At 41.5% G+C, this 144179-nt stretch overlaps 4 protein-coding genes and 1 pseudogene across 7 annotated transcripts; 3 read left to right on the forward strand and 2 right to left on the reverse strand.

The window, feature by feature from the left end:
* Window positions 1–6435: 6435 nt before the first annotated feature.
* LOC113246417 (olfactory receptor 5B21) lies at window positions 6436–7389 on the reverse strand. The gene has a single exon (XM_026487028.4). The coding sequence runs from the start codon at window positions 7384–7386 to the stop codon at window positions 6436–6438; it is 951 nt and encodes a 316-aa protein (XP_026342813.1). The 5' UTR covers window positions 7387–7389.
* Window positions 7390–18941: 11552 nt separating this feature from the next.
* On the forward strand, window positions 18942–19612 carry LOC113246516 (mitochondrial calcium uniporter regulator 1-like; annotated as a pseudogene).
* A 6925-nt stretch (window positions 19613–26537) lies between these two features.
* Window positions 26538–62514, reverse strand: LPXN (leupaxin). Of its 2 annotated transcripts, XM_026487162.4 has the most exons (11): window positions 62302–62514; window positions 60631–60754; window positions 60042–60112; window positions 55055–55212; window positions 50311–50357; window positions 41635–41734; window positions 38594–38761; window positions 37560–37733; window positions 37387–37468; window positions 28102–28250; window positions 26538–27803 (listed from the first exon to the last, which is right to left on the reverse strand). In XM_026487162.4, exons 2-11 carry the CDS (start codon window positions 60657–60659, stop codon window positions 27534–27536), a joined length of 1248 nt encoding a protein of 415 aa, XP_026342947.3. In that variant the 5' UTR covers window positions 60660–60754; window positions 62302–62514; the 3' UTR covers window positions 26538–27533. The 2 variants fall into 2 exon arrangements, with proteins under 2 accessions (XP_026342947.3, XP_057173471.1); XM_057317488.1 differs by lacking the exons at window positions 50311–50357; window positions 60042–60112; window positions 60631–60754; window positions 62302–62514 and having other exon boundaries at window positions 27019–27803.
* Window positions 62515–63477: 963 nt separating this feature from the next.
* ZFP91 (ZFP91 zinc finger protein, atypical E3 ubiquitin ligase) lies at window positions 63478–109745 on the forward strand. Of its 3 annotated transcripts, XM_057317071.1 has the most exons (12): window positions 63478–63943; window positions 68982–69010; window positions 98167–98379; window positions 98527–98563; window positions 99390–99494; window positions 100000–100134; window positions 100903–100953; window positions 101377–101455; window positions 102506–102620; window positions 105453–105552; window positions 105991–106363; window positions 108466–109745. In XM_057317071.1, exons 1-12 carry the CDS (start codon window positions 63591–63593, stop codon window positions 108568–108570), a joined length of 1695 nt encoding a protein of 564 aa, XP_057173054.1. In that variant the 5' UTR covers window positions 63478–63590; the 3' UTR covers window positions 108571–109745. The 3 variants fall into 3 exon arrangements, with proteins under 3 accessions (XP_057173054.1, XP_026342793.2, XP_026342792.2); XM_026487008.4 differs by having other exon boundaries at window positions 99393–99494; window positions 105991–109745; XM_026487007.4 differs by having other exon boundaries at window positions 63479–63943; window positions 105991–109745.
* Window positions 109746–111125: 1380 nt separating this feature from the next.
* On the forward strand, window positions 111126–117215 carry CNTF (ciliary neurotrophic factor). The gene is made up of 2 exons (XM_026487009.4): window positions 111126–111677; window positions 112934–117215. The coding sequence occupies exons 1-2, from the start codon at window positions 111564–111566 to the stop codon at window positions 113420–113422; spliced, it is 603 nt and encodes a 200-aa protein (XP_026342794.1). The 5' UTR covers window positions 111126–111563; the 3' UTR covers window positions 113423–117215.
* Window positions 117216–144179: the final 26964 nt, after the last annotated feature.

Below are 144179 nucleotides of genomic sequence, written 5' to 3' on the forward strand. Positions count from 1 at the left end.
AACTTCTTACTGGCTGAGCTTAAGACCCATACCTGCCCTCTGTGCACCTCTATGCATTTCTCTGTAGGAAATCTCTCTATAGGGGCAGAGAAGGATAGGTTCCCCTTACTTTGCCTTCCCTAGGCTTGGGCGGACACCGGAAATTCTCCCATCAACCTGGTGATTATGAGATCATTCTCCAAAAAGAAAGTCAGAATGATTTTAAGAAGGAAAATGGGGGCACCTGAATGGCTCAGTCGGTTAAACATCGGACTTCGGCTCAGGGCAGGGAGTCTGCTAACAGATTTTCTCTCCCTCTCTCTCTCCCTCTGTTCCTCCCCTGCGCAATCTCTCTGTCTCTCTAAAAATAAATAAATAAATCTTTTTTACAAAGAAGGAAAATGTGTTCTGGGTATTTCAAAAATGACCAATGTCTGCTACAACAAGAGCTAAAATAACGTTTTAGGTGGATGTGTCCTTGCACATAAAATGTTGAACAATTTGACAAATGCTTTGTCTTGACATAGACGCATGAGGAAGACTGGTCTCCACTAGCTGGGACTCCACCTCTACTTCTGATATTTGCACGATAGCTAGACTTTCCATAGTTGAGTTTGAATCTAGTTTACATTGGGAAATCTTAACTTGAAAGAGAATGTTCTCCACAGTTGGGCTCCAGCCTACAGCATTCCAAACTTATTTTCCATTACTGCTCTTCATGAATATTACATTCCAGACAAGCGGAACACTTGGCTGCATACGTCTGCACAGCTTCATTCTCATTTCGCTGCAAGTGTCTTGTCCGGGACAAATGTCCTCGACTTTAGTGCCCTTCCACCCGCCCCCCGACCAGGGGTCTCTTCTTTCCGCAATCTACCATAACAGTTTATCTCTGTCTCTTATTGGTTTTCATAATTTGCTACATAGAGTTAAAGTCATTCGTATGTAGGTGCTGTCCCCACTTTAGTTCATGCTATAAAGTTCTTAAATATAGGAGTTCTGTTGGATGTATCTTTTTTAACATTTGCATTATGAAATACATCTTATACAGAATAGTAACATAACAGGACACATAATGGAAAAGTACATAAAGTTCTGTGATGAAATATAGGGATGAATATAGGAAGTATGTTTCATTTTCCTTTTTTAACATTTTTACAATGATTACATACCTATGTGTCTATACATATAGATGTGTGTGTATATATATATATATATATATATATATATACTCAAGCACATAAAACATCTAGGTGGAGTTTAATAATAGTTATAAAGCAAACATACCATATAGACACCATCCAAGTCATGAATAAAGCAGAAGTATTCATTCCATAATTCTGTTTGGATCTGTTTGTGATTTGCTTTATTTTTCCATAGCAATAGAAAAATGGCTGAAAGGATTGGAAAAAAAAAAAAAACCCACAAGAGTGTGTTTGACTTCATCAGTAGTCAAGAAATACAATTAAAACAACAATGAAAAATATCAACCTCTCTTCAGATTGGCATAATTTAAAAGCCCACTGATACCAAGTGTTGGCAGTGGGACCTCACACAATGTTGGTGGGAGTATAAATTGGTACAACTACTTTACAAACTAGTGCCACGTTATTTATCTGTGGTTCAGCAGTTCCACAATCAGATGCATATACCCTAGAGAACGGAATGCCTCTGTGCACCGGGACACAAGACAAAAAGTCCACATCAGCATTGTTCATCATTACCCCAAACTGGAGATAAGTAAAATCAACATGAACAATAGACTGAGTGATTCAATTTTGTGTTTTTCTATTGGACTGTCTTTTTCCCACTGATTTGTAGGAAGTTTAACATATAATATATATAAATCTGTATATATATTTAATATTTAATATATATACACACATACATACACACACATGTGTAGACACTTTTTGCTCTTTAAATATACTACAAAACTAACTCCCCTCTCCCCACACCATCCCCCACCACACACACACACATACCTTATGAAATAATCACAGACCAACGACAGAGGAATCTCATGTGATAAATAGGAGGTGAAGTTCTTGGACTTGGATCTGAGTAGTTGAGTGGTGGGATCCTACGGAAGTTTTGCAAGGAAAGTGATTTGTCTACAGGGACACAGTTGCTCTCATAGGCCCAGGCCCTTCATCCAGCTGGATGGGAACAAGTCCCAACTGCCTGCAGAAGGAATGGACTGAGGAGTAGGTGGTCCATTGACTTGACGTCTGAGTGGTTTACTTTTCCTACAAGCCTCTGCCAACAGAAGCTCCTGCCAGGTGCAATCCCATCTTCATTCCTGGGTGCAGGTGGGTCCCTGTTGGTCAGAAACTCCCCATTCAGCTCTGCTAATAATTTCATTGTCAGTAGCAATACTATCACCAGCGAGAGGGTAGCAACTTTAAAAGTGTTTTCCTGTCCATTATCTCCTTTGACCCTACAGCATCCTTGAGGAAGGTGATGAGGAAGAAGTTGGCTCAGAGATAAGTGACTTCTGCCAGTCTCACAGTGAGTAAGTGGTAGGGTTTTGACTAGAAGCTAAGTCTCCTCTGTTGGAAGTCTGGGCTCTTTCTACAGCATCCCTTCAGAGCTTGGCTCAGTCTCCACTTCTTCCAAGGAGGTTTCCCTGCCCACAGGATTCTGTCTCATCTCTGAAGAGTTCTAATTATTATTTTCCATACTGCTCACTTGACCATGACTACAAATGCCTCAAATTGCCATCCATCTGGAAGCGTGTGCCTTGTTTTACTGCCGTGTTTGCAAGCTGTTTCTGAAGCAAGAATGGCATTGACTATGGCCTGGCTCCTTCACAGACCTCACGCCATGCCGTCCTTGCAGCCTGTGCTCAGTGCCCAGTAAACATTGGCTGAGGTTTGCTCTCTCTGTGGGCTGCAGACCCAACTCCCACTCTCAAGGCTGAACACAAACGGGCTCTGATCCATTCATGTTCCATAGCATCCAGGAAGAAGTCCTGCTGACAAAGTCATTGAATACTGAGTCATTAATCTCAAAGTTGCATTGCATCAGTCACCATATATGCGGGAGGATTTGCTCTGTTGGAGGAGGAATTATATCTTATAGTCTTATATTTGTATTCTCCACAGTGCCTTTCCACACTGCAGGGACTTACCATGAAAGACTGTCTGTAAATGATTTATACAAGAAATAAGTCCTCTGTTGAAACTTACTAAAATATAAGGCTACTTGTTCTTTCTCAGAGAATTGGGCCGGGGAGGCAAGACTAACATTCAAATCTCGGCTCCTCTTGTTAATAGTAGGCAGGTAAGCTGACGTCTCAAAGCTCTGGTTTCCTTGCTTGCAAAACTGAAGCACAAAAATCTTCCTTGTGGTGAACAATGAAAGTAAAAACGTCAAAATGTCTTTTAACACATCGAGAGCTTTAGACAATGTAAAGGATGGCTAAGATTCTAACAAGATTGGTTCTCTGTGTGTTGAAACAAGTTACACTGTGGGGATCAGGGTTGTCGACTGTAAAATGAGAGGGTTGGTCGCGATTATTTTTAAAGGCTCTTTGAAGGCTAAAGAGTTAGGACTCTGTAATGTTAGCTTCAATTGTCAAAGACTCCTAATATTTTCGTTTTCCTTTCCTCATGCATAAAGCTAAACAAATCATCTAATGCACAAAGGGAGCCTTGTATTTAGAATGATTCAATCATGAATCCTTTTTTCAAAGGGGTAATCTATCCCGATATAAATAATTGTCCTGATGGATGTGTTTTCATTCTCTTTTTGGCCATTCCAGGAAGGAAGTCTTCCCGTGCCGTCACTCTCCCGAGCCACGAGCCTTACTCACTGCCTCCCATTCATCAGGCCATCCCTGCAGGGAGAGGGTGGGTATTGTTAATAACCAAATGGGCATTTGACATATTCCCCATGTGGAAGTGAAAAGCTCCCCACAGGAATGTGGATTCTGAAAATTAATGTCTTGCTGGCGACCAGCCGTCTCCTTCTGAACAGCTTCTGTAAATGAATACTCATGTAATATCAGCTTGAAATGTGTCTGATGCAGAACCGGGAGCTTGGAAGAAAGGAAGTTAAGCAATGGATAGAAATAAGAATTTGGACGGGGATGGGGTGGAGAGAGGGAGGGCGTTCAGAAGCCAAAAGTGGGGAGCACAAGGACAGCCAAGTGAGAGCCAGCACAAGCGTCTTTGCGGTATTGGATACACATTCGTTATGCCGGGCGCATTCAAATACTTTATTTTGTCGTTTTCACAGTTCAACCTTGATGTTGAGGTCAAAGAGATTAAATGGCTTTCTTGAGGTCATACACCTGATAAGAAGAGAAAGGATTTTCATCCCGCTCTTGACACCAGAACTAATACTCTCTTATACCCATTGGCAGTCAATTGTCACACTAGTTGGGGAGGGCTTCAACAGGAAGGGGAAATATAAAGGCATCAGGCCTTTAACTCTTAGAAGAGCCGCACATGTTTCTGCCGGGCTGGGGTGTGGAGGCACAAAGAGACACACCCAGAAATACACCGTACTAAGTACAGTAACAGCTATGACACACAAACTGTAAAATCTGATTTTTCATAGGGACCTAATGGCTTAGGTAAGGTGAGGAAAGTTCTCGCTTGGGCTGAGGATAGAAAGGAATTGAGAAGAAAAGAAAGGGGAAGAAGAGGAGAAGGGAAAGGGGGAAGTGGAAGAGGAGGAACAGAAAAGAAAGAAGTCAATTACATGGATTGAGTAGGAAAAGAAGCTGAGCTCAGACCAAAATGTCCTCCCTGCTGGGATAGCTGCTCCCAGACTCGCTTCCAAGTCTGGGCACCCACGAGCTCTGTGACTTCTGTAAGTCCCTGAAGGGCTCCCATGTGAAGTGGACGCCAGCCTCTAACGACTATTCTTCTGTGTGTGTGACTCAGGAGGCCAGGCTACTAGGGGTGGTGGCAGGAGGTCCAGGTAGTCAAGGCCTCGGATCCAGGAGAAGCTCCCCGTCTCGCTAGGTGGCAGTGGCCATGTACCAGAGGAAGCTTCTCCCGTAGGTCAGCCTCCCTTCCCAAACTCCCTCTTTGCTCTTCTCTCCGCAAGCCCCATGATCCACTCCCCAGACAGAGGCTGCCCTGTGCCTAATGAGTTTGGTAATCTCAAAACCAATTTGACTTTCTGAGCTCCCTGATTTAGCGCACCAAGATTTTTGGTTTTCGCATTTAAAATATAAATTCTTGTTTTGTTGTCTTTGAGCTTGATATCATGAAATATGTAGTGACTTAGACTAATTGTGGCTACAAACACCACCAACCCGTTGAGGTGTGAGAAGTAAAATTAATCACCACCACCCGCCCCGCCACACACACACACACACACACACATACACACACACACACACACACATTCGCAGATACCATCCAGCACACGAAACAAGACTGGAAGGTGGACGTGGGCTGTGCGTCATTGTGCCGTTCCTGTTCAGGAAGTCAATTTTTATAGACTTTCTTATTCTTGCAGCATCTAATTACAGAACATCGCAATGCAACAGGGATCCAGAGGTGAACTGAATTATTGAAAAAACAGAAGCCAAGAGGGCACAGAAAGCTATTATGTGTACTCGTAATAGATTCACCAAACTCAAGGGTGCTAAGAAATGCAAGCATTTAATTCAGAAGACAAATATCCCCTTTCATAGCCCATGGAAAAAATGCTTTTCCCCCCAAACCTTCCGCAAGCTTTGGTAATTATGTTAGACAAAGGCCAAAAGCGTGGAACAGAGTGCAAGCTCTCTAAAGAAAGATATGTTTATTTGGGTTAAAGTTTAAAGAATTTATCCACTGAAACTGTTCCATACAAAGGTGGCTTATTGTTTTCTACCCAAGTTGTCCCAACACATTAACAGAAGGAGCTGGAAAATACAAAGGTATCCAACCAATGGGTGAGCAGGAATGTGGGTGGGGGTTTGGAAGGATTGAAGGCTGGCTCATCTGACTCTGGGTCCAGTGTCCTGTCCTTTGAGGTAAAACCTTCTAGAGGCATTATTAAAAATATTAAAACATCTTTTGTCTGCATTAGAAATTTTAACTTTCAAACACATGGACTAAAGTTGGGAAGCATAATGCTGTGTTGTGCATTTCAACTGATAAGTATTATACAATGAAGATGTGATCCTTACACAAATTTTAATAGTGAGTGGAAATTTCTTAAAATTAAAAATAGGGAGGGGAAATTCAGTGGATTCAGTTTATGCTTTGATCTTCTGCTTTGAATCATATCAAGAAACTAGTGCAAGAAGGGTTTAAAGGTCCAATGTTGTTGTTCACTAAATATAAGATTATCTCCCTGAGCGAGACATTTCCAAGTGCTTCTTTCATAATTTCTCCAAGTAGCAGAAGTAACCACTGTTCTTGGAGAAGAAAGCTCTGAAATTTGCCAAACCTCGGAAGTCGCGATGGCATCGAGATCTGGGGGGAGGTTTATCCCTCAGTTACCCACCTAGTTCTGACGCACACTTCCAGATTGGGGATAAAGTTTGTTGAGGACTTTCCAGAGAGCATTTTTTACTTCATTGTTTCTGAGGCTATAGATCAAGGGGTTCAGCATGGGAATCACCACCGAGTAAAACACAGAAGCAATTTTGTCGGTGTCCATGGACTGGCTGGAGCTGGGCTGTAGGTACATGAAGATGATAGTCCCATAGAAGATGGTTACGGCAGTGAGGTGGGAGGCACAGGTGGAGAAGGCTTTCTTCCGTCCTTCAGCAGAACGCATCCTTTGAATGGCGATGCATATGGAGAGGTAAGAGATGAGGACGACCAGGAGGGTGAAGAAGACGTTGAAGCCCACGACATAGAAGACAGCCAAGTTGCTGATGCGTGTGTCGGAACATGAGAGAGCCAAGAGTGGAGGACTGTCGCAGAAAAAATGATTAATCTCATGAGAAGCGCAGAACGAGAGTCTAAAGGTGTTCGCAGTGTGAATGGAAGCATTGAGGAAGCCACAGACATAGGAGCCAACAGTCAGGAGGGCACACACACCTGCTGTCATGGTGGTGGTGTAATGAAGAGGCCGGCATATGGCTGCATGGCGGTCATAGGCCATGGAGGCCAGGAGGTAGCACTCGACAGTGGCAAAACCCACAAAGAAGAAGAACTGGGCAGCACAGCCGTTGTAGGAGATGACTTTGTTCCCTGAGTGCAGGGTGGCCACTGTCTTAGGGGCTACCGCTGATGAGTAACCCAGGTCTACGAAGGAGAGGTTACCGAGGAAGAAATACATTGGAGTGTGGAGATGGGGGTCTGAGCAGATGATCACCATCATCCCCCCATTCCCAACCAGAGTGATGAGGTAGATGAACAAAAATACCAGGAGGAGGAGGACCTGAAGATTGGGGTCATCTGTTAATCCCAGGAGGATAAACTCTGTGGCTTCCGTGCTATTCTTCATTGAGGTCAACTTGAATTTCGTCTGGTGATTAAAGAAGAGTCAGTGAAAGAAAGTGTAGGAGGGATTACGGGATGGTATGAAAATAGCAAACCAGTATGTGTCGACAGTGTGTTAGGCACATGCAAGACCCTTCCATTATATCAGAGCACTGAATCCTACGAGGGAGGTGCTACTATACCCATTTTACAGATGAGAAAGTTTAGGCTCGAGGAGCTTAATATTGACTAAAATTACCTAGTCAGTGGGGGTCGGAATCAAAGGTTACACTTTTATATTCCTGAATCCAAAGTCCCATACATTCAGAGTTTGAATTATCCTGCCTGTTTACATCGTATAAAATAAATTATGAAAATTCTAGTAGCATAGTTTTTAAAATTTTATTTATTCCATTTTTAAAAATCAAAAAGAGAGGGGTGCCTCAGTGACTCAGTCAGATAAGCGTCTGACTCTTGGTTTTGGCCCAGGTCATGATCTCAGGGTCCTGGGATTGAGTCAAATCCTGTGGTTGGGCTCCCCAGCTCAGAGGGGAGTCTGCCTTCCCTCTTCCTCTCCCTCTGCCCCTACCCCCTCCTGCACACACACTCTCTCTCTAAAATAAATAAATAAAAATCTTTTTTTAAAAAATCAAAAAGAGAATAGTAAGAAGTAAAAAGTAGAAATCCCTTATTTCTTGTCTTCTTATTCCATTTCCAAGAATATAGCCTCCAAGGAGATTTCCTAACATTTTCCATGCACATATAACTAAATGGTAGTAATCACAGAAGTCATAACAACAGCTCACTATATGCTAGGCTTTACTCATAGTTAACTCATTTAACTCTTTGGGTTTGATCCTGTTATTTTCCTCCCTTCACACAAGGAGAAACTGCATAATGATACCCCACTCCCTCAATTCCAGTTTTTCACCTTTATGGACAGTGCTCCATGATAGAGCATTTTGCTCTCTTCCTTAGATTATTTCCAGTTGACAGTATATTTTATGCTTGCTCTCCTTTTTCTGGCTACTATCTGCTCTTGATATCTAGTAGCTTTTAGATGGGACTGGAAAGCTATAATAATAATAATGATAACGATAATAATAATAATGATAGTAACTATTGTCCAAAGTCACATAACTAAGAAGTCCTGGAAGTGGAATGAAAACCTTGGTCTGTCTGAGGTATTAATCACAACCCTTAATGTCTTTGTGAGTTTATTCTTCAACAGCAATTCAATCGACTTTTATGTATTTATGTGCAGATATAGATGTCCTCACCTCCTATCAGAAATCAGAAATCTTTATTATTAACTCAGGAAACAACAGATGTTAGTGAGGATGTGGAGAAAGGGGAACCCTCTTACACTACTAGTGGGAATGCAAACTGGTAGAGTCACTCTGGAAAACAGTACAGAGGTTCCTCAAAAAGTTAAAAATAGAGCTACCCTCTGACCCAGCAATTGCACTACTAGGTATTTATCCAAAAGATACAAAAATAATGATTCAAAGGGACACACACACCCCACCCCAATGTTTACAGCAGCAATGTCCACAAGAGCCAAACTATGGAAAGAGTCTCGATGTCCACTGACAGATGAATGGATAAAGATGTGGTGTATATATACAATGGAATATTATGCAACCATCAAAAGGAATGAAATCTTGCCATTTGCAATGATGTGGATGGAACTAGAGGGTAATATGTTAAAGTAAAACAAGTCAGAGAAAGACTAATACCGTATGATTTCATTCATATGTGGAAAGAAACAAAACAGGTGAACATAGGGGACGAGAAGGAAAAATAAAATAAGATAAAAACAGAGAGGGAGGCAAAGCATTAGGGACTCTTAACTCTAGGGAACAAACAGGGTTGCTGGAGAGGAGGTGGGTGGGGGATGGGCTAAATGGGTGATGGGCACTAAGCAGGGCACTTGCAATGAGCACGGGGTGTTGTATGTAAGTGACGAATCACTAGATTCTACTCCTGACACGTACGACACTATGTGTTAACTATCTTTGTGATTGATGCCGGTTACTATTCAGTCCTCCCTTCTCTGCTCTCTCAAAGCACTTTAGTCCAGCTTGATTACCACACAATTAGCTGGGCAACCACCCAGCTCCATAACTAGCTCTGAGCCTCTTGGGACCTTTGTCTTCACCGGCTCTGGCCCACCCAGCCTACTGTGGCCCCTTGGCACACATAGATAAATACTTGATGAATGGAACAGAACATCAACAGCAATGTGTTTAAACATTTTTCATGCTACCTAACTCCACAACAAATGGCTTATTGTTCTCTCGTCTAGCTCACCCATGCCTCCTGCCAAAATATTAGCTTAGATTTGTGGTATGAAAAATATTCAGAAACAACAGTGTGAATGGAGCCAGAAGACCTGGGGAAGGGCTTGTGTCCCCATTCGAGTGCTTGGTCTCTCTTGCTGTTGTTTTCCCTCAGCCTGAGGCAATTCCGGGCTTTTCCTGTCCCTGGAAGCAGAGCACGGGGAGGGCTCAGACAAGGGACACTGAGAAAGTGTGGAGGAAGGACAGGAAGGGACAAACAGGGATAAGAAGGGGAAAATGCCTCAGCTTTGCTTGACCTTGGCTTACCTTGGAAAGCAGCTGCGATCTCCAGATTAAGGAGCCTTTTTTTTTTTTTTTTGTATAGTTAATACACCACGTAACGTTAGTTTCAGGTAAACGCCATAGCGATTCAACAATTCTATACAATACACTATGCTCACCACTAGGAGCCTTTCTTACAGCACCAAACAAGGAGATTGCCAAACCTGTCCTGTCTGGGTGAGGGCTACACACCCCAGTGCTGTGCGCGGGTCACAAGGACGGGCTCAGCCAGCCTGTGAAACGCTACTGGACAGGAACCAGCATCACCACCCCACTCCTTGTTTTCCAGTGTTTCCCCTTTACAATGTTCCAGTGAATACCCCTGCACATGACTCCTCCTTCTTTTCTTTTTCCTTAGGATAAATCCTACGATTGTATATTTTTCATCCGCTCTTGCTTATTGATAGATTCCCATCCCATAATGTCCCAACTAACTTTCCAAACTGTAGCACTTTCCATTACGTTGATCCAGTCCTTTGATTTTTTTTTCCTTTTGACTTTTGGCATGTGCTTGTTCTCTATAATTTCGCCATTACAATATCTTATCATCTGGGATAGGCAATTTCTTGATCTTACATATTAAACCCTGAGGTATGTAGTACCCCTTGAGATCACACAATTACTAAGTTGCAATATCTATGCAAGGCCCCAAGGCAGGATTTCTCAACCTGCCTGTTACTGACCTTATGGGCTGAACAGGTCTTTGGTTGCAGGTGAAAGAAGGGGGTAGGGGTGGGGGGCTGTCCTACGAAGTGTAGGATGTTGAGCAATATCTCTGGCCTCCGCCCACCAGTTGTGACAACCAACAATGCCTCCAGACACTCCCAAATGCTTCAAATGTTCCCGGGGGCGGGGGCATTGTCCCCAGTTGAGAACCACACTTCTAGAGTTTATAAAACTCTATTTGTGTTCAGTTGTTCTACATTTAATCGCAATTCCATGAGTCACATATACTATACATCTTACAGCACGTGCACATACACATAAAAAACACCTATATTCATGTACAAATACATACATGAAGAAACTAAGACTTAATGAGATAAAGCGGTTAGGTCAAGGTTTGGAGCTCCAGCCAAATATCACCGCTCATTGGTGGAGGGAGACCAGGAAGGGAAAACCACTTATTACGCACTGTGATCCTTTGACTAACAAGAACTTCACCCTCCTAGCTCACAAACCAACCTCTTCCACAACCCAAGAGAGGATAAACAACCTGGAAAAACTCCAAGAATGAAAGGCCGCTGAAAGCATGGATTCTGAATTCTATTCCAAAGCACCTTCTCAAAACATGTGCTTGATCAATTTCCTTGGTCAGAACTGACCACTCGATTATATTCACCTAAGCTGTAGTTATCACACACTCCCTCTACTGAACTGCCCCAGACAGACATCTTCATATGTTAGCAATTAATATGCAAGGCATTTTCTATGTTCTCATGATGGACAACCCTTTCCATTATGCATTGCAGTCACTGTTGATTAATGTGTCTGGACCCAGAGCAGCAAAGAAAAATCTGGAGGCTTCTTTTCCCCAGCGCCATCCCTGAAGGGTTTCAAGGCCAGAACCCAAACCGCATGGTGCTCCTGCCATGGTATTTCTCTTACCCAAGTCCTCAAAAGGCCTAAAAGAAATGTTGGAAGGAACCTTGAAAGAATAAAGACGTTTTGAAATATTTGAAGATAATATGGGATAGACCACTTTCTTTAAGAAATAAGAAATAAGAGAGTGTGTTGAAACCTGAAAAACATTAAAACTTGAGGAATTTTAGAAGCTTAAACCACCAAGATAGAGAGTCTGGAAATAAAAGTTTCATCCAGTTGTTTCTAAAGGGGTTTGAAGACTCAGCCCTGGGCATCACATCCATTTTGGGGAGTTCCAAAGAAGGTTCTCAATGGAAAAGGACTGGACTGAATTTCACGAAGAAAGAGACAAGGTCTGTCACTGTTTTGCACATCGTTATTCACCGTCTACACTGGCACCAGGCACACGCTACGCTCTTCTATATTTGTTGAATGAATGGATGAATGAATGGACTAGAAGCTCAACAGTTGAGTTAGAATAATAGTTTTAACATTTACTAGCTGGGCAACTGTAGGCAAGTCAATTTCCCTCTACCAATAGAGGATTCAGTAAGATAAAATATGGAAAAATCCAGCCACTCTGTGGTCTTTGGTAGGTGTTCAGTACAAACCAATTTCTTTCTTTTTCTGTTAACTGTTGATCAATCGACAAACATGGCTTCTGGGTTTTATTAACACCGACTGGTATCAGTATTCTATCTGGCCATGACTATGTCCGTTTCTGTTTAAGACAAGGTGTGCCATGGGGCGCCTGGGTGGCACAGCGGTTAAGCATCTGCCTTCAGCTCAGGGCATGATCCTGTCGTTATGGGATCGAGCCCCACATCAGGCTCCTCCATTATGAGCCTGCTTCTTCCTCTCCCACTCCCCCTGCTTGTGTTCCCTCTCTTGCTGGCTGTCTCTATCTCTGTCAGATAAATAAATAAAATCTTTAAAAAAAAAAAAAAAAAGACAAGGTGTGCCAAATAGCTAAATTGTGGAAGGAGCCGAGATGCCCTTCAACAGAAGACTGGATTAAGAAGATGTGGTCCATATATACAATGGAATATTACTCAGCCATCAGAAAGAACGATTACCCAACATTTGCAGCAACACAGACGGGACTGGAGGAGATAATGCTAAGTGAAATAAGTCAAGCAGAGAAAGACAATTATCATATGGTTTCACTCATTTATGGAACATAAGAAATAGCAGGGAGATCGGTAGGAGAAGGAAGGGAAGAATGAAGGGGGGGTAAACAGAAGGGAGAATGAACCATGAGAGACTGTGGACTCTGGGAAACAAACTGAGGGCTTCAAAGTTGGGGGTGGTGGTGAATGGGATAGGCCGGTGATGGGTAGTAAGGAGGGCACGTATTGCATGGTGCACTGGGTGTTATACGCCAATAATGAATCATGGAACACTACATCAAAAACTAAGGATATACTGTATGGTGACTAACATAACGTAATAAAAAATTATTATAAAAAAAAAAAAAGACAAGGTGAGCCAAAATTACCTATGGGAGGCTCACTCCGTCTCCATGTTTTATGAGCTGTGGCAGAGGAGAATGAAGAAAATAGAATTGAGTCATTTTTAATACCTACTTCTGAACCCCCTTCTCCTAGACAAACCCGTTATTTTCACCCACCTGTGAAGAATGCTGCTTTAGAAAAGGTCAGGGAAAACATACCTGGTTCCTGGGGAATTATGAGATCTCAGTTCAGAACTAACCGCCTTCAAGCACCAGACTTTTTGAATCTGAAAAAGGAAAGCAAAGCTGTTTAGTCTCTGAGAACCTCAGATTTCAAATAGTAGAAGATTTCCTCAGGCTATGTGGTAAAAGTGTAAAGGCAGTTGGGCTGGGTTTACAGTTTATTTCAGAGCCCAAGCGAATATAGCAAACTGTGAGGGGGCCGGGGCCAACCAGGAGCTGGCCGCCAGGCAGATGTGGGATCCTCTGGAGAGACGTTCCCCCAAGGTCCCAACCCCAACCCAGGGCTCAGGCAAACAAGCCATCAAAACGCCACTTTCCTGAGGGAATGAAACAGTGGCGTGATGCGGAAGAGCCTTCAGGCCCCAGGGGGGCCCCAGTTCTTCAAGCACAGGCGAAAATTATTGATCTCAAGTTCCATCAAAAATATCTTCAAAGGAGCTGGACAGTCCAACTGTCCTTCCTCAGCCCACAGATTTCTTGTGGGTACTGGGATTTGGCTCTTTCTCTGAGACTAAATGGGGAGAACTTTTTTTTTTTAAGATTTTATTTATTTATTTGACAGAGATAGAGACAGCCAGCGAGAGAGGGAACACAAGCAGGGGGAGTGGGAGAGGAAGAAACAGGCTCATAGTGGAGGAGCCTGATGTGGGGCTCGATCCCAGAACGCCGGGATCACGCCCTGAGCCGAAGGCAGACGCTTAACCGCTGTGCCACCCAGGCGCCTAAATGGGGAGAACTTTTTCAATGCCAAATGTAGATGATAAACTTCAGAATCTCCACATTACCTCAGCTCGGCTCGGACTGAAGAGCTCCAAGTTCCGAGGAGCTCTGTGGATCAAAACAGTTGCAGGAAGTTTTTCTTCCCCAACCAATCTGGTTTTCAATGGGCGCTAACGTGGAGCTGACAGGAAGCGGATTCTATTTCAGCCCCTCCTGAATTGTCAGATAGTAGGTGCTTCCTCTGGGTCCGGCCCTCGTTACCTACATGTGTTAGTCCACTTAAAGTTCGCACAACTCTACAAGAAATGCATTTCCTTTCCAATTTCACAGGTATGAAAACTTCAGTATATACCTGCGGCCCAGGTCTTGTTTTCGAATAATGTTTTCCAAGAGAAGGAACAAGGGCTCCTTGGAGAAATGACTGGTTTTAGAACCAGAATATACCAGACAAACCCGGGGCCCCTTGTGGTTCCAGCGAGGACAAGCTCAAGGCTGTCTGACTCAGAGTCCATGTACTTTTACACTTTTTGCTGTACAGCTCCTGTGGGAGTCACTGTGGAAGAGCGGGGATGCTCTCAGAATCCAGAAAAGCGTCCTATTTCTCATAGGGTCGCACAAATGCCTGTTCCCGTCAAGTTGGCTACACCAGCGAAACTTATTTACTTTTTTCTTCATGAAAAAATGTTCATGGAAAAATTTCCTGTTAGAACAAATTGAAAAAAAAAATTTTTTTTATAAAAAAAAAAAAGAAATAAGAAATGGCCAAATAGGTGACAAGTTAGGTCAAATGAGACCAAGGAGTTTTTGTGCCGCTCTTGGAATTTTGTAGCCTCTAATCCCCTGACCCACACATCCAACTCTGTAGACTCGATTCCTCCTTATTATTTTATTTGATCAATACAGCAACCAAGGGGAAAATAGAGAGAGAAGGGGGAGAGATGAAGAAAGTGAAGAGAGAAGAAGAGCAAGAAGGAGGAAGAGGAGGAGAAGGAGGGTGAGAGGGGGGAGAAGGGGGAGAAAGGGAGGAAGAGGAGGAAAAGAGGGGGAAGAAGGGGAAGAGGGGGAAGGAGAGGAAGAAGAGGAAAGAGGAGAAGGAAAAGAAGAAGGAGGGGAAGGAAGGGGAAAGGGAGGAGGAGAAGAAGAAGAAGAGGAGGAAGAAGAGAAAGAGGGAGAGGAAAGGAAGGAGAAGAAGAAAAGGAAGAGAAGGGGAGAGAAGACAGAAGGGCGGAGGAGGAAAGCAGAGAAAACTTCACTTCTGGACCAATATTAACAACTGAGATAATCTAGCCAAAACACCTGGCTCTATAAAATATTTTAATACTCTTCTTTATCAGTGTTTAATATTTTAAAAATTACACAGCTGAAAATGAAGACTATTATCATGATGGAGTGGAATGGTCCTGGGTAGTGGTGAGTGAGAGCCCTGCTTACCGAATGGACACCTCAGATACATGGTCACTTTGAGCCTCATCAGCTTCTCACGGCACTGAATGTGTCTTCTTCATTTTCCCTCTGGAACACCCTTGAGTCCCCCAGGGAATATGTCTGCTTTGACTTCTCTGCCTCCTTCAGCAGTTATTCCCCTCACAAGATTAAATAGTGGCTTCACATCCAAATAGTTATACCTTGGGATTTCAGAAAAATGAAGGGCAAGAAAGGGGCCAATCTGACTTGGGGGCTAGCTAGTTCAAGCCCAGCCAGCCTCGTCTCCCATCCATCTCTGAGTTAATGCCGCCACCTTGCGGCCATTTCATTTCTTCCGTGTGATGAGCCGTTCCCAGGGGTGCTGGCTGGGAAGGAGGGCTGGTCTTCATTAAGTTAGAGTCAGGAAGCTGCTAGTCTGTCTAAAAAGTTAATTTCATGGACACAGCGCATGTCAGCACATTTTATGAACTAAGAGATCACTGGGTGTATGGCACACAAAACACCAAAGCCCAGAGGGGACAAGCACAGCCCCCCCAGGCACCTGCGTGGGTTCAAATCCCAGCTCTCCCCACTAATGCCTGGAAGGCTCATAAAGTCCGTTAGCCTCTCCATTCCTGGATTTCTCATTACAGGGCTGTTGTGAGAATTAATTAAGTTAATGGATGCAAAGTACTCAGAATACTAAGCACCGTATAAATGTGTGTTATTTTGTAAATATCTAATTTTCTCCAGGAGTAAACAGACTCATAGAGGTGACGTGATCTGCCTAAAGCCAGGCCGCTGATCAGCAGCGTAATGGAAACCCAGGGCTCTAAAACTCCTGGCTTATGTCTATCCACTGACTCCCCAGAATTTCCTGAGCTTCTGTCGACTCCTGAGCCCCACTCAGGTACCTGCATTCTCTGAGGGTGATATCTCTCCCCTCCTTTGTTGAGAGGAGGCCATCTGACGTTAGCTTCGCCTCAGCCACGTCTTGAATCCATCCTGCCTCCTTCCACCTTCCTATCTTAGAGCGTCTTTCCTCTTTTCTGGGGTGGTCCCCTCCATTCACATACTGTTGATCCTGCCTCAACTTACTTTTATGAGATCTCACTACAACAATTACTGCCCATTCTCTATGCCCTCGCTTCCTCACTCCTACCCCATTTGTCCACAAACATGGCTAAGCCAGCCATCCCTTCCCCCAAAACTCTCAAAAGGCTTTCTCCCACCCTAACAGACCCTTGTGCTACCCCAGGGCCTCTACCATCAAAATTTATGAAGGGTGGTTTCCCTCATCTGCCATTCTATCCTCCTTCCATTGTAGCTTCAACTACCCCTCTGCTTCCACAGAAACAATATTCTTATAGGTCACTCCAGAGCCGGCTTCACAGACACACATCCAGTGTAGTCATGCAGGGCCCTGTGTTAAGAAGGCCCCATTCTAGGGGTTTAATGCTCTGCAGTTCACATCGTCAAATTATTAATAATCTTATCTTCGATTCTGTGCTTTGTAACTAAAATCCAGTGGGACGATGGAGCTGAGCTTGGAACCTCCACTCAGGCATGGCCCTCCCCCACTGCCTCCCACTCTCTTCAGTCCACCATGTTCAAAACCATGATGGCGCTTGCTGCCAACAGGATAACGTGCAGCCTCAGCCATCTGATGTTCAAAGCAAACTAGTCCCCACCAACCTTTTCAGCTTGACTTCTCTTCATAACCACGGTGCATTCTACCTTTTATCCTCACAAGCCCCAAAATGGCTACCACAAGCGTGTGGCCCAAAGGAGATCCACAGACAAGCTCCTTTCTCCACCTGCCACACCATACACACTTCCCCCTTCGCCTTACTTCATGCTTTCCGCTCTGGTTAGAATGCTCAGTTTTATCTCTTTCACTTACAAGTTCAAATGAAAGCCATCTCCACCGTGAAGTTTTTCTCTGGGGTTATGGAAAACCTGTGTGGCCTTCTATGTACAACACTTTCCCAAAGTGCCTTATAATATTTGGTTCTGAATATTTTCTGTCTCCTTTTGTTTCCTTTCTCAGAAGTTAATGCAGGTAGCCCCCAACTTAGGATGGCTCAATTCATGACTTTTCGACTTTATGATGGTGTGAAAGTGATACGCGTTCAGGTGAAAGCGATATGCATTCAGCTGAAAGCATACTTCGAATTTTCAATGGTCATTTTTTTTCCCGGGCTAGTGATATGTGGTACAATCCTCTCTCGGGATGCGGGGCTGGGGCAGCGAGCCGCAGCCCCCGTTAGCCCTGCCATCACAAGTGTCAACCACTGATACGCCCACAACCATTCTCTACCCACACAACTATCTGGTCACTCTCAGTACAGAATTTAATAAATTGCATGAGACAGGCAACACTTGGTTATAATGCAGGCCTTGCGTGAGATGCTTTTGCCCAGCTGGGGGCTAATGTCATTGTCTGAGCGCAGGCAAGGTAGGCTGGGCTAAGCAGGGATCGTTGGTAGGCTAGATGTACGACTTACATTTACAATATTTCCCACTTTAGTTGAGTTTATCCAGACGTAGCCCCATTGGAAGTCAAGAAAAATTTCTACTCTCTCTTCTGCCACCCCACATCCCTATGTCTTTCAAGACCATGTTTTCAGGGAAGAAATTATCCTGCATGGACAAGTTCATATTAGGACTGAACGTGTGACCATTCCTAGACTGTAAGCCCCTTGAGGAGAGAGACTGTGTCTTATGCCTCTTAGGCTACTTCCTGGAACCTGGAACAGTGCCTGTAGACGGTGGGGGCCTACTGAATTATATAAATGCCACTGGATTCTCTATTTAGTACATTGGATGAGGCACAGAGATCTAGGCACAGAAATGTCACCTGAGGAGCTCACGTATGAAAAATGTATTTGTCCTTAACTCACCAGACGTGGTAGTTTTAAAAAAGCACCGTGTGATTCTCGTTAAGAATAAAAATGGAAATGGGCACCTGGCTGGCTCCGTAGGTAGAGAGTACTTGACTCTTGATCTCAGTCACAAGTTCGAGCCCACGTTAGGCATGGAGCCTACTTAAAAAGGGGGCGGGGAAATAAAAATGGCAAATTACCTCTTTGTAAGTTGGTAAACCTTGAAGGTTTATTTGTTGGTGAAAAATAAAAAGGAACTGTTTAAACTGGTGCCTTGAAATACATCTCCCACCCTTGAAAAGGAAACCAACATCCGTCCTATCGCAGCGCGTTTCCATATATAAACACATAGAAGATGAACATTCCTCATTCCTAAGGCTAACACTCTCATCTGGGCTCTTGCCCCCACCTCATCTGTCTCCTGCAGAACGTGGTTTAATCAAATTTTCATCTTAAATCTTCATATTCATCTTAATCTTCACCTCAACCTCCAGCATCCTCATTGCTGTGACCCTCGTCCTCTCAGCACACAAACATCCAGAAAATACTTCTCCACTCGGCTTACTCTTAAAGCAACCTCTCTCACTCACCTTTCCTTTCCACAAAACATCTCAAAAGAGATGTTCGTGTTCATGGAATGAATGAATAAATGATCAAAATTCAAGGGATGGTGCACAAGGTAACAGAACGAGCGACCAGCCGAGTTGGAGGGAAACCCACACCCGAAGGCAAGCCCCCCATCCCAAAGTTGTCCCAAGTGAACCATGACTTCTTGCGTTACCTCAAAGAAATTGGGATTTCCACACAACAAGCGGAAATCATTATATACTATATATACATTCGTCAAGACCATGGAGGCCAACAGGAATATCACTTCAAAGGTTGGTTACCAAGATGAAGCCGAGATCACTCTTCAGCAAATAATGTCTCGGGGTGCTAATGTGGAAAAGGGAGTAGTTGTTTTGGGGAAGAATGAACTTTCATCTTCAGAGCGGAAAGTGAGAAAATAAAATGGGAACTGCATCTGTTAAAAGAATTACTGGATGAAGTAATTAAAATCTGAACAGAGAGTAAGTTTGACTTCAACTTAGAAAGAAGCAGAGTAAAAGAATTGTGTTCATTGAATGAAAGGAAGCTTCTGGAAGTGAAGACAGACATGGTGGTATTTCATGCCAAGCAAGATCCCACCCTCATCCAGACAGACAGGAAGATAGACCCTGTGGTTGCCAGCCTCAAAACCACACTCCAGTCACACAAGCTTGATAATATTAAATATTTAGCGGGTCTGTATTTACCTGCCTATTGGTGGCTCTGGGATTTTATCGCCTGTGGATATAATAAGGTGTCTATTTTTTTAAAAAGATCAAAAGTTGCCCATTGGTGAGTTTGGGATTAGCTAACAGAGTGGCATCACCAGAAAGCATGTAGAATTGTATCTTTGCCACTGTATTCTTTGAAGTAATGCTTTGGACTGATTTATGCCCCCATAAAATTCCTATGTCAAAGCCCTAATCTCCAATGTGTCTGTGTTTGGAGAAGGAGCCTTTAAAGAGGTAATTAAGGTTAAATGAAGTCAGAGCGTGGGGACCCAATGCAATAGGACTGGTGTCCTCACAAGAAGAGGAAGAGATACCAGGGAGGCACGTGGCCAAAGGGCCATGTGAGGACACAGTGAGAAGGTGACCATCTGAAAGCCAGAGAGAGAGGCCTCAGGAGAAACCAAAACTAGTGACCCCTTGAGCTTGGACTTCCCGCATCCAGAACTGTGAGAAAACACATTTCTATTGTTTAAGTCACCTCGTCTGATGTTTTGTCATGGTAGCCCCAGCAGACTGATCGAAGTAATGATGATAAGGATTTTCCTGGGTATTTCCCTTGAATTATGATTAGGCCACGGACAGGCAGTGAAAATCATAACACTGGACGGTTCCTGAACTTCCTCCCTGTGGCTCTGCTTCCTTAACCCAGGTTCGCTGTTTTCTATCTGTGGCGAGCAGCTAACTGGATGGATTCCGTGTGCCGTGGAAATCACTCACTTGCGAGCATTGCTTTGTCAATATGTTGCTGCAGAGGAAGATTATGGGCTCAAATTCAAGCTCTTCTAATCTCCCAGCATTTTCAATTCCATCAGCTTTCATCCTGAGCCTTAAAAAAGATTTCTAAAATCACACAGAAACAACGAAAAGCCTGCGATGGTTTCACAGTCTCCATGGCAATACCAGAGAAGGAAGTGATGTTGACTTCACGTCGTTCTTGGACTCTTTGTCAAAGCCTTTTATGTATGGTTTTGGGTGGTTTACAAAGCCCTTTTTCCACTTATTATCTTGCTTAATCCTCACGGCAGACCCGTGTGGGAGGTATTATTCCCTACATTTAGCCTATTATGAAACAGATTTGGAAAAGATAAGTGGCTTAACCAAGGTTTACATAGTTTGCTAAGTGGAAGAATCAACATTTGAACTTTGATTTGTCTGGTGCCAAAGCTACCGTTCTTGATACTACAACCAAAAACGGCCCAGGCTACGGCGGTGGATCACTTTCCTGCCCTGGTGCCCTCACTTGTCTCCTGAAAATGTACCGGCCCGGCCATATTTCTGAGATGGGCTTTCCATCGTTGATGTAGAGCCTCAGTCTAAGAGCCAGTGTCCCAAGCAAAGACGAGGCAAACTTTCGTCTGGTTCTAGTGTTACCATAAAAATGGAGTGACCTCTTTCATGTAATTGATCATTTTTTTCCATAGGTAAACTGGAAATAATAATCCTTGCCCCCTCTCCTCCTCAATCCCCTCTACCACTTACTACACTAGATGAAATTCATTAAGCTTCCCAGACCTGGCAATATTTTAGAGCTTTGCAAACAAAGGTGTTCTTTCAAAGTATTATGATGATGAGTGAATGGAAGAACTCTCTAATGAGCTTACATGCTGACCCCTTCGTAACTTCCTCAACAGACGCTGTGAGTTCCCCACCCATATCTGTTGGCATTGGCTGCTAGGTGCACACTGGTGGTCTTTGAAAGCTTTCAAGCACCTGGGACTTAGATGAAGGGCTTTCTTTGGCCACAGAAACAAGTCCAGCTTGCTTGGGGCAAGTGGGGCAGCCTAGAGGACGCAGAGGTGGGGTAGTGGCATTGGTTGACATCCCATGGGTCCCACAATAGATTCCAGAGATCTCGAGAACACTGAGCTCCACCTTCCCGCTCATAGCTCTCACCTGTTCATCAGTGCACACTGAACTGGCCTGCTTCCCTTTGCTGTCTCATTTTCCCTTCTCTCCTACATATATACCCAGAGATCCCCTCCTCAACAGATTATTGCACACAAGTCCCAGCCTTGGGGTCCACTTCTAGGAAAACCCAAACTCAGAGACACTCCAAAATAAGTAATAGCTACCCCTCGCAGTTTGTATAGGGGATTAAGTGAGTGACAGACAACCCACTCCCCCCATCCCCACTGCCTTTCTTTACCTCACAGAGAGCGTGTTGTAGGTCACCTTCTTCTTACCCATGTTTCTTCCCTTGCTGGAAGCTCTGGAAATTTCACCTTGCCTAACTCACAAGTTTCCTTACATACATATCCTATAATTTTCTCCCTTCCCACTTTCCCTGCCTTTCAAAATTTTCAGATTATTTTAGGAAAATGTCTCTCCTTCCAAGCTCCTCACTTTACTTTTGAGCCTCTAATATTTCTTAACTCACGTCTGAAAATGCAAGAGCACCTGGAGAGAGAAAGTCATATTTTCCAAGTGTCATTGAACATAATGAAAATCACCACCGTCAACCTCCAAAGCACTGAAAAGTGTCCTAAGATCCTCTCTCAGAACCACTATAAATGTCTTCTTTCTCTTCCTCGACCTCTTGTAAACCCAATTTTTGTCAAGTACCAAACTTTCAGGATAAAGGGAAATCCAATTCTCTAAAACTTTTCTAAATTTTCTTCCTTTTTTTTGTTTGCAAGTAAAACAAGATTTTTCTAAAACTATTTTCCTTATGAATACACAGCATTACAGTAACATTAAAGCTGTAATCGTTTTCTCTGGGTGAGCACTAGATAAAGCAGCACATTAAACATGATTTCCAACATGTTTTTGCATAGAGAATGACAGCACCCTCTCCTCCCTTCTTCCTCTTAGAGATACTGATACACATTACTCAGCTTTACTAACAACTTGGACAGGAATAAGAAGTTTGTATGTTAAGTATACAGCTATCCACGGGATGCCTCAGACCTAAAATACGAAGTGTTTCCTTGTGCTCTCACGTAAGAAGCATTGGGGAGATCAGATATTTGTCTGGAAGTTTTGCATGTGACGTGCATTGTACATACAGTGCCACTGTTGGGTTTGTCCATTTATCCATTATTTCACAAGACTTCGGTCTATAAAGGAGAGAATATGTCTGTTCTGCTTACACAATTCTTTGGCGACAGTATTCCAGCTCAAATCAGTTTAGCAAAAAAGAGGATTTATTTGATCATATAACTTCCCAGTCTGGGGTTAAGGGGTCGATATGGTAGGATTGAGTGGCTCCAGAAAAGAAGGCATGGCTTATTTATTTATTTATTTTTAGAATTTACTTATTTATTTAAGAGAAAGAATGGGGCGGGGAGAGGGAGAGAGAATCCCAAGCAGACTTCCTGACTGAGCGTGGAGCCTGACTCTGGGCTCGATTTTACAACCCTGAGATCATGACCTGAGCCCAAATCCAGAGTCCGACGCTCAACCAGCTGAGCTATTCAGGTGCTCCAAGACATGGCCTCTTCATGACTCAGCAATTCTTTCCTCTATGCTGGCTTCTCTCTCTCAGGTAGACTCCCCACAAGTGACCATAAAGATATATCTCCGCAGCAATGGGTTTTTATTATGGTCACAGCTAGAATCTCAACCACATGCGAATACCTCTTTCCCAATAAACCCAGCAAAGGTCCTGGGGGAAATCTAGTTGGCTTTGCTTGGGTCAGGTGACTATTCTTGATCCAATCACCTTGCAGAAGAACAAAACACACACCGGTCAGGCCTGAGATGTGTGTCCGTCCCGGGAGCTAAGGGATGGACAGCCCCACCTAACCACCCGGGCCAAAGATGGGAGCAATGTGGTTCTCCCATTCAATTTCACATCCCCAATTACGTCCAGTCATAGGACATAACTTAGGTTTAATTAAGTTGACATACTTTAAGTCAAGTTCAAAGGAAGTAAAGTCCTCTTTGAGCTCTTGGTCTGCTCATGCTGAGCTATAGGAGTTCTTCCACCAGCACCTGTGACCTGAGACATCTTCTCAGTGGAACTGGAGAAGTTATCCCGGGCCAAAGGGTTCCTGCTAGAATACAGTCTTTGTTGAGATGTGGTGACATTCAAAAATAGGAGGGAAGAAGAGTCGCTCAGCAGGATGCCAGCAGGTCTGTTCAACTGTCCAGAATCCACGATCCATGAACCTAAATGCAGTTAGGACATATCTTCCCACAGAAAATTAATTTAGCTACCATGCGTTTGCCATATCCAGGAAGGAGAAAGCTCTTACATAAACTGTCTCATTACTTACAGAATAAATTTGAGACATTGCTGCCTCCTGGCAAAGTTATAAATTTGCAACAAGCACAACTAAGCCCCAGCTCTTATCTGAGATTTCTTTCTTTCTCATCCAGTGGATCCCAGCATATTTCCATCTCTCCTTTGAGCTCTGGGTTCTCAGCACCTAGGTGCTGCCCTAATAGTGAGTTCCACCTGGTAACACAGCCTCCACAGTATTTAGGGGGTAGGTGGTCACTTTTTCAGCCCCATGTGTGAGTGGCTGCCACCACTGCCCTTCTTCGTAGGCACCTGCTCATGCCCAAGACACTTGCCCCTAAAGAAAGTTGTCACTCCTAGTCTTTATTTCAGCTGGAAGAGCTCCCTCTTCAGATTCCTAGACTGAAGCTGCTTTTGATGCTTCTTAATGCTGTATCTGTAGGCCAGTATCTCTGGCCCTGGTCTTCATGACACCATCATTCCTGGCTCTCTTCTGCTTCGGACTTCTGTTAAGTTCTCAGACATGTTCCCTTGCGGCACTAGAGATATCTGCTTGCTTACCTTCTGTATTACCTTGAAACTCAGAAATGCTTTAATATTTTTGTTTTCGAATATACAGTCCTACAAATTTGAGATTCATGACCCCCTCCTTACCAGTACCCAGATTTTTAAAGTAGGCACATCTCCTCCGTACAGCCCTTGTGCTTTCAGGAACTTAGCCCTGCCCCTAACTCTAGGAATGGTCTGGTTTGTCTTAAGCCAAGCTGCATAATCCATTCTCCCAGTAAAAATTACTGGTGAGTAATGACCTAAGCTGCTCCAAGTGAGGATGAATCTCAGGACTTTCACTTGCAAAGCTGGGGAAAAGGGCTCTTCCTCCCTCTACTGGTCATGAAAGAGACAGCATGTGGCTGGTAGCCATCCTTCCACCGCAGAAGTACCTGCTGGAACTTGTATGGAAAAGTCATTGTTGTCCTCCACCTTGGAGGACTCTATACTTATTCCAAAGAATAACCGGCCAAATGAATTGAGAAGTTTCTCTTTGAGAAATAGATATAGAGATTGAGATATAGGTATAATGCTCACTGGTGGGAAAGCCCCATTCCTTCAAGGTGGATTTTATTTTTTCAAAGCTAGAAGTTACTCGGAACCAAGAGTAAACAAGTAGACGATCAATTTGAGCAACAGTATTTCTCGTGTGTGTGTGTGTGTGTGTGTGTGTGTGTGTGTGTGTGTGTTTTAAGGAAACTTCTTTTGAATGGTTTCCTTGCTGCTAAAACGCCCTGAATGCAGCCTCCCCTTCTTGAGTAAATATTACCACTTACATTCGTTGTAAGGAGAAAAAGTCTTCACTTCTTAGTTGCACCTGGTCAACACTGCCTTTTCTCTGACTTTTTAAATATATAGATTCTATCGATATCTCAAAATAGCCAATCCTCAAAAAAAAAAAAAAAGTTAGCACCCGAACATTCTTAAGGGCTAAAACCTCAAGTGGACTTAGTCGGAGTGCCGAGGCAGCCACGAGCGCTGTCGGGCTGGCACCTGCACGTGACATCACAGAGTGCAGCTACTGTAAGGCGGGTGTTTGGAAGAGGACAGAGTACTCTGCTTAGTCCGGTCTCAACCAAACAGGGCAGGAGGCCCAATGGCTCCCTGTGTGAAACTCCCATGCAGCTTGGCTACGTTGAGGATCCTGTTAACTGTTACTGCTTCTTCGTAATTCTCAAAACCCCCTTGCGATCCATTCCCATGAAGGAGACAGATGTGATCCAGTTTAACGAGAATCATTCTCTAAGAAGCCTGTTCCCATACCAGTCTAAAGACATTAAACTGGTCCTAGTTTTAAAAATACCTCTGGTAAAGGAATTTTTCTCAGCACCTTAAACTCTGGGTTTTTTGTTTTTGTTTTTTAATAATCACACAATTATTTTAAGACCATGGTAAGAAAGGCATAGTACAGATTTTATCAATATCTCTTTTGAGGAAGCAGGACTCCTTCCGAAGCTTACTTGAGATAGGACATGAGAAAGATTCATTAATAGCTGACAAGCTTTTCTACAAATATACTTATGATGGTTTGCAGAGGAACAAATAATTAAATGGAGATTTTCTTGGGGCTTAGATTTCCTAATCTGAACTGGAAATTATCAAACGATCCTTTATAGCAACTTTCTTGAGAGATAAAACCACCGTTTTGTTTGTCTTTTTGAGATAACTGTGAAGTTGAGGAAGATGTGTGTTTCATTTTTTAAAAACAGCTTTACTGAGACATAATTCGTATACAAAAAAAATGAAATAAGTCAAGCAGAGAAAGACAATTATCTTATGGTTTCACTCATTTATGGAACAGAAGTAGGAAGATCGGTAGGAGAAGAAAGGGAAGAAGAAAGGGGGGTAAACAGAAGGGGGAATGAAGCATGAGAGACTATGGACTCTGGGAAACAAACTGAGGGCTTCAGAGGGGAGGGGGTGGGGGAACGGGATAGGCTGGTGATGGGTATTAAGGAGGGCACGTATTGCATGGTGCACTGGGTGTTATATGCAAATAATGAATCATGGAACTTTACATCAAAAACTAAGGATGTACTGTATGGTGACTAACATAATATAATAAAAATATTATTTAAAAAACTGGACTTATTTAATATGCACAATTTTATGAGTTTGTAGAAATGCATACAAATATGAATTTTCAAGTGTGTGGTGGAGATCTGGTTTTTCTTTTTCTTTTTTTTTTTTTTTGTAAAAGTACCACGGATGATTTTTTTTTTTTTTAAGATTTTATTTATTTATTTATTTGACAGACAAAGAGACAGCCAGCAAGAGAGGGAACACAAGCAGGGGGAGTGGGAGAGGAAAAAGCAGGAGCCTGATGTGGGGCTCGATCCCAGAATGCTGGGATCACACCCGAAGGCAGATGCCTAACGACTCAGCCACCCAGGCGCCCCGAGATCTGGTTTTTCACTTTGGGTAAACAAAGCGATGAAAACAATTTTAAGAGGCTTTGCCACCTTTTAAGATGATTCAATCATCTCACTGCAAAAAATAAAATAAGATGAATGTTATGGGCCCGAACTAAGAGAAAAGTTAGTGCACAGGAGTCCCTCCTTTCAATTTCTTTTGATTAAGAAAAAGTGCCTATTGTAGGGAAGTAAACAAGAGATATGATATGGATTTAACCGCACACAGTGCCTAGTATATAACATAGGAAGCAGTTTCTCTCCAAACACGACAGTAAGACATTAAAACTGAAAGCCGTTTTATTTATCAGTGGTGTCAGTACTCAAAGTATTCCAGTTAAAATCTACTTCCTCTTGAAAAAGAGAAGTACACCAAAGAGAGATGCAGAGAGCTTCGGAGGGCCTCAGGATTCCTGACAGTGAGGATAATGCACTGGTCATGGGAAAGTGAGTCACAAGGAAACGAGGGAGGCGTGAAAAGGCCCAGGGACGAGGGGCGTCGCAGGAGTGAAAACGGGAGAAATCTGAGAAAACCGGTGGTGGAATGAATGTGCATGTGGTAGACGAATCTGCAGAGGCACGAGTGGCAGGACCCAGACCTAAATCCAAGAACCTGATCAAGAAAGACAGTAAGACTAGAAATCGAAAACCTCAGACTACGAGCCTAGCCATGCAGCAACTAGAAGTTGCTTTCTCTATACGCCCACTGAGCTGAGGAGCAATAACGACAAATTACTCCTTCCCCTCCTGGATTAAGTTCTGTGGGGCATCTGCGGACACTGTGGGTTCAGCTGAGATTACAGCGGGAAGAGTTTCACGAAGCAGGGTTGACAATAGGTCTTGTCATCCTGCTCCCTGAAGATGCCCTTTGACAGCTGTGTCAGGCAGAAAGCGCAGACGAAGTGCTCGGGATGGAACTTGTGGCCCATGGCACTGATGCAGCGGCCGGTGATGGGCTGCTCGCACCCGTGGCACAGTGTTCCCCGGCGCTGGTGGTAATGGAGCTCACAGTACGGACGTCCGTCCAGTTCAAAGAAGGAGCCGGAGGAAAAACTGCTGAAGCAGTCCTGGGGGATAGAGCAAAGGGAAAGGAAAGGATGTCAAGAATTAGAACATCAGCAAAGTAAAACTTGCAGCCTTGAAATTCCGGCCAGTTACCTGACCAGTGGAGGCGAGAATATCACCCACTTGCAAAAGAGATGAGCAAATGCCCATACTGGGTGCTGTGTTTTGGGCCTCCTTTTATTGGGCCCACATCAATCCCTCACCCCAAGCTGTGAACCCTCTTCCCAGCTGCTGTGCTGCCCCTCAGAAAGGAAGACCCTGGACTTTCCCTACGTCCAAAAGAGAAGCGAGTGTACAGACCCCACACACAAAGCATTCCGGGTGCCAGACGGTGTCCATAGCTGAAAGGTAGTTTTCCAACACTGGGCGGTTGCAGCCGCCACACTTGGGCGAGAACATGGCTAAGAAATCCTTCCGGCAGTATGGCTTCTTGTCCTTCTCGTGAAAGCCTGCAGAGGTAAAAGCAACAGTTCACGGTGAGGGGTGACACCTTCCAGCACGTTAGGCTGAGAAGAGGCCAATGATTTCAACTCTCCCAAACTCAGTGTCTTCATATTCAGTACGGACCTCAGCAGCTCATCATAGGAAATACATGAGAAACAAACAAACAAATACAGGAGTTAATGCAGGGCAGGTGTGTTAGTGCTGGGCCCGGCTCGTACCCAGCACTTAGTATCAGGGTCTAGTCCTGTTCGACACCTCTGTGCTAAGTACCGCCTGGCCCGCACAGCTTTGCCCCAGGCTTCGGCGTGGCTAATCCTACCTTATGATTCAGAAAGCGGTTCAAATATCACCTTATCAGAGGCGCCTCTTAGAGCCCGTATCTATCACCTCGTCTTTTTTTAAATCATCTTTCTAGCATTTACCACGATCTGAAACCATCTTTGTGGTCTGTCTTCCCACACAGGAGCAACAGCCTTGAAACTAGATATTGTTGGTCTTGTCACGTTGTACTCTAGTACCTAAAACAGCACCTGGAGAAGAGGGCTTAATCTTTAAAAAGAAAGGGCTATGAAATAATTTCCAAATGGATACAAGACTCTAAATGTAACAATTCAAACCATACAGAGACTTGAATCAAAAATGAATGGGTTCCTCTTTAACCTGGGAATGAGAAAACCGTGGTGAACATGGCTCAAATTTCAAAATCAAGCTAAAAATCAATAAATTCAGCTCCATTAAAAATACAGATGAATGACTTCTGCATGACCGAAAGCACCGTAAGCAAAGCCAAGACAAGGGACAAACCGAAGAAAATATTTGCCACTTTTATCTCAGAAAAATAGGGGGTGGGCTGACAAAGCAAATAAGTTCAACATCGTAAGGAAGGAGCCAGTCAAATCAAGAATAGGGACCATTTTACAGGACATAGGTTCCAGTTTCTTAACAAATTGATGATGTTAAAAAATTGGAAAGAGAGAATTGTTACAGGATTTTTAAATTTTGAGAGGTAAAACGGTGAAATGCAAGGCATACACTTTGCCTGGATCCAACTGATTCAGACAAACCAAGCAAATGACGTGTTTTAGAAATCTGAGAAGTTTAGATGTGGGTTTTATATGATAATGAGGAATTAATAATTTTATTAGGTGTGAAGGTAGTTATGTTAAAAAAAAAAGTCCTGATTAATCAGTTAAAGATGATGCATGTTGAAGTATTTAATTGTGACCTAAGAGTTGTATGATTTGCTTTTAAATATTCCAGCAAGAAAAGGGGGTAGAAAAGTGGGTGGAAGTTAGAGGAAATTAGTTTGGTAAAACACAGATACTTGGTGAAGCCAGGCAGGAAGCAATTTCCATAATAAAAAAAAATTAATCCATTTGTTACTGTGTAAGGGCTTTCTCTTAAATACTGTAATACTGGATATTTTAACAGTTGGACTAATGTTAGAAAAGCCCCTGGCTTGAGTCTTACACATCCTCTACCCGGTTAAGAAGGATGAGAAACCCAAGGTGATTACTTTTTTAAACCCTCTAAAATAAGTCGTCCTGGGGCACCTGGGTGGCTCAGTTGGTTAAGAGTCTGTCTTCGTGGATCAGGTCATGATTCCAGGGTCCTGGGATGGAGCCCTGCGTGGGGCTCTCTGCTCAGTGGGGAGTCTGCTTCTCCCTCTGCCTCTCCCCCCGCTAGTGCTCTCTCTTGCTCACTCTCTCTCTCAAATAAATAAATAAAATCTTTAAAAATAAATAAATAAATAAATAAATAAATAAGTCGTCCTCACAAAGAGACAAATAACACAAGATGAAATACTTTTAGTCATAATATGTTCAACATGAGTAAATCATGAAACTCAAAAGAAAAAAGTAAAGTTCTAATTTTTGCTAATTAGAAGGTTTAATTTCTAATTTTATCTAAGTAGTAAAAACAGCGTTAAATCAGTCTACATATTACTGGATTTTATATTACTTATTTATATATTCCCGGTGATAAAGTTAAATGTTACTATTCTTTTGGAAAATCATTTGGTAATGTGTATCAAGAATTAAAAAAAAAAAAAGATGTAGATATCTTTCTCCTGGGAATTAATCCATACAAATAATTGAAAGAAAATGTTATGTTTAAAGATATTAACTGCAGAGCTACAAACACACAAGAAGTAATCTAAATATACTATTACAAACACAGTTGCTTACAATATTTGGAACTGTAAATAAAGCTTCAATGAACATCTTTGAGCACATATTTTTTTATAATTTGTTTACAAAAAGCCCTAATGGAATAATGGGCATTATTAAAATTATTATTATAAAATTATGAAGCCACATGAGGAAATGCTTAAGTGATAAAAAGGAATTTTAGGTACGCTTAACTAAGGTATGTGTAAATATTAACAAATGTAGAAAAATATTATTAGGGAAATTTTTTTATGTTCCATTAGGTTAACAAGGGTAACAGGTTATAAGTGAAAATTTCTGCTAGGTTTTTTTTTTTATCATCTTTACATTTTAAAAAAGAAACATATAATAAATCAATTCATCTTTAAGCACCTATTTAAGTAATATGTGCCCTCTGCTCTGAAAATCACTTCTCCAAGATTCCCAGACAGTCTGGTCCTTCACATCACTGAGGGGCCTGCTTAAGAGAACAGACCGAACCACCCTATCTCAAATAGCACCTTATCCATCACCCCATCTCCTAACATGTAGAGTAACTTGTAAGTGAGTTATAAGCATAGAGTAAGTTAGTTAATGAGTTGGCTAGTTTTGATTTTACCTGTCTCTCTCACTAGAACATATGCACCATGAGGGCGGGAACTTTATTTTTTGTCACTGTATCCCTAGAACCTAGAACGGTACCTGGCACATTAGATAGTAGTTGCTCAATAAACATTTACTGAATGAGCAGACATGTGAACAATACTACAGTTGCACGATTGAGACCATCGGCTCCAGAAGTACACTGTAGTTTAGAGTATCTCCAGAACTAACTAGAATATATGTAAACAGGTGAACTCTTCTGTAAGGAACTCTCCCTAGCATTTATCAGGAGTGCCTGTCTAGCATGAAGATTACTATTAGTAATCCCATTTATGCAGCACTGGCTTTAACCGGTTCCAACTGAGGGCTCTACCTGCGGTACTAAATTGAAATTGAATTCTGCACGCCAACGTTCCCATCTTACAAATGAGCAAAGGGAGGCTCACAGAAATTACAAATAACGAACTAGTCAGCAAGGGACCTGATGTTCAACTCTAGGCCTAACCTCAAAGCCTACCGTCAATGTCATGTCTCTAATTTAAATGCATCCTGGTAGTGACCTCTCTGTGGGGACTGATAGCATCAGCTGAGCCCCAATATCATAGCCCCAAAGCTTTGTAAATATGAGAGCTCTATCCGTACCCCCACTAGAGGAGCACGTAAGCAAAGGGTGCACAGTGGATTGAAAAGCAGCCCACCTACGAAACGTTACTTCTAGGAACCCATTTTGACAGTAGCAGCCAGATCCAAAAAGGCAATAGAAGCAGCCAGGGTTGGGACCCAAATCATACAACTACAGGTTTTCTGTTCTCGCTGGGCATTTTTTTTTTATAATCCCTTGCTTTGCTCAACTATGCTGTCTTTGAAGACCAGACAACCGAATAGACTTCTGAGGCCTACAGATCCAAGAATCTAAACTAATTTTATAAGCTGTCCTGTGTTCTTCTAAAGCCCCTAGACACAGAAGAACTCTTTACTTTTTTTACTTTATCAAACAATGTCTAGAGTCTGATCGAGTACAAAAGAATGCAGGAAGGCCTACCATTTAAGAAAAACAAACCAGCACCCACAACCATCCTCCTTGCTTTTGTGTGGCACGATATTTCTCAAACTGAACATGCATCCAAACTGAACTCTCATCCTGGAGAGCCTGTCAATATGCAGATTGCTTGGCCCTACCCCCAGAGTTTCTGATTCAGCAGGTCTGGGGTGGGGCCCAAGACTTTACATGTATGCTCCAGAAAGCAAGTGACATAAAACTGAACTTGCCCATAAGTAGGTGTTACTTGAGAAAATTGTAAGACATGCCCACTGACCTAGGAATGACCCTCATCTAGGCATTTTCAGGGTAGCTGGCCTCCAGAATGACACAGCAGGGAAGGAACAGCCTCTGTTTCAGCTAGGGTGAGTCTCAGGAGAGGAATCAAAAGCAATCAGCCAAACTTGCTGTGATGACCCTGCACTTAGTGATCCAATAAACTGAGAAAGTTTCAGCAGTTACTTTCCTGGAGGCTCTCTCTGGGGCCAATTACCTCTGGAGAACGGATGAGAAACACTAACAATTAAAAGTGCCACGGAGAGAGAGGGGGGTGTTTATACTCTGGTGAGGCTCCTAGCCACCGGGGAAATTAGGGAGCACCTGCACGGCCTGGATAATGAACAACTGCAAAAGAAAGACACAGGCACCGAGGACCTGGTCCCTTTGGGAGGATGCTAAGGCCTGAAATGCTTAGAAACTTGAGCCTTAAAGAGGAATTCTCTGAACTGAAACAAAAATGCAGATGAATTTAATTTCCTAGAAGGCTCAGTGGTTAAGCTGTCATTATAGAAACTCTGTGTGTGACTATGTGACTTGGGGTGAGGCCAGATGCCACCCAATTAACGGACCAACCATATGGCAGGAGACCCATTTACAGAAAGCAAACGACAAAAACAAAAAAATAATTTAGGAGGAGCTTTCTGATTAATAAATGGCCTTCTTTCGTCAGGTGTCTCAATAAATGTTTTAAGTGTGGCCTGATGAGGACGTAAAGTCATAAAAGACTTGTCTGCTTAGAGGGGGTCGAAGTCAAGAACAATGTATTAGCTACCTTCATGGTACTTCCTGGTCATCTTATGGATAGGATACTTTTCTTTTGTACCTAACTTATGTCTCTTCTTGAAATATGCCCGTATTCTATTGCTCTGCTCTCCCACAACTTCCTCATCACAGTCGTCTGTGGGCAGTATTCACCTGCCGACTGTTCGACTCAACTAACTCTCACACTTCTATGGCGACCAGTATAATATAAATTTACCATGACACCCTTCAATATGATTTAGATTAAATCTCAATAAAAAATCCTGCTTAACTAAAGCACAATCTAGAAATGAAATACCTAATGATTTGTGAAAAGCATTGAACAAGCTTCAGTGAACAAGCAAATTACTACAAAGCACTTTGCTAGCGGATTATGTCAGTGCTACTGTATCTGGGTCTATTGTCAAATAAAGTGGACCATGGTGGTGCCAAGAAAGTAAAAGGATCCAACAGCAGAAGAAGAACCGAGTCTCTGTCAGGGAGCAGTTGTGATGATGTAGAAACAACACGGAACTTGCAGAAAGGGGACCTGAGTTTCAGTTCTAACTCTTTGACTTTCTGGCTGTATAACTTTAAGAAAAATATGTTATCTCCCTGAGGCTCAGTGTTTCCATCTATAACTAGGTAAAATGTGGGACAAAAATACCCTCACAAGACTGTGGTGGGGATTAAATGAATAATCGTTAGGAATATACATAATAACGTGCCTGACATTTAGGTGAGTCTCTGCGCTGATGAAGGACACGATACATGGGATTATTTTCACTCCCTCTTGAAATACCACCAACACGATCGTTAAAGAATTATTTAAAATAGAAACACCCAGGAGGAATAAGAGAAAAGGAGGAGATGCCACAGATGAGATATCAATAAAATTTTCTGAAATTTTAAGTAGGTATAAGAGTGGCAACTAGCTTGGCAAACAAGAAAACTGAAGCCTGCATTTCTCTAGCGGGGAGGGGCCAAGACAATTCAAGTTGGGGTTTTCCATAGCATCAGAGGGGCTCAGAGAGGGAATGTACAACATAGTCTTCAAGGCTGGAAACAGATTGGCTGAAAGTCTGAAGAGCAGTGATTAATTCTGGAAATATCAAACCAGAGAGTCTCAGGCCCTAAAAGACCTAACAAATTAATAGTCAGGCGTCTCCCAGCGAAATGGCCAGAACATGCTACCTGAATACCACACAGTTGAGTCTACCAGTCGACAAGTTCTTATACCCACAGAGCTTCCAATTCACATTTTAGTGTCCCATTCTTACATAGGAAACGGGCAACCAAAGATCAGCAGCATTTGGCCGAGACCAGCGTAACAAGGTGTAAGGCACAAGATGTAACAGACGTCGAATTTCAAATTGAGCTTTAAGACATCCCTCAAGGTAGGTAGCCAAGGACTGTTTACGTGATTCTTGAACTCCTCACTCACTGTGAGGATATAAAATGGGGAGGAGGAAGGGAAATCGAGAGGGGGGTTCTTTGAAGAAACCCATGGGTACTCTACCACCATCGCACAACCAAGAGGGACGAGGCATGGAACGGTTCCAGCTAACCTCAAGTCCAGAGAGGGACTTCGAAAGGGCCACTCAGAGAGCTGCATACATGTCCTGAGCCATCAGTGGGATACAGCTGATGGTATTTGACTCACTCCTGGAAAAAGTCCACGAGTGAGTCTGACTGAATAGGAAGACCCAGTTGTTAACTGACTACAATCCCACTGAGCGTAAGAAAAAGGTGCCAGTTTTCTCATAAACTGTGAGTTTATGTGTGAAAGAGATATCTGGGACCACGGTAATCATTTCTAAGAGATCATCAGGAGGGAACAATGAAAACCCTGCAAAACTAATCTGTGTGGAATGGGTCCTTAAATGGGCCAAGCAGAAAACAGCCAGCTAAGACAAGTGAAGGGTAAGCAAGAGTTTGAAGTTGGACCTGTATGAAATCCACAAAAGCATCTGAGAAAAAAAAATAAAATAAAAAATATAAAATATAAAAAATATATAAAAATAAAATAAAATAAAAAATAAAAGTTAGTTAAATATCTGCCAGGTCCAGAGAGCATGAAGCAAATTTATGACGGTGCTAGGCAAGTTAGGACTTTCCTGCTTTCCAGGCTCATCTTCCTCCCCACCCCCGTTTCAACCCTGAAGGGGTCAGATATCAAGATTAGCAACAGGGGTGAGGGTGGTGGATGGTAAAGGCCTCAAAGGACAGATGAAGGGCCATAACACCCTTCCCTGGCCTCCAGCAGCTTAAAGGCCCGACCAGGGGAAAGTAGCGGTCACTTTATTATTTATTTATTTATTTATTTATTTAGTGGCGGTGACTTTAAGTAAGTTGGATCCTTTAGCTATTACACAGATGGAATTACCCAAGGACTTAGTTTTGTGTTTTGTGTCTGAAACTGATTTTCTATTTAGAACTGTTTTATTAAGAGTCTTTAGAAAAGACGTGGGACTGCCCAAGTTTTTATTTAGAAAAGAGGTGAATAGTTTCCCCACTGAGTTAATTCAAAAAGGACAGGAAAAAAAACAAACAAAATAAAGGAGCTTTCTGATTCCAAGCATGAGTCATACTTGTTCCAAACAAACACAAAAAGAAGTCAGAAAAAAAAAATCAAGGTAATTCAAAAGAAAGAAGGAAAAAGAAACTTGCAAAGAGAGAAAAACCGATCACACAGAAAGGATCAGGAATAAGAACAAAATCTTAGGGGCGCCTGGGTGGCTCGGTCGATTACGCGTCCACCTTCGGTTCAGGTCATGATCCCAGGGTCCTGGGATCGAGCCCCGCATCAAGCCCCACATCAGGCTCCTTGGTCAGCCGGGAGCCTGCTTCTCCCTCTGCCTGCCGTTCCCCTTGCTTGTGCTTGTGCTCTCTCCCTCCCTCTCTCTCTCTCTCTGTCAAATAAATAAATAAAATCTAAAAAAAGAAAAGAAAAGAAAGAACAAAATCTTAACTTCTCACCCATAGAAGCTGGAAGACAGTGAGACAATGTCTTCAGAATTACAGAGGAAAACAGTTTCGCCTAGAATTCTACGCCCAGGCAATGTAAGGTAGACAAGAGAATTACAGTATTTTCAGATATTTCAAGGTCTCAAAAGTTTTACCTCCTATTCATTCTTTCCTAGGAGCTGCTCCACCGAAATAAAGGTAGTAACATGTATTAAAAGGGAATCCAGGAAACAGAGGATCCAAAGAAAAAAGCAGTCAAGCAGTAAAAGGAATTCCCAAGAGAATGGCCGGAATAACTGCTTCACGGCAAGGCCTGAGGAGAAACCGTGTCAGGCGGGGGCGGGAGAATGGAAGTCTCCTGGACGGACGTCTCCAAGACAAAACACATGGAACTGACCTACTACCAGATGCGGCCGACCATTCTGAGAATGCTTTCCCAGTTCTGTCACATAAATTACAGCTAGGTACAATGAAAATTAAGCTTGTGAAAAAAGAAACCTAAATACTAACTTCAGGAAAAAATTTATATGAAAAGGATGCCATGATAGTCATACCGATTTTTTCTGTCTCCATGTGCTGGTCACTGTTCTAAACACTATCCTGCCACCATCTCTTAAAATGCCCATAGTTACCCTGTAAGGTAAGATTACGGGGTAGGAATTACAACGAGGCCCATTTCGCCAATGAGGAAAGCAAGGTATGGAGGCATTAAATGACTTGAATGATATCATACAGCTAATAAATACCGCAGCACAGATTGGAACCATGTAGTCTAAACTAAAATCTGTGTTCTGTTGTAACCGTGGTTTGCTACAAGGCTCAACAGTGAACAGTCTTTTCACGGTTGTCAATCTGTGCACATTGAATACTGGTCTGATCTACAATTATGACCTGATTATATACATTGAGAGAATGGGGGGAGAGGAAGTATGTTGGGGTAAGGTGGGGTAGGAAATCCTCATCTTCCCTGGTAGAAAGTTAATACATAACGGTTAAAATTAGAAGGAAAAAAAATCAACCTATAGTAATAGAAGTATACTCCTTAAAATATACAAGTAAATAACAGAAGAAAAAGCTGAAAAAATTTGGAGAGGATAACTGGATTTGGGGGTAGAGAAAGGAAAAGCCAGGGACTGATCCTTTTCACTATTACCGTTAACATAATATTTGAGCTTTTAAACTATGCATTCGCATTTCTTTAAGAAACCAAGTTAAACAAAATTTGTAAATATTGGGAAAAGGTAAGGAGGGTTGGCATCTAGTACTCAAATGGGCCCTTGGACACTAGCGGCAGGAACCAGGACTACCGCGGCAGACCACGGAAAAGCTCGGGCTGGTCTTCTCGTAACTATCCGGGCGTACCTTCTGCACCAAACACCTCTCCACAGTGAAAGCAGAAGAAGTGCTCTGGGTGCCAGGTTTGGTTCATTGCCGTCAGCACTTTCTGGAAAAGGAACACATGCAGCGATATTAGAAAGCCTCAGAGCTATAAACCAGGACCGCGGTGCGGAAGCAGGAGAAAGGGGCTGACTTACGTCCAGGATGGGAGCCGCGCAGTAAGCACAGCGTGGGGAAAAGAGGTGGTGGTAGTCCTTGGGGCAGTAGGCCAGGCCACTCCGCTCAAAGAAGGGACTGGAGCCGATCTCCTCTTTGCAGTGAGTGCACACAAAGTGCTCCGGATGCCACGCTTGCCCGAGAGCATGGATCACCTGGGGAGGAAATGAAGCATGGCAGGCGACGGCAGCTGGAGGCTGGAGCGCCTACAGGTCGCACAATTCTGGACAGCACTTTTCACACGGTATTCCACACAAACGGCGCCCCCTGGGGTTACACAACATGGAGGCCTAGACCCAGGTTCCACCTCTGTGGTCTGTTGTCCATGCTTTATGGAGAATAAAAGGGTGCCCAGTTTCCTGACTGATCGTGCTGATAAAAGTCTGTAAATGTTCGTTACCGCGACACGCTCTGGAGGGTGGGGGAATCCAAACCAAGCACAGTAGCAATAGACAGGGATAACTACAGTCTGGCCTGGAAGGGATCCCTGGAAGAGGAAGGGGCCAAATGAAAGTCTTTCTTCCTCTGGTCCGAACACCTCATCTCCTGCCCCACGCTGAGTCAGGTCTCAGCCCTTTATGGTGGTTTTGGTGACGGATGATGCAGAGCCCGAGTCTGTGGCCATGATGTGGAGCTGAGTCAGCTGAAAGTGACCAGCACCGGAAGTACAGAAAAGCAGTTAAGAGTCACACTCGGGAATCAGGCTCTCCCCGCTCAAATCTTCCCTCTACCTCTTTCTAGATTGGACGTGTCAGTTAACATCCCAGAGCCTTTGGTTCCCTCCTCTTTAGGAAGGAACAATAATAGAGTCTCCCTTGAAGGGCTGATGTGACCATTAAATGAGAGTACTTGCGAAGTGCTTAGCTCAGTGCCTGGAGCACTGTAAGGGATGAGTGATTATTAACTATTATGAAAATGTCTTAGGATAGAAGGCGATAGAGCAATCCTTGGTGGGACAGAGATAGACATACACGCAGACAGCTGGCTATAGGACCAACATCCTGGCCCATCGCACCTTCCCAGCAATCGGTTTCTGACAGGAAGCACAGTGGCCCTTGGGCACTGTGGCAACTCCAAGGTCCTGCAGATCCTGCTCCAAACCCCCCAGCATTGAGTCCAGGGAGGCCTTGGGATCCTGCTTATTTGCTGTGGGTTTCTTGCTGGCATCTGCTTTCACTGCAACCTGGCACGAGGGAAAGAACCATGAAAAAAAATCAGTCTCGTGTATACTTCCCCTCGTGGGCATCCCCTACATGACCCCATAAGCTCACCTCTACTGACTGATGCTTTCTTCTGTACCTACCCTCCGTCCAAGGCAGTGGCAGAGTCCAACATTGTAACACCGATAAAAATGCTACCACCTCCCTTTTATCCTAAATTCCTCAGGCCAGATGAAATAGAAGTAATCTTCTCCATTTGTAAATCTTTTCTGACCATGGGAAATTGAGTGCAGGAAGATGATACCTTTCCTCACTCCTACAATGACCACAGGTCAACAATTAATCAGATCTTCTTTTTACCCATTTATTCTGCAATGTTTATTGAGTACCTATTTTGTGCTGGTCACAGCTCCAGGCTATTGGTATAGTGCAATGTACATGGAGATGGAGGGTGTGCCCTCATGGAGTTTACTTTCTCTGGGTGACAGACAATAAACGATTAAATAAATGTATGATGCAATGTCAGGTAGAGATAAGACTTAAGTTATAAATGAAGACAGAAGTCCCAGAGGGTAGGACAGTGAGAGAGAACTGATTTAGAAGAGGGTGCTCAGAGAAGGCCCTCTAAGGAGGTGGCATTTGCACAGATATCCCATGATGTATTCAGGGGCCCAGAAATACTGATATTGGTGGGAAAACTTTCCAGAGGAGAGGAAGGCCCAGAGGAAGGGAACAGTTTGGTACGTTAGGAGAAGAGTCAGAAAGGTCAGGGCGGAGGGGTGCTGGAGCAGAAAGAGTGAAAGTGTGGCAGGAGAAGACAATGGAGAGAGAGAGGCAAAGATCATGTGGGGCCCTCATGGTAAACTCAGGTTTTATTCCAAGGGTGATGGAGCCTCTGGGGGAGTTCAAGCATGAGAGCAAATGAATCGGATCCATGAGATCCCTGTGGTAGCTGAGTGAGGAATCAGTGTAGGCAAGCAAGAGCGGAATCAGAGACACTAGTCTGGAAGGAGATTATTGTTAACGGTTCAAACCAGAAATAATGACTTGGTCCAGTGTTAGGGGAGAAGGTGATGAGAATCTGTCAGATAAGACTAACTGATGGATTGGATTGATTTGAGCAGGCCCCCCAAAATAGTTATTATAATCCATTCAAAGGAAAAGCCTCGAATTACAAAAAAAATGCTATGCCCAGCTTGTCCTTCATCACTTGATGTCTTGATTCTCTCTCTCTCAACTCCTTTCCGACTGGGCTACCACTGCCACCGACCTAATACTTCCTGATCAGGAAACAGGTGCACTCTGCGGCCTCCACAGCATCAGATTTGCACGCACTAGACAGACTTCAGAGTCTCCCATCTGCTGCCCTCACTTTACCTTTCCAATCTCATCTTTCATTACTCACTAAAAGCCTCCATTGTTTGAGGCCAGCCAGGCTCCCTGCAGTCTCCTGAATGTGATTTGTTACTGTCTGCCCTCAGGCCTCTACGTATCCTATTTTTACTGCCAGGAATAACCTCCCATTATCTCACTAATCCAAAATGCTCATTTCCCTTCAAGAAACTTATCAACTGACAGATTTCCTTCCTCCTCTATTATATAATGTTACTTAATGTTGAAGAGATTAGTGTTCCAAAGGTTACCGTCTGGAAAGCCCAAAAGGGTCATCAATACGAAGTAGGTAAAAACACAATTTTACACATATATATACATATACACACACTTATATCTATCCATATCTCCATCTGCTTGCCTACATATTTCAGAATACTTCTGAACGAATATGTAAGAAACGGCAGAACTGGATGGCTGGGGACAGGGCTGATAGGGAAACAGCTCACTGCCAATTTTTATACTTTTGATTTTTGTACACCATGAATGTATGGCTCATTCAAAAAATAAATGGATATTTTAAAAATGTAAATAAACCATGACACACGCTAAATCAATTAGGAAACACAATTAAAACTCCTAATGTAGATTTTTTCCCAGTATTTTCAGATATACAATACAATGAGGAAATGTACCCAGCTCTATTGTAGGCACTGAAGAAAATTCTTCTGATGTTCATTCATTTGTTCCTCTAATATGTCAGGAATCGTGCAGGCATTGGGAGTCCAAAGGTGAGTCACAAAGATCAGGTTCCTGACCTCCCCAGTCATGCACCTTTATATATACTGCACCTTGCAATTATTTCATAGCCACTCGTGTGTGCATATCGAATCCTCCAATTTAGAGTGGTTGAATTCTCCACCTTAAGAATTCTAGATGATTTCCCTTAATAAATCATTAAGCCCACTTTTCTGATTTCCATCCCCTGCCAGGCCACGTGAGCTCGCCACTCATGCTCTAGAGGCTAGAACGAGGAGGCGGATTTTATCTCAGTACGGGGCTCAGGACTCCTCATCCTCCCTACTTTCAGAGCCACTGTCTGATCTCCCTGGCTCTGCCTCGGTTTGCCCTCCTCTGTCCCACTCAGGCAGGTCTCTCACGGTCCTGCCACATTGCATCCAGCCTTGGATGCCTGTGCCCTCAGGGCTCATGCCAGCTGGAAGGGCCTCTTCTCTCATCTCTGTGTCCAAACCCTTTCCACTCTTCAGAGTCCATCCCACATCCCGCCACCGCCTCTGATAAAGTGTCCACATTCCTAATGTTGGCTGCACATATTTTGATAAACCATCTGTGTTTTAGTCTACAAGTGTTACGTGGGCTTCTTCATTTTACCAAGCTCATTCCACACTCCTTGAGATCAGAGCCTGCATCATATTATCTTTTGTGTCCAGATAACACATAACACAAAGTTGAGTTCATCCGCTGAATTAAATTTAGTGTGGGAAAACTAATGACAACCAAGTGTTCCGAGCTCCGCGGAGACACGCCTGGCAAATGCGCTCACCTGGGTCTGCATGTCACACAGGTGGGCCATGAGCTCATCCAGCTGAGCAGCCGCGGACGTTTTCGGAGGATGTGGTGCTCCCTTTGGCTCTTGGATCTCACTACAGGAGAGAAAAAAATCCTAACACCTCAAAACTCAGATAAATGTTAAGCCACACATAAAATACCAGAAAATGAAGTTTTAACTATTAACCCCTTCGATGTATTTAAAAACAGGTAGTGGACTAAAAATCTGGACAAGGTCTCCCTGCCTTTTGTCTCCATATCTCCGTTCTGGTCATCTCACAAACCATTGTTCTCCAGTACATGAAGAAAAGCACTGGAGGGGTAGCTGGCAGGCCATTTTCCCCCAATGGCCAGGTGCAAAGCAGCCTCTAAAAGGACCTTTAAGGAGACAATGGCCTGATATACATTTTTTAGTTTCAAAGCGTTCTTTTTGAAATTATAAAGTATTACACTTTCTCTGTCAGGCGAAAGATAAAAACTAAGTAAGAAAAAAGAGCAAGCATCAGCAAACTAAGGTCCATGGGCCAAATGTGGCCATGCCCACTCATTTACATACTGCTGCTTTCTTACAGAGTTGGATGGTTCCAACAGAGCCCTTGTGGTCCAAGGTCTAAATATTTACTGTCTGCCCTTTAACAGAAAAAGACCACTGATATAGTTTAGACAATGTACATAATGTTGGTTTCACATCCATATAATAGTGAATAAATTGATGATTAAAATCTGGACCCAAGAAATAGAATACAAAGTCTATTCAAATACAGTGTCAGTGAATTTTTTTAAAAGATTTTATTTGTCAGAGAGAGAAAGAAAGAGAGAGAGAGAGAGCACACAAGCAGGGGGAGCGGCAGGCAGAGGGAGAAGCAGACTCCCCACTGAACGGGGAGCCAGATTCGAGGCTCGATCCCAGGACCCAGGGATCATGACCTGAGCCGAAGGCAGATGCTTATTAACTCACTGAGCCACCCAGGCACCCCAGCCAATTGTTAGCAAATTAACTGTGTACGAGAGCACAGATTAAAAGCTCAATTAATTCTAAAAAGTAAATCATACAGAACATATTCTCCTATTGCTTTAATACAAATTAATCATAAGAAACCTACCCACTTAAGAAAAAATAAAGCACTTCCAAATAATTCTTGTGATGAAGAAAAAATAAACTGAAGTTTTAACCTATTTAGAAATAGCAATGAAAGCACATACACACGTACCCTTCAAGTCGAACCAATATATTTTTTTAAGATTTTATTTATTTTTCAGAGAGTGAGTACATGCATGTGTGCACGCGTGAGCCAGGGGAGGGTCAGAGAGAGAGGGAGAAGCAGACTTCTCACTGAGCAAGGAGCCGAATGCAAGCCTCCATCCCAGGACCCTGGGATTATGACCTGAGCTGAAGGCAGATGCTTAACCAACTGAGCCACCCAGGCGTCCCACTAATATGTTATTAACAGGAAAAAATACAAGTGGACTCAGGTGCAATATTGAAAAATAAGAGACTAGAAGCAAATAAACAAAACATTCAACTCAAGCATCTCAAAAAAACACAAAACCCTAAAATAATTAAACAGAAGACTAAAAGCATAAATTATTGAAACAGAAAACAAACAGAAACTGAGGTTTTGGGGAGCATTGTGTAAATTTCAAGTACACAGAAAAATATGGAAAATCACCAAATAAGTTCTATAAATATCACAGAAACTCAATACTAAAACCAGACAAAAAGAGCACAGTGTATGTGTGTACGTGTGTGTGCGCGCGTGTGGTGGGGGGAGGTGGGGGGAGGGGAGGGAAGTTTAATAAAAACAGCAGAAATGAGTTTTAAAAACATCCTGGCTAGGGGCGCCTGGGTGGCACAGCGGTTAAGCATCTGCCTTCGGCTCAGGGCGTGATCCTGGCGTTATGGGATCGAGCCCCACATCAGGCTCTTCTGCTAGGAGCCTGCTTCTTCCTCTCCCACTCCCCCTGCTTGTGTTCCCTCTCTCACTGGCTGTCTCTATCTCTGTCAAATAAATAAATAAAATCTTTAAAAAACAAAAAAAAACAACAAAAAAAAAAAACAACATCCTGGCTAGATAGTGTTATGACAGTCTTTCAAGCGTGGTTCAACATTAGAAAAAAACTATAATTCCTTATATTCAAGAACAGAGAAAAGCTTTATAAACGTATTGATAGGTGTTGAAAAGCACTAGAAAACAAATTCCACCACCATTCCTACTGTTGGAAGACCGAGGAAAAGAAGTTTCATAACCTGATAAAATATAAAATCTATAATGAACCTCATATTTAATGGTCACATTTCTAATTACGAGCTTGGTGCTCAGCAGGGAGTCTGCTTAGGATTCTCTCCCTCTTCCTCTGCTCCTCCCCCACCTCTCTAAAATAAAACAAATAAATAAAATCTTGAAGAGAGAGAGAAGAGAAGGACAAGGATCCTACTATCATTGCTGGTGTGCAATTTTATTGCAGACTGCATTGCCGGATGCATTTAAGAATACAAATAAGAGATTGATATATTGGAAAGAAAAAGGCAAAGTAATTCTCATTTCTCTTTTCTCTTTTAAATAGATGGTATGATCACTTACCTGGAAAATATAAGATAAATGACTGGATAATTATTAGAATGTAGAGAAAATACCAGGATGGTTACTAGATACAAGAATAAAATGAGGAGGCACCTGGCTGGCTCAGTGGGTAGAGCACGTGACTCTTTTTTTTTTTTTAAAGAAAGAGCACGTGTGTGGGAACTTGAGCTGGGGGGTTGGGGAGAGCAGGGAGGGGCAGAGGGACAGAGAGAATCTTAAGCAGACTCCACACTCAGCCTGCAGCCCTGCGGCATTGACCCTGACATCATAACCTGAGCAAAATCAAGAGCCAGACGCTTACTCGACTGAGCCACATAGGCGCCCCAGGGCATGTGACTCTTGATCCTGGGGTTGTGAGTTCAAGTTCCACACTGGGCATGGAGCCTACTTAATATAAAAAAAATTTAAAAATAAAATTAAAAATAAAAAAAGAATAAAATGAAATAATTTAGTATCTTTCCTATAGATCAGTAGTAGCCGATTTGAAAATCCACTGGGAAAAAAGAACATGTTCACAATACCAACAAAAAAAATTATAGATCATTAAAGAATCACTCTAACAAGAAATGCGTAAGACTTCAATGAAGAAAAACCCGCTGGCTGACATACAAGACACATATAAATGATGATACGTAACATGATGTCAGTTTCTCTCATTAAACTATAAATTCAATGTAATTCATACAGAAATCCTAATAGAATTATTCAAGTTTATTAATAAGCTGACGCTAAAATTCATGGGCTGGAACACTCAAGATAATCTTGGGGGAATAAAGAGATGAAAAGGGAAGACCTATCCAATAGATGTGCTCTCCTATAAAGTGGCAATAAAATTTGTGTGATGTTGGTTAAGAAACAGACAAATAGATCAAAGGAATGGAACAGAGAGAGAGCCCAGAAATAGACTCCTGAACCATGAGAATTTTGCATATGCTAAATGTGGCATTTCAAGTCATCAGAAAGATTATTAGACACAAAATGCATGACAACCTATTTGAAACATAATAAATTTAGATCTTTAACAAACTCTACAAATGGGTAAGTTTTAAATGAATTAAAGACTTAAATACGCTTAAATATAAAAGTACTAAAAGAAAATGAAGAACATTTTTTATAATTTGGGGTGATGAAGACTTTCTTAAGAAAGGCATAAAACTCTGAAGTGAAGGCGAAAAACAAAAAATATCAATAGGGCTAATCTCAAAAACATTAAAACATACATACATATTTAAAACATAAGTAATAGCCAAATAATAAAAAGTCTACAAATCAAAAAGGCAAGCTAATCGAAACATGGGCTAAGGATTAAAAGAAAAAAAGCAAGTTTCAGAAAAAAAATTTGAATGTTTATTACTATATAAAAATATGCTCAATCTCAATCTTTAATATGCAAATTAAACAGTGAGACACCAATTTTTACCCATTAGTCAAAAATCTGAAAGACTGATAACATGCAGTGTTGGCAAAAGTCAGGATTATTTTACACATATACATTTACATACATCCTAGGTAGCAAGGTAAATTTATTAAATGCTTTGCAACACAGTATCTATCAACATTTCATATGCATATATCCTTGGATTCAGCAATTTCACTTCCAAGATTCCATCCAAAAAAAAAAAAATGGAGATATACAAAGGCATATGTATAAGTATGTTCCTTAAAACATAAAAAGTACAATCTTTATGAATAAATTAAAAAAATAAATGGATATATGGTTAAATAAATTTTAGATACATGCTACGGAATACCATGCAGCTGCTAAAAAGAATGCAGGCACAGATTTCTTTGAACTAAGGAAGACTTTTCTTTTTTTAAGATTTTATTTATTTATAACACAGAGAAAGAGAGAGAGCACAAGTAGAGGTAGCGGCAGGCAGAGGAAGAGGGAGAAGCAGGCTCCTCACTGAGCAAGGAGCCCGATGTGGAACTCGATCCCAGGACCCTGGGATCATCACCTGAGCCGAAGGCAGACACTTATCCAACTGAGCCACCTAGCTGCCCAAACTAAGGAAGACTTCTAAGACACACTGTTCACTTAAAAAAGCAAAGCCCACAACAATATGAAATCTATCCTTCCATTCACGTAAATTTTTAAGCACATATGCATAAGTGTGACTTTGTATACGCAAAGGTCTGCAAGGGGACATATCTGACAGCAGTTACCTATAGGGATAGCAATTAGGAGGTAGGAGGATATGTTCGAAGGGAGGTGGTCTAACTTTTTACTCTGTATATTTTTGAATTATTAAAGTTATTTTTACTATTAAAAGGTTAAATATAAAGTTAATGTAGGTATACAAAATTTTAAAACTTCAGAGAAATATAAAGAAAAATTAAAAGCACACATAACCCTCCTTTTGAGAGGCAATTAATTACTCTGGACATGTTGGCTTACACCATTATGCCCTTCTATGATTGTGCCTAATTTTGGAAAATTAGAATGACCTTTTTTTCATGTTTTAAAGTGAACATTTTTCCTTATCTTTATGCATTTTCTTATCCAACTTTATGTTCATAGCTAGCACTTACTGTCCACCCTATGCCAGGCCCTCCATAAAGGGTTTTACACATATTCTCCTTAAATCCTTATTAACAACCTTAAGAGCTAGGTATTCTCACCCCCAGAAGAAAAAACTGGGGCGTAGAGAAGCAAAAAGCTTTGCTCTATATAATACAGCTGGTAAATAACAGTTTGGGACCACAGACTGCAAAACTTACGTTCTCCAGCACCATGCTAAACTATCCTCCAAAATGAGGTTTAAAGTCTATCCAGCTTTCAAATGCAGAATGTACCATAACTTATTAAACCAATCATTTATCATTAGACACTTAGATTGTTTCTGATTTTCACTGTTATAATACAGTAAGTAAATATTTGCACCCACATTTGATTATTTCTATACAGTAAATTTTGAGAAGTGGAATCACTGAATCATATAGGTAACTGACTCTGGAGTAATGTTGTAATCAACATAAACTAAGCTTAGCTAACAACCCACCAAACTGACTCTGACATGCTCTCTCTCTCTCTCTCTCACACACACACACACACACACACACACACACGGAGCCATAAATAAAACCAAATATTCTAAGTCTTCTACTAAATATATTCTCAAAAATGAAAACATAGGTGTACTACTTTACTTATTTTTGTGTATTTACCAACCAGCAAGAAGGCAGAAGGAAAATATCTTCCTCTCTTAAGGAAAAAAGACTGTCTTTTGGGTACCACATGTCTCACTACTGACTTACTTATGTTTAAATATTTAACTATAAGAAAAAAGTAGGAGGAAGTGGATATTTTCCCCTCTGAAGATAAAAGATTTTGTCTTTAAGGTACAACATGGCCTCCTGCCAAGCATATTTTTTTTGTTTGTTTGATCTAGGAACAAAAATGGTCAGGTATGCAAGTGCTTGATTTAGTCCTTGGAGGCTTCCAAGAAAGTGCAGGGGAGCTCCTCACAACACTTTTGGATCATAATACCTTAGTCGTTGCTGCCACAGGCGTGTGTCTTGAAAGTACAAAAAGAAGCAGGACTGTCAGTACATTCTCTGCTCTGTTTCCCAGTATAGAATAAATGTAGCTTCTTATATGGATGGCTCTGTATTATCCTAAAAACCTGTTCATCTCACAGCTGGGGCATCCTTGTGCTTATTCAAAAAAAATTCTTACTGGTTTTTAGCAAGACTCCTAGAGCAATATGGAAAGAGAAATAGATCACTTTTGTGATACCCAAATAGTAACTCAGCCAACAATATAATATTCTAAATAAGAATGGAAAGGCCTTTAAGAGTTGGTGATTACATCACTACAGGAAGTGTTCCTAAAAAGAGAGGAATCTCAAAATCAGAGCTCCTTTGATTTGTCCCCTCACGTCTTGAAGATGGTAGAAGTGCTTTGCTGTGTCATGAACAACAGTGTAATTCACGAGTCAGAGATTTTAATAATATCCGAATGCAACAGATGTGTTTAAAACAACACAGATGCCTCACGTCAGGGGCGTCACCGTGCTGGAGTTTCCCCTTATTCACTCCTCTGCAACGTTTTCATGAATTTTTTCTCCTTATTCTTACCCCAATTATTTTTGTTCATGTGTACATTTCTAAATTATTGTTCATATTGCTACTGATACACAACTACATTAGAAATATTATCACATCACTATACTCGCAACGAGCATTGAACACAGTTTCAAGGTTGAGAGCAACATTCAGTTCATTTAAGCAAGCCAGAGGAAAGGGTGGAAGCGAAATGAGGGAATCTCACTTCTGGGTCTCAAGCTCTATCTACACTGCAAGCCTTATCGTCCCTGAGCTACGCCAGCCCAGGGATTTGTATCAGTCTATTACGTACTGACGAGGCCACCTGGATTTCCTATCAATCTCTCCCACAGATCTTCAGGGCAAGTATCACTCTGTACTTGGGGAGGTTTATCAGTCAAGGCCCACTAAGGAAAATGCAAACATACTGGGAGTAAGCAGAAGGAATTTAATCCAGAAATTTGATTACACAGGTGATGGCAGAACTAAAACAGCAAACAGAAGATATTGAGGGAACTCAGAGATTAGCCACAGCAGGTAGCCATTAGGCCAAAGGGACAAAAAAAAAAAAAAAAAAAAAAGGAAAGGCAAAGTTACTAAAAGCCAAGGGCCAAGGTGGATAGGCACAAGCTGGAACCACAGCAGATCTATCTTGCTCCAGCTAAAGCCATAAAGAAGGTGGAGCTGCTGACCCGGATGACGACCTATGGAGAGACTGGGGGAGGAAATGTCCTGACTTGCCCTGCCTTTCGCCCTCCAGCTGTCTGCACAGTGCCTCCCATTGGTCGAAGCCAGCGAAAGCCGACTGATCCTGGAACCTGGAAAACCCAACCGACAGGGGTCAGCTCCCCTGGAATACAGAGCAGAGCAAGAAAAGAGAAAGAAATGGGTCCGATGGGAAAAAGATCAAAGACTTCCATGTTGGCATGCCATCAATTGATCGCAATGCCAGATATACAGGAAAATCGCTGAAGGGCGTGCTGGTTTTTATGCGCTGGGTGCCTGTGTCACTGATATTTCTATTGAAGGCTTGGTTTCCTAGTTTTAAAAAATTAATATTTACTGAAAGCGTATGTGCGCCAGACACTGTCTTGCTGTTGTTTTGCTTGTTTTGATTTTTTTTTTTTTTTACAAGGGTGGACAGGGTGGTCTAGGTGACATCCCACCAGGCAGTCTCCTGGAACTGGAATAAACTGGCAATTATATTAGTAAACTGGCCTTACCCCCATCGGAGTAGACAGTGTCCTCAGGTGGGAAGTTATAAAAAGACTTCATGATAACACAGGTCCTTCTCTTATTTGGCATCATGTGTGTGCACCACTGGCTGCAATTCTAGAACCAAATAAGGTGTGGTGTGGCACTCTTCACCAAGCATGAGCCTTTGCTATCTTGTTTTCCTTTTAATTTGTTAAGTCCTTCCATTTGTTTCCCGGAAAGCTGTCTGATTTTTTTAAATTACAACCACTACCTGAAGAGAGAACAAGAAAAGCAGCCTTGGCCAGCAGAAATGATTTAGTAAGTGGATCTGTTTCAATATGTAATGTTTTTAAAAGGAAATCCCCTCCCCTGGCTAAATAAATCTTGAGCAAATATAGAAAGAAGAAGTATAGATTCATTAGAAGTACATATTCGTTAGTCTGCTGCAGAGACCCTCTTGTCTCGGTTTGGCCCTGATCCTAGCTCTGGTTTTGTTGGCATGTTGCTGAAATTTCATTAGGTGTTTCCTCTTCCACGATCTGGAACATGCTGTTTAGAGTAGCCGGCCAAAACATGTGTGGTGACTCGCACTATTGACACTTTTTTCAGGTGATGAAGGAAATAGCAGAGCCCACCAGCCTGGACAGCCCATCTAGAAGCCACGTACCCTGAGAAACTGCCAAGTGAGCTTGGCAGATTTCCACCTCTGCTCAGACACTGTGGAAGAGGAGGAGGGACTTTGCAGGAGTTCTCTAATAATGAACACACGCAAAAGTATCCACACATGGATTGATAACAATTACCTAATAACGTTAAGTTTTTAAAGTATTTAATAAAAAACATACCTGTAGACATTGTGCTCCTGGATCTGGGTAGTATACACGAGCTGCGCCTGAGACATATGAGTGACAGAGAAGAGCAGAGAATGAGTGTCTGTTAGGAGAGTGTTGGCACTCATCTACACCCAGAATTAGAGAATGGTTTTAGCTTCTAAACGGGACTGATTAGTATACCTCTGAGATCTTTCACAAGGCAGAGGAATACCAGCCATCCCACAGCAAAAGGCCACATTCTAAGCAATCAACGATGGGAACAAATAATAGTGTCCCTCTCCCAGCGCTGAAAGCACTGAAATAGAGAAGTTGATCGTACTCACATAGGAACCACAAAACAAACAAAATGAATCAGAATGAAGCCCTTTAACCAGATAAGATGGTGTCTAGGGGAAGACTATAGCACGACTAAATTTAACATACAAAAAAAATAAATAATATGTGTCTCTAAAGGGTAGTTGACCAGCAACTCACTCATTTATTGAACAAATATTGATTGAGTGCCTGTAATGTGCCAGGGCCAGGGATGCAGCAGTAGAAAAACAAAACTAAATGAACAAACAAAAATTGTCTACCCCAACCTTACATTATGGTGGTGAGAAACAGGTAATAAAAAAAGGTAATAAGAAAAAGAATAAATCCATTAGTATGTAAAACTCATCAGGAGGTGGGAGATGAGAAATGGGGGAGATGGCAATTAAAAATATATTGATCAGGGAAGGACTCACTGAGAAGGGGACACGTGAGTGAGGATTCATAGAAGGTGAGGGAAATAAGCAGATATCGGGGGAACGTGGTCCATGGGGCCAGCACCCTGGAGCATCTGTGGAACAGAAAGGAGGCCAGGGTAGTCTGCACAGTGAACTGGTGAGACACGGATGGGAGTAAAAGGGGCCAGATCAAGCAGGTAGGGTGACCATATAATTTATTGTTCAAACTGGGATGTTTCTGAAAGTGAACAAGGGGAAGGTACCAAAAATAATTAATACTCCAGAATTTTTTAAATATATATTCATTGACCAAAAATTTGATTTTATTGCATTGATGGACCTACAAAATAATTCTGTTGAAAACTTAGTTTCCAAATAAAAATTTCTAGAATATTTTTAAACGACACATAGCTATAAACATTAATTTCTTTTAAGATTTATTTATTTATTTGAGAGAGAGGGAGCGTGCACACACAGGGGAGGGGCAGAGGGAGAAGGAGAGATAATCTCAGACTCCCCACTGAATGCCAGTAACCCCAAACATTAATTTTAAAAAAACCTTTTATATTAATTATTTGAATATTTTTAAACAGCACAGTAAATAATTATTCTTGATATAGATTCATATACCTTAATTGGTTACCTAGCCGTTGTTGTCTCTAACATTGTGATGTGGAAATTTTTCTGAAAGATGTCTTTTTTAATATGATCTTATTATTTTCATATTTTTTAAAAAATTGCAAGCTTCTGCAGAGCTGCATTTTATGGTTAGTATATTTTGAAGTTGTTGACACTTTTAATTCATGCTTCTCTGTAAACCATAATTTTTTCAATTGAGAAAATACTCCCACTCGGCTGCTGCTAATTCTCTAAGTTCAGGGCATATTCTGCTAAATGGAGGATATCCTCAATTGTTTCTCCTATTAAAACGTAGAAATATTTCTGCCCCAATATTTTCACAGGTGCTGTATTTCTGCCACCATCCAGAGCACCTTTCTTCAATAATGTTTTTACAAGATGAGCTCTTAAGTTGTCTCTATTCATGATTCTTTTTAACATTTTGCCAAATGTAGATACTGGAAATCATGGGCCTTCACAATTCCATCCCATTCTGGTGGAGAATATAAATTTATCCAATTAAAATTAGAAACTCCATCAAAGGCAAGATTTTTCCAAAGCACAATTTTCAAATTAGGTAATTAAACCATCTGAGCTCTCATCTTTTAACTTGTTCAATTCCTCCCCAGCTTTTGTCAAGAGACATTTGAGCTCCTTCTTTTTTGCAAGCTTTGTTTTACATAATTGCAACTTGCTAAAAGCTTCAAAAGCTGAATTTTCATGCTACATTCACTGAATAATTTGATTAAATATTTCTGACTGATTTTGCACATAATGCAACCTATATTTAAGTTGCTTTACAAAGCGTTTTTTCAAAGGCTCAGGCATTTCTAAAATCTGATGGATGACAGGCAACACAGAAAAAGCTTATGCAGCCAGTGCTGAAATGTTTCTGTATTCAACATCAGCTTCTGTCACGAGAGCCGTGTAGATGAGTCAGAGATATGTACTGTGATTGCGTAAGCATATATTTGTAAATTTTGACGTTTGCAGTTTCGATTCTGATTGGTGGAAGCCTGCAGCTTCTTTGGATGCAGTCATGAACTTTAAGTACATCACAACCAATTCCAAGCACGTCTCTGCTTCATAGGCTTTTAAATCTGTAAAGAACATTTTTTTTTATCATAATTCTGTGCTCTACCAAAATTTGTATTCATATTACCACCAAAAAACAAAAAAACAAAAAAATACACCCACTTTGTCTTCAATGTTGAACTTCTCAACTAAATTTACAACGGCATTGACAATGTCAGATGTTTCAATTCTTTTTGACAGAAGAATGAATTTCCAAGTACTTTATTTCGATCCTTCGGATTAGATGAAAAAATGAAAGCTTTTGGAATTAACAAGTGTTCTGACTGAGGCGGCACTGATATAAAGCTGACATTATTTGGGAGTCAACTCAATCATCACATTTACTTTAGTTACAAGCACAAGGTACCTTGAAACTGACAATGAGCACAAACAATGTAGAGGCGTCACTTGATCCAAATGGAAAGGTGTGCTTCCCCACGACATGTAGACACACGTCCTGCAGCTGTACCTGTTAAATCATTGGGCACGCTCTTCTTAAACTGTTAACTTCTAAAGTAGGGGCTGATGCTTCTTGCCCATAGCTGAGTCTTCCTGTCTTCCAAGGGGGCAGTAACATCTCTACTTGCCTCCAGGGTGGCCAGGAAATGTTGGCAGATATTTTGGGCAAATTACACATTCCTCATCAATTTCTTGAGAAAATGAAACATGTAATTTTGGACTTGGTTTTGGTTTGAGCCAAAGGCTGCTAAAAGCATCTACCACAAAAATAAAAGCTTTGCCAAATAATAAAAATAAATAGCTATAGCTTTACATATACAATTAAAGCCAAAACTGCTTACTCGAGAACACTTAGATTATGCTACACTCAACGGCAAGAATGCTTATTAGCCTCTATTTCCTAAACATAATTTTTATGACATTAAGCCACAGTTTCCCATACTTTTTTCCTGGCCCTGAGGAGCCTCCATGTACCTCATGAGCATGAGTGGTGGTATACCGAGTGGCCAGCTGGGAAAAAAGCCTCAGAAGTTTTCCTGCCACCACCTAACACCAGCGGAGCCGGCCGTTCCTGACTGACTGCACTTAAGCTCTTAGCTTTAACAACCGTCACCCTGCGTATCATCCCTGGAAGGGTGCTTACCCGTTAGGATTCATCTGAACAGAGTCAGGGAAAGAAGAGATGACTTATGGAAATGTAATATAAATACATAAATATAAATAAAATATGAGAAATCTAGGGTAAATGGCAAAGCCAATAATAGATGTTGAGAAAACAAGCAAAAACCCAGGGCTCTCAAAGTGAGCAAAGACATACCCCACTAAGGTCAGCGTAAAGACCACCGTGGCTTTTACTTCAAATGGAGATGGAAATTCACAGTGGGGTTCTGAGTAGAGGAATGACATGATCTAATTTAAGCTTTACAGGATCACTCTGGCTGCTATTCTGAAAATAAAATGCAGGGGGCAAGTGTAGCAAACCAGCTAAGAGCCTGTGGCTATGATCTTGCATTGAGGAGAAAAGACAATAGCTTCCTAGGAGACAAATAAATGTGCATCCTTAAAACTGTATATACGTAGTTGGACGGAAGAACAGTTAAAGGGGGAACAAGACACAGAATCAAATTTCATGTCCATGAAACCCATGATTTCATACCAAGTGTACGAGGATAAATCAGAATATTGTAGTTAACACCGCATATGAAGAGTATCTAACTTAATTCCTCTTAAACTAATTCCACTCTCATCAAGCAACTTCCTAATTATAAAATAGATTCAGGTAGACAGGAAGGGAATATTTGTATCAGCAAATACTATTCTCTGTTCTACTTGGTTTTGACTCTAGCCAGAAATTAATAAATTGGATTTCTGGGTTTTTCTTTTATACCATCTCTTATGAGTTTAGCTTGTTTGTGTTGGTTCCCTAGAACACCATCATCTGTAGGTAAACTAATTGAGTTTCCTAATACATTCAACAGAAAATAAGACCTGGAAAGCTGTGACCTTAGAAAAGTCACCTTGAAAAGACTTGTCTGAGTTGCCACTTGGCCTAGCCCAGGTGACCCCTGGTCTTGGTGAGTGCCATTCCCGTCAAACTGTGACATGCAGCTCTGATGCCCAGGCATACCAGAATATTCCGAGTAAACTAGGGAACACCGTGTTACCGTGCCCTCATCAGAAAAAAATCAGGTCTCAAAGGCTTATTCTTCTATGATGACTTTCTCAATTCTCATCCTTTCCAAACACAACCACCTTCAAGTTATCAAGAAGGATTTTTCTTTCTCTTTCCTGGATACATGATTCTCCTTTCACGTCATTTTATGTAAGATATAATCAATTTTCAGAAAGGACTCCAACTATATATATTCAAGGTACTCCAATAAATGAAAAGTTACCGGCAAGGGACTTGTATCATTCTGAAGAGAAAGGGTCTCTGAAGTCTCGGCAAGGTTACTCTCCTTTCTGGAGTGCTGACCCAGGGGAAGAGGAGCTGAGCTGGAGGATTCATCACTGTCCTGGAGGGTGGAGCGCTCCAGTTCCTCCAATAAGGCATCTATATCATAAGATACGAGAGAATCACATTACAGAACATGGGATGATTTCTCTTTTGGGAAGATTTCCCCCTTAAATATCACCCCTGTGCCTCCATTCACCTCCTTCTTCTCTTGGGTTAAGGCTACCTTCAAATATCTTCCCTTACTCCTTATTTTACTTCAAGAATATGGTCTGTTCTCCGAGAGGATGTTTGATGCCTCCACATACTGTGACCTATTTCCTATGGTTGCATCCAATTTCACAATATCACTCAAGCATTTGACTTCTTATATTGCAAGGTATTAATTTTATCATTCATTTAGGGTGGGTTGCCCACAAAGACCCCCAATTAAGAAAAAAGTAAATCCTATACATTTTTCCTATCAGAAAAGTACAAGTAATTACACTACAATTTTTGTAAATGTACCAAGACAATAATGCTTATTCTTAACCTGATTGTTTTTTTTCTTATATCCCAAGCACGTAACAAAATTTTCAAAACAAAGTAGAAGTATTCTGTCTTTTAGGATATATAGGGTAAAAAAAAAGGGGGGGGGTCAAGGAGAAAAGAGATATTGCAAAATCAAGCAAGATGATGTTGCAATCCAAATCTTGAGATTTGTTTCTCCTGTAGTTTTCTTGGAAAAAAACCAATGCACTTTACAAGTATCACACTACCACTTTTCTGTTATGATGAAATTAATAATAATTAATAAAAATTTACACATTACAGGCACTATGCTCAGGAATTTATATATTTCATTTAGTCATCCTAATGCTTTAAGGCAGGCGATATTATTGTCCTTATCTTGTAGATCAAGAAAGAGACTGGGGGGGGTGCCTGGGTGGCACAGCGGTTAAGCATCTGCCTTCGGCTCAGGGCGTGATCCTGGCGTTATGGGATCGAGCCCCACATCAGGCTCCTCCGCTATGAGCCTGCTTCTTCCTCTCCCACTCCCCCTGCTTGTGTTCCCTCTCTCACTGGCTGTCTCTATCTCTGTCGAATAAATAAATAAAATCTTAAAAAAAAAAAAAAAAAGAAAGAAAGAGACTGGGGCGCCTGGGTGTTTCAGTCAGCTAAGCATCCAACTCTTGATTTCGGCTCAGATCGTGATTTCAGGGTTGTGAGACTGAGCCCCGTGGAGCCTGCTTAAGATTCTCTCTCTCCTTAATGCTTAATGAAATAAGTCAAGCAGAGAAAGACAACTATCATATGATTTCTCTCATCTATGGAACATAAGAACTAGAATGATCAGTAGGGGAAGAAAGGGATAAAGAAAGGGGGGGGTAATCAGAAGGGGGAATGAAACATGAGAGACTATGGACTATGAGAAACAAACTGAGGGCTACAGAGGGGAGGGGGGTGGGGGAATGGGATAGACCGGTGATGGGTAGTAAGGAGGGCACGTATTGCATGGTGCACTGGGTGTTATACACAACTAATGAATCATCGAGCCTTACATCGAAAACCGGGGATGTACTGTATGGTGACTAACATAATATAATAAAAAATCATTATTAAAAAAAAAAAAAAAGAAAAGAAAAAAGATTCTCTCTCTCCTTCTTCCTCTGCCCCTACCCACTCTCTCCCTCTAACAAAAAAGAAAAGGAAAAAAGAAAGAAAAAAACTAGTGTCACACTGCCACTGACGCCGGTCCTGTCTGATCCTGGGCTATCTGATCCCAGCCCCTGCACTAACTTCGTGTCAAAAATTCCGGTCCCCATACTCATGTGGATTTTCAGGGTCATCTTGGCATGACATGCTCTTCTCTGAAGCCGTTTCCTCATCTACATAATGAAGCAATTCTACTATAAATTTTTTCAAATTGTGGGTTGAGACCCATTAGGGATCTCTAGTGGATTTTTTTTACCACAGGTCATGGTTTTTAGAAGTTTGCAAAGCAGTGGATTATATTACTTGACATTATTTGATTTCTGCAGATGAAAGGCTATGGGGAAATATTTACCAATGAATATGACATAATCCAGGAGTGAAAGGAACGGGTGGGTGTATTAATGAAATAAGATTGGCCATGAGTTGATGACTGTTTAAGCTGGTTGATGGGTACATTAGATTTCATTAAACTATTTTCTTTACTTTTGTATATTTTAAAATTCCTCATAATAAAAGGTTTTTTAAAAGAAAGAAAAAAGAAAAGAGAAAACTAACGTAGAAAGAGAAAGAAAAACTTGTTTTCTCATAACTTTACTAGCCAGATTCAATGCCAGTCTTCCAGGTTCCAAATTTTTGTTCTGTACCCCTCTATTAAGATATAGACATTTTCTATTTTCTAAGCTTTGCTTCAACCAGAAGTCATGGATCTTCTTGGATTCAAAATAAAAAGACATCTACAGCAGAGATTAGGGGAGAGGGGTGACCCCCTGTAAGAGAAGCAAACCATATCTCTAAGAGGAGAAGGCTACCCTTAGAAGCACCAGTGAACCAAAGTTAGTGAAATTCTCCCCTCTGGGTCATGAGTTAACAGGCCTTCTTTCTCTTCCTGTTTCCTAGGAGTGTACATAACACCAACACCCAAGATTATCTTGCCTCTGCCAGATTCCGTAATTTGCAGATGACTAATTTCAGTATGACAAATGTGGGATTATGAGGGGCGTGGGGCGGTATGAGATGGAAAACTCTGTAGTCCTTCCCTGTAGCCCTTTATCTGCAGAAATCCAATAATGTCAACAGTAGGATGAAAGCAATAAAGCGAGGTTGCTTGGGGGATTTCACTGGATTGGAATGATTTCATTCAGAGCCAGAGTCTGCTCCTGGTTCTCCTTTACCTAGCATTCCCGAGTAATGAAGGTTTAGGTAAAATCTGCTGGGTGGAAACAAACCATCAACGTTGGAGGAAGTACTGCAAAGAGGAAATATCCGCCTGCCTTTGCTGACTTGTCTTGCACCCTCTTTCTCTGCAGCAGGGAAGAAAGACCCACCCTAAGTCTTTTGGGTAGTTACTGAGCTGCTGACAACATGAAGAAACAGCTGAGGTTTAGATACCCAGATAGATTACATGAATGTTACCTCCTGGGCGGCTTGGCACTTCTTACATTTCTGGACCAGATTTCTCTACCGTTCATCCTGCTCAAGTAAATTTGCAAAACTGTGCAAATCTAATTTTTAATTCTTTAATTGTTGTTCTATTGGTTGGAACACCTGAGCCAACGCCCTGCTAAAATAGGAGATTGCCTTGTAGCTTTAATCAGTTTTGGTGTCAGGGGCTCCTGAGAGAGATGTTAAACACATTTATTGTCTTTCTTAGTTTTCTCCTTGGGAAAAACAAAAGGAGGGGGATAATACTTATTTCAGAGAGTTGTTTCAGACACTAACATGATTAATAATATGTAAAAATGTCAAGTTTTAGTTTAAGTCACTAAATATGTTTTACTTCCCTTTTGAATTACCTGCATGAAAGCCATTAGGTATTCCTAAAATAAGAAAAAAAGGCTAGATGCTAGTGAGCTGGACTTTGAACTCAAGCAGAAATGTGAACTTCCCCGACTCTCACACAGAGTAAGAATCTGGATTCTAGGGGCGCCTGGGTGGCTCAGTCATTAAGTGTCTGCCTTCAGCTCAGGGCATGATCCCAGGGTCCTGGGATGGAGTCCCACATCAGGCTCCTCTGCTGGGAGCCTGCTTCTTCCTCTCCCACTCCCCCTGCTTGTGTTCCCTCTTTCGCTGGCTGTCTCTCTCTCTGTCAAATAAATGAATAAAATCTTTAAAACACACACACACACACACACACACAAAAGAATCTGGATTCTATTCCAACTCCTAAACACGTCGTACTCCAAGCATCGAAACAGACTTTACCTCCAAAACAATTCAATATTTATTAAATACCACCTTTCCCTCTTCATTAACATCTCTTCCCTCCTGTAATTTGCCTATCTCCCTTTCTCTACTCCTCTAGCTCTCAAATTACACTCCAAACAATTAACAACACAAAGACAATATGCAAGATACGTTTTTTTCGTTGTTGTTCACACTTTTGACATACCGGAAACATACAAAAACCCAGAACATTGGGGAATTAATACAGCTTGGAAATTGAGTAAAAGGTTAGTGACTCAGTGTTAGTGAGGATGCCAGCAACAAATGTCAGCAAAGGATAAGGAATGAATCCCAAGAATGACAAACCTTCCATTACTCCAAAAATTGGAAATCTGGGATCTCTTTGAGCAATGTGGCCAATTGTTTCACTGCTGGTTTTAATTGTTTCAAATGGAAAGAGTATCATATTTGCAGTCCACAGTAATCTGTTCCTTCAGAATGCCTCTGAATAAAAAGCTTAGCAACACAATCACTGGAGTTTTAGCACTAATTCTCCTTGATTTAATACTAAACCAAGGAACAAATGAAACCACCCTGGCCTTTCTCCAACGTTTTCCGATGCCTCATTCTTCTTCCTCTATTCCATTTCTTCTCCTTATAACACCCCCTATATCCCTCTCCCTTTTCTTTCTTTTTCTTCCTAAATCTCAGATCTGCAGGTGCCAACTGTGTGACCGCCCTATGACCTTCAACAGCCCCCAAGGGGCAAATACTCATAATAAAACGGCAATCTCAATCACAATTCAGTCCAAAGGTATTTGTGCATAGTTTACCCTGGTAAACACCAAACTCTCAGCCTATTTGTGCCACTGAAAAGAGTGAACCTATGGTTCCCCAAAACAATCATAGTTCCTCATGCTTCACTCTTGGTTGGGCTGAGGTCATGAGAGAAGTGGAAACAAAATCTTCCAGCACCACCCTCCCTCTGGCTAGAAGTACACCCCACCACAGAGATGGCAGCCAAGTCTTCATTCCCTCAGAGTTTCTCCCCCAAGAAGGTCCTCACTCACCCAACTCTTCCATTGTCACACACCCAAGATGCTCTGGTCCCACAGGTTGTGAGGAACTGCTTTGGCATGTGCTGAAGAAGAGGACCGCAAAGGAACTGAATGAGACAGCGTGAAGCAGCCTCTATAACCCTTTTTGGTTCCTGTATTTGCTTAGCACTTCCTCTCTTTTGATTTGGTGAGTTTCTTTTTTCTCTCTCTCTCTTTCTTTCCTTCTTTCTTTCTTTCTGATAAGTTAGAGTTGAAAATAGGACATAGAAAGGTGGGTAGTAGGATTTGAGTTCTGTTAGTGCATTGGTGAGGGTGAGAAAGATTCAAAATTAACTTTGAAAAAATTGGGCACCTACTATGTGCCAGGATTCATCTTGAATTCATGGGATGACAGGCTTACACTTGTGTTTTTCCCCAGTGTGGGTATCCCACTGTGACTGTGATCAGAAAACCTGCTGTATGTGTATGAATGAGTGTGTGTGTGTGTGTAAAGCTGATGACCATGGAAGTGGTTTCCTTCATAAAATTTCCATCAGAGTTAACCAGCACCCAATTCATTTTGCTGTCTTTACTTACTTAATGATCCAGAAATTATGCTTACCTGCTTTCCTGAATAGACTGTAAATCCATTAAAAGGAGGGCAGAGTAGCAGTCATATTTGGATTTTCAGGGCTTGGTTACTTCTGTGGTCCAAAACGCAACTATAACGATCATGAAAGATGAAACTGGAAGACAAGACACAAGGTGATAAGCTGCAGATGTCTCAGGGAAGCAAATTTCTGCCTAGTTATATTGCCTAATAGCAGTTCCTCTGAAAAGGGACTCTGAGATTAACTTTCACCTTTTACTGCTTACCATTTCATTCACCTTTAATGAAATAAAACATTTACAAAAGACCTACTATAAGAAAGCAGTATGTAAAGAACTGTAATTATGGCTCTGTGAAACATAATATCTCCATTTTCCTTTTTTTTTTTTTTTAAAGATTTTATTTATTTATTTGACAGAGATAGAGACAGCCAGCGAGAGAGGGAACACAAGCAGGGGGAGTGGGAGAGGAAGAAGCAGGCTCATAGCGGAGGAGCCTGATGTGGGGCTCGATCCCAGAACGCTGGGATCACGCCCTGAGCCAAAGGCAGACGCTTAACGACTGAGCCACCCAGGTGCCCCTAATATCTCCATTTTCACTAGTGGCAAAATAGATTCAAGGAATAGTAGTAACTAAAGATAACAGAATTATAGGTAGCTTTATTATTTACTATAATCCAGAGTTAGTTTCAGTCCCTGTGATCTTTCCTCTGCAATACCTGGTCTTTTTTCAGGGTGAAGTAAAGGAATCATTCATTCTCCCATTCCATTGTGATATTAAGATTTTATTATTTTTTTTTAATAAAAAGGAGATTCCCACTCTGCATTACTTTGAGCAACCATTGGATGTCAGTGCTGTTCCAAAAGTCTGTTCCAAAAGTCCAAATGGGTTTGAAAAGATTCCCATCCACACTAATCCACCGTTTTTACAACTGAAATGCCACTAGTCCTATGAAAGTGCAGAACACTCAATGGCAAATATAAAACATTTGCCTAATCTGTGGTGGTAACTGAGCCAAAACTTTGAAAGGAAATATGCACTTCAGCACTTGGCTTGCAAATATTAGACTCTATCTGCAGTTTAAATGAATGATTAATGTGAAATTTAAAATTGGATCCCTAGATCTTGTTTCCATCCGCTTTCTGTTGGGGGGGGGGGGAGGTAACCCCAGATGCTTTATTTTCCAGGGGTAAAAACGGTTCTTTCAAATCTCTCCTTTATTACAGTGCATGAAAGAAAAAAAAGAAGAAATGCTGGAGGCCCACCGCTGTCACTGAACGCAACTTGGAAAACAAATGGAAACTCCCATTTGACGCATTAGGATAATTCAGTTGCACGCGCTAGTGGACAGAAAAGTAATTTCTGACAAAGCTGCTAGTCTGTGCTTCCTGTGCAGCAGAAACATTCAAAACCACAGAAGCCAAGTGGTTTTGAGGCAGGGAGTAGGAAGGCGGCCTTCGGTTTCTGTGAGTAGGTCACAGAATCACGCTAACAACCCTTCCCCCTTCCCTGCAGCCCAGGGCCCACAGCCAAGTTAAGCAGCCGACGCCAGCTCCTTGGCACCAAAACATCTAGTAGAATAGCAACTCGACAATTCTTTCCAGACTTTTATTAAGAACCAAATGAGTGGTGGGAATTGTGCTACGCCCCGAGCACCCGACGGATCCAGATTCAGTCCCTGACCTCCAGAAGCTCACAGGTTAGTGAGTCATACACAGGATGACGAAGCGAATACTGCAGGCATGAACGCTAGGAGGTGCGAAGTAACCAATCCAAACTAAGGCTACTAACGTGGCCACCCAAAAAATGTTTCGCCAACACCAACTTAAAAAGTCGGGGAAACTAGCCCGAGCTATCCCGACCAGCAACTGGCTCGCCATTTCTGCTCGGATCTGTGAGGGAGTCGCGGCCTAACCCGGAAACACTACCTCCCTGAAACAGCAAACGCTGACTACTGAAAGAGTAAACTACCTTTCCCATCGTGCATCAGTCAAAAAACTCCCAGCATCCTCTCCGCCTCCGGTTCCTCATCTTTTTTTCCCCTAAAGCTTAGGATATTTAGGACTTCATTTCCCAAGATGCCTTTTGACAAGTTAACTCTGCGCATGCGCCAAGAGGCGGGCCCTCCTTGCCCTCACGACCCCGCCTCTGTTCTACCGCCGCCATTTTTTCAGAGACTTTCATCCGGCAGTCGACGGGGTTTTTTTTCTTAAAGGAGAAGCGACAACTCAAAAAATTTCCCCCTTCTTCCCGCAAGACCTGGCGGCGCTGGGGACAGAAAGGCCAGACAGGAAAGTGGGATCGGGGTGGAGGCAGAAGAACGCCAAAGCTACTTCCGCGGCTTAAGGAAGAAGGATAGAAAGAGCCCTGTGGCATTAGCGGCTCCTTAGGGAGGCAGGTGCGCGCGCAGCCAGTCTAGGGTGCGCGCGAGGCGGGGAAAAAGGTGCGTTTTCCTCCACCAATCTCCTCGCGGGACCTACTCCTCCCACTACCCCTAGCGCGCGTTGAGCTCGTGGCGCGGGGGGTGGGGGTGGAGGAAGGTCACTTTAGGATTGTCGCGAGACGCAGCCGTTTAACGGTGAGAACGGGTGCGCGGGGAAGGAAACCTCGCGCGCTCCCTTAGAGCCGTTTCCTGATTGGTTGAAGGAAGGGGTGGGGGAGGGAACCCGGGACGTCGCTGCGTGAGAGACCACGAGGGGCAGGGCGAAGAAGCCTTCCCTCCTCTCCGATTGGTCCGCTGAACGTCTGTGGCGGGCGCGCGCGCGCCGCCAGCGGTAGAGGGCCTTGAGTGGCAGGGGGCGGGGGGGGGGCGCCCTCGGAGCCGGGCGGAGGGGAGGGGGGAAAGAGGAGCGCAGAGTGAGATTGAGCCGGACGCTCCGGGAGGCGAAGGGGGCGGGGGGAGCAGCGCCGCGGCTGCCGCCGCCTCCGCCTCCGCCGCCTGGGACGAGGGGGTGGGGGACGGAAGAGCCCCGATGCCGGGGGAGACGGAAGAGCCGAGACCCCCGGAGCAGCAGGACCAGGAAGGGGGAGAGGCGGCGGCGGCCAAGGCGGCTCCAGAGGAGCCCCAACAACAGCCCCCTGCGGCGGCGGCGGCGGCGGCGGCGCCTGCGGGGACCACTAGCAGCCGCGTGCTGAGGGGAGGTCGGGACCGGGGCCGGGCCGCTGCGGCCGCCGCCGCCGCCGCTGTGTCTCGCCGGAGGAAGGCCGAGTATCCCCGTCGGCGGAGGAGCAGCCCCAGCGCCAGGCCTCCCGACGCCCCAGGGCAGCAGTCCCAGGCCGCGAAGCCCCCCTCTCCAGCTCAGGGCAAGAAGAGTCCGCGACTCCTGTGAGTAACGCAGTCTTTCAGGCGGTGGGAAAGACCCCCCTCTGTCCGCACGCAACCCTCTCGGCTCCCGTAGCGCCCACTCCACGTGACATCCTGCCTGCTCTGCCCCCTGCCGGCTCGCACGCCAGATGTCCCACCGCTCCCCTGCTAGCTGTCTTATCGCTGCTCTTTGGCCCTCCCCCCCCCCCCGTGTCCTCTGTCTGTGGGGCCACTTCCCCTCTCCCTGAAGTTGTCCTTTGTGAGATACACCTCTTCTGCTCCTTAGTGACCCTCCCCTTCCCTGCCGCCGCAGGCTTCGCCCGCACTCTGGCATCTGCACTCCCTTTGTCAGCCTGTCCCTTCCCCTCGTACAGCGGCTCTCCAGTATTACATCACATCCTCATTAGGAAATCAACAGTACAGTCTTAGCCTTCAAAAGTGTGTGTGCCCCCCCCCATTAATTAGCTCAAGAGCCAGTTGTACTAGTAGTTTCATGTAGCTTTTTCCGCTCTGCTAAATTTTCACATTACGTTTCACTTGTTTTAGAAATCTGGTACTTAGTAGGTTAAAACGTGGCTCTGCCAATTTTAAGTGTCGTCTTTCATACAACAGAACTAACTGGGTATTTTTTTTTAGTGTTTTTTTGCTTTTGTAGTTTTTGCTTGTCTGCTTGTGCTTATGTTTTAATGTAGGAACTTCGTCCTTAAAAATTAGACTACTCTGAAAGGAGTTACTCTATTACCTAGAGTTAATGGAGGGACCAGGAACATACATATTTTAAATAGTTAGTATTAAAATGTTCCTACGTTGAAAATACTGAAGTGCATGTTTTTGTAAATTGTAGAAATTAATCATATTAGGACATTGCATTCGTTACTGAAAACATCATTTGTGTCTTGAGTTTTAAGTGCCCCTATCATAGAGATTATGGCAAGATTTGGCTTATATCAAATTTAAAACTTGAAACATACCTGTTCCAAAATTAAGAATTAAGTCTGTGACTTGCTTGCCTTAGAAGCTTCTCAGAAAATTCAAAGGTATCATATTGAGGTATTAGTTGTGCTTCAAATTTTTGAGTGTTATTTAAGTTAACATAATTTAGAGAATTTATTTTGTAAAGTACAGTTCTGTGGACAAGAAAGATCTGTACTTACAAATCACTTGGCTGCAGTTAGGATTCTAATTGCTATAGATGAATTTCACAGTCACAAAAATTTTAAGATTCTATATATTTCATCTCACCAATTTGAAAGGAGCTGTCATTATCCTTACTTGGATTAAATTCCTTGAACAAATTCGTTAAACTGCATGTGCCTTACTTTAATTATCTGTAGGAAATAATGTTAATCCTTATGAGATGAATTGGTGAGAATTAAGTATAGCATGGGAAGCACTTAACACAAAGCCTGGAACATAATATATACAATATTTGTTAAAAATTACTGTTTTGAGTGGTGGTAGAATGATAGAGATATAAGTGGTGTGTAGTGATTTTCACGTAAACGCTGCAGCATTGGAATTTTTCTTTATTGATTTCTGTTGCCATACCTGGGAAGGTTAATAACTTAATACATTTTTTTAAATGCCCTTCCATCCTCACTTACCTATTTGAGAGTAAAATATGCCTAGATTTCCTTGCCACATTTCCCTCCCACTGTTCTACCAGTTTTACCTATAGAAATGATACCTTAGGATAATGACACCTAGTGCAGTAGTTTTTTTCCATTTCATTGTTTGTTTGTTTGTAACTCTTGGGGAAAAAGTACTCAGGAGTCTTTTTATTTCTACGTTATAAATGTTAAAGCAGTTGAACTTGGATGAAGATGACTCAATTAAATCCCTTCAGTTTTTTTCTCCACGTTATACCCTGTGGAGAGAGAGAGATAGTCTTAATTCTTAGTGTCCCTCTCCCTCTCACATCCAATATAAAAGATAGTAGTGTTCTTTTACCTTCTCTTAGCCTCAGAACTGTCTCTTGATTATGTATTTTAAGTTACACAGTTTTGACAGATTGTTAAAATAAATTTTCATAGTGATAATTTATTTTTTACATGTTTTCGGTTTACTGCATGCCCTGGAAATCAAAAGAGTTCTAAAGCATTTCAGCTAGGTAAATTATGATTGAGCAGTAACTGGGCCTGGTACTGTGGTTGATGGGCTTTATAAAGGTAAATGAGACATTGCCCTTATCTTCAAGGACCTTGTAGTATGAAGGGAAGATGCATTAGATTAGTGGAGGTTTGTCAAACGTGTACGCATGGTTTACAGATTTTCAAAGTGATAAAGTAAACTTTAAAACTAAAAGACATTTAGTTTAATCCTTTAAGACATTACATGAGATTTTGAGTATCAGTTTACTGAATCCTGGTCAAGTACCTTCTGACCTTCTCTATTTTCCTAACAACATGTGACCCTTTTTAAAAAGGAAGTAAGAGATTTAGCTCTATCTTAATTACTTGTTCTGTTAAGGTTCTTTTACCATATCCCACCATTTCCTCCTATAAATTCTCAGTAATAGCTGTTTCAGCTACATTTGTTTCTCTCGATTGAAGAGACAGCAAAATGTACAGTAGTTTAAAAGGTCAGTAAATACAGAGGTTTGGTTGGATTGATTGAAACTTCTTTTTCTGCTAGAAGGCAAAGTAGTGCAGTGGAAAAAGCATTGGACTATATAGTCAGAAAGTTTCTGGTCTCAGCCTTCTAGTCAGTAAGTGACCTCGGGCAAGTCACTTCAGCTATTTATTTATTTATTTATTTACATTTATTAATTAATTATGTTAGTCACCATACAGTACATCATTAGTTTTTGATGTAGTGTTCCGTGATCCATTGTTTGTGTGTAACACCCAGTGCTCCATGCAATACGGACTTCAGCTCTTTAAATCTGTGGCTTCATCTATAACTGGTAATTTGATTTGTTACAAACATAAATGTGTGTAAATGATAATAAAGTTTGTATACACACTTATGTTTATAACAATATTTTCATTTGCATTGAAACATTCAAAAGTTAATGAAAAGAGCAGGAAATCCTTGTGAAAGGAAATAATTTTTTAGTGCATTTGCTCAAGAGAAAGGCATAAAGTTAAATGCTAAAATCATTTTTAAATTAAACTTAAAGCCAATTATGAGGAAATACAAACCAAATTTGAAGAAAGGTTATGTATGTCAGTACTGCTAAAGAATTAGGCTCATCATTTGCTGTATTTTGATAAACTCCAGAGTTCAGATTCTTATATTTTAAATGCAGATGTTTATATACATGTCTAATTTTAAATGTGTATGGTACCAATTTTTTCTGATTCATGAAGTTAAAATACCCATGCTTTCTACTAATATGGAAACTAATTGTTAAACTAAGACTAGGTTAAATTGCAAAAAGGCTTCTTTTCATTCTACCATGATAATCCTCTGCATTTCATATCCAATGCATTTCATATAAAACTTCAATAAATACTTTTTTAAACTTCTAATTTAGCTATTGAGTAACCTTATTGGCTAAAACTGTATTCTTAGAGGTACTCCTACAGGTTCAGGTGGGTTCCAAATGAAGGAAACAAATATTGCTCTATTTTCTGGGATATGGAATTCCGTTTTTGCTTATTTTCTTGCTTAAGGTAAAATGGAAGTAAACCTTCGGGTGACAATTCCTTGCTATATCCTTTTGTAAGGAAAAGGTGAATGTCATGGATAGTGAGAATGAAAAGGAAGTAATACTCTGAATTGAAACAGCCTTTGTGGCTCTTTGGAGAAAATTCCAGTTGTATAAGTTTAAAATTCTGAGTTTTCCTCCCAGGGCAGTCAGTGTGGTAATAGAAACATCTTCCCATTCCAAAAGGTTTTTGGAGGGAAGTTTATTGTGTAATGTTTCAAAATTTAGATATTATATATGTACTTTTCTTTAGAGTTAAGATGATTGGTTGTTTTGTGTTAATTATTAATTGGGACATTAATGATATAATTTAAAATAAAGTAATACCCAGCTTTTAAAAAAGTGGGATGAGAAAATGACAGCTGTTCTTTCTAAAGAGAACAGAATTTGTATTGGCGTTGGTTCTCTATTTGTTTGGGTATTCTTCTGTAACATAACAGTCCTCGTTTACATCAGGTTTACTTTCAAAAAAACAAAATAACAACAACAACCCAAAACTTTGTACCAGCTCAGAGGTAGCATGTGACATCTTTATAATAAAGATCCAAGACCTGTGGACTTCTGAATTTGGGTAATGGCTCTAGGGTAGAGGTTCATTATGCTGTGCTCAACAGTTATGAATGAAGTGTTACCAAATTAAAAACATGAGAAGAACATTTTTTAACACTTTATAACACGTTAGACTCTTTACTGTTGCTTATTTGTGAAGTACAAGTTACATTAAATTCTGAGGTCCAGTCTATTGCCTTTGTAGAAATAGATTTTGACTTGGGTATAACAATGAATAATTTGGGGTTTTCTGTTAGGTTCATTAAATTTTTATTCTGAAAATTGTCAAGTATACACAAAGTAGAAAAAATAGTACAATGAAATGCCCAGTATTTACCCTAGATTTAGCAGTTATCAAGATTTTGCCATGCTTATTACCTTTATCTCCCTGTTCCCCCCCCCTTTTTTTTTGCTGAAGTATTTTAGAGGAAATCTCAAACTTTATTTCACCCCTAGCTACTGCGTTTGGTAAACCAAGGACATTTTCTTATATAACCACTTAATATAACAAAATCAGCAATGTTTTCTTTCTATTTTTTTACACTTAGAAACTTTTTGAATGATACTGTAGCTGTATGCTGTCAGATATGATAACTATTTAAATTTACATTAATTAAAATGAAAAATTCACTTCCTCAGTTACAAACAGGCTGTTTCAAGCACTAGTAGCCACATGTGACTGTCATATTGGACAGTGCAGACATAGAATATTTTCATCACTGCAGAAAGTTCTGTTGACCACACCACTCTAGATGCTTTCTGCATCACTCTGAAGACAAACCTGAAAGAGATAAATACCTGTGTTTTAGGAAAGTATGCAAGATTGTTCATTTAATATTTGGTTCTCATTTCTTTCAGATGTGTAGACAAAGTTACAACTGACAAAGGTAAGACTTGGTCATTCTTAATCTATCATGTATATTAACACTGATTATTTTATGATCTGATAGGAAATAGAGTGAGCTTCAGCCTGATAATTCAGATCATTTCCATTTAAAAGTGACCTTCGTTTAGTTAAAAAAAATAATAATTGGAGTAGTTAGAACCTGTTTAGCTAATAGGTTTGGGCTGGTGAAACATTTTGGCATTATTTGGAAACCTAATAATGGGAAATCAGATTATTTAATGTCAGTTTATTACAATTTGTTTTTAGCTATTTGCGTTTTTAGTTAAGTAATGAGAGGAATGATACACAACACAGAGAGTAGAGCGTAGACAGAATCTTGGTACTGGTAGACACTCCAATTATAAATGCAGTTTGAAGAATGCAGAAAAAAGTGTTCTAAGATTGCAGCCTGGTGAACAATTAAATGGGATCATTTGTATGTATTAAATATAGTCTTCTGTTTATCTGGATTACAAAGGAAAGCTAATGTCTACCTTTTTCTTTGTAAACACTTCTTTAAAAAGATTACATTCTGGCTTTGCAGATTGGGTTATTAAAATTGCCCCTAATATGCTGGGCCGGTTGCTCATTCATTATTCATATAAAATATATTTGTATTTAAAAATGCTATATTTTTTCTAGTTATTGGCTGCATTTCTTGATGCTAAATTCAGATATGCAGCATCCTTCTTAAAACTTGAACAGATATACTCCTAAGCATATTTCATTTATTATGTGTAACAGAAATCTACTTAATAACTGGGGGTTGGCCAATTTATTATACATGTGAATGTGTTTATATATAAAAAATTAAGATTTTTTTTCCCTTCACAAAGAATGCTTTGAGAATATGTAACATATATAACATGCATAAGGCAAGTTTAAAACCTGGATTTTAGGGGCGCCTGGGTGGCTCAAGTCATTAAGCGTCTGCCTTCAGTTCAGGGCGTGATCCCGGAGTTCTGGGATTGAGCCCCACGTCAGGCTCTTGCGCTGGGAGCCTGCTTCTTCCTCTCCCACTCCCCCTGCTTGTGTTCCCTCTCTCGCTGGCTGTCTCTCTCTCTCACTCTCTCTGTCAAATAAATAAAATCTTTAAAAAAAAAAAAAAAACCGTGGATTTTATGCTACTTAGAAAAATGGTACTGTGGTTGGGAACCAGTAACTTGAATTGGTGGCTGCTTTGTAAATAATTAGCTATCGGTGATCAGGTTTTTTCTTTTTCTCTGAATTTTAGAATCTGAGGCTAGTATTTCATAGTTTACTAGGCAGAAGTATTCTAGGCAAATTTTTTGTGTAGAAAACTTTGCATGACTAATTTGTCTAACAAATTTTCAGTTTTGTTGCTGCTGTTACTTGAAAAATAGGGTATGTCTGCCAAGAATGGAAGGTCTTGTGCTCCTTATTCAGAGATCATTTTGAAATGTTATGATGTGATGAAAATGTAGAGACAGGTGGCAATCAAGTACCAGAGCTTTATTAAAACAAGACAAAACCCCCAACCTGCCTTTATCAAGCTAATATTACTTCATGTGTCTAAAGAGTATGTATAAAGAAATTATTTGGGTTGCCTTGAGGAGAACTGGGAGGATGTGTTGGAAATTTTGAATCCCCGTTGGAGGTAAATTAATTGCTCTTTGTGTAGATGCCTTAAACCAGAAAAGTTGGCTTGTTACGTAGTTGTGCAGCTGTGGCGAGATTAAAACTGCATTCTGGGTAACTTCAATCTCAAAATCAGTCCTGCTCTGATTCAGTCGTTAAATGCTCTGGATCTAGGGTTAGAGCTCAGGGTTTGAATTCAAGTTCTGCCTTTTATTGCAAATAATTCAATACCTGGAATCCAATGAACACGCAGTAAAAGGTAGCTGTAAACTGTTGAAAAAATACTCTCCAACTCTCATCTTCATCTCTTTTGGTTTATCTATTATGGTAGCTGTTCAACTTTGACTAGTATATAGGTACATAAGAACTGATTGATTCTTAGATACATTTAAACAACTAGATCAGGGAATAAAGAAATGGAAGCTGTGGTGGTCACTTTTTCTTGTGCTGTCTTAGAATTCACCTCAATTCTTTCCCTTTTTCTTGTCACTTCTCAGAAAGTTGTTCTGTTACTCAGGAAGAGTTTTCATGTTCAGTCTACTGAATTTTAAATGAAGTAACTTGTACTTTTTTCAGAGGTTGGTTTTTTCAAAACTTTGAACAGATTTTGATATTTTCTAGAGATAGTGACTAGCTCTCTGTTTCATGAATATGGACAAGATGTTTTCAGGTTTGTTTTTTTTTCTTACTTAATCCAAACGACTTGAAATCATATACTTTCCTTCAGTCAAAAATAAGAACCTTTGACATGTTTGAACAAATAATTTTGCTCACACACAAAAAACAACTTGGTGTTGTTTTAAAATTATTAAGTTGCCAAGTGCCATGTTCGTTCTTCACACTGAAGTAATAGTGGTCCCTGTCCTTGCTATATTTAATCCTGATGGGTATATACAAAAACAAATGGAAATTTGCAAAAATAGTGTTTATTAATTCATTGAACAAGTAATTGTTGAGCATCCCATTATGTGTCCAGCACCATTCTAGATAATAGATTGTGCTGATAATCAAATCAGTGCCATTAAACACTTACTTGATTAAAATAATGTGATATAGTGTTTGATGAAGTTACAAGTCAAGGGAAGATGTCTTTTGAGAAGGTGACCTTTGAGCTGAGACCTGAATATGCAAATAGATAGCCAGATGAAGAGCATCCCACACAGAAAAAGCAAAAAGGGGAAAACTTGAAACATGAAAGCTTAGTTTACCACTGCCAGAGGACTATCATCATCACAGTAGAGCTTCCAAAAGTGTTAGCAGAAATTTTGAGGGATGGAGCCTCGCACGGTCCTTTTTAACTTGGCTTTATCTTTTCATTCTGTTTTCTGTTTTCAGCCAGTATTAGTCTTATGGTAATGAAGTATAGTGATAGTTTGCCTCAGTGTATTTTATTAGTAATTCTAGTGTTACTTTATCCACTAATTTTCTTTCACTTTCAAATCTCCAACTAAAACTGCAAGATAAAGCCTTATTAAAAAAAGGAGACTATAATATCTTAATGTTTACTAAAGTGAGTTTCATGTGTTTCATGGAATAATGAGTATTAGAGTCAAATGTGGTAGGTGCTTGAGTCATCAGTGTGCTAGTTTATTTATTGCAGGACCTCTCAAGAGGTTTCAATTGTGAGAAATAAGCACTATAAATACCAGGACGCCTGGGTGGCTCAGTTGGTTAAACGTCTACCTTCAGCTCAGGTCATGATCCCAGGGTCCTGGGATCAAGTCCCACATTGGGCTCCTTGCTCAGTGGGAAGCCTGCTTCTCCCTCTGCCTCTGCCTGCCACTCCCCCTGCTTGTGCACACTTGCTCTGTCTCTGACAAATAAATAAAATCTTAAAAAAAAAAAACCAATATAAGTACCAAAATATGCAGTAACTACCTAACTTAATTGACTGTAAGATAGCCTCCCCACTTTTTTTTAAGATTTTATTTATTAATTTGACAGAGACAGACAGCCAGCGAGAGAGGGAACACAAGCAGGGAGAGTGAGAGAGGAAGAAGCAGGCTCCTAGCAGAGGAGCCTGATGTGGGGCTCTTACTGGGATCACGCCCTGAGCCGAAGGCAGACGCTTAAGGCAGACGCTTAACGCAGACGCTTAACGACTGCGCCACCCAGGCGCGCCCCCCCCCCCCCACTTTTTAACGGATAGTTCATAAAATTAGAATTTGTGGAAAACATTTTGAATCACGGGGTGCTTGAAAATTTGTATTTTACTCGGAGTCTCACCTTTTATTCAAAATAATTTTACTGTTTTTAGTTATTCTTGTTATGGATGGGATAGTAATATTTAGAAAAGTTTGCCTAGACAGAGTCATCAAATAAGCCTAGACAGAGTCATCAAATAAGTTCATAACAGATCTGGGAATTTACTTACATTGTTCAGAGCTTTGACTATTTGACTGACTTAGTTTGTAATCAACATAATTCCTGAAATATTAGCTTGTTTTGATATTTCTTTCCTGGATCAAATCCTCAGTTTTTGTTTTCATTGATCTAATTTATAGATAATAGCTCTGTGTTCCTTTTTTTTTTTTTTTTAAGATTTTATTTATTTATTAATTTGAAAGAGAGAGACAGCATGAGTGGGGGAGGGGCAGAAGGAGAGGGAGAAGCATACCGTTTGCTGAGCAGGGAGCCTGCCATGGGGCTCAATCCCAAGACCCGGAGATCATGACCTCAGCCGAAGGCGGACACCCAACTGACCGAGCCACCCAGGCGCCCCTCTTTCTTAAAAAAAATAGCATTTATTTACTTTTAACAGTTTTTATAGTTTTGATTTCATCAGAATATTTCATTTTTCCTTTGTTGGAATACCTTGGATTATTTCTTATTCTGTCATTTCCAGTACCCTTAAACAATATTTGTGTTATTCTTAAATATATAGAACAGTCATTTCCACCTGTTTTTCCCACTCCATTGAGAAAAATCTAACTTTAATTTTTACCATTTAGTTTTTGTATAAAAGGATGATGGGAGAAGTTACTCAGGGCTTCATCTTCACAACTCTTTCTTGAAAGATTTTGAGTCTCCTTGCCGATAACCTGGTTTCCCTAGTTAAAATAAAATCCTACTGGTTTTGAATAGAAGTGTTCTGGAAGGAGATTCACTAGGTTAAAAAAGGCATATACTTAGTTTCAGTCTTAACTCTCAATTCACTTTTAACTGAAGCATTCTTCACAAATTAAATGAGACGCTTCTGAAGTTGGCTTAAATAGAAGTTAAAAAAGAGGGCCTCGCTTTCCTTGACTTAATACTGCTAATGTTGGAATATTTCGAAATGGACTTTACTAATTATTTATGGGAAACAAAGCAGAGCTAATTATAGAAATACACCTGATCAGGTTTCAGAAACTGGAGTTTCTGACTGTTAGGATAATGTTTGTATCCAAATGGCTGACAGTACATAGCATTTTATCTATCCTCCTTTCTTTCTAGGCCTTTATCTTAAGGTAGCCCGAACTATATTATTTCTCTCAGTATGAGAAGGATCTACTCAGACATCTGGTTCCTTGTTGGGAATGTCCCATGTCCTTTAAACCGTTCTTAGTTCAAGTATGTAGACCTCCTGTCATTCTTCCTCTCTGTTCTAGTTTTCTAAGAAGCAGAGACATGCCTCACATATATGTGGATTGTGACATGGGCTTAGAGAGCGCGTGGGTTTATCAGCTCACTTTAGTTATGGGATGTTTTGTCATTCAGATAAACGAGTCTTTCCCTTACATAGAAAGAAATAACTTTGTAAAATTTGCCTATTTTGATTCAACTTATATAGAAACCATCTCAGACAACAGTTGTAAGTTTATTTTGTACTTTATAGTAATTATTTTATATTGAGATCCAATTCCTGCCATAACCACTTGAGAGGTGCAGCAGAATGCCCTGGGGGAAGAAGACTGAAGCAGGAGTGGACAAGAAGCTCAGACGAAAAGGAATTAGCTCTGGTATCATGCCCCTTGACCCTTTAAATCCAAGAAGGATCAAGCTCCTCTGAATTAAAACTAGCCAGATTGATCTAACTACATCAAGGCAAAGGCAAAGACCCCTTTAACTTCAGTGCAAGTAATTGTCTTAGAGGTAACTGTGGTTGTGTCTTCTGCCTATACACCTCATTCTGCTTTGGTCCTAGTTAAGCTCCCAGCTTGTCTCTTAGCTTCCTATTGGCTGATTTCTGTTTGTGACTTTGCCTGTTTGAGAATTTCTAAATCCTATTTTCTTTACTGTGACTCTTCCTAAACTCTTCTGTCAGGTATCTGTTGCTTTATAACAAACCATCCAAAAACTCAGTGGTTTAATGTACAAAAATTTGTTATTTCTCCGTTGAGCTGTTCCCTCTCTCGTTGGTCTTTCATTCTAGACATTTTCGTGTCATGGTGGTTTCAAAGCAGTTTTCCAAAAAGGTTGAAGGCAAAAGCCACAAGGTGTCTTAATGCCACCTCACATGATGCAAGATCAACATACAAAAATCAATTGTATTTCTGTATATTAGCAACAAAAACACTGAAATTAAAAATGAAAAAATTACACCATTTACAGTAGCATCAAAAAATATGAACTACTTAAGGATAAATCTTACAAGACCTGAAGTACAAAACACTGTTGAATGAAATTAAAGACTTAAGTAAATGGAACAAATCATGTCCCACGTTCGTGGGTTTGAAGGCTTGATATTGTTAAGATGTCATTTCTCCCCATTTTGATGTACTGATGAAATCTAATCCAAATCAGAATTCCAGTACAGGTTTGGTTGGTTGGTTGGTTAGTTGGTTTTTGGAGAATTTTGCCCTGGCAAACTTCTCAAAGGGTCTTGGTAACCTTTGGGAGTTCACAAACTCTACTTTGAAAGCCTTAAGCTCGCACTGATCAGGAACCCCACCATGTTTCTAAGAGTGAAATTGATTTTTTAAGGAAAGAGGAAGGTGGATATCCAACCCTGCTTACTACACATGTATATTCTATAATTTAACCTGAGTAAAAGACACTTGATAATTCTCAGGTTTTTTTCTAGCATTACAGGTCATCTTTTTGAAAGTCTGTTTAGATATATGGTATCTATGCAGAAGTGCACTTATCATAAACGTACAGCTTTGTGAATTTTCACAAGGCAAGCTCAGTCATGTAGTCATCACCCAGCTCAAGAAATAGAACCTGATCGACCACCCCCAAGTATTACCACCATTCTGACTTTGAGCAGCACAAATCTGTTTTCCCATTTTTTGGATTCTATATAAATGGAATAAGAATGTATACTCTTGGGTAGGACTTCCTTGCTCACCATTATGTGAGGTTTCTCTAGGCTGTGTTTGTTAGAGATTGTTTATTTTCATTGTTGTATAGTATTCCATTGTGGAAGTATGATGTACTCATTTTACTGCTGGTATTTGGGTAGCTTTTAGTTATTGGCTTTTGTGACCAGTGCTGTGATGCATATATTATTAATATGATTTTATTGGGACATAATTTACATGTTATAAAATACACTCATTTCAAGTGTATAATTCTATCCATATAGGTTTTCCTTCTCTGGGCATTTTATCAATGAATTTGTACATAGAATATGTGTTTTTTGTTTTTATGTTTGGCTTCTTTCACTTTGCATAATTTTGAGGTTAATTCATGTTGTGGCACGTATCAATATTTTCATTCCTTTGTGTGGTATTTCTTTGTATGGAAATATCCATTTGATTTTTCCATTTATCAGTTAATCTGCTTTTTAGCTGTCATGAATAATGATAGTGTGAATATTCATGGGCAAGCTTTTGTGTGGATGGATGTTTTTATTTCTTTTGGGTAGGTGTCTATGAGTGAAATTTCTAGACTGTATATGGTAAATATATGTTAAAGAGTCTGGCAAAGAGTTTTCCACGGTGGCTGTGACATTTATGTTCCCTAGTGATAGGTGAGGATTTCTGTTTCTCCACAACCTCACCAATGTTTGTTATTGTCATTCCACTATTCTGTCAAGCCAGCTACTTCAGGATCATGGGGCACCTGGTAAGACCAGTGAATTCCATGAGCATGGATCCATTGCTGCATTTCATTTGCTGAGAAGTGAGTTCCTTGTTCAGAAGAAATTACTGTGTGGAAAACTATAACTGGGATAAGGCATTCTATATGTCCATAAGCGGTATTTTTTTTAACAGAAGCACTGTATGCAGGGAAGGCAAATCCATATTCAGAGTGTTGATTCAACTAAGACCAAAACATTGCCACTTCCATAATGGAAGTGGTCCATTTTAATGAACCTGTCATTAGGTAGCTGGCTGATGATCCTGGGGAATGGTACTGTATCAGGGACTTACTGCTGGTCTCTGCTGCTTGCAGATGGCACTTAGCAGTGCCTATACCCAGGTTGGCCTTGGTGAGACTCTGGTTTGGTTTCTAGCAGTCCCAGCTCTGCAGCTGTAGGAAGTGGGGATTTCTTTCAGGGCAGTCATAGAAACTTTCAGGTCATTTATGTGATGCTTGAGCTAGGAATTTGAATCCCTAAGCACATCCCTATGTTTCTTAACTTCATCCAGTGCAGCTAGAAGCATCTAGCCAATTTCATGTTCATTAGCTTGAAATATTCGAAGGTGTCGAATACAGGATAACCAGAACCTTGTCTCTTATTTAATAAGTATTTGATCAGAAGTATGCATTGGTGATTTTTTTTACCTATTTCTGTTGTCGTGTCATGCCATAGACTTTCAGTGTTCTCCTTACTACTGAAAATAGTCATTAGTGCCTTTAAATCTAATCACAGAAACAATTCCAGAGATCCCAGAACCAATTCAGAAAACTCATTCTTAAGATTCTCTTCTAGGAAGTTTATAGCAATACAGGCCTGCTTCAAGAAGCAAGAAAAATTTCAAATCAACAACCTAACCTTACACCTAAAGGAGTTAGAAAAAGAACAAGCAAAACCCAAACCCAGCAGTAGGAAGGAGATAATAAAGAGTAGAGTAGAAATAGACAAAACAGAAACTGAAAAAAAATACAACATATCAATGAAACCAGAAGCTGGTTCTTTGAAAAATCAACAGAATTAGGGGCGTCTGTGTGGCTCATTTGGCTAAGTGTATGACTCATGATTTCGGCTCAGGTCATGATCTTAGGGTCATGAGATCGAGCCCCGCATTGCGCTTCAGGCTCTGCACTCAGTGGGGTGTCTGCTTGAGATTCTCTCTTTCTCCTTCTACCCTTCCCCTGCTCACGCATGTGTACATGCACGTTGTCTCTAAATAAATAAATAAAAACAAATCAACAAAATTGGTAAACCTTTAGCCGAACTCATTTAAAAAAAGAGAGAGAGAGGACTCAAAATCAGAATGAAAGAGGAGAAATAAAAGCTGACACAACAGAAATAACAAAAAACCACCTGGGTGGCTCAGTCAGTTAAGCATCTGACTCAGTCTTAGCTCAGGTCTTGATTTCAGGGTTGTGGGTTCAGGCCCCACGTTGGGCTCCACGCTGGGCATAGAGCCTGCTTAAAAAGATTAATAAGAGAATATTATGAAAAATGTGAAAAAAATTGGACAACGTATAAGAAATGGATAAATTCACAGAAACATATAACCTCCCAAAAGTGAATCAAGAAGAAATAGAACATTTGAACAGACTGATTACTAGCAATGAAATTGAATCCATAATCAAACTCCCAACAAGCTGAAGTCCAGGACCAGAAGGCCTCCAGGTGAATTCTACCAAACATTTAAAAGAAGAGTTAATACCTACTCCTCTCAAACCATTCCAAAAACTAGGAGAGAGGAGGGAAAGCTTCCAAATTCATTCTATGAGGCCAGCATTACCTTGATACCAATACCAGATAAAGACAGTACAAAAAAAGAACTACAGGCCAGTATGTCTGGTGAACATAGATACAGGATTCCTCAACAAAATATCAACACACTGAATCCATCGATATATTTAAAAAATCATTGACCACAATCAAGTGGGATTTTTTTTCCTGGACATAAGGGTGGCTCAGTATTTGCAAAGCAATCAGCATGATACATCACATTAGTAAGATAAAGGATAAAAACAGGACTATTTCAATAGATGCAGGAAAAGCATGTGACAAAGTACAATATCTATTCATGAGAAAAATCCTCAACAAAGAAAGTTTAGAGGGAACAAACCTCAACAGAATAAAGACCATATATGAAAAACCCACAGCTAACATCATACTCATTTATGATAAACTGAGCACTTTTCTGCTAAGATCAGGAACAAGACAAGCATGTCTACCCTTAGCACTTTTATTCAACGTAGTACTGGAAATCTTAACCACAGCAGAGCACTCAGACAAGAAAAAGAAAAGGCATCCAAATCAGTAAGGAAGAAGTAAAACTTTTACTATTTGCAGTTACAGAAAGCCTAAAGACTCTACCAAAAAGCTGCTAGAACTGATAAATGAATTCAGTAAGGTCCCATGATATAAAATCAATATAGAGAAATCCATTGCATTTCTATACACTAATAATAAAGTAGTAGAAAGAAATTAAGAAAACAGTCCCGTTTACAGTTGCACCAAAAATAATAAAATACCAGGAGTAAACTTAACCAAGGAAGTGAAGGACCTGTACTCTGAAAACTGTAACACATTGATGAAATAAATTGAAATGACACAGATGGAAAGATATTTCATGCTCATGGTTTGGGAGAGAAAATATTGTTAAAATGTTTCCTACGACCCAAAGCAATCTTCAAATTTAATGCAGTTCCTATCAGAATACCGACAGCATTTTTTACGAAACTAGAAAAAATAATCCTAAAATTTATAGGGAACCACAAAAGACCCTGAGTAGCCAAAACAATCTTGAAGAAGAGCAAAACTGGAGGTATATAAAATCCCTGATTTCAAGCTATTACAAAGCTGTAATAAAACAGTATGGTACTGGCACAAAAATAAACACATATATCAATGGAACAGAATCGAGAGCTCAGAAATAAACCCACAATTTTCTGGCCAATTTGTCTTTGATAAAGGAGGCAAGAATATACAATGGGAAAAAGACAGTCTCTTTAATAAATGATGTTGGGAAAACTGGATAGCTAAACACAAAAGAATGAAACTGGACCACTTTATTGTACCATATACAAAAATAAACTTGAAATGAATTAAAGACCTAAATGTGAGACCTGAAACCATAAAGATCCTAAAAGAGAGCATAGGCAGTAATTTTTCTGATATTGGCCATAGCAGCTTTTTTCTGTCTCCTGAGGCAGGGGAAACAAAAGCAAAAATAAACTTTTGGAACTATATCAAAATAAATGCTTCTGTGAAGCAAAGAAACAATCAACAAAACAATCTGAATGGGAAAAGATATTTGCAAATGACATTCCCAGTAAAGTTTTAGTATCCAAAATATATAAAAAACTCAACACCAAAAAAACATCCAATTTAAAAAAAACAGGCAGAAGACATGAATAGACCTTTCTCCAGAGAAGACTTCCACATGGCTAACAGACTCATGAAAAGATGCTCAGCATCACTCATCATCGGGAAAATGCAAGTCAAACCACAATGGGGAAAAAAAAAAGCAAGAGATACCACCTCACACCTGTCGGAGTGGCTAAAATCAAAAACATAAGAAAAAAGTGTTGGTGAGGATGTGGAGGAAAAAACCTCTTGCACTGTAGGCAGGAATGCAAACTGGTGCAGCACTGTGGAAGACAGTATGGAGGTTCCTTGAAAAATTGAAAACAGAACTACTGTATGATACAGTAATTCCACTAGTGGGTATTTACCCAAAGAATATGAAAACACTAATTTGAAAAGATGCATGCATCCCTGTCTTTATTGCAGCAATATTTATAATAGCCGAATTATGGAAGCAACTCAGGTGTCTATCGACAGATGAATGGGTAAAGAAGAAGTGGCTGTATATACACATGTATAATGGGATATTACTCAGCCATAAAAAAAGAGTGAAATTTTGCCATTTTTAACAACATGGATCTAGAGGGTGTAATGCTAAGTGAAATAAATGAGAGAAAGACAGCTATCCTATGATTTCACTCACGTGGAATTTAAGAAATAAACGAACGAAGAAAAAAGAAAAAAACCCAGATTCTTAAATAGAAAAAAACTGATGGTTACCAGAAGTGAGGTGGGTCTGGGGGGATGGGTAAACTAGGTGAAGGGGGGATTAAGATATACTTACTATGAGTGAGCACTGAGTAATGTATAGAATTGCTATATTGCATACCTGAGACTAATATCACACTGTATGTTAATTATACTGGATTCAAAAATTTAAAAATGTTTATGAAATTTAAAAAAAGAATTCTCTTCCTCTAGAACCACTTTCAGTACCAGAGTCTGTGTTAGTTGGGGGGTCCTTGAGTGAAGCAGAACCAGTAGGATATATACAGAGAGAGGTTTATTTTAAGGAATTAGCTTATGTCATTGTGGCAGCTATCCAAATCCACCAGGGCAATTCAGCCAACTGGAAATTCAGATAAGAGGTGGTCTTGCCGTCTTGAAGCTAAACTCCATGAAATCTGTCTTTGCTCTTAGGCCTTCAACTGATTGGATAAGGCCCACCCACTTTATAGAGGGTAGTTCTCTCAAAGTCTGCTGATTTAAATGTTAATTATCACATCAATTTTTAGGCTGGTGTTTGACCAAACAGCTAGGCACCCTAGTGGGGTTGGAGAGGAGAGGGTTTCTCACACAGCAGCCAAGCAATTCTCAGACACCAGCAGGATGTCCAAGAATGCAACTCAGTGTCACTGTTAAAAGGAAATAGCATCAGATTCCATAGGTTAAGTGCTCAGTCCTACAAGACTGCTCCCCCAACCCTCATTCAGATGCCAGTAGCAGGTCCAGGTTGTTACCTGTTCTGAACAACTGGCTGTAAATCACAAGTTCCCATGACCCCTCTTGTGTTCAGTTAATTTGCTAGAGCTGCTTACAGAACTCAGAAACATTTAACTTACCAGATACTGGTTTATTATAAAAGGATATAACTAACTCAGGAACAGCCAAGTGAAAGAGATGTATAGGGCAAGGTAAAGGGCGAGAAGCTTCTTCACGGAACCAACATGAGTTCGCTGCTTGGTGAGTCACAGATAGAAACTATACCAGGTTAAGTTGTCGCACAAAGGAAACTTATATTTGCAGCAAATAAGGTGATCTCGGAGAATAACTTCCAGAGCTGTGACTCTCCTAGTAAGGGTGAATGGGTTCTTTTTATTTAGGATTAGTATGAATATTTAGATAGAAAAACCTTGTATGTAGAGGCTGGTATAAGGCTCTGTGTGTGCCTTAAGGAAACACATCTGTACATACATTATATGTTATGTAAATGAGGCTTGTGCTCCTGCTTGGGCAGAGATTTTAGTATTATAATGAGGTAACAGTAGTTGGTCATGCTAGGGGTTACTCCATGGTTCATCTGGGCAGGCGCAAATCAGGGGTTACACTCAAACTGATTTGGGTGGCCTGGGCTGGCTAGAGGTCTTGTCTGGACAGTCACTATTGCCTAAGGGGTGGTTACGGTTTCGATTTGCCTGCGTTAAGAGATAAACTAGAAAGAAGAGCTTAAGGAAAAAATGTGAGACAAAGGTCCGTGAGTACAAGCAGGTCTAGCTGGTATCCTTTCCCTTCCCTTCCCCATCAGCGCGTGCCATTCGCCCCAAACCTCCATGTGTTTACCAACCTGGAAGCTCTTTGAACCCTGTCTTGGGTTTTTATAGAGGCTTCATCGTGGCCATGATTGATTAAGTCATTGGCTGTTGGTGTTCCATTCATTCTCCAGGCCCTTGTCTTGTCTCTCTGGAAGTGGGGGGTGGGGGAGATAAAAGTTTAACCTTTTGGCAACCAACTCCCTTCTTTAGGTGGAGTCCAAAAGTCGTGTTATTAACATGACAGGAAACACCTTTGTCACTCTTAACAGGAAATTCCAAGGGTTTGGGAAGCTCCAAGTTAGAACTTGTGGATGAAGACCTAATATATATATATATATTTTTATAGATTACAGCATCACACTAGCCAAGTTGACACATAAAATTAACACATAAATGACATTAAATTAAAATTCATGTCTTCAATTTATAGCAGATTTTATGTTCTTATTTATTAACTGTCACTTTTGCTTTCTCTGCTTAATTTGATCTTTTATCCCATTGCCTAACCTTTTTCTACTTTTGTTCTATTTGCTCAGCTTAACACCTTTTCTTCAAGGTTTTAATTCTTGCTATCATATTTTTAATTTCCAAGAGGTTTTTTTGAGTGAATTACTATTTTTTTTTAAGATGTATTTATTTTAGAGAGCAAGTGTGAGTTGGGGGAGAGGTAGAGGGAGGTGGGGAGAGAGACAGAATCTTAAGACTCCCTGCCGAGCACAGAGCCCAGTGCAGGGCTTGATCTCATGATCCTAAGGTCACCACCCAATCCACCATAATCAAGAGTCAGATCTTTGAGCCACCCTGGTGCCTATATTCTTAAACAATATAGTTGCCTCCCATCCTAGGATATATTTATATGTATATATGTTTTTTAATGTTCCTGTATTGCCCATTTCTTTTGAGTTGTTTTTCCCATTTGTTTCTTTAGCCTCTCAGAAATTTTCATCGAGTTTTGGGTGTTCCCTAACTTTCTTCTGATTTGTAGAGTAAAGTACTAAAACGCTGATTGGGAGATCTGTGTGCACAGATTAGACTTCTGTCCGCTGTAAAGGGATGATGTGGGCCTAGTCTTTCTATAGGCCATGTCTGTTTCTTCAGAGAGAAATTCTGGTATCTCTGGTTACATGAAGTGGGTGGGAAATCAGTGAGGAGGGTCCTCAGCATTTATTATTTTTGCTTCCATTTAATTACCCCTATTCTCTGGTAATACTTCACCTCTGCCCTTACCTAAAACTGTTGATGCCAGAGCCTGTCCAGTTCAGCCTTTCCTAAATAGTAAACCTTTGCTCAGAAGGAGGGATAGTTGCTGGCAGCATGGGATGAATGGGTCTGGGTGTTCAAACTACTTTTGAAACCTTCCACCTGCTCTTTTCTCTTTTCAGAAGAGGCACCTTATGACTCTCATTCCTCTTCCTTTCTGAAGTGGCTAAAAGTGTGTGTGTGCTTGCTTGCTACTTGTTTATTTCCCCACCTTCTAGTGTAAGTTTAAACTCTCTTTGATGTATAAAGTCTTTATTACTATCCTGTTTTTGGTCCTCTAAAATTTCATTGAAATGAAATCATAGGACTGTTGTCTCCTTTTGAGTTCCTTTGACTTTCTGTTTCTTAGTCATTTTTAGTTCTTTTCTGTCATTTTGGTGACCTTTTAGAAGGAAACAGACAAAAAAGGTATATTTCAGTCTGCTCCTGTTTAATAGAAGTCCCCCTGCACACTATTTAAAACTTAAAACCTTAATTAATTCTAATATTCCTTTTATTCCATCTTATCTATGTAACATCCTACCAAATCTATTTTTGTTGTTTTGTTTCTTACATCTGAGAATGTGAAGAGTGAAAGAGTGAATCATAATGTTTACACTGGAGATGATCTCAGAGATCATCTCTAATTCTTCATTTTATAGATGAGAAAATTGAGACTATCAGTTATATCTTTTGCTTTAGAACACATCATCCTAAATTAACGTCTTAATACAGTTTATTATTTCTCATTGTTCTTTGGTTGGCTGGATGGTTCTCCTGTTCTCCTGAGCTTATTGGGCAGCTGCAGTCACATAACAGCTGAAAGGGCTTGATGGGGCAAGATGGCTGTGCTGGCATGTGTGGCAGTTGGTGCTGGCTGTGGGCCAGCACATGGTTTTCCTCCTCATGGTCTCTCATCGTCCACTAGGCTAGTCCAGCTTCTTAATAACATGGCAGTCTCTGGGCAGCTTTCCAAAAGGGCAATCCTCAATTGCAAAAGTGCCTCTCAAACCTCTGCTTATGTCATGTTTGCATCTTATATTCCATCACTGGAACTGTTTATATTCCGTTGTTTTGGACCTTTCTGTATAACTAAAAATCTTGGGCTTTGCCGTAAAACCAAAGGATTAGAAGGTTGCTTGGTGGACATGATGTTAGAAAAAAAGATGCAGGAGAAGGAGAATTATGTGATTCCAGCATATCCTAGCATCAAGTTACTTGGTAACTCATACAGCCTTTTTTTCAAGGTGTTGCCAGAACCACGATGTTTGACCACTGGATTAGTTTTCTTTTGCTGTGTAACAAATTACCACAAATTGAAAACAACACCCGTTTATCATCTCTTAGTTCCTCTGGGTCGGGAATCTGGACCCAGCTTAGTTAGCTATGTCCTCCACTTCGGGTCTTACAAGTCTTGAAATTAAAGAGGAGATGACAAGTAGATAGTTGGTTATAAAAGTTTGGGCTTTTACATAATACTTGAGCTTGGAGTTATTGAGATCGTGCAGGTGTTTTTGGTAAGAAGAGAAGCAGGCCTGTAAACACCAACATTTCAAGTAGGGGTGGAGAGCCCAAATGAGACCGAGAAGGATAAAAGGTCCAAGAAGAACAAATGGTAGATTGAAGGAAAGGCAAAGCATTTTAATTTTTCGGAGGGGGTAGCTGGGACAGTAGTGGCAAATGCTACCAAAAGATTATGCATGATTAAGAACAAAAAAGTATCTGTTAGCTTTTAGTCGAGGGATCTGTGGATTAACCATATTCCATTATAGTTTTCTTTGTAAGTCTTCTTTTCAAATCCTATTTTATTTTGTACACTTAAAAGTAATAATCCTGAGAAGGAGTATATAAGCTTTACAGCATCCCCCAGAGGAGTCCATGACACACAAAGGTAAGAGCTCCTGCTCAACACTGGTTGACCTTGACAAAAGCAGTTTTAAAGGAACTGTAGTATCAACCAAAGTGCAAGATCTAGAGATGATGATGCATAATCCTGAGATAGAGAAAGTACCTGCAGAGGACAGAAGTGAGTTCAGGGTTTCTTTACTGGAGAGTATACCTGTTAAAGAGTCTTCAAAATCAGACAACCTGGATTTGAATCTGCTTTGCCCTAAATTTACCACGTGACCTTGGGATGTTTCCTTAACTTTCCATGTCTCAGTTTGCCTGTCTGTAAAATTAGGAAAGTATGTAATAAGTGCTTATTGGGAGTATTTTGAGAATTCAATGTAAGATGATTCACATGAACTACTTAGAACAGTGACAGTCACATGATAATATTCCTTATTATTGGTCATTAACTAATTAGCTCACGTGCTAGATCCGTTTTTAGGTGATTTTGCATATGTGCTATATTTTCATAATATATTGATTTGTACTTGAATTATTAAAAGGCAATTCTTTATAGTGTGTGGCACGTGCCTTCCTATTAAAGCACCGCCATTGTCTCTCACCCACTATACTGAGTACATATTGAAACCCCTAGGAGGGTGGCTTTTGTGATGGATACTATTTGACAGGCAAAAGTAGATTACAGAGAGAATGATACAGAAAAGAGGAGACTCTAGGACTGAGCTGTGGCATTTAAATCTAAAGGACAGAGGAGGAGGAGAAGCTACCAAGGAAGACTGAAAAGGGGAAACCAGGGAAGTAGGAAAAAGACCAAGAAAGTGTGATACCGTGAACGCCAGCTGTCAACAGATAAGTAAGATGGGAGCTGAAAAATGTCAATTAGATTTAACTGCGTGGAGGACATTGGGAACCTGACAGCAGCTGTTCTGGTGGAGTAGCAGGGGCAGAGGCCACATAGCCATGACGCCTCTTTCTTCCTTACCTCTATGTCTCACTATGGTCAGGATCTTCTCGTTTTGTGTACGCCCCTCCCCCCAAACCTGACCTCAAGTCTGTCAGCCTTTTATCCATTAGAATTTTTAAGTAAGGTCCTTAGTAAGATTAGATATACTATATTTGCATCCCAATTGATTTTCTTAATTGCAGCTCTCAAACTACAGCTCCTTTGTTATGAATTCACCGTGTGCCAGATTGATCTCCATTCAAGTCCTATAACTCTTACCCTATAACCTTCAGAGATTCTCTAGTACCTATCTAACTTCAGATTTCTTAGGCTTGGATCCAGAGCCTCTACAGTGTAGATGAATTATATTTCCTCAGCCTTATTGCTCACAATTCTCCTTAGATGGACTCCCAAATTTCTCCCTATAGTATTTCGTAGACCCCGTTATCTCTGAGCTTTTCTGTTTTTGCAGCACTGTTGTGCTCTTTCCTTTTCCTAAATTTATCCTCCTTGTCAGTGTCACACCCATACTTCAGTACAACTATCTTTACATGCCCAGGTACTCTGCTAACCTACATTTTACCATCAAAATAGAATAGAGTACTTAGGAGATAATGGATTGAAAGACCTGAACAAAGCAAAACTGTACTATGGTTAATTTTTTAAAGTAGATTTTATAATACAAAACTACTTCTGGAACGGAGGAACCAGTGAATAAGCAAATGTTGGGAATAGCTAAAAACATATTTCATGAAAGTTGAAAGTGATCATTTTATGTATATGATGCTGAATCTAGATGATAGCACTATAATCGAACATGGTAATGCCAATTCCCAGTTGTAGGTAGGTAACCCAGACCCCTTCCTCTGAACTTCAGATCCACTGATGTTTTACTCAGCAGACCTCTCAAATTGAACTTGTCCACAGTGGAATACATATTTTCCCTAATGTTTCTTCAAAACAACAAAAGACACCTAATATTTTTCTGTGACTACTTCACCATCTATCCAGTTATCCAGGTCATAAATCTAAACACTAAATCCATGATCTCTTTCTCTCCCCCTCTATCCTTTTATGAAGTCATTTAGTCCTCTCTGGTCTGCCTCCTAAGTATTTTGCAAATCTCCAGTTCTTTTCACCTCTTAATGCTATTACTCTTTTTCGAACAATTATTTTTGCCTGGTCTTTTGCAGTAGACTTTTAGCTAGGTCTCTTTGAATCCATTCTTGCCCCACATAGGTCATTCTCTAGCCTGCAACCAGAGTGAACATTAAAACTGCAAATGTCACCATGCCACATTCCGACTTAAATTCTTCCTCTGCCTTTCTGTGGCTATTAGGATAAAATCTAAAATCCTTCAAGGATCTTTGATCTTTTTTTTATTTTTATTTTTTTTAAGATTTATTTTAGAGCACTTGAGCGGGGCGGGGGGGGGGGGGAGGTGGGAGAGCAGAGGGAGAGAGAATTGAGCCCAGAGCCCCATGCACGGTTCGATGTGGGGCTCCATCTCACGACCCTGAGATCACGACTTGAGCCATAATCAAGAGTTGGGCGCTTAACCGACTGTGAGTCACCCAGGCTCCCCAAGGACCTTCTTTATTAGACATTTTCCTGCCTTTTCAGTAATAGTATAAATGATGGCAGTTTCTGTCCTGTTTTCTCTGCTCCAGTCATATTAGTCTTTTTACTTTCCACATCTCATGACATTTGCATGCGCTCTTCTTTCCTACTTCCCGTCTATCACCTCGCTAGCACTTAGTCATCCTTAAGAGTCCAACCATATCTATTCAAATTTAAATGTTAAGTTTTGAGCTATAAAGACTGTTCAGTTAATGAACACTAGTTTTCAAAGCAACAATGTCAAGAACACATCTTCTCACTTTCTCAAACCTGTGTCTAAGCAAAGTCTCTTAATGTTTTTAAGAGACAGAACTAATTCACCTAATGCCTGTACTTTGAAAATTAATAGCTTAGTTTATGATTCTCATTTTTTGACCTAAAATTTTAAGATCCATGGAAATTTTATAAACGCTCATAAGTATTGTTTTATCCTTTATTTTCTTTCTCTCAAGTGTTCAGTGGCTGATAGCTGCCCTGGAATAGGTAAGAAAGAAAATAAAAGCATAGATACAGTGAGTTGTGAAGAAAATGACTGGAACAAGAAAGAAAAATCCTAAGTATTAGCACATATGTACACACAAACAGTCTTGTTGATTTAAAACTGAGTAAACCATATTGAAATGTACTAATCATTTAATTTCTTAATTGAAGTTTGAAAATCTCAGCTTTGTTGTGGTTTTTAATCATAAAATATTCTTTCCATTTTTCTGTTTTGAATCAAATATCATGTGCAGTTTTAGATTAAAAATTCACTTCCATGGAATAATTCTTGTGGTCTCTAACTCAGCATATTGCATAAATGAGACCCTCTCTTGGCACCTTGAGCCTTCAGCTGAGTGGAAATGAGCCAGATCTGAATTAAGCCCTTTACTGGTGCTTTTCCCATTTCTCTTCTATATGGTTAGGAGTGGTATAATAGAAAGAATACAGATGTTGGACTTAGATATACCTAGGTTCAAATCCCAAATCGCTTAATTTGTAAGGGTGGGAAAGTTAGTTACTTGCTTTCCTTATCTATACAAACAAGAATAAAAATTACTTGACAAAGTAATGACTAAATCTGAAAAAAAAATATCATCATACTGTCAGGCACTTAATACTTTGTCAAGTGTTTTTTAGTTTTCCAGGAAAAAAATATAAATATTTAAATAGAAATGAGAAAACCATTACTGTGGTTTCTTCCCAGCTTACCAACGAACCATTCCGTTTCACCCCACAATCAATGTTAGCTTTGTAATCTTGAACAAGTCATTTAATTTCTCTAAGCTTCAGTTAGAAAAGTAGGGCAACCTGAAGGAGAACCAGATCATACTAGGATAGCCTTTCTGACTTGAAGTGTTTTATCATGAAGTGGCTCTCATCTTTTGGAATTTGATTAGGTTGTTTTGAAAGAATTATCTGTTGCTATAGGATTGAGTAAATTACTGTTATGTTTCATCTTTTGTTACCTAAAAGAATTAGTAATTTTCCTGCCATTAGTGCCAGTATCTTTTTGTCTCAATTATAGTATCAGCCATTCTTTCTTTGTCCCTTCTTCCTCTTTCAAAAAATGTGGTTGTAGTCTCTGTGCCTACATGTTATGTAGCTCAGATAGTAGTTTCCATTTGTGTATCTTCTTTGGAGAAATGTCTTAAAGTTCTTTTCTCATTTTTTAGTTGGTATTTGTCTTTTTGTTGAACTGAGAATTATTTATATGTTCTGAATATTAGACTCTTATTAGAGATAATGCCTGTAAATAATTTTCTCCCATTCTGTAGGTTTTTCTTCTAAGAGTTTTTTAGCATTAGCTCGTAAGTCTTTGATTCATTTTTAGTTAATTTTTATATATGGCATAAAGTAAGGCTTCGGCTTCATTCTTTGCATGTGGATATGTAGTTGTCCTAGCACTCTTTGAGGAGACTTCTTTCCCCATCAATGGTCTCAGCAAACCTGTTGAAAATCAGTTGACCATAGATGTATGGGTTTATATTGAGACTCTGAATTTAATTCCTTTGGTTATTCTGTCTCTCCTTACGTCAGTACCACACTGTGGTACTAATTGATTACTGCAGCTTTGGTTTTTTTGTTTTTTGTTTGTGCATGGGGGGGGTTGGTGTTTTAAGATTTTATTCATTAGAAAGAGAAAGAGCACAAGTAGGGGGAGCCACAGAGGAAGAGGGAGAAGCAGGCTCCCCGCTGAGCAGGGGCTAGATCCCAGGACCCTGAGATCATGACCTGAGCTGAAGGCAGCCACTTAACGAACAGACTGAGCCACCCAGACACCCTGTTTACTGCCGCTTTGTTGTGAGTTGTAAATTTTGAGACTGGGAAGAATAAAGTGAGTCTTTTTCAAGATTGTTTTGGATAATCTAGGTCCCTTACATTTTTCTATGAATTTTAGGATCACATTGTCAATTTCTGCAAAAAAGGAAGTTGGGATTTTGATAGGGATTATATTTAATCTGTAGATCAATTTGGGGACTATTGACATCTTACCTATATTTAAGTATTTTATTGTTTTTAACTGAATTGTAAATGGAATTGTTTTCTTATTTCCCTTTTTGGATCACTCATTGCTGGTATATTTAAAACAAAATATTTTTGCGTATTGCTCTTGTATTCTGCAACTTTGCTAAATTTGTCTGTTACCTTTAATAATTTTGCAGACTCTTCAGAATTTTCTTTAGAAATAGGGTCATTTCATCTGCAAGTAGAGGTAGATTTACCTTTCTTTCTAATTTGGGTGGCTTCCCCCCACCCCCTTGGGTAATTGCTCTGGCTAGAACTTCCTATACAGGTTTGAAAAGAAATGGAAAAAGAGGGCATCCTTGTCCTGTTCCTGATCCTAGGGAAGAGAGCTTTCAGTCTTTTGCCATTACCATTGAGTATGTTAGTTCTAGGGTTTTGATAAGTACCCTCTATTGGGTTGAGGAAGTTTCATTCTGTTCCTAGAGTGCTGTGTGTTCTTACCATGAAAGTGTGCTGAATTTTGTGAAATGCTTTTTCTACATCATTTGGGATGATTGCGTGGGGTTTTTTCCTTTATTCTATTGTGGTACATTATAACAATTGATTTTTTTTATATTGAACCACCCTCAATCCTAGGATACATCCCATTTGATCTTTGTGTTCAAATGCTGCAGTCTTAATGTGGTGCTGACTTTGGTTTGCAAGGGAAGTTGGTCAGTAGTTTTCTTGTGGTGTCTTTGTCTTTGGTATCAGAGTAATGATGGCCTTACAGAATGAATCGAGAAGTGTTCCCTCTTTTATTTTTTTGGAAGAATTTGAGAAAGGTTAGTGTTAATTCTTTGAATGATAAGTAGAATTCACTAGTTAAACCATCTGCTCATGGGGTTTTTTTTTCCCCATTGGGAGGCATTTGTTTTTGGAAATCATCATTTTATTTTTTTGTTTGTTTCAAATTTTTATTTGATTCTAGCTAGTTGACATATACTGTAATGTTGGTTCAGATGTAGAATTCAGTGATTCATCATTTACATACACCACTCAGTGCTCATTACATCAAGTGCCCTCCTTAAAACCCATCACCCATTTAGCCCATCCCTCACCCACCTCTTTCCATCGACCGCCAGTTTGTTCTCTATAGTTGAGTCTCTTATGGTTTGCTTCCCTCTCTCTCTTTTTTTTTTTTTTACCTCTTCCCATATGTTCATCTGTTTTGTTTCTTAAATTCCACATGAGTGAAATCATGTGGTATTTGTCCTTCTCTAACTTATTTCACTTAACATAATACACTCTAGCTCCATCCATGTCATTGCAAATGGCAAGATTTCATTCTTTTTGATGGATGAGTAACTCCATTGTGTGTGTGTGTGTGTGTGTGTGTGTGTGTGTGTGTACACGTGCAGATATGTACATACCATATCTTCTTTGTCCATTCATCAGTTAATGGACATTTAGGCTCTTTCCATGGTTTGGCTATGATTGATAATGTTCTTTGGGAGGTTTTTGATTACTGATTCTTTGTCTTCACTTGTGTGTTCAGGTTTCTGTTTCTTCTTGAGTTAGTTTTAGTATGTGTCTGGGTGTTTGTTTATTTCATGCAGGTTACCTAATTTGTTTGCATACAGTTGTGTTCTCAACCCTTTTTATTTCTGTAAGGTCAGTAATAATGTCTTCACTTTAATTTCCAGTTTTAGTAATTTGAGTCTTTTTCTTTCTTTCTTTCTTTCTTTCTTTCTTTCTTTCTTTTTCTTTTTTTTTTTTCAAGTTTAGCTAAAGGTTTCAATTTTGCAGATCTTTCCAGAAAACCAACTTTTAGTTTTATGGATTTTTCTCTTGGTTTCTATTTTATTTATCTCTGCTCTAATCTTTATTTCCTTCCTTCTTCTACCTTTGGCTTCCTTTTTTCCCTTTTTTTTCTTTAAGGTGTAGATTATTGATTAGACGTGTGGGGTTGTTTTTTCTATTTTAATGAAAGCATAGCTGTCAATTTCTCCCCAACCACTGCTTTTGCTGCAACCTGTAAGTTATGCTATCTTGCGTTTTCCTTTTCACTCATCCTTTTTTTTAATAATAATTTTTTATTATATTATGTTAGTCACCATATAGTACATCCCTAGTTTTTGATGTAATGTTCTATGATTCATTACTTGTGTATAACACCCAGTGCACCATGAAATACGTGCCCTCTTTAATACCCATCACCAGCCTATCCCGTTCCCCCATCCCCTCCCCTCTGAAGCCCTCAGGTTGTTTCCCAGAGTCCATGGTCTCTCATGGTTCATTCCCCCTTCTGTTTAACCCCCTTTCTTCTTCCCTTCCTTCTCCTACCGATCTTCCTACTTCTTATGTTCCATAAATGAGTGAAACCATATGATAATTGTCTTTCTCTAAATGGGTTCAAGTCCCACTTTCGTTGGTTGTGTGCTTTTGTGTGAAAGACCATCAATATTTCAGAGAAAGACAATTATCATACGGTTTCACCCTTTTCACTCATCCTTTAAGTGTTTTCTGTAACCTGTTTGTTTGAAGAGTGGGTTGTTTAATTTCATGTATTTCTAGTTTCATTCCATTGTGATCAGATAACATTCTTTATATGATCTGTCTTTTTAAATTTCTTGAGACTTGTTTTGTGGCCTAGCATATGGTCTTCCCTGGAGACTCTTCTGTGTGCACTTGAGAAGACTGTGTATTCTGGTTTTCTGTGAAGTATTTTTTATATATCTGTTAGGTCTAATTTTTTCATAGGATTGCTCAAGCCCTCTGTTTCCTAACTGGCTTCTGACTATAGTTACTCTGTGCATTACTGAAAGTAAGGTAGGGAAGTCTCTCTCTTATTTTAGTACTGGCTATTTCTCCCTTTAATTCTGTCGTTCATTGCTACATACATTATGTGTGTATAGGTTTATAATCCTTATATCTTCTCAATTGACCCTTTTATCAATATACAGTGTCCTTTTTTGTCTCAACAGTTTTTGACTTGAAGTCTAGTTTGTCTTCTATTAGTAGGGCCACTTGCTGTGGGTTGAATTGTTTCCCCAGAAAAAGATGTTGAATACCTGTGAATGTAATGTATTTGGAAATAGGCTCTTTGCAGATAATAGGTCTTTGTGGTAAGTTATTATGGAAGCCCTAGGAAACAAATACAGAGTTTGGTACTGGAAGTGGTGTGTTGCTGCAACAAAATACCTGAAAATGTAGAAATGGTTTTGGTTAATGGCTAGTACCTGGGGGAATTCTGAGGCAGTTAATCAGAAAGCAGCCTGGATTGCCTTAAAAAAGGTTGGCAGAAATACAGATGTTAAAGGTAATCTGGGGAGGCCTTAGAAGGAAATGATGAACGTGTTGATGGACAGTGGAGGCAAGGTGATCCTGCTATCAAGTGGCAGATAGTTTAGCTGAACTATGTTCTCTTGGTGGGAGGTAGAATTTCTATAAGTGAGGAACTTGTATATTTAGCTGAGAAGATTTCCAAGCAAAGTGTGGAAAGTGCAGTCTGGTTTGTTCTTACCACTCCATACTAAAAATGAGAGGAATTAGATAAATTAAGGAATGAATTGTTAAGCAAAAAGAGAACAGTACTTGGAATCTTTCTATATTGTGTGCCCATTAACATAGGTTTTTAATTATTGTTTTATACACCTGACTTTTAGGTCATGTAGGGGAAAAATGAGGAGTTACAAACCAAAAATACAATACTGTTTTATATTTACTTATGTAATTACAGTGTTTTTATTTCCTCATGGCTTTGAGTTACATCCTAGTGTCCTCTCAGCCTGGAGAACTCCCTATAGCATTTCTTGTAGGGCATGTCTACTAGCAAAAAATTCTGCTTTTCTTTATCTGAGAATGTCTCCATTTTGAAAGGATATTTTGCCAGATACAGAATTCTTGCTTGACATTACCACTTTATATATGGAATCCCTCTACCTTCTGGTCTCTGTAGTTTCTGATGAGCAATAGGCTATTAATCATATTGAGCATTTCTTATACCTGATGAGTCACTTCTCTTACACTGTTTTCAAGATTGTCTTTGGCTTTTGACAGTTTGATTGTAATGTGTCTTGGTGTGGAGCTCTTGAGTCGTTGACCCTAAAAGTAAAACAGCCAGTTATTTTACCAGCAAATGGGTTTATTCAGGAATAGCAGAGGAATTAGAATTCTGGATAAGCAAGCAGTAACAAAAGCCATAGACAAGTACCATGAACAAAGAAGAGGAACTTTTGGGCGGGGGTGGGTAGTAAGGGGGCTGTTGTAAACACAGAGTCCACTGGAATAAACTAGGAGTTTGAAATATAACAGATTTTCATTGGCTGAATTGTGACTGTGTCTCATTGGCGGGCTGTTGCCAGGTAAGGAAAAAAATCTTCCTTCCTCCTGCTGGGATAGTAGATGGGGCTTCTTTCTCTTGGGTCTGCAAAGGATTGCAACAAGTGGCATGGCATGAGAGCTCCACTTTCTGGCCAGCCAACTCCACTGTAAAAATGTTTCCTTTATTCAGTTTCACAGAATTTGCCCTACCGGATGGAGTTCGTGGAGCTTGTGGAGCTTCTTGTTTGTGCAGATTCATGTCTTAGTAATGTTGAGAAACATTTGGCCTTTATTTTTTCAAATAGTCTTTCTGCTTCATTCACTGCCCTCTTCTGGGACTCTCGTGTATATGTCAGTACGTTTAATGGTCCCATGGGTGTCTTAGGCTCTTGGTTTCTTTCTGTTCTATGGACTGGATACTCTTATTTAACCTGTCTTAATGTTTGCCAATTCATCTATTTTCCTAGATTTGTTAAATGAAATCCTCTAGTGAATTTTTCATTTCATTTGTTACACTTTTCAGCTCCAGAATTTGTTCTTTATAATTACCACCTCTTTATTGACATTCTCTATTTGTTGAGACATTCTCATGATTGCTGTTAGTTATTTGTCAGTATTTTAAACCCTTTAGCTTTTTTGAACGTATTTTTAAAAACCATATTCTTTGTCTTGTGTCATCTCTAAAGGCTTTGTTTCCTTTAGCTTGTAAGGGATTTGATCAAGATTTTCTTAAATGTCTCGTTTAACTTGTCTTATTTTTTACTTTTTTAGTGCTCGCTTGGTTGCTATAAACCTCTGAGTATTTTTTTACAGAGTTGATTCTGGGGTGTGTGTGTGTGCGCGCGCACGCCATGCTTGTGCATACAAATGCATGTGTGTTTCTCTTGAGGGACATTTTTACTGACATCAGTCTCTGATGATGCTGCTTTCTTTTTAAGACCAGAGTTTTGGGGGAGTGGGGTGATATTCATAAAATAGGCTGTTAACGCTTTGTTTATAGGAAAAAGCAATTCTCATCAAATTGCCACCATTTGATCAACAGCGTGAAAAGGTGTGGCCATATAATCCTTTTCGTCATAAAGAAAAAAACCTTTACAGGAAGTTCTGGAGTGGGTTTAAAGTCCAAATTAGTGTAGTTGGGTTGAGTAAAAAAGAAGACTTTCTCTGCATTATTTATTCTTCTTTATAGAGGATGTTGAATTGCTCCCTCTGAAGAAATTACCTTAAAAACGGCCATGACCTAGGTGGAAAAGTCCTTGATTACTAGTCTCAAGATATGATTTTTATATCTAGGTCTGCTTAGCTAGCTTTGTGATCTTGAACAAGTTGTCTGTGGCCTTCCAGTTAGTTTATGGGTAAAACTCGTTGGATTGTGTATAGTTGAAGATATTTTCAATTCTAACCTTTTTATTATTATTACTACTACTACTACTACTAGTACTACTACTATTACATTATTTTGATACTTAAAGTAGCTCAGATATGAGAAGAGTGAGAAAGGCACTAATGAGTGGGAAGGAAAACCGAAGGGAAATGCGTATCTGATTTAATAATTATGTCAGGTTATTAGGAGTTCCCACTGCTGTTCTCTGCATTTCAAACTAGTTTTATTTCATTACTTCAGTATATTCTCATAAAACTTTCAAAGAGTATAGTTAAAGCTGGAGTAGCCCCCCATTCACCACCTTGTTCCACAGTAGAGGAAACTATATTTTTCAGATCTTAAAAAAAAAGTTATATATAGTTTTGTGTCTTATTTTTTGCTTAATTTCTGTTTAACAATATTTTTGGCAGCAATTCCATGTCATTCTTTACAGATACCTCTATATAATATTCCATTTCTGTAATATGCCATGGTTTATTTGAACATTTTCTTGTTGAAGGGAGAGATAGGTCATTTCCATTCTTTAGCTGTTATAAACATGAACCTCCATGTGCCAGTTTATTTTCCTAGGGTAGATACTGAGGAATTACTGGGCATATTTTTGGACCTTCTCTGAAAGTGACCAGTATTTATCAATTTATTATATATCCTTCCAGAGGTATTATTATCATATAAAAGATAAATGTCTTACATATATAACATTTAAATCTATATATATAAAACAAATGTATACCGATATTATATTTGGATATTATATGGCTGTGGGGGTTTTTTTGCACAATAAAGTGTCATGGAGTTATTTCCATGCAGTCGTCTACTGACTAGATGTATCATAATTCATGTAACCAGGCCCCTCCTGATCTTCAGTTTTCTGCTCTTTCACTACTAGAAACAGTGCTATAATGACTACCTCTATACATAAGTCATTTCATAAGCGTGATTGTAATTCTGTAGGATAAATTCCTAGCAGTTGAAATTAATGTGGAAAGATGTGCATTTATAATTTTGATAGATACTGCCAAGTTGTCCTTCACAGAGGTTTTGCCAGTGCACGTGCTATCATCTGTGTTACTGTCTCTTTCCTCTGGCCTTCCCAATACACACTTGTCAAACATACGGATCATTGCCAGTATGATAAGGGAACAGTGGTATCACACTAACCGTTTTCATGTGAGTTTCTCCTGTTATGAGAGGATTGACCTTTTTGTTTGTGTGAAAGCCACATGTTTTTGCTGAACTGCTCTTTTTCTGTTGGGCTGTTAGACTTCACTTACAGTGGAATTTGCTGTGCAGAAAATTGTTTTTATGTTTATATAGTTAAAGATATCAGTATTAAGACCTAAAATTTTGTGTTATTCTTAGAAAGGCCTTTTCCATCCTGAGATTATTAAAAGAATTGTCATTAGTCAAAATATACTTTTAATATACTAACATATATATATAATAAGTTACTCTAGGGATGAAAGTTATATTAAACTTTTTATTATTTATTTCTTGCTCAGGAGTGAATGGCCCTACCTCGCTTCATTCACCCTTCAAAGCATGAAGAAAATATAGGATAACAGGGATAGATTGTGTACCTTTGCACAGCATCTCTTAGGATGACTGAAGCAGAGCTTGTCATGATTGCCCTACAGATTGATTCAAATTCATGGTGTGGTTCTAAGAACTATTGAATAGAGTCAAGGGAAGGCATTTTTAGTGTGGGACTCCTCTTTAGCAGTTTCTTTCAGCGTTGTTCGGTTGTTAAAACATCCCAACCTGGAATTCTTTCTTTCTTGTGCTTTTATAAGAAGTTCTGGCCATCTTTCTGGGACCACTCACTTAATTTAGTTTCTTTTGTCTCGGATATAAAGGTTATAATCTCATGAATTGAAGTAGGTGTATTTTGCGCACTTCTCTTAGCAGTCCATTTTTTAGTAGATAAGATGATATAAAACTACTGCTTGACAACATGGAAGTTTTTAGAGTGATGACAATAAGGGTAAATTTTCTCTCATCTTGTTTCTGTTACCTCAGTATAAAAACCTGAGAGGCTTTTCTTCTGAAAAAAAATTAATATACCTTCTTTTTTATTAACTTTTTATTTGCAATAGTAGGTATACTGAGATGGTTATTGGTTAACTGTAAGCCAATGGTATATGTTTTCATCTAGATCCTAAGGAAGAGAAAGAGGAAGAAGATGATTCTACCCTCCCTCAGGAAGTTTCCATTGCTGCAACTAGGCCTAGCCGGGGCTGGCGCAGCAGTAGCAGGACGTCTGTTTCTCGGCATCATGACACAGAGAACACTCGAAGTTCTAGGTCAAAGACTGGTTCATTGCAGCTCATCTGCAAGTCAGAACCAAATACAGATCAGCTTGATTATGGTACAGTATGAGTGGAGTATGGTTATTTAATAACCGGTTGCCTGCTGATTTTAAATGCAGTGTTGAACAGCTTACCTTTCAGGGGCAGGTGTGGTAATACAGGGTTCTTTTATAAAGATAAGGTTTTGTTCTGCTTTCTTTTTCCAGATGGGGCAGAAGAACATCAGTCACCAGGTGGCATTAGGTAAGAAACTTCATATTTCATATTTAAACCTTTGGGGACATAAAGCACATACAAAAGTTGTTTCCTGCTTGAAAGAACGTTGAGCCTTTACAAAAAAAAATCGGTTTTGGTATTTAGTTTAGATGTCATTTTGTTCTTGATTTGGAGATTTAACCATGTCATCTTTAGTTACCTTAGTTCAGAAAGCAAGTCTTGAGTACTTTTGTATTCTGGCTTAGTCCATGCTAGCCACTAATGGGAAGTGTGGATGTTTTGACCAGGATTTTTTAAATTTGTATTCCATGGTAAGTCATGTGAAATTTTTTTTTTTTGGTTTTTTGATCTTTTTGAAAAGTAAAACAGATCATCGGATTACTAGACACAGGATTATAAAGTCTTTGTTTTTGTTTGTTGTCTTTTAAGACAGGGAGAAGGAGGTTGGGAGGGGGGGTTGGGGAGAAGGAGAGAGAATCTTGATGTGCGGCTCCATCTCACGACCCTGAAATCATGACCTGAGCCAAAATCAAGGGTCGAATGCTTAACCAACTGAACCACTCAGGCACCGCATAAAGTCCGTTGGTGTGTGGTTTTAGCTCTTAGTACCATTGAGCAGTCATCACCTTACCTTTATTTAATGAAGTAATAGTAGTTCTAGGATTTTTGTATTTTTTGGTTACAGTTATCATTAAAAAAGCTTAGATTGCCATCTAATTAGACCATAAGGATGAAAATTATAGATAACTTACTGTGAATCTTTGGCAACCTCTAAATTAATTAGCAAATAAAATCCGGTGAGATATAATCCTTACAACTAGAATTTCTAATCTAGAAATTTGCTTCTTTTTAGCAGTGAGGAGGAGGAGGAAGAAGAAGAAGAGATGTTAATCAGTGAAGAGGAAATACCATTCAAAGACGACCCAAGAGACGAGACCTACAAACCCCACTTAGATAGGCACGTCTCAGATTTTACTGCAGACATGTCAATGAAAAATAAGTTAGGAAAGCACTGTTGTGTGCTTTTATTTCACCTTGTTACTAAACTAATGGGTATAGACTTAATTTTAAATGAGTAATTATGCACTTGTTTTGCCAACTTAACATCTTATAACTCCTTCACACAGCCCTCTCTTCTAGTTATAGAACTTTATTTTGATCATATCCACATTATTGGATTTCTGTATGTTTTATCTTGATACAGGGTATCATCAATTGCCTGAATACTTAGAATGTTTTACTTTAGTCTTTCTCTTTACAACTGTAGTGTGTTCTGATTCCCAGGTATTGTTAGCTTTTACTGTGCATGTGAGGAACAATTGACTGGAAATCACATTTCATGAGCTAAGGATCATAATTTTACAAATAAATCGATGATAACTGTGGGTTTTACCCTTTGTCACAGTTCCCCTTGCAAAGATCCTTTGCTGGATACCAATGTTGAAATGTGTTTGTGTTTTCAGGGAAACCCCCAAACCACGGAGAAAATCTGGGAAGGTGAAAGAAGAGAAGGAGAAGAAAGAAATTAAAGTGGAAGTAGAGGTAGAGGTGAAAGAAGAAGAGAATGAAATTAGGGAGGATGAGGAACCTCCTAGGAAGTGAGTAGGCAATTACTACTAAAAATGGAACACTAACAGATTTTGAAGCCACTGGTGGGGAAAAAGAGTGGGAGTGTGAGGAGGGCTATTGACAGGTGCATATTGCTGCCTCAAGCAGCTGACAGTTTCATTGCAGAGGCTCTCTCAGAAGCTTGAAAAGTTTAAATTTAATCCAAAGCAATACTTAAAGACGTCTAAATGAGTGGGCAAGACAGTAGCTAATGGGATGTAGAGGGGGTGAGATAGCGAGAAAAAGTATGGCAAATGTGAATCCTCAAAAAAAGGGCAGATGACGGCTAGTGATGGAAGAATCTTGACTTCCTGTCCAGCAATCATTGCCTGTTGCAGAAATAAGATTTGTTTTAAGTGTTTAGGCTTTTGGGTTCTATTAAAAGGAGAGTATAATTTATATTCTTAGGGTTTTTAGATAATAGACTCTTTTATTCTTTTTAAATTGATTAAATTTAAGTGATAGACTTTTTACTAGAACGACTCTTCAAGTAGTAACTTTGAGGTTTATCGAAATCTTCCATTGTAATGTATAGTTTATGATAGGTATGTATTTGTAGTGCAGATTTATCTAAGTGTAATTACTTCAGAATGACATCTTTGTTTGGCTTGTCAGATATGTTTTTGGCTGTCTGTATCCTGCATTATCCTTTGTTTCTGCCACTGCTCTTTGGTTTTGAGTATATGTCTTTAGTCATCCTTCAGTCTGTAAGCTTCAATCTGGAAGATGTGGACAGTTACTCTGTTCTTTAATTATAGGAGAGGAAGAAGGCGAAAAGATGACAAAAGTCCACGATTACCCAAAAGGAGGTAATTTATACTTTTACTATGTTCCTTATTCCTGGTGGTAAGCACTTTGCTCACATAATTACTCATAATTACCCTGCAGGAATGGCTGTTTAAAAATTTCTCAAATGCAACTTTGTTAATGTCCTTGATGCAGAGTTCCTGTGTTTTTTATTTCCATTGTAGGGTCTTAAAGTTCCTAAAAATGTTAACACCTTTTTACTATTTGGAGGGTTACTAGTTTATTTTATGCTATTTTTTAAAACTCTTATCAAACATTTGGTCGTTTCTGGTTATTTCTAACATAAATTCTGTGCAAGCTATATGCTAGTAAAGAGATTTTAATTCTTCATGCTGTAAAATTGCTGTTCCCTTTAGTGCATTGAGTTAAGCCACTGTGCAGAGTGCCTCTTCCGTTTGCTAACTTTTCTCACATATTGATAATAGAAAAAAGCCTCCAATCCAATATGTCCGTTGTGAGATGGAAGGATGTGGAACTGTTCTTGCTCACCCTCGCTATTTGCAGGTCAGTAAATTGTTATGTAAGGCAGCCTTTCAGGTTTAAAAAGGCATAAAATTACTTTAGTCATTGTGTTAAAAGAAAAATGTCTAAGAACATGAGGTCAAATAAAGGATTTCCTTGGAGTAGTCCACTGTTGCCCATTGTGGTGTAAATACTTCCGATATAAGAGGTGATTGTACCAACACATCAAAGACACAGATGAAGAGACTTTATTTTAATGTGTATTTTTAAAAAATAAAATTAGCTTCTCTGACCTGTGATTTCTTGACTAATGTTTACGTAAATTTTTAGGGTTTTTGTTTTTTCTGTTTTGTTTTGTTTTTAGATTTTTTTAATGAATTAAAAATACTGCTTATATTTAGGTCTGGCAGAAAACATGAAAGTGAAATGTTTATCACTAAAGCTTAAGAAATGCCTGTTTGATTTTTAGTTTAGCAGCAAGGATAATGCGAGACTAAGGCCCTACTCTCTGATTCTGTCTCTGTGATAATAGTGATTGCTTCTGTTCTTCCACTGTATGCCATGTGCTGCACTAAGCACCATACAACACGTGATTCCTATATCCTCGCAGTAACACTGTGAGACACTTAACAGTTATCTCCATTTTACAAATGAGAACTGTAGCTCACAGTATTTAAGCACATTTCTTGAGGTCACACTGCTCATGAATGATAGAGCCAGATTGTAATCCAGGTCTGTCTATTTCCATAGCCTGTGTTCTTAACTATTTTATTATACTGCACCCCCCTTCCATATTCAGATTATTTGGTTTTCCTTTAGCACTTTTTTGGGGGGAGGATGGGGGCAGAGGGAGAGAGAGAGGGTCAAGCCGACTCCACCCAGCATGGAACCTGACCCGGGTAGGTGGGGGGTGGGAGGGGGCTCCATCTCAGGACCCTGATATCATGGCTTGCCTGAGCCAAAATCAGGAGTTGGACACTTAACTGACTTAGCCACCTAGGTGCCCCTCTTTAGCACTTTTGACTTCGCAAAGGAACAAGCTTTCGGGAAGCCTTCATTTTTACCCCTCTTTATTTTCTCTTACTGTTTTAGCACCACATTAAGTATCAGCATTTGCTGAAGAAGAAATACGTATGTCCTCATCCCTCCTGTGGGCGACTCTTCAGGCTCCAGAAGCAACTTCTACGACATGCCAAACATCATACAGGTACTTTTTGAAATAATATGTTTTATCAAGTGTTAATTGCATTCTACTTTTAAATGTGTAATTGGTAATGATATTTTTTTCTAATGTAAATCTTAAGAGTCTACAGTCAAGTGTGAGAGAAAGGTATGAAAATAAAATGTAATAAAACAAATTTTACAAAGGATGAACAAACTGGGACTTTTTACTTTTATCCTTTGACTTTTTAAAGAACTTTTATGACCAGGATAATTGTTTATTGAGCACATATCCTGTATCAACTGTTATTGCTTATCCATCTGTTCAACATCACGGAGTTTCCTTGTTTTACAGCTAAGAAGCCAGAGGCTTTGCACATTAAGTAACCTGCCTTTGGTCACACTGCTAGTTTTTAGCAGAATCAGTGTTTTTTAATTCCATTTCAGGTCGATAGTTCAGTAGCTCTTACCGACTAGAAGTGAGGAGTATGAAGAGAGAGCCTCGATGGTAAAGAGGCTTGCCTCTTGGTTTATGGTAACTACTAAGTAGCTCCTGGCACTTCTGCTGCAATCATGAAGGCTAGCTACTGAATTCACATGTCATCTACATCACATGTCATGTAGGAGGTATTGACTCAAAAAGAGAAACCGAATGTCTTCATTATACATAATGCAGAATGATTTCAGATTTCATTCATTTTTAGCCACTGACAGTCTCCATGAAGTTCAGCTAATGGGAACAAATGAAGCTGGGTATTAGAGCAAATTCAGTAGGTCCCAGACACTGGATTATTACATGTCATCTTCTCAACAGTCGTAGAGGGTAAGAGTAGGAATTCTAGTTGTCTCCTACCCAGGGTTATACTGACACATGGACCCTTCCCATCTTTTATTTTATGTGTGACTTAGACAAGTTACTTCTCACTTTCCTTCATCTGAAAAAAAGGGATAATAATGTCACCGATATTGTGGAGTTAGTGTAAGGATGAAGTGAGATCACATATAAAGTGCTGGTTACTGCACGGGGCCTGGCGCACAGTAGACGTTTCAGAGCACCAGGACTTGAGCTCAGGCCTGAATCACTGCAGAGTCTAAGGTCTGCGCATCGTACCCTGCTGCTTCAAGGAGAGGGCTGTCTCCACTCTGTTCCTTGCTACCTGCTGCCTTTTCTCCACTCCTTCTCCCTGTTAATTCTGTTTTATTCTCTACAAAAGTAGTTTTTTGACAACCAGTTGAGACTACTTTAGGTAAATATTATAGGCCTACTATGACAAACTGCTTTAGAAATTCAGTCCATTCCAGGGGTGCCTGGGTAGCACAGTCGTTAAGCGTCTGCCTTCGGCTCAGGGCGTGATCCTGGTATTCCGGGATCGAGTCCCACATCGGGCTCCTCCGCTGGGAGCCTGCTTCTTCCTCTCCCACTCCCCTGCTGTGTACCCTCTCTCGCTTGCTGTCTCTCTGTCACATAAATAAATAAAATCTTAAAAAAAAAAAAAAAAAAGAAATTCAGTCCATTCCAAATATTTTCATCTGGTTAGTACCGTTTTATGATGTTATTGTAGTTCTCTTTTTCCGAATTAGTGCAGACAGACTCCCTTTGAAGATGTGTTTTATTTAAGCAAGTGGATGCCCCACCCAGATTTGCAATGCGACTGTGAAGCTGGAAAGGTGGACAAGACCTGGGAGACACTAAGAGTTGTCCCTGGGTTAAAAGTGCATTTTTGGACCTTGCCTGCTTAGCATGTAGAAGATAGCCCAAAGACATTGGCGTCATTTGAGCCGCGTTAGAAAGATACAGCAGCTCAGACTCTGCCTCAGACCTGTTCAGCTAGCATCTGCATTTACTAGGATCCCCCAGTGATTCCTGATTCCTGAGTGTATTCAAGCTTGATACAAACTTGGCTCTTCTTCTACCCTCGGCTTTAGAACTGTTTGGGATGGAATATAGAATTAAATTGGTTACTGTTTGCCTTTTAATTTATCCTCATGTTTTCACTGTGACTTTTTGTAGCAATTTTAAGTGAAAGGCATAGAAAACAATAGTGGTCATTTATTCAAGAGATACAGAGCATCTCCTTATCTGCTTCTCTCCCAAACCAAGTGATAAAGAAATAATTAAGTGCAGTGCTCCTTTGGCCCATAGATTGGACACCATGTTGCCAAATTCATCAAAAATCCTGTGAAATTTGGGGGGATTGTGAAATGACGGGGGGTAGGTAGTTGAATGGTGCAGAAGATGTGGGGTAGAAGAATAAGGTAAAGAATACAAGTACTGTTTGCGTATGTTTGATGGCAGCAACTTGAACCTTTTGAGAGAAGTTTAAATTGTTTATTTTGGGTAACAGTTTTAAAACCTGAAACAGAAGATATGATTACCACTTTAATCGTGGATCACTTTTCTTCTAGGGAATGCCAAATTCTGTTGTGGTGGTAGTTTGAGTGCCAAATTTTTTATATGTAAGCTTTCAGCTTTCACAATCTGAAAAAAACTTTTATAGAATAAAATCCAGGGAAAATGTTCTTCTTTACTTACTAAGCAATTTTTCCAAGATCTGGATTACTGGGATTGAGATTGGGGTTCTAATTCTCATATTTCCATTAGGTTGTTTTTGTTTTGCTTTGTTTAGTTGTGTTTTTTTTTTTTTTAAACAATTTTTTTTTATGCTACTGAATGTATGGACTTTTAAAGAAAAATTGAAAATGGTATATTCCTTTAAATAAAAATTTTGCTTATCCCAGGTGTTTCATACATTGAAAACAGTATTGCTCTTACTGTAACTGACCTGACTAATCATCTGCTTACTTATTGTGACCTGGGAAAGTTAAATACTTAGAGGGATTCTAAATGGAATACTGACCACATTATTTTTCTTTTTAGATCAAAGGGATTATATCTGTGAATATTGTGCTAGGGCCTTCAAGAGTTCTCACAATCTGGCAGTGCACCGGATGATTCATACTGGCGAGAAGCCATTACAGTGAGTGTTTGTTTACTGGTGGACATGTGGGTGAGAAGCGCGTATCTGCCCTTCTTGCTGGTTAGCCCCTGTGCAAACATTTCAGTCGCCACTGCTCTTGACTTTTACCAGATTAGAGTATTAGGGATGCTACTTAGTGAACTACTTCTTTCCTTGGTTTTTTAAACAAACGAAACATTAATTTTCCATCTAGTTTGCTTTTCCTAATTTTTCCCAAGAAGTGTGTTACTGAAAAAACTTTTAAAGAATGAAATCCAGGGAAAATGTTCTTTACTTACTAAGCAATTTAGCCAAGATCTGGAATATTGGGATTGAGATTGGGGTATATAGGCAGTAGCCTATATATGTGACCTCTAAATTCTTGCCCTGACCCTAAAGAAGAACTCTCATCCTTCCTTTCTCTGTTTGATCAGCCATGTCCTCTTCCACCCTTCCTAGATGCGAGATCTGTGGATTTACGTGTCGGCAGAAGGCATCCCTTAATTGGCACATGAAGAAGCATGATGCAGATTCCTTCTACCAGTTCTCTTGCAATATCTGTGGCAAAAAATTTGAGAAGAAGGACAGCGTAGTGGCACACAAAGCAAAAAGCCACCCTGAGGTGCTGATTGCTGAAGCTCTGGCTGCCAATGCAGGCGCCCTCATCACCAGCACAGATATCTTGGGCACTAACCCAGAGTCCCTGACACAACCTGCAGATGGGCAGGGTCTTCCTCTTCTTCCTGAGCCATTGGGAAACTCCACCTCTGGAGAGTGCCTCCTGCTGGAAGCTGAAGGGATGTCAAAGTCATACTGTAGTGGGACAGAACGGGTGAGCCTGATGGCTGATGGGAAGATCTTTGTGGGAAGTGGCAGCAGTGGGGGCACTGAAGGGCTGGTCATGAACTCGGATATACTCGGTGCTACCACAGAGGTTCTGATTGAAGATTCAGACTCTACTGGACCTTAGTGGAAGGGAAGACTTTGGGCACTGGGACAGCTCAGACTTTGTATTTAAAAGATAAAAAGGACAAAAAAAAAATTTAAAGCATTTAAAATCTAGTAAAATAACTGAAGGGCCTGCTCTTTCCATTGTGGATCACAGCACACACACCTACACCCACCTTCTTCTCCCTCTATTGTCCCCTTCATAAAATTGATGTTGCCTTTACCAAAAAGGTAGGCAAAAAAGAAGAAGCTCTTAAAGTGAGGGTTAACCTCCTACTCAGTTCCAGCCAGGCAGACTTCCTGCTCGCCGGCAGATCCTTTCTTAAACCTGTAACTCTGATGTGCTCTGGATCAGCTTTTAACTCTTGATAGTATATTACTGTCCTCTAAACCCCTTCTCCTTCACTGCTGCCCTATGGTTCTGGCTTCTACCCACTGCAGCACACTTATCCCCAAAGTATCATACAGTTCTAATCTCTCGAGGCTGGCAGCTTGACTTGGCACTTTAGGCCCCTTAGCAGGGTGAGCTGTTAAAACAGCACACCTGTCTCACTCAACCCCATTTCCTCCATTCCCCGCTGGGTTTCAGAAAGGAAGGATTCACGGGGACCACCTCCCTCCTCTGTGACCCCAGCACTTCAGTCCCCTTCCAACACCTCCATCTGGTTCTCAGTGGTGCTCACTAGCTTGGAAGCAGGCTCCCAACAGGGAGGGGGCTGCCCTCTACGTGGTTTCTCTGACTGTAAGACAGGGCTCTGTATCAGTGAGAAAAGTCCCAGACTAATGGCAGAAATTTGCACTTTGAACATGTGTGTTTTGTGTTGTGGAACCTGAGATTCCTTATTTATTAACGGAAAGTCTGATTTTTTTTGGGGGGGTGGGGTCCTCGTTGCTATATTTTGTGGGGCTGGGAGAGATTAGGTTATTCTGACATGGGGTCCTTTCCATAAAAGGTACTTTTGAAGGCAAGATATAGGGTTGAAGAAGCACAGCCAGCCTCTAAAATCATAGCTCTCCAGTGGCCTTTAAAGAAAGCTGGTCCTCAGCACTAACAAAATCACTACAGTAGCCTAGTGCTTTTTCAGAAGCCTTTTTAGGGAAGGATGTTAGGTTTTTGGTAATTAGTGCTCTTTGAGTTTTTAGAGCATTGCGATTTAGGAATTTTGAGGGAATGAAAAGGGTTGTTCAGGGTCTGAATTACAGATAAAAGATTTTCTCTTGTGAATTTATTTTCTTTTTTTGTCCCCATCATTTCTTTCTATACACCTTCCTATTGGCCCAGTTCTGGCCCCTTGCTTTGTTTTTGGTTTTGCTTTATCATTGTTTCATTCCAGCTCCCAATTAGTGAAGGACACTGCCATTAGTGAAGAGATAGTCTATGACTCGTACAGTTTGAAGTCAAAGAAAATTATTCTGTTCTGTTTCCCTTTTACGAAAATAACACTTAAGAAGAGGAAAGGCTTCCATAGACAAAGTTAATAATCCGTATGGCTTTGGCTTTCACCTAAAATTCTGGGAATTACCACTTCCATTGAGATAGGGATTTTCTTGGGGTGAATTGCTTATTACTGGCTATGGGAGAGGCAGGTGGTGTTTTTGTACAAGTTTCTAACTCCCAGAAGACTAAAAACCTATTTTGGCTCATTTTTAGAGAATTAGAAGGGCAGTTTCCATCCTTCTGTGTACCTCACAAGCTGGAATTAAAGGCTTGCCCTATTCATTGTCAGAAATGTGTGATGGCTGTTGGAAAGAATGAAGTTTTGCTGAGAGCAAAATAAGGAACAGCTTGTTTTTCACAAACACTAAAACTACAAAGTTTATCAATTTTCTCTTTGATTTATTTTTTCCCAAAAAGAAGGGTAACAAAATGTCATCTCTGAAAGAGGCTTACTTTACACCCACTAGTATCAGTGGTTGGGATACCAGGGGATAGGGACTCAGACACCTACAGTGAATAGACTTAAATGCACTATTGTTTCTTTTCAGAGTGTTGCAGATTTGCCATCCCTCCAGTGTGGGGGTAGAAAATGGAATAAGGATAGAAGGGATGTAGAATATGCTTTCCTGCCCACAGTAAGGATTTGGAATTGACTTGGTATGTTGAGTACATTTGAAAATACTATCAGGTTGATTGGGTGGGTTTACAACAAAGTTGTTCCACTCCCATTATAAATCCATTTTGTACTGTTTCACTAGCTCACATCTGTGCCCCACACTTGCCTTTGTCTTTGTCACATTTATCTTCTCCTTTGTCTCTGTAAGTTGTATTTGCAGTGGTTAGTCATCAGATATTTTAACAACCTACACAAAAGCAAACTACATAAAAAAACTTGATGAGATTGAGGGAAAACATGTTCTTCCCTAGATCACACTCCTTCCCACCAAAGCAACAAGTTAGTTCTCATAATTAGAAACTTTCTGTTCTTCCTCCTTTTGTTTTTTGACCTCTTTATAGATACCATTTGCTTACAGTTTGCTTCAATAAATTATTATAGCAGTTTGCCATCAATCTTAAAATATTCTGTATGGACTTTATCTTTTTTCCTTTTGAGAAAGGGATGCTAGCACAATAAAGAGTGGTGTAAGTAAGCCATCTTATACTAGGCCCTCTTCCCTTTCCCTGTCTGCTTCTCATGCTCTGTACTTCTGTGTCCTTCCAAGGAGCCCTTTTAGTCTTAAAATTCTGCATTTTCTACTCTTAGTCAAATTGAGTTACCTTTTTAATAACTCTTCCCACTGCATATTCTCCAATTTGAATTGGCAGTTCAAAATTCTAAAAATGTAATTGAGATACAAGTATTATTTCTGGGAGATGCGCTTTTCCCTAATCTCTGGTTGCCCAGGGTTATTCTGCATAATTGAGACTTACTATGCTCCAGAGAGTTCGGATGAACACTGGCCAGGATTACTGGGAGTTAAAAAAGACTTCAGGTATGGAAAAGCATCTACATAGAGCACTTGAACCTCCTTTGTACCTGTTGGAAAAAATACAAAGAGTGTACTAAACCCAGCTAAGGTTATTACGGTCTGGTTGTTTGAAGTACCATTTTCCCTCCTCCCTTTTCCCACTTTCCAATGTACTCAAGAAAATTGAAAAATTGTAATGGATCAATTTAAAATATTTTTATTTCCTAAAAGCCTTTTTTGCCTGTTGTAATGTGCAGGACCCTTCTCCTTTGATGGGAGAGACAGGTAGTTACCTGAATCTAGGTTGAAAAGGTTATGTAAAAAGAAATTATAATAAAAGGGATACTTTGCTTTTCAAATCCTTGTTTTCTCTTAATCTAGGTAAGGCATATCCAAAATAAATATGTAAAGAAGAAAAATAAAAGTTGTCTTCATGGAAGCAACTTGTCTTCCTTGATTGTACTGAGTTACAGTTATCCTAAGGGTGGAAACAGTTGATGCCGTTAACTGAGAACCCAGTGTCCCCAGTGCAGGGTTTATGTGGCAGGTACTGTTGCTTCTCTTGGGCAGAGTCCGTTCACTTCAGACTCTTTCGTTCTTGATCTCTAATGCCATAGGATTCTTTGATCATCGGGCCAACTTGGAAACCCGTCCTCTGTTCTGACAGACTTCTAGAAACAGTGGCCTTATTAATCTAATAGAACGTTAAGGGTGCTCTGAGGTTTATGTTAGTCTGATAATGACAAGACCTTGATAGCATTTAATACCAGTGCTTTCTCACAAAACCCAGTGTCCACAGCAAGTACTAACTTAAAGAAAAAAATAGACTCCTCCTACCTTCTTAAAAGGCCTACTGTGAGCTGCCAGTCCCACTTTTCTCCCCTCCACCCCTTGCTTTTATTGTTTCCCTATGGAAGTTTGCACCTGAGAAGGCATGTGTTTCGATTCAGAAGCAATGTCTGTGGTATGAAATCATGAAAGCTAATTGATTTGGGGATGACACTTGCAGCTCTTGCTCAGGGAGCATCATCTTCTAACCTACAGAGTTAAGTTAGATGCAATAGAAGAGAACTCTGCACGTGCTATTAAACTCTTTTGCCCTCATTTCAAAGCTCAGCTCATCCTCGTATTTTGTTAAGAAGCAATGTGGTATGACTGGGATAAGGAAGAAAAAGAAAAGCATGTTGTCACTTGAGACTGCCTTAGAAATGTTTCCCAGTCAGGGTTGGGTGTTTCCTGTCCTTCGGAAGAGAACAGGCCTAAACAGTACCTTCCTCATCCTATAGCTGCGAGGAAGGCACCATGATCGAGGTTAGAGAGGTCTGACTTTGCTGATTTCTAATTGAGTGTAAACGAAACTAACTTTAAATATGTAACAAAACGATAGAAGTGAAAAGATGCTGTATTTTTTTAAAAACCTATTTGACATAAATTGTGTTTCTTGAACAAAATGTGAAAAACCTAGAGAACGAAATTGCAAAGTCAACAGGAGAATCAGAGACATATTTAAATTTTGTGCCTGCTTCCTGGATTTTGTGCACATTATTTAGTTTCTTTAAGCCTCAGTTTCTTAATGTAAAATGGGGAAAATAATATGTATCTCATAGAATTGTTCTAAAGATCAAATAAAGGCTTTAAAGCCTTTAGCACAGTGTCTGGACCAGAGTAGCCGCTTAATCAATGGCGGCTATACTGATAATAATAACTTAATATTATTGAATACTTTATCAGGCCAAAAAAGGAAAGAAAGAAGATGACATGGGGAGTGCAAGGGAGGGTGATGATAAAATGAACTGATTATGTGTGTATAAAGTAGATCACATTAGGCAGGGGTGTCATGAGGATTAGTGTGATAGTGACCTTGTTGCTAAGTGCAAAAGCAAAACAATGACATAAAAACAAGTAGGCTCAGCACTGAGTGGAGGAGAGAGATGGAGGCAGACACTGCAGGAAAAAAAGCTGATTAGAAAGGGGCCTTTGATTCCACAGGCACAAAAATCCACAGCCAGGAATTTGCTGCCACCTCTGAGTCAGGCAGGGGGGTGGGGGTGGGGTGCACAATCCCATTAGTAGAGAATGCCCAGTGGATTTAGTCTGAGAGTCACATTTCTTATTTGGACCAGTGTAGACAGAAGCGAACCCAGCTCACTTGTTTCCTGGGACAGTTGAGTTAGGGGATGGCTTTTGCAGAGCACTCAACGCTGACCCCTCACCGCCGGGACCTCTGTAGCCGCTCTATCTGGCTAGCGAGGAAGATTCGTTCAGACCTGACTGCTCTTTTGGAATCTTATGTAAGTTGCCTAATTTGCTGTTGTCTGTTTTCACTTCATCTCTTCTGATGCAGCCCCTTACCATCATGTTCCAGCTCCCATTACCAATCATAAAGGCCCTAATCATATAGTCATTCATAGATTGGGCACCTATCGTTTGACATGGTTTCTTTTCTTAAGGAAACTCCTATGACCTTATTTTCTTGGCTAGGCTGTTTAGGAGACCTGTTCTTTGAGTAAGAAAATAGACATAGGCTTCTGGGTGGGATTGGCTACGTGTGGAGGCTAGTCCTAATTTGCCTACAGTCTGAATTCTACCAGAATAGATTAACCATGGGCCCTCTGAGTGTGGGTTCTTCGTACACATTGTTCTGAATTTTTGAGCTATGTAAATGAAAGTGAGGTTTATAGGCTTGGGAGAAGAGCAGCATAAGCCCAAAGAATTTCTCCTATACAGTATTAGCCACCCACTTTTTCATTACATAGATCAAGTGTCTGTGTGTCTGAATAGAATGGTCACCTACACTATCAAAAGGATCCCCTAGAAGATTCATTGGGCACTTAGGGAAGTATCCAGTCAAGGAGCTAACCATGGAGTTCCAGACTGGTTTTCTGATAGAGGGAGATTCTCATCAGTCTCCGCCTCAGGCCTACTATTATAGAAACACTGAAGGAGAGTTCTAAATTTAAGTTCTCTGACAATTGGTTTGTCTTTGCACAGCCTCACCAGTTAGAAATCAGACTCTTTGAAGTGCCTTTTTTTATTTTTTAATTTTTATTTTTTCAACTGATTCCCACTGAATTCTCTAAAGGATTGTCCTCACCATTGAGAGTGGATAATGAAGGAGAGGGGGGTTAGAAAAATTCTGCAATGGGTTAATTCTAGGGCTTCGTAATAGGTCTGGCCAGTGTCTTCAAGTATGTTTAAATACTTAAAACTCCAGTATGATTCAAGTACTTCGGTTTCCAGGAGGGAGTTCGAAGTGGGAAGGAGAAATTGTAGACCAGTAGTTTTCAACCTTAGGAATCTAATGAAAGCTGCAGATTCTCCCACAAAAAGTGAATCAAGGCAGTATGTATCATTTCAGGGAGAATAAGGTCTTCCTAAGTCCAGTCATTGGATCCCAAATGAAGAGTTCCTTTTCTAGAATTTTTATTTTTTTTACAATTTGGATCCTTGACCAAGAAGGTGAATAAGACTACATGAGATTTAGGGATTAAATGAGAATTTTGGGATAATTACAGAAGATGTGATGTTTTTATGTATCCTTGGCCAGATGAAGCATCAGGGCCTGAACGAGAACATAAACCTGGACTCTGTGGATGGTGTGCCAGTGGCAAGCACGGATCGGTGGAGTGAGCTGACTGAGGCAGAGCGACTCCAAGAGAACCTCCAAGCTTATCGTGCCTTCCATGTTATGTTGGCCAGGCTTTTAGAAGACCAACAGGTGCATTTTACTCCAGCTGAAGGGGATTTCCATCAAGCAATACATACCCTTCTACTCCAGGTTGCTGCCTTTGCTTACCAGCTGGAGGAATTAATGATGCTTCTGGAACACAAGATCCCCCCCAACGAGGCTGATGGGATGCCCATCATTGGTGGAGATGGTGGTCTCTTCGAGAAGAAGCTGTGGGGCCTAAAGGTGTTGCGAGAACTTTCACAGTGGACAGTGAGGTCCATCCATGACCTTCGAGTCATTTCTTCTCATCAGACTGGGATTCCAGCACATGGAAGCCATTATATTGCTAATGACAAGAAAATATAGCAGTTATCCCTCCTCTCTCTCCCTCCTTCCTTTTCTAATGGAATATACACAGCTCTGAGGCCTCACTTTCCCATTCTTAAGTTTTAAAAGGTTGGAAGTTTTCTAACCTTTGAGACCATTGGCATTTTAAGTAGGGTTGGAGACATGGATAGTTGGGCATACAGGTTTAATTGGGTGTGTGTGTATGTTGGGGCCATAAGGGAGTGGGGGCAAGGGCAACATCCTTCCACCTTAGTGCTCTAACCTTTTCTACCCACTAAGTTAACTTTACAAGGATTTAACAGCCTTGCAGGATAAATACATGTTTAACTTTAGTCCTAGATGACTTTTCTGGGAAGATTGAAACAGTGAATTAAAAAATCCTGGACTCTAGCCAATTCAAACTCTTGGATAATAAAAATAATAACTAATATTTATTGAGTATCTATTGTATTGTAGCGATATGCCAGGGGCTCTGTGTATATTACAGTTTTCACAACAACCCTGTTGAGGGAGGTAGTGTTATTCCCATCTGGCAGATGAGAAAACAGAACTTATAACTCAGTCAAGGTTACCCAGCTAGCAAATGGCACACTTACGTTTGAACCCAGATATTTCTCATTCCAAAGCCTATGTGCCCTTCACTTTAGAGGCCTGATTATGACCTTCTATCACTGCACCTGTTTGCCACAGAAGGTTGGAAAATACATCCATGTAGTCTGCTCCCAGCACTGGAAAACAGTCCCCACTATATGTCCTGATAGGTCAATGACACGATTTTAGTGTGAAAGGCAATATTTGTTGCCCACGCTTGGCAAAGATGAGAGCAATGGAGATGTTAAGAGTCTGTTTGGGGAAAAGAGTAGGCCCACCAGACTTCTGAAATTAGGAAACTGAGGATGTGCAGTAATACAGCCTGCTTTGTAAAGTGTCCACAAGTGTTTTGGGTCGGGCACAGCTCATAGCAGCTTACCTCGTATTTATTGTGTAGTGTAGCACTATAGGCCTGTAGGAAGCACTCATGGACAATGGTTGGAACAGTACTCAGGTTAAAATGTCACAAAACTCCTTCACCACACATTCTCTAGACTCAGTCCTGAGGAGAGGGTGAGGCCCACTCTGTTCCCACTGGGAATGCCAGCGATTCTGAAACAATATATAGCACAGCCTCCATGCTTCACAACAATGGGGCAGTAGGGTTCTGTGTTTAATGTTCTTGAGAGAAACACAGTGTGAAAGACACCAACTGGTAAATGTGGGCGTTAATGGAAAGGTCATTTGTGGTCAGGCCTGTGAACTAGTGGTGCGATGTAAATCCAAAAGTTCTCAGGTGTCACGTTATTTCACACTACCAATTACACTCGCCATCTTGATGCAGAACCCAAATCAATTTAGTTTACTTGTTTGAACCTCCTGTGCTCTTAAGTGAACCATGAGTCAGAGAGGGCTAGCACCCATAGGTTGCATGAGATGGGATGGGGTGACCTAGCTCGTGTCTTTTTCCCACAAGGGTTCGTGTCCAAAACTCCATGAGATCAGTGTTACGAGGACTCTGCGTTGGGCACTGTGGTAATACAGGGGACATAAGGCCCTGCTCTGTAGTCTGCATTTGTGGAAATGAGCTTATGTGCATAGAAGACATCAATACTGGTTGGAATTGTGAGGCAAATGTTTAAGTGTTAAGGATTTAAAGGAGGGAACTCAGTGAGGGCCTGAAATCCCTTTCCGGAGGAGGGGGCAGTTCAGTTGTGTCTCAGAGGTTGGCTGAGTACCAGATGAAGAGAAATGAGATCGAGGAAAGAGTTGCCTGGTTAGAAGAAAGTGAAGCAATTAATAAACATTCGGGTCCTGCTGCCACTAGAGGTCTATCGTTTGGCTTATTTCATTCGTAATTTTGGTGTATAGGTCGATACTTAGTAAATGCATAGAGGCTTATTTCATTCAAGCTTTTTCTAAAACTGGTTCTTCTGCTTCAAGGGCAGTATTTCTCATTGATAAAGTACCTGCTTATTTGAAGCTCCTGGATTTATCTGTGAAATATTTTAGAGTCTTTAGTGGATAAAGATGTGACTACAAATTCTTAGTGGGGAATAACTGATTACTAACTTGCAGAATCTGAAAGGAGTGACTCCTCTCCGAGGGTTTGTCTTAATATTGAGCAGATGTGGCAGACCAGGTGTCGGCAGAAGTTTCAAAAGTCAATGGAACATGGCTTAAGCTCTGAGTTACATGTGAAGGAATATTTATATATAAGAGGCACATTTGAAGTGGCAGAGGGTCCAGAAAAGGTACAAGTACTAACTATTGAGTGGGAGGAGATAGGAAGCTATAGGAGTCTCAATTAGGTCACAAGCAACAAGTCTCCAGAGTGTACTCCCACATTGTGGTAAGAGTTCTGTACCAGTTTCTTCCTCAAAAGAAGTATGGAGAAAATCCTTAGAAAAGTGTAGATAAAATAAGGGAGAGGTGAGCACTCAGCTTTAAAAACAAAGTCATAAACGTGAATGGATCTGAATGTGCAGACTGCATCATGCTTATCTGAAATGGACAAGACACTGAAGAAGGGACCAACAATAGGTCCGTGTTCTAGGTGTGTGTCTTAAATACAGATAGGAATAATGGCAACACTGTGGAAGTACGGTTTCTTTAAGGATCCAGAACCCAAAAGAGACTTTTGGTCTTGAGATTTTAGTTTCCTTGTTCCTTAGATCTATATGTGGATCAGATCTCTGGGGAATCATATTTTTATATACGTGTAAACTATATATATTATATAATACGTAACTATAAAATTCATATGTAATGTATAACATGTAACTATATAGTGATGTATTTGTGTATAGTGTGTGTGTGTGTGTGTGTGTGTGTGTGTGTGTAACTAAAAGGCGTGGATGTAGTTCCTAACCCCTAACTCCAATTTTGTAAAGAGTATTCCTTTTATACCACAGCATGTAGAAAAGTCCTCTGTGGGAGAGAGATTCTGTTTTCCTGAATCTGTTAAGAAACTGCATATATGAAAGAAGATAAACTCTTTTTAGTTGATTTAACAAGGTGATTTGGAAAAAATACTTGCAAATTGGCACAAGCTCACAGGTCAAGCATTGAATAAAATTAGCTTTGATATAATCAGGTTTGAGGGAAGTGAGAGCTTTAATAAAGTCATAGCCTTGGTATTGCTGTCATTCCAGCCTGCTGTGGATTAAAGCCCAATGGATGACTCATTCTGGTGACCACTGGTCAAACAGGCAGAGGACAAGTAAATATTGCAGGGTGACCTATCTCAGGAGTGGTTTAGAAAGACTGTGAATCCTCAGCTCCTCAAGTAGCTGAGCACCTTCTCTATATTAATACTAAGGAGTAAAATAGACACGCAGGAAGCGAAGGGGCTTGCACCACGGTGAGAAAGTGATTGGGGAAGGGGGAAAAAGGGAGTTTGGACATCACTTCGATTGACTCACAATGCATGCATGTGGGTTAGTCTCTAGACAACATTTAGGCCAGGGCATTTAAAAAGAATGGTTTGGCCTCCTGCCTCATCCCACCCAAGAATGAATGAACCCTCTGAATGTTGGTACACTGAAAAAGTGAAAGTGATAAAAATTTTGTCTTTCCACTCAAAAGCTTCTATAGAAGCTCTAAAGCCTACAGATAAAGACAGTAAAAATATAACTTGATCTTTTGGTGAAATGTGTGTGGGGTGTGAGGTATCAGCCATGTGCATGTGATTCTTACATTACTGGATCCATCTGTTTTTGACAGATAGGAAAAAAAAGATGCAAGAACGGCTAACAATAAAGATCTCGCCTCAGCAGGACCATGAGTTGCTTCTTTTATTTCTGTATCTTTGGATGAGCAAGAGGAATTTCAAGTGATTTCAACATTGGATGAAATGCAACCCTCCCAGCCAGGGCCATGCTCAGTCAAGCGTGCTGGGTAAATCACTGTGATGCCAGGCCACTGGGAAAAACTCCCAAGGCCAGTCAGCTCAGGAAAGGTAGATTGCCCCATACCTCTCAGCTAGCCTGCAGACGAGGCAGATTTCCTTTCATATTTGCAAGTATTTGAGCCCCAGGCAAACTTGAAGGACAGAGAAGAACCCCAGTTAGCCCATTTGTAGTCTAGTTTGAAGGTAGAAACTAAGTTGGGAAAGATAAAAATTGCCAAGAGATGCTATATTTTTATCCGTACGTTCAAGGTAGTATGAATACTGCATTTTCTTATGTCAGGTAGTGTCATTTATCCTCTGAGAAACCATCCCACAAATGAGGGAAGTGAGAATGGGCGTTGACTTGCCCAAGTCCCTCCCCTAGTACCTGACAGTTTGGAGTTTTAGTTCTGGCTCCAAGACTCACGACACCTCACTGCCATGGACCACCTAGCAATTGAGGTCATTTTGTGTTGAAATCCGTTCTCCATCTCTGCAATTCCCTTTCCTTGGATAAAGCCCATATAAACATGTGCCAAATCCTGCTCTGTGACAAACCTGGTAAGTTTCCAAACTTTGAGACAAGTCACCTTTTCTGAGCTTCCTCATTTATGAAATGGAAATGACAACTTCACAGGTTGATCGCTGGTTTAGACGAGCATCTGAAAGTACTTGTGAACGACACACAAACATCAAGTATGCGAGTACACAGCGGCTCAGCTTGGATTCGTGTCCCGCCCTCAGCTGACGAGAGAGCTCTGTAAAGTATCTCAGAGAAATACCAGTTGCTCCCCAGGATCCCCTCTGGTCACAGCCTAGACGTCACCCTGTTGCGCCTGTGCGCTTTCGGCCGCTAGAGGCCAACCCAGTGTCACAGGCAGCTGCCTGGAAACCCGCACCTCCCTGAGAGCTGAGACCGGCTGTTCTCTAGACCCAGAAGGCGCCCTTCACAGTAGGCGGGGCCGGACAAGGAGCGGCCTGGCAGACACGGGCGCGTTAAAGCACGCATTTAGACTCAGAGTCCCCTGCCATATTCCTGCACCCTCCAGGGCTAGAGAGGTTCGCTAATCTGCCCCGGGTGTCCCAGCTAGAAAGAAGAATTAGAACTGCAACTTAGGCTTCCTGCTTCCCCATTAGACCAACCTCATCCTAGCAGACATCTGGTGTTTCTGCATCCTTTTCACTCCCTCGCATCCAGCACCTTCTGGCAACCCTTCCTCTAATAAGCCTTCAGAAACTCTGGGAACAGCAACGCATCACCCAGACTCCTCTGGCCACCCCAGCCGCCACCTCTACTACCATCTGGTGGTCCTATAACGCCGTCTCTCCCCTGATGGAAAAGTGGCACCCAGTCTGAAGTACTGGTTAAATATGCTATTCCTTCGGGATAAATGTTATTTGAACAAGGGACCCAGGGAAGCTTTTTAAAAATACATTTCTGAGGCAGGTGTCCATCTTTCGCTCAGACCAGCCGTATGCCACACCTCTAGATAAACGTTTAGGACTGCCTTCTCTTCTCTCAATTATCCCTGGCTCTTATCCCCAAAGCTTGGGATGGAGGGAGTGCTGGAGGTTACACAGAGAACTTAGTAGGCCGCTAAAAAAAATGACCAACTTGGTTCTGAGCTCCAAAGCTCAGGCTTTGAGCAGTTTCCTGCCCTGCTCCAGCCAAATTCAACAGCAGTACATGTTGTTGCCTGCTTTGGACCAGTTAGTAAGGATACAGATAAGAACGTTAATGATAGTAGCAAACATTCAGTGTTCATTTTCCTCTGTGCCAGTCATCGTTCTAACTGCTTTACATGCATTAACTTCTTTATTCCTCACAAAAACTCTGTGAGGTAGGTACTCCCCACTCCTTCCATGATTGCTATGCTCCACATTCAACTCAACATATTTAAAAACCAGACCTGTGCTCTCCTATGCTACCCGCCATATCTGTTCCCCCTTCCATGTTTCCTGCCTGATTTGTTCACTCTCCTCGTAATTGGGACAGGTACTCTTTGTTTCTTCCCTCTTCCTAAAGCTCCGTGTCCTCCCCAGCTTCCCATGCTAACTCCTCTGCCGTGATTATCAGAGCTGTCCCCTTTTCTCCATCCCCTCTCACTTTTAGTTCAGGTTCTCCATCACCTGGATTTGGGGCTTCTACTCTTGCCCCCATAAACCCACAGGGGCTTGAGTGCTCATTTAAAAACTGTCTTATCACATCACTTTCCTGCATGAAAATTTCCAATGATTTCTCTTCTCAGTGTCAGTACTCTTTAGCCAGACTCCCAGGACAACACACCTGCAAAGTTGGGGTTATTGGCTTGTTGCAGTGAGGGAGAGAGCAGCATATCATGGGGAACTTTGGGGCACCTCAATAAGGAAAGGCTAGCGGGGATTCATTATAGGCTCTGGACTTGGGTTAGTTTGGGGAAGGATTCAGTGAAGTATAGTTTTGCTCTGAATTGGGTGCTGTCAGAAGGCAGGGACAATTCTACATTTTTTATCTAAGAGATGCTCTTTGTTTTCTACGTGGAAATACCACACATTGGTTGCTGTCAGAGTTGGTTGTACACTTGTTGTCTGTGTTCAGCAGTTAAAACAAAATCCAGACCCCTTTCCACACATACTCTTGCTGCTCATGAGCGAGAAAACATGCAGCCCCGATGTGCAGTGTTGCTCCGACGTGTGCAGCTCGATTGCAGCCGCGTTACAAGCTAGGAAGATACGGCGGGTAGCATAGGAGAGCACAGGTCTGGTTTTTAAATATGTTGAGTCGAATGTGGAGCATAGCAATCATGGAAGAAGGAGTGGGGAGATGAGTACCGAGGAATGAAGTTGGATAGGAAGGACAGGGGCCTTGAACATCATGCTAAGGAATTTAGATTCATTCCACAGGAGATGAGGAAGCATTCAAGGTTTTATATTAGTGAACTTCTTATTAAAGTCAGTGTAAACAACACCAAGACCAGAAGGAAGGGAAGATAAGGAAAAATCACCAGGGGTCAGGTCAGTTCTTCTGCCTTAGTTTTAGAGGGAACTGCAAGGGTCCCCTTGTCCAAATTCAAATATGGACCCCACTGTGATTCTGACGGTCACCAGAGCTTTAGTTGTCCTAAGGCATCTCAGGAAATCGCCCTACCCTCCACCTCCCGAATTGGGCAAATTTGCATCTCCCAGGAACGTTTTCATTATAGTCAGGTTGGATTTAGCAACAAAAATATATAGAAAGGGCCAAAATTTGGTTCTAAGCTTTCCAGAAGTCAAAATAAGGACATAGACCTCTTTATTTTATGTGACCTGCGGTGTCCATCAGATAGCAACAACTCAGTTGTCCAGGAGACGACGTCGTGTGCTGTCCAAGGAACGACTCCCGGACAGTAGCCAGTGGTCTCCATTCTGTCAGTGGCTGGGATAGGACTGTAGCAGCCTCTCTACGGTTTCCCAGAGTCCTAAAAGGGACTTGGATGCTGGATGGTTGCACCATGCTGCCACCTCCCCTTCACCCATTCCTTTATTTATTTTTGTCTACTTGCTTAGAATATTTTGAGACAGTGAAAACTTCAATTTTGTGTTTGTATTTATTCAAGCACTTATAATGGGCAAAATGGGGCTTCAAACTGGTTTATTAATGAAATAATACATTTAATAATTTAAGAGGAGCAGGTAACCTAAAAGGATTTGATAGATGGCTCGGATTACCTAGGACCCCAACAAGAGCACTTCTGGTTTTCTTTCATTCAGCAAACTTGTAGAGTACTCACTAGGTGTTCTCCCTGATGCTGAGCTCTGGAAGAAACTACAGTAAGCACGCTATCCCTCCCCCCATCCAAAGAGCTCATAGGCAATTTGGGTCAAGAACTCATGCCAAGTGACAAGCTCACAGTGACACGCTGCTAAAGAGGTTGAGAGGGGTTAGAGAGAATTCTTCCTGGGAGATTGAAGGAGTGTGTGAGGTAGGGGGAGAAGAGGCAAGCAGAAATGTATTGTCAGGGGAAAATCGAGAATCTGTTGAAAGAATCCTCCCAGGCCAGCAGAACTGAATACATTTGAAAATGTGCTTGCTGGAGACAGAGTCCTGTCCCAACCAGGAAGCCTTGCCAGACCCTTCCCACTTATCATGTGTGCCCCTCATTCACTTTCTCATCATGTTTTGTTGGAAGCACTATGACATTTCCACAATGAGTAATTTCTATGTTGTGGGTGTCTGACCCACTCAACTGTGAGTCTCGATGATACATCTCTGTGTATCCAGTGCACCGCTGCTCACCTCCGCACATCACCAACAGAATTATCTGCACATTGTGGGGTGCCTGGATGGCTCAGTTGGTCAAGCATCTGCCTTCAGCTCAGGTCATGATCCTGGGGTCCTGGGATCGAGCTCAGTGGGGAGTCTGCTTCTCCCTCTACTCCTCCTCTTCCACCCCCTCATGCTGTCTCTCAAATAAATAAAATCTTAAAAAAACAAAAACAAAAACCGAATTGTCTGCTCATTGTGAGAGCTCAGGGTGACATGCCAGGCACTGTACTAAGGGATTTCCTTGCATTATCTTGTTTAATCCTTGTAACAATTTATGACATCAGTCTCATGATTATCTCCATCTTGTAGATGAGATTAGTTCTCAGAGAGGTGAGACGATTTGCCCCTGTAGACAAGCAGGTGTGCTGGGACTAGGGCGTGAGCTCAGGTCTGTCTGATTTGGTTCTGGGATCCCACTCTTAAAGCGGTGGCAAATCAGATCTCATAGATTTAAATTTAAATTTAGAAAATTAGTTAAATTTTAAAAATCTGGGCTGTTCCAAATGCTTTGTGTCTATTAGCTCATTTAGTCTTCTCAAGTGATGAAGGAATTTAACATGCTACCTCCATTTTATGGAGGACCAAACTGAGGCGCAAGGAATTATCTGAGGCTGGTATTTGACTCGGACCAAAGCCATAGATTTACTGCTATGCTCGGCTGCAGTTTCTTGCTTCTCTGAGCCTCAGCTTCCTCTCTGGTAAAATAGGGATATTCCCAATGCCTAACAAAAACCATTTTTCAAAGAATTAAATGAAACGATGTTGGGACGCTTGGTGGCTCATTCGGTTAGGTGTCTGACTCTTGATCTCAGCTCAGGTCTTGGTCTAAGGGTTATGAGTTTGAGCCCCACTCTGGGCTCCACTCTGGGCATGGAGATTACAAATCAATCAATCAGTCAATCAATCAATTGATCAATCAATAAACCAACGTTTGCAAAGGACAAAGTCTAAAACTCAGTAGGTACCAGGCATCAGTATTGGTAGTACTGGATGCATGTGACTTTGGGCAAGTCACTTAAGCTCTCTGAACCCCAGTCTCCTCATATGAGAATTACTTAGGGTTTGTGAAGATATAGTGAGATGCTTTTAGAAAGGTACTTCTCACATAGAGAAAGTCTCTATAAATGGTAATGATCACAAGTCCAGAGAAGGCACATGAGAGGCAAGAGTAAGTCAGTCCTTTGCTGACTGTCAGCTGCAATGTGCATACATCGACCAGCAGGAGAGCGCCAGTGTTTCTTGGATTTCAAATGCCTCTTCCTCTTGGGATTTGGAGTTTGTACCAACACTGTCTCATCAGTATCCAGATATCTTCCCATCTGTAGCTTGAGCAGTTGAAATACCCAGAAGTAAAACCCAAGTTAGGAAAGTGGGGTCTCGTCAACCCTGAGGTCATGCTTCGTGACTTCCAGAACCTGGAGTCTCTCCGTGTGCCTTCAGAATTGGCTCTAACAATTCACACCCCAAGGGGTCATTTGAACCAGGTTCTGCATGCCCTGTGGTTCTAAGGTTTAGGGTTTAATGGGACATCCTCAATTTGCTCTTGTAACAACCAGAGACCCACTCTGGGGTTAAATTGTGATGAAGCCTGTGTTTCCAGAACATTACAAAACTGAACTGGCTCCCCAAGAGATTGCCATCTTGGGTTAGGGAATGGCAATTCAGTCTGGCATACCCGAGCTAAACAGCACCTCCAAAGGGAAGGCTCTCTGATAGAGGTGTTTGGGAGTGAGGCAGATTCCGAGTACACATGTAAGTTTTCCAAAGCTTAGCTTCATGGAATGTCCATCCAAAACAGTGGCCCTGTTGATTCCTTCCTACAAAGACCATCAGAAATACACCTCTATTTGAACAAAGTTGGGCTTATTGGCTCCTTACGAAAAGGGAGTCAGAGCAACCTGGAACCCGCAGTGGAGAGGGTGGGGCTTCTCAGCAAGAGGGTGTCAGGGCACACGACCCACAGGACTTGCGTGTTCTGTGATTTGGAGGAGGGTCTGAGCAAACATGTTTAGTTCTACAATGGTGGCTTCCCAAAGGGCAGCCAATTCTATGTTTGGGTATCTGACTTTTTAACGAGGTGGTAGAAGGAAGAGAATAGGCTAAAGCCTTCATGAGTAATGATGCTGCAGTCCTGTTTGGTTATTTTTAAGTTTGGACAGAATTCTTGTCACTATCTATGCTTGCAGACTGAGCTGGGCTCTGCAGTCACTTGGGTGGCCTGGTAGACCCTCTGCTCCTCTGTCAGGATGCCTCCTGTCGCCCCCCTTTCTTGCAGCAACTGCAGCCAGAGCTTATGCCCAGAGCAAGAGCCACCACAGCCACAATGGTGCCCACGCAGGTGCCAGCAATGGCCCACCTTCTGGGCCCCCAGCCAGCCTGGCTCAAGAGCTGGGCCGGCAGCGACGGGTCATGGATGCTGGCCTATTACCAGTCCTGCAGCCTCACCGATTGCTGACCACTGGACTCGACGAGGACAGAGAGCCTGTGGGCGCGGCTGCTGTGAAGCAAGGGGGGCCTGGTTAAGAAATGGGGGCATCCAGTCAGCTGTCTGCGGCTGGTCCGAGACTGGCCCAGCCCTGGTGTTAGCCGAACCCTGCGGGGCACTTCGTGGGGTGGTCTGTGGGGCTGTCCCGATAGAACATCTCCCTCAGGGGCCCAGGGCTCTCTGGTCCTTCGCAAGGCCCACCACAGGGTGTTCCACCTGGCAGCTGAAGACACCCTCAAAGGGGATGGCCTGGGCTGCACCCAGCTCTGAGTCAAGGCTGACACACACCTTACGGTGCGCCCGTGGGTGGAAGGAGGAGGGGACCTGGGCCCCCTGAGCGGGCTTGGGTTGTGGACTGTAGGGGCCTGCGAAGAGGACGCCCGAAACGGCAGCCAGGGAGGCCTGTGAGGCGCACCCCACACAGGACTGGGCTGCTCGCCGCGGGGCTGGGGGGAGAGCAGGGCCGCGCGGGCCTGTCTTGGGCTCTCCGGCGAGGGCTGGCGGGGCAGGAGGCGTTGCGGGAGAGCGGGGGCGGGGGTGCGTCCTTCCCGCACGCCGCCTCGCCCTCGTGGACGTCGCCCTCCAGGCTCCGTGGGTGCTGCGACCGCGCACGCGCGAGCCGCGTTTCCGGCGGCCTGGGGGTTGAAGGCGGGCGCCGCGCGCCTCGGGCGGCCCGGGAGCGCGGGGACGGCGCAGCGGTGGCGGATGGCGCGGCGCGTGGAGGCCGCCCACGTGTGGCGCGGCGGGCGCCGGGAGCTCGGGCCGCGCCTGGGCCGGAGCAGCGCGGGTGCGGCCGGTCAGCTTCTGCGGGTGACGCCTGCCGGGACCGCGTGGGGAAGCGCAGCGGAGGCGGTGCACGTGACGTCGCTCTTCCCGCCGGCTGCTCGCGGCCCTCGCCTCGCCGGGTCCTCGCGGGTGAGTACGCGCGCGCAACCTCGGCACGGCGGCTCTGCCGGGGCTCGGCGTCTCTGCCGCGGCTCGGCGTCTCTGCCGGGGCTCGGCGTCTCTGCCGCGGCTCGGCGTCTCTGCCGCGGCTCGGCCTCGCGGCCGGCCTGGTCTCCTGCGCTCGCAGGGTGCGCGGATGCTGCCGAAAGGCGGGCTGCACGTCTGGGGTGCAGGGCCCGGGGCCTTCCCCGAGTCGGTGCTGTGGCGGCCCTGCACGCTGGCCGGCTGGGACTCCAGGCTGTGTATGTCGACGTCGGGGCAGCACCGAGGGGAGTGATTGCGCTGCGCGGGGGGCCAGGAACTGGGCTGCTGAAGAGCAGGCTGCCCGAGGGCCCTCTCTGTTGAATCTCTATGAAGAAAATCACATCTCCTCTATTGAGCACCTAGTATTTTAGTCTCTCACTGGCTCCTGGCCACAGGAAGCAGGTAGGGCCCTGCTATTGCTGTTGCCCTGAATGAGGAAGTGGCCCAGGGGCACAGCCTGGAAAACTGGGTCTTTCCCCCCTTAACCAGGCAGCTTGTGTGTGAGGCACTGTGGCTGGGAGGTCACATTTACTGCAGGCTGATTTCCTTATAGGCCTTCGGTGGATATTCCAGAAAGGAGCCTCTTGCTGGCTGGGGCAGGCTCAAAGTAGCTCTAAGGTGTCTGTGTCAATGCGCCAGAGCCCGAGTGCATGGGCTGAGCTTCTGAAGGGGGCTTAGCACACCCATAGCTAGTCCAGGGTCCAAGAACTGTCATCCTCCTTTCCTGGCTTGGAGCTCTCCAGGGGTGCCCTGTTCGTGAGATCAGCAGCTCCTCTAAATGTAACTCTGGGCAAGATGCTGTATAATCATATTTTGAATCTCTCACCAGTTGTCTTTTACATTTTAGGAATCTGAGGCCCAGAGAAGTAAGGTGAAGTACCAGGGTCACAGTTAGGTACAGGGTGGAGCCAGCATTTGAATCTAGGTTCGCTGAGTGCCAAAGCACAGTTTCCATCCACTGATTTGTGCCTGTCCTTCCTAAGCAGTGTCAGGGTCTGGATTTGGGATCACTTAACGCAGTGGGATCATTCCCAGGTAGACCTGGTTTCTGAAGCGTGCTTGGAGCAGGTCTTCTCCCCACCATGTGTGGGAGAGGGGGCACCATCCAGAAGAATAGGTGCTGGCCTTGATGTCCTGATATGAGTTGGAATCTGGGCCTTAGCAATTTCATCAGCTGAGCCCTCCCACATTGTGGCTTTCTTCCCAGAGTCCCACTTCTCTCATCTGTTATACATTGAGAACAATACAAACCTCTTCAGGCTTGAGCTGTTCGTGTAAAATGCCCAGCAGAGTGCCTGGCACAAAATAAGTTGTCCATTTAGTAAAGTGGGTTAAGTAACTTGTTCAGGGTTTGGATTTGCACCCAGGTTGGTCTGAATCCAAAGCTACATGTGGTTCCTTCCAATCTTTCTTTTTGCATTCGTTTATTAAAAAGTGTAATTGGTTTCTCACAAGGTAATTTGGGGTGGATTATTTGCTAGAGAGAAGGCTGTTCTCTGTGGAGACAGTAAAACCTTTTTCCCCTGCTGGTGCATCTTCCTATGACAAGGACAAGTAATCATGCTGCTTCCCCACATCCTGCTCAGTCCCTTGGGCTTGTGGCTTAAGAACAAACACCTCTAGTCACTGTAAATCCAAAGGAGTCTGGAAATTCATCGTGTTTGGTGACAGCTCTTTCCCGGGACCTGGGGCAGGTTTGGGCATTTTATAGCACTGGACACGGGAGAAGATAAACGTGCTTTGGCTGAGCACTGGCTAAGCATTTGCTGGTGTGTATCAGATGTAAGCAGGAGGAGGGCAAGGAACATTCTGAAGATGTTTGGTTACCAGCCCTGGGTAGCATTGCTGAGGCCTAGGGACCAGGGGGTCAGGTGGTGCCCAGCACTCACATTCCCTGATTGTTCAGAGGCAGCATAAGGAACCTACAGGCAGGACAGCCTTGAATTAGATGCCGAGGCTCTGTGACCTCAGATAAGTGTGACTTCCTGCAAAAGAGGAACAAGTAGGACTTTCTTCGCTATTAATTTGAAAAAAATTACAACAAATGCTTGCTTTGGAAAATTAAAAGAGTAAAGAGGTTAAATAATGTGAAAAAGACCTCCTTCAGCCTGTTCCTCTCTCCAGAGATTGCCGCGTGAACAGATGGGTGTATCTCTGTTCACACGTGTGAAAGGCACATATACACACACTGTTTTCTTTTACAAAAATTGTACAAGGCCATACACACTTTCATTTTACCCACAGAGAAATTGATTCCCAGAGAAAGTGATGTGCACAAGGTCACACAAAAGAGATCGTAGCAGAACTGGATCTGAGTCCCTGCCTCCTCACTCCATGTCCCAGGCTCAGTCCACGCCCCAGCCTGCCTCACGGCCTCCGGGTCATCCTTATTCCAGTTGAGCTCTCCAGCAGACACACATACAATTACTCTTGCGGATAAGCAGAGGAAGTAGTCCAAATATTTAATACCGCGGATGTTGTAGTCCCAGCCAATCAGAATCCGCACTGGCTGGAAACGGCCTTGAGGTTACTGGCTAAATATTGGCCCTGCGTGTGTGTGTGTGGGGGGGGGGGTCTCATTTTATACCTTACCTGTCTCTCAATGCATAGTTGGGAGGGGAATACAGGGAAGGCGGGAGAGAGGAAGGGCGCAAGGAAGGACGATCCAAAATGGTCTTAAATAAAACGACAGAGAAAGAAAGAAAATGCTTTCATCAGAATCACAACATTATTAACTATAGCATTATCTACCATTTTTTAAAATAAGGACAGAGACAAGGGAAACAAAAGCAAAAATGAACTATTGAGACTTCATCAAGATAAAAAACTTTTGGGATGCCTGGTTAGCTCAGTCGGTTAAGCATCTGCCTTCGACTCAGGTCAGGTACCCAGAGTGCCAGGATCAAGTCCCACATTGGACTCCCTGCTCAACGGGAAGTCTGCTTCTCCCTCTGCCCCTCACCCTGCTCTCATGCTCTGTCTCACTCTCTCTCTCTCTCAAATAAATAAATAAAATCTTTAAAAAAAAACAAACTTTTGCACAGCAGAGGAGACAGTCGATAAAACCAAAGACAACCCACAGAATGGGAGAAGATATTCACAAATGACATATCTGATAATGGGCTAGTATCCAAAATCTATAAAGAACTTATCACCCCAGTCACCCCAAAAACAAATAACCCAGTCAAGAAATGGGCAGAAAACATGAACAGACATTTCTGCAAAGAAGACATACAAATGTCCAAAAGACATGTGAAAAAATGTTCCACGTCACTCGACATCAGGGAAATATAAATCAAAACCACAATGAGATAGCACCTCACACCAGTCAGAATGGCTAAAATTAACAAGACAGGAAACAACAAATGTTGGCAAGGATGCAGAGAAAGGGGAACCCTCTTACACTCTTCTTGGGAATGCAAGCTGATGCAGCCACTCTGGAAAACAGTATGGAGGTTCCTCAAAAAGTTACAAATAGAGCTACCCTGTGACCCAGCAATTGCACTACTAGGTATTTACCCCAAAGATACAAATGTAGTGAAAAGAAGGGACACCTGCGCCCCAATGTTTATATCAGCAATGTTCACAATAGCCAAAACATGGAAAGAGCCCGGATGTCCACGGACAGATGAATGGATAAAGAAGATGTGGTATATTTATATACAATAGAATATTACTCAGCCATCAAAAAATGAAATCTTACCATTTGCAGCGACAGGGATGGAACTAGAGGATATTATGCTAAATGAAATAACTCAGAGAAACACAACTGTCATATGGTTTCACTCACATGTGGAATTTAAGAAACAAAACAGAGGGTCATAGGGGAAGGGAGGGGAAAAAAAATAAGACGAAATCAGAGAGAGAGACAAACCATAAGAGACTCTTAACTGTAGGAAATAAACTGAAGGTTGCTGGAGGGGCGGTGGTGGTGGGATGGGGTAACTAGGTGATGGGCATTAAGGAGGGCACATGATGTGATGGGCACTGGGTGTTATATGCAACTGATGAATCACTGAACTCTACTCCTGAAACTAATAATATGCTATATGTTAATTAATTGAATTGAAATAAAATAAAATTTAAAAAATAAAGGCGAGGGAAATTGTTCTGCTTGAGAGAGGGGAAGAGGCAACAATGAAAAATGAAATAAATAGGAAGAGTTTGGCTGACCTGGATTTGGGATGCAGCTTTGCACTCAGTGGCTCTGTAACCTTGGACAACAGACTTAATCTCCTTGAACTTCCTTTCTGTAAATGTCTGTGAACGTGAAGGGGGAGGAGAGGAACAAAGAGGAATTGAACCAAGATTATACCAGTTAAGACTGAGGGGTCTGGGAGACTTTTAGTCTGGTGGGCTTTTATGTACTTCAAGTCAGGGCTGGTCCAGGGAGCCTAAATTCCAAATGGGGGTCTTAAGGCCTTTCTCATCCTGAGTTCAAGCTGATGGGGATTCTGGATTACACCTGTAAATAAGTGTCATTCTTTAAAGTCATATGGTTTATCTGGTAGAGGCTTGGATAACTGTTGAGAGGATATGGTGGTATGGTCACAGGGGCAGGTATAAGGGGAAAACGTGAAGGATGGGGTGGCTTTCAGCCTCCTTGGTTTATGGGGCAGGCTCTTGACTGAGTTATGACCCTCATGAGCATAGTTTCTGCCTGCTTTAAAAGCCATGAGTGACCATAAAATACAAGACTCGTGGGACGGGGAATTTACTCTGGAAGCCAGGCACGCTCCTCACCGCATCAGCTTCACTGACCAGCAGAGGGCAGTGCAGACAACGCCATCACGGCAGGTGGTCATGCGATGGAGTGATGTCTTCAAATTTTTTATCTCAGTTGTGGTAAAACAAAAACAAAACACCCACATAACATAAAATTTACATTGTAACCATTTCTAATTGTATAGTTCATTAGTGTTAAGTCTATTCACATTGTTGTGGAAACCACTTCCAGAACCTTTTCACCTTATAGAACAGAGGCTGCACACCCCTCAAACCACCACTCCCCATTCTCTCCTCTCCTGGCAGACCACCACACAGCTTCCTGTTTCTGGGAATCTGACTGCTCTAGGTACCTCGGATAAGTGGAATCACCCAGTGCTTGTCTTTATTTGACCGGGTCACTTCACTTAGGATAATATTGTCAAGGTTCACCTGTGCTGTGTGGCGTGTGTCGGGCTTTCCTTCCTCTTTGGAATGGTTTGTTTTTGCCTTTTGCACAGTATGCAGATGCCACAAATGTCCTCTTCCTTGATTTGAACCCTTCCTAGTATGTCATGTATCTGGAAGCGGGGGCATCCGTGTCCCCCTTCAAGTCCTTGTGCCAGCCATGTACACGTTTTCACTGGAGAGCCTGGTGCTCCGTGTGTGGGGTTGGCGGAAGGAGGGGGGAAGCCTGGTGCTCCATGTATGGGGTTGACTGGAGGAGGGGGAAGGAGCAGGACACCAGTACATTCACTCAGTGGGCTGTCCCTGCAGAGGGCTTCTTGGCTGTGTGTATAAGACATTGTGCATACTCCCCTTCAGCTCGGGGTTTCCATGTTTGGGGATCCATTTGAAAAAAATGATTCAAAGAAAGACACATTCACATTCAGTACATTTAGAGTGTCATCAGTGGGGGTGCGCAGGGCACAGCTCCCTGCAAGAGGGAGTCTGCTGTGAAGCCTCCAGCTGCTACCAATTTGGCGTCTGCTCCACATTTGGGCCAAGTGTACAATCTTCTAGGGGATGGGAAGAGACATCTCTTAGCAAGTGGGCTTTAAGCTAAACCCTGAAGAACAATAGAACTTACTCAGACAAAGAATGGATAGAAGAGTGTTTAGCGGAAAAGTTATTTGTAGGCCAGCCTAATCACAGAATTTCACCCCTCCACCTTGGTTGCCAAGATCTGTGCTCCCACTGGACCCATCTTGTTCCCACAAATGGCCCCAGACATGCCCTCAGCTTGAATCTGCAAATGCTGCTTCTACTTAATGATGCGTGGCCAGCGAGGGAGCTCTTAAAAAGCCCCTGGATGTTTAAAGATTTATTTATTTGAGAGAGAGGGAGCAGCGGTGGAGGCAGAGGGGGAATCTCAAACAGACTCCCTGAGCGCAGAGTCTGACATGAGGCTGGATCCCACGACCCCGGGATCATGACCCAAGCCAAAATCAAGAGTCAGACACTCAATGGACTGAGCCACCCGGGTGCCCCAATCCCCTGGATGTTTAAAATAGACTTGCTAAGTGTCGGTGTAGTGATCAAGGTCATGTGTCATCTCCCAGATGGGTTAGAAAAAGAAACAGAAATAGAATGGACTTTGGAACACTGGGGGAATCTATGCAAACACAAGATGTGTTCTTTTTAGCTCTGGCATAAATATCATAGAGAAATGAGCCCAGGTTCCAATAAAAGAACAGTCACTCCTACCTGCTCTGGTGGGCAGAGGATGACTGTTTTACCTAGGCCACCTGTCCACCAGCACCTGAAGCTCACACGAGTCCCTCTGGTTTACACGGAAGCTTGTACCATAAACTTGCAGCAGCCCAAATAATAGGGAGAGTCAGACATGGGGAGCATCCCATGCCTGTGAATAAATCTTGAAATAAATTCATACACAGCCTGCCAGGGTTGGAGTCTGTGCCCAGCATGTTCACCACTGGAGACCCTTTCCAGGTGGGCGAGGCTATCAAACTGCCTTGGGAGTGCGGCTTCTGGTATGTTGGCCCCAGTACATGCTCAGAGACAGACGTGCTTTGGGGCTGAGATAGAAAGCTGATTCCATGAGGTTCCCTGTCGCGGGCAGGCTGGGAGCATGTCACTCCCCCCTGAGTCCCCCTCCTAGTCAGTGGCGTTGTAGTCTGTCAGCCTGGGCCTGAAATCCGGCCACTGGACAAGCGCTGGGCAGCCTGAGTTGTTAGCGAAAGAGTTGCAAGCATCTCCTTCCCAACTGATCGTATGTGCTACGGGCAGGGGGTAGGGGAGTGTGAGCTTCTGGAAGGGGGGTTCTTTGATAACACATCTTGAAGTAGGCTGGGAACTTTGGTGTAAGATGCCTGTTTTCAGACACAGCAGGGGTGCAAGGAGGATCCTCTCCCTCCCCCCCACCTTTCTCCCTTGTTTGAAACCATTTTATAATGTGAATGGCTCTCTGTTTACACTTCCTTATACTCATATTCTGCCAACCATTCTAGACAACAACCGCAAACAGAGCTAAAAAGGAACAACCAAGAGAACACAAGAGAGTATGCCAAGTTAGGGCAGGCATAAAACTAGTAATTGTAAAGTAGAGAAGAATAAATTAAATCGATGATATTAAAACAAAAGTTGTAAGCATCCAAAAATAGGAAGAGAAAAAATTTTTCATGAGAGCAAAATTTTTTTAAAGACATTTACTTATTTGTTTCAGAGAGAGAGAGAGAACGAGAGAGAGTGAAAGCCCAGCAGGAGGGGCAGAGGGAGAGAGAGAGAGTCCCAAGCAGATTCTGTGCTGAGTGTGGAGCCCAGTGCAGGGCTGGATCTCATGACCCTGAGATCACGACCTGAGCAGAAACCAAGAGTCAGTTGATTAACCGACTGTACCAGCCAGGTGCCCCATGAGGGCAAAATTTAAATCAAATTCATCAATAATAAGATTGAAAAAAGGGAAATCAAGAAAATACTGTTTATTCATGGCACTAAGTAGCCCAAAATGTCTCAGTAGTTATACGTGAGGTACTGTCTGAGCTCTTCACGGGGCCTCACACACCCCTCACAAGAACTCTGAGAGACGACAAGCAGTTATTCCTACTGGAAGGATAATGACCTGGAGGCCGGATGGATCAGGTCTGTTTCGGGTTCAGCTAAGCTAGTGAGTGGCGAAGACGGGTTTCCAACCCAGGGCGTCTGATTCTAAAACCTACACTCAAAATTGGATAAAAAGCTTCAGCTGTTTTTATTCACATTACTTTTTTTAAAAAAGATTTTATTTATTTATTTAACAGAGAGAGGCTGCGAGAGAGGGAACACAAGCAGGGGGAGTGGGAGAGGGAGAAGCAGGCTTCCCCCTGAGCAGGGAGCCCCATGCGGAGCTCGATCCCAGAATGCTGGGATCATGACCTGAGCCGAAGGCAGACGCCCAATGGCTGAGCCACCCAGGCGCCCCTCACATTACTTTTGACATCAACTGAGAGTGCTTTCCTTTTCCTCCCGATACCAGCTACGTGGTATCTTTTCCATCATCACTTCTCTAACCCTCCAATGCCAGCTGGATGCCCAACAATTCAGTTCAATTCTGGCGCTACTGGTGGTGAGCACAGACCCACAGGTTAGGGGCTCAGTTCCACAGGACAGTCAGATGTCGGTCATAAGTCGGGGGCACCTGTACTTCTGACAGATTGGCTCTAAGTCAGAGGATCCCATGACCCCCTCCTCAGCCTCCGCTGAGAGTCTCCTCTGTTACCGCTGACTACAATTTATTCTTTTTCTCTATCCAGCCATCTGTCCTCCAGCCACATTTTCAGTCCACCCTATACCGTCTTGTGCTTAGGGCTGCTTCAGAGAGGCACACAGTACCACTGTTCCCTGTCACAGGCATGGGGACATTCTGCAGGGTGCAGCTCAGCCTTCGTGTGATGTGGTTGGCCCCATCCAGTTCTAGAGTCTGGAAGTGGGCAAAGGTGACATTAGGAGGCAAGACTCTGGGCCCGGTACTCAGGCCCAGTACCCACCATCCACAGTTCACCTGTCTGGTCCACCAGGCTCCAGGACACAGGGGTCCCCTTGGGCCCCAGCAGGCAGAAGGTGGAGAGGGTCCATAATCAACACTCGATGAGTCTCTGGCTCCTCTCATTGCCACCAAAATGCCAGAATTTATTCACCAAGGCAGTGCGGGTCACATCCAGGGAGGGGAGTTGAAACATCTCTTGGTTTGTATTGGGAACAAGAGGAAAAAACAGCCCATAATATCACCCATCCTGTGAAGTATTATATTTGTTTCCCCCCAGATTGTCCTCAGAGGCAACTAGGGACATGTATTCAGGGTCTGCGCTCTGCAGCCAGACTGCCTGGGCTCATAATCTGACTACTTGTGCCGTGTTGAGCAGATGACTCCATCTCTCTTTTCCTCTGCTTCCTCATCTTAGAGACAGTCATACCTCTTTTATGGAACCATTGGGAAGCGGAAATGAGCCGATGGATATAGGTGCTTAGAAGTTAGTAAGCATCCCACAGAAATGAGCTGCAGCAAGCCTCCAAGCTAGATAGGACAGGGGTTCTTGCCCTCATTTCACACAGAAGGAAAAAGTTCCAGAAACAATTTAATAAGTGCCCCAAAGCACATGCCAGCAAGCCGTAAAGCACGTGCCAGCAAAAGCCATCAAGCACATGCCTGCAAAGCCGTCAAGCACGTGCCAGCAAGCCGTCAAGCACGTGCCTGCAAGCCGTCAAGCCAGAGCTCTGTATGTTGGTGTCAGAGGCTCCTTGGCCACTGTGGGAGAGCTGAAGTCCAGGGAGAGACCGTGGTGTAGAGTACGGGCAGCCCCCGCCTTACAGAACGCTGAAGTCTGAAGGCTGCTGCAGGGGTGTACAAGGGCTTCGGGAGGTGTCCTGGGAAGAGCCCACAATGGGGAAGCAGGAGATGTAGACATGAGCCCCAGTTGTGCCCTTAACCATCCAGGTGATCCGAACAAGCTGTTTCATCAGCTGGACCTGTTTTCCATCAGGAAAATGGGGATAATGTCTCCTATCCTGTCTGTCTCTCAGTGTAGACAAATGGATCCAGTGGGATTCTAGGAGTAAAGGTGCTTTCTAGGTTGTAGTGGGCTACAATGTGGATCAAGCTCTTCCATGCGTATTAACACACAGAGGGCCAGGGGACTGGGCGTCTCCAGATCAAATCTCGACATCAGTTCTTAATTCTATTCAGCGGTGGACTGGACATCAATGGGGGAAACATATAATTTGTTTAGATTCTCTTTATTGGAAATCTTTTGTTCTGTGAAGTGAATTCATTAAACACACGTTTATTACCACTTTCTGTGTACCAGGCGCCATTCCAGCAGCTGAGGATTTATCAGTGAGTAAGACAGAGAACGTATCTGCTCTTGTGGGGTTTGTAATACTCTTGGGGCCGGGGGGGGGGGTGGATTCAAACATCAAATAAGTAAGTACAGTAGCTAATTTCAAATAATTATAAGTCATATGAAGAAAATTAAACGGCCCTATGTGGACAATAACTGGGAGGTGACTTTAGGTGGGGTGGTTTAGCCAGGACTCTCTGATGAGGTGGGATGTGAGCAGTCCTGATCCACAAAGGAAGTCACGCATGCAGAGATTAGGTGGGGTCGGGGGTAAAGGTACTCCAGGCAGAGGCGAGAGCTGATCCCAAGGGCCTGAGCTTGTGATGGTCAGGTAGCAGGAGGAGGGCTGGTGCTGTTGGGGGCAGCAAGCGAGAGATGAGGTGAGGTCTGAAAAGGTAGGTGGATGCTGGCTCTTACGGGGCTGTTAAGGAGTTTAGCATTATTGTAAGGTGAGGGGGAAGTACCAGAGTCTTTTAAGCAGGGGAGGGACATGGCTTAATTTTCATTTTTAAAAAGACGATTTCTCTGGCTGCTTTGCAGAAAATGGGTTGGAGGGAGGCCAGGGTGAAAGCCGGAAGAGGATTTGGGAGGTCTAGTGGACGGAAAGGTGTGTCCACTCAAAAGATATGCCCACCTGGAACCTGAAAATGCATGAAATCATCCTGGATTTTCTAGTGGGTCTTAAATCCAGTGACAAGTGTCCAATGACAGACAGAAGACACACAAGGAGAAGGGCAGAGTCAGAGACCAGAGCAATGAAGCCACAAGCTGAGGTTATGCCTAGAGCCACCAGAAGCTGGAAGAAGCAATGACAGATTGTCTCCTAGAGGCTTTGAAGGGAACATGGCATTGCTGATCCTTTGACTTCAGACTTCTGGCCTCCAGAATTGTGAAAGAATAAATCTCTGTTGTTTTAAGTCACTCTAGTTTGTATCGATTTTTTGGTGGCAGTCCTAGAGAACTAATATGCAGGCTACATCGTAGTGAGAGATAGGGTAGTGCAGAGCAGCTGCTGTCCAACTTACATGCACTTGGGTTTGCCACCACTGGTGCTAAGTTCTTTGCAGCCAGCAGGGGAGGAACCAGCTTCTTTCCTATCTCAGAGATCATACAGAGAATGCATTGTGGTTGCTTGCCCTTGCCTCATTTAACAGCTGCAACTTCTATCACCTCATTCAGGTGGGACTGTGAACCTACTTAGGGAAAATGAGAAACCATAGGAGATGAAACTGTTTATTTCAGTGTCAGAGAAAAGCTGCCCAGGAGCTGGAAAGCTTGTGGGTTTAACATCAAACCATGTGTTTGGTCATGACGTGGCCTCTGTAGGGTAAATGGCTTAATCACTCCCACATTTTTAAAAATTTAAAGTTGGGATGACATTACAATTCATGAACATATCACAGTATAGTTGTGACTATCAAAGGGCACGAGATATAAACATAATAATCAAACTTTATCGAACAGTTCTACAGTGGACTCTTTGTTCCTTACTATCCTGATTTTCCCTCTTGAACTGAGTCTGAGCTTGACCACAAAACTTGCTTTGGCCAGTGAAACAATACTGAACATTTCTCAGTGAGAAGCTTTAAAAATGACTGCACGAAGTCTTGCTTTCTCTTTCTGCTCTTGAGAGCTCTGTGACTTCGATATGCTGCCCATCTACTTTCTTCAGCACAGTCACCAGCCAGCCCAAATCAAGCTAGCATCACCGGCCAGACGTGCAATTAGGACTAACCCGGTCCTCCCAGCTCAGAGATACCCCAAGTTGGCTGCAGCCACGTGGGTGAATCTAGAAGAGACCAGCGGAAGAATTACCCAGCCGAGCCCAATACAAACTGCTGACCCACAAAATTGAGAGCTAAAAATTAATGTTTTAAGGTACTATGGGGGCATGGTTTGAAAACCTAACTGATAAAACCAGGCATAGTGCTAAGCACTTCTCATTCAAGATCTCATTTAATCTTTAAGTAGTTCTATATTTGGGGTACTACTATCATCCTCATTTTTATACATCTTTTAAAAAAGCCTGATCTGTAGAGAGATTATTTCTTGCCCTAGATCACACAGCTAGTAACAGTCCCAGCAGAGTCACAATCTTAGGTAGTTTGACTCCAGAGAGCATATTCTAAACCATTCAATTCCTCCTTTATAAATGTGACAGAATGGTAAAACAGAAATGAGACAGAGGGGAAGCTCTACTCTCCTACTTAGCTCTCTGTTAGATCCTGGAGAATAAATCACGAGTCTTAGCTATTAAGAAATTATATTGCTCATGATTTCCTGTGAAAACCCCAACATGGCAGTTTTCAAGTTTTGGTTCAGTGGAAGTAGTGGCAGCTGAGATAAAGATTGGACAAACAGTCTTGGAGTAAAGATATATGGGATATAGGGGTGCTGTTGAAAATGAAAAGTGACCCTGTGGTTGTAGACACAGGAGATCCCAACAGCCAGCACACATCCAGTCCCTGTACTTCAAATCTACAAATGTTTCCAGTTGATGACTTCTGTGAGCCTAGGAATTCCTGGCATTTCTTGGAGTGGCTTAGATAAGTTTTGGTGTAGGGATCAAGGTTATCTGTCATCTCCTGTTTGGGTTGGGAAAAGTAAAATCAACCAAAATTTTGTACTTAGTGATTGCCATACTACTTTTCAGGATTTCATTATACTATGATATTTTTAAATATTAAACTACTAGTATTTTCTGTTGGTATATTGAATTTATTTAAGAATTATTTACATCGTAGGGTCAAGGACTCCCTTATTTAATTAATAATGAAAAATGTTTGAACAAAACTATTCCTAACTCAGCTATTGTTTTAAAATTTCAAACTAAACAGAAATGACCCATTTGGAATTATATTTCTATATCTCCCTAAACCTTAATGAGAAACTTGAGAAGTGACCATGCATTGCCTTTTCTTTCTACTCTTGAGAACCCTGTGACTTCTACATTGCTCAATCTACTTCCATCAGCAGTTAACAAACAGCCAGCCCGAACAAAGCTAGCATCAGCAGCCAGACTTGGGGTTGTCACCAACCCAATCCAGCCAGCTCATGGAAAATGATAATTGACAAGCACAATCTTTGGCCGAAAGAACAAATCTTGCTTAGTGCAAAGATTTTAAAAACATGTAGCCTTAAAAACATGTCTTTATTAAAACTGACACAGATAATAGGATTACAATGTCCATCTCTAAATGACCTAACCAGAAAAAGATGATGAACTAGATATGCTTTCTTCTTTAAAAAAATCATACCATTGTTAAACATACTATAATTTCATGAAACTTACATACTCATTCAAATATATCAAAACTGATAAGGTATTATTTGAGGAATAGAGGAAAAAATTACTTCAAGCAGTACAAAATCAGAAAGCTATTTTCCCTTATGATATCTGGAAAGAATAAAACAAAAATACATTTCCTATTCAGCAAGGATACTGAAACTTTATTTTTAAAAGTGATGTCACCAAAGTGGCAGTGTAGGAGACCCCAGCCTCTGTCCCACCACAAGGATCAACAATTAGACATCTACCCATGAACAAAAATAGCTCTGGGAGAGCTCTGGAGTCCACTTGGGGAACTTCAGCAACACAGTGGAAAAAAACCCCAAGACTAATTGCACAAAAAGAGGAGGAAGATAGCTTCATTTTGGCTGCATTATCCCATCCCCCAGGCTGGCATCGCTCAATGCCAAGAAGGAACTCCCTAGCTTTCTCTCCCCCTGATCGGAAAAGAAACAACAGGATGAGTGACCAGCTTCCCCAGACTTTTGGAGCACTATATGAAAATCCCGCTTCTGTTTCATCCCACCCATACTGGCAAAACCAAGATATTTAGAGATGGCTAGGAACAGGAAAGAAATGCAGGGGCTACTAGTAGCAGCCACGTAGTGGGAGTGATCCATGGTTCAACATGATCTGCTCTGCAGACAGACCAGCAGCTTTTCCACTAAAGAAACCAGTGACCACCACAGCCACTGTGGACCTTCTGCAGATTTCACCATCTTTCGCTCCGTAGGTATTCATATTCTCTGATGCCAGCCACCTGAACTCCTCCTCACTCCCTCCTCCACTGGCCACTGCTGGAGCCAGGGAACTTTACCATTAGTCATCCCAGGGCTCTGTGGCTGCATGAGTGTAACACATCAGCCTAGACCACTGCAGCTGACACCCATCACCCAGCACTTGCACAATTGTCGCTGGCTTCCACTGCCATTTGAATGCTGAGACAGAGACTGCAGCCTTGAGAGAGCACACCAATAATCAGGTTCCCTATCGGTGCTTGTGTGCCTAGATCAGGTTGTTTTCTGTCACTGGCCTGCACTACTGCATTCACCTGCAGCTGGCTCCTCCAGCTGTGCACCTGCATGCCCCCAGTCTGACCCCCTCACCAACCTCCACTGCTGTGCACCTGTGGCAAGACTCAGCAGCCATGGTAGTGCATGCCAACAGCCAGGGCCCCCACTGCTGCCAGCGCACCTGCATTTGACCTGCCCTGACCCCCACCACTACGTATGTATTTGTAACTGTCCCCAGCCACAACATAGGCACCTGCAGTTAGCCCCCACAGCTGTGTGTGTACACAGCACTGGGTCCAGCAACTATGGGCCTGAACCTGGGCCTGAAGATACCACAGAGGACCTCAGCAGCCTTGCAGCCACTGTGGCCCATTCCTGCACCCCACCCCCGTTTTCACCAAGGATGTTTTGGACCCCAGTGGCCTGAGTCAAAGAGACATCCCCCTCCATGGACCTGATACCACCACATGCTCCTGTACTTGGTGCCCTGCACCACTAGACCTGGGGTCCCGGCATACTCAGCATGCCCCACTCACAGGTGAAAGTCTTTCTTACCAAAATCATGGAAGAGGTGACTGCTTCTTCATATGTGAAGACACACAAGGCTACAGGGATCATAAAAAATCAGGGAAACATGGTACCACTGAAAGAACACAGTAAACCTCTAGTAACTGGCTCCAAAGAAATGGAGATCCAGGGACTTCCTGACAATTCAAAATAATTTATCAAAAGATGCTCAGAGAACCAAAAGAGAACACAGATAAACAATTTAACAATATCAGGACAGTACAAGAACAAAATAAGAAGTTCAACAAAGACAGAAAACATATAAAAGAACTAAACAGAAATCGGATCTGAAGAATACAATGGCTGCCTTGAAGGATTTGATAGGGACCTTCTGTGGCGGACTAAATCAGGTAGAAGAGTAAATGAGCTCAAAGTCAGGTCAGTTGAAACTAATCAAAAGAACACAAATTCAAAAGAATGAAAAAAGAGTGAAGGAAGCCTGCACCATCTATGGGATACTACTAAAAGAACGAATTTGTGAATTTTTGGAGTTCTAGAGTAGAAGAGAGGGAAAAGTGCAAAAAGCAATTTAAAGAAATAATGGCAAGAATTCCCCAAATCTGAGGAGAAATTTGGATACCCAAGTTTATGAAGTTCATAGGTCGCCTAACAAAATGAACTTAAAGAGAACTGCTCTAAGGAACGTTATAATAAAACTGTCAAAAGGCAAAGAGAGAATTTTAAAAGAAACAAGAGAAAACCAGTTTGTAACCTATAAGGGAGCCTCTGTAAGGCTACCAGCAGATTTCTCAACAGAGAACTTGCAGACCAGAGAGAATGGAATGATATATTCAAAATGCTGAAAGAAACTGCCAACCAAAAATACTTTACACCCAGAAAGTTGTTTTTTAAAAATGATGGCAAAATAAAGACTTTCCCAACAAACAAAAGCTGAGGGAGTTCATCACCCCTAGACCTGCCTTAAAAAGAAATGCTGAAAGGCAGGGCACCTGGTCAGTCAGTAGAGCATGGGACTCTTGATCTCGGGGTTGTGAGTTTAAGCCCCACGTTGGGTGTAGAGATTACTTAAAAATAAAATATTAAAAAAAACACACCGAAAGATCTTTAAACTGAGATGAAAAGATGCTAATTAGTAACATGAAAACATGAAAAAATACAACACATTGGTAAAGGTAATCATATATGTAGTCAGATTCAGAACATTCTAATACTATAATATGGTAGTGATTAAGCACTTGACTCTAAATATAAAGGTTAAAGGACAGAAATATTACAAATATGTATAAGTACAATAATTTGTTAATGGATACCTGATATAAAAATGTAAATTGTGACAACAAAAACAGAAAAGGAGCTAAAAGGAGTTTTTGTAGGTGATCAAAGTTAAATTGTTATCAGAGTAAAACAGACCATTATATCTATGTTTTACGTAAGCCCCATGGCAACAAAAAGCAGAAACCTACAGTAGATTTACAAAAGGTAAGAGAAGGGAATCAAAGCTTGCCACTACAGAAAATCATCAATTTACAGAGGAAGGCAGCAAGAGAGGATGAAAGGAACAAGGGAATTACAAAGAGCAGAACAGAGTGAGATGGCATTAGTAAATTCCTATCTGCTGATAATTATTCCAAATGTAAATGGATTGATTCTCCGATTAAAAGACATAGAGTGGCTGGATGGATAAAAAACCAAGACCAATTATATATTGCCTACAAGAGACTCACCTCAGGCTTAAGGAAACACATATACTCAAAGTGAAGGGATGAAAAAGATGTGCAAAGGGAAATGCAAATGGAAATCGGAAGAGAGCAAGGGTAGTTATATTTAGACAAAATAGACTTTAGCCCAAAATGATTACAAGAGACAAAGAGGGCATTATATAATGATAAAAGGGTCAATTCATCAAGAAGATAGAACACTCATTTGCTTTGTTTCTTAAATTCCACATACGAGTGAAATTATATGGTATGTCTTTCTCTGACTGACTTATTTCACTTAGCATCATGCTGTCTAGCTCCATACACATCATTGCAAATGGCAAGATTTCATTTTTTTTATACCTGAGTAATATTCCATAGTATACATATACCACTTCTTTTTTTTTTTAAAGATTTTATTTATTTATTCGACAGAGAGAGAGACAGCCAGCGAGAGAGGGAACACAAGCAGGGGGAGTGGGAGAGGAAGAAGCAGGCTCATAGCAGAGGAGCCTGATGTGGGGCTCGATCCCATAACACTGGGATCACGCCCTGAGCCGAAGGCAGACGCTTAACCACTGCGCCACCCAGGCGCCCCCATATACCACTTCTTTATCCATTCATCAGGTGGTAGACACTTGGGCAGTTTCCATAATTTGGCTATTGTAGATATTACTGTTATAAACATTGGGCTGCATGTATCCCTTTGAATTAGTATTTTTGTATTCTTTGGGTAAACACCTAATAGTGCAATTGCTGAATTGTAGGGTAGTTCTATTTTTAACTTCCTGAGGAACCTCCGTACTGTTTTCCAGAGTGGCTGCACTAGTTTGCATTCCCACCAACAATATAAGAGAGTTTCCCTTTCATTGGTGTTGGTTGTGAGCTCTCCCCTTTCATTCATAATTTTATTAATTTGGGTCCTTTCTCTGTTCTTTTGAATAAGTCTGGCCCGTGGTTTATCAATCTGATTTATTCTTTCAAAGAACCAGCTTCTGGTTCTGTTGATCTGCTCTACTGTGCTCCTGGCTTCTAATTCATTGATCTCTGCTCTAATCTTGATCACCTGCCTTCTCGTGCGTGGGTTAGGCCTGTTCTTCTGTTCCAGCTTCAGCTTCTTGAAGGGAGAATATAAAAACTGCATTTTAGATTTTTCTATTCTTTTGATTGAGGCTTGGATGGCTATGTATTTTCCCCTTAGGACTGCCTTTGCAGTGTCCCATAGATTTGGACCGATGTGTTTTCATTTTCGTTGGTCTCCAAAAATTGTTTGATCTCCTTCTTAATTACCTGGTTTACCCAATCATTCCTGAGCAGGATGGTTCTTAGTTTCCAAGTGTTTGAGTTTCTTCCAAATTTTTCCTTGTGATTGAGTTCCAGTTTCAAAGCATTGTGGTCTGAGAATATGCAGGGAATAATCTCAGTCTTTTGGTATAGGTTGAGACCTGTTTTGTGACCCAGTATATGGTCTATTCTGGAGAAAGTTCCAAGTGCATTCAAAAAGAATGAGTATTCTGTTGTTCTGGGGTGTAGTGTTCTGTTTATATCTATGAGGTCCATCTGGTCCAGTATGTCATTCAAAGCTCTTGTTTTTTTGTTGATTTTCTGCTTAGGTAATCTGTCTAATGCTGAGAGTGGAGTGTTGAGATCCCCTACTATTAACGTATTATTATCTAAATGTCTCTTTATTCTGGTTAAGAGTTGGCTTGTGTATCTAGCTGCTCCCTTGTTGGGGGCATAGATGTTTATAATTGTCATATCCACTTGTTGGATAGGAAGGATCATTAGAAACTTTCATCAACAGCTGTATGCCAATAAATTAAACAACCTGGAAGAAATGGATGCCTTCCTGGAAACCTATAAACTACTAAGACTGAAACAGGAAGAAATTGACTATTTAAACAGACCGATTAATTATGAAGAGATTGAAGCAGTGATCAGAAACCTCCCCAAAAACAAGAGTCCAGGGCCTGACGGATTCCCCAGGGAATTCTACCAAACATTCAAAGAAGAAATAATACCTATTCTCCTGAAGCTCTTTCAAAATTAGAAACTGTATGGTGACTAACATAATATAATAAAAAAAATAGAACAGAAGGAAAACTACCAAACTCATTCTATGAGGCCAGTATTACCTTGATCCCCAAACCAGGGGAAGACCCCATCAAAAAGGAGAATTACAGACCAATATCCCTGATGAATATGGACAACAAAATTCCCAAAAAGATCCTAGCTAATAGGATCCAACAGTACATTAAAAGGATTATCCATCACAACTAAGTGGGATTCATCCCTGGGATGCAAGGGTGGTTCAACATTTGCAATTCGGTACATCATATCAACAAGAAAAGAGTCAAGAACCATGTGATCCCTTCAATTAATGCAGAAAAAGCATTTGACAAAATACAGCGTCCTTTCCTGATTAAAACCCTTCAGAGTGTAGGGATAGAGGGTACATTCCTCAATTTCATAAAAACCATCTATGAAAAGCCTACATCAAATATCATTCTTAATGGGGAAAAGCTGGAAGCCTTTCCCTTAAGACCA

Source organism: Ursus arctos, unplaced genomic scaffold (genome assembly GCF_023065955.2).
Source record: "Ursus arctos isolate Adak ecotype North America unplaced genomic scaffold, UrsArc2.0 scaffold_23, whole genome shotgun sequence".
Lineage (NCBI taxonomy): Eukaryota > Metazoa > Chordata > Mammalia > Carnivora > Ursidae > Ursus > Ursus arctos.

What these genes read in the sequence shown, in the direction of transcription:
- LOC113246417 (XM_026487028.4), bottom strand. Translation starts at nt 7,386, where the DNA reads ATGAAGAATAGCACGGAAGCCACAGAGTTTATCCTCCTGGGATTAACA.
- LPXN (XM_026487162.4), bottom strand. Translation starts at nt 60,659, where the DNA reads ATGGATTTACAGTCTATTCAGGAAAGCAG. An exon ending in CAGTCTATTCAGGAAAGCAG is followed by an intron (nt 60,113 to 60,630) that starts GTAAGCATAATT and finishes CCTCTTCTTCAG; the next exon opens with CACATGCCAAAGCAGTTCCT. An exon ending in CAGGAGCACAATGTCTACAG is followed by an intron (nt 41,735 to 50,310) that starts GTATGTTTTTTA and finishes TCTCTCCTGTAG; the next exon opens with TGAGATCCAAGAGCCAAAGG.
- ZFP91 (XM_026487007.4), top strand. Translation starts at nt 63,591, where the DNA reads ATGCCGGGGGAGACGGAAGAGCCGAGACCCCCGGAGCAGCAGGACCAG. An exon ending in CAGTCACCAGGTGGCATTAG is followed by an intron (nt 98,564 to 99,389) that starts GTAAGAAACTTC and finishes GCTTCTTTTTAG; the next exon opens with CAGTGAGGAGGAGGAGGAAG. An exon ending in ACATGCCAAACATCATACAG is followed by an intron (nt 102,621 to 105,452) that starts GTACTTTTTGAA and finishes TTTTCTTTTTAG; the next exon opens with ATCAAAGGGATTATATCTGT.
- CNTF (XM_026487009.4), top strand. Translation starts at nt 111,564, where the DNA reads ATGGCTTTTGCAGAGCACTCAACGCTGACCCCTCACCGCCGGGACCTC. An exon ending in CTGCTCTTTTGGAATCTTAT is followed by an intron (nt 111,678 to 112,933) that starts GTAAGTTGCCTA and finishes ATCCTTGGCCAG; the next exon opens with ATGAAGCATCAGGGCCTGAA.